We start from the raw sequence: 116,150 nt of genomic DNA, 5'->3' as shown, positions 1-116,150 counted from the left end.
GCCTGACCTTGTAATTTAACATCTTGATTATTCTAATTCATTTAATATTCTCCCATAAATTGGGTCCCCCTTTCCATGAGCATGAATTGGATGGTTACTGTATTTTGTTCACATGCTAAAAAGTTGGGTCTTTAATTTTGGTATCAGACCGAGTATATGGCGGATATGAAGTGTGAAGGTTTGTCTTTATGTTGGGTATATTAATCTATATATTTGTTATTTGTTCTCGTTTATGCATATCGGTAGCATACAGAAAGGAAAACCATACCGGTTTCTGGAATTTCATACATATTTGCTGCTTTCCCACATTTATGCATGGTCTACTACATTCTAAACAGGTAGCTGAGCTATGCTAAAAAAAAGAAGATAAAATTTATGCTCAATTTAGCTTGTTGATGGAACTCCTTGAAATTTTAGAGATGTTTTGTCAGTTGCTCTTATTATTTATATGGTGTACTTTAATTGTACCATTTTTTCCCAGGATTTTATAATAAAAAATAGTATAAATTAATTATTTTTGATGCAATGCACAGATTAATTATATGTATTAATTAAATTCTATTAAATAAATTTATATTTTTTAAAACTTTGATAATTATGTTTTTATATTGAATCATGTATTGAATAACATGATATTTGTTTATTAATAAATAAAGAAAACTATTTTTTTAACAAAAAAAATCTATTAAGAAAATTAGTTGAAATAAATTAATATTTCATTTAAGCAACTTAGTTATTTAATAAAGGAATAAAAAAGTTAATTAATATTTCATTGACATAAATTAGGACTTGTATGTTTCAAAATATTGACCGATAAAGATAATAGGTTTTAGTTTTTTATTTGGTGGAATCATGGTATTCTATTTCGTTTTATACTTTATAGAGATTAATCCTTTAAAGATTTGTAGATGTCCATAGAGTTCGATCTAGAAATAAAGGATAAAAAAGGACGCGAAAATTTGGTAGCTGACCATCTGAGCCGAAGACCTCCATCGAAGGACTTCACACCACTTAAAGACAATTTTCCAGATGAAAGCCTGCTCGCTACTCAGACAGTTTTCCCCTGGTATGCGGACATGGTGAATTACCTTGCTACAAGTATAGTCTCTTCTAACTTATCGCGGTCTAAAAAAGATAAGATCAAACGTGAATCGCAATACTATATTTGGGATGACCCCTACATTTGGAAATACTGTTCCGATCAGGTAATTCGACGATGTGTTGCAGAAACTGAGGTAAAATCAATTCTATCTTTTTGTCATTCTTATGCATGTGGTGAACATTTTGGCCCTAAACAAATTGCACATAAAGGACTTGAATGTGGACTATATTGGCCACGTATTTTTCAAGATGTGTATTTGTTCTGTAAAACATGCGAAACGTGCCAAAGGGTAGGAAACTTGAGTCGGAAAAATGAAATGCCTCTAACCCCTGTACATGTTTGTGAAATATTTGATATATGGGGCATAGATTTTATGGGACCTTTTGTCTCTTCATACGGTAACGTCTATATTTTACTTGTAGTGGACTATGTGTCGAAGTGGGTGGAAGCAAAAGCCACTTGTCATATTGATGCCAAAACGATAGTCGATTTTCTAAAGAGCTATATTTTTCTAGATTTGGCACACCGCAAGCATTGATCAGCTATCGTGGAACGCATTTTTGCAATAAGGTAATCGACACACTTTTGAAAAAATACGGGGTAGTGCAATGAGTCACTACGACTTATCATCCTCAATCAAACGGTCAAGAAGAAGTGTCGAATCGAGAAATCAAGTTGATTTTGGAGAAGACCGTTAAGTCGAATAGAAAAGACTAGAGTTTGTGACTAAACGATGCAATATGGGCGTACCGTACAGCTTATAAAGGACCCATAAGTATGTCTCCTTATCGCCTAATTTTTGGAAACCATGTCATCTTCCTGTTGAGCTAGAACATAAAGCGTTTTGGGTGGTCAAGCAATGCAACATGGAGTTAGAAGCTACATGTAAGCATCGTAAGTTACATATCCAGGAACTTGAGGAAATTCGACGAGAAGCGTATGAAAGTGCCCAAATTTATAAGGATAAGTTTAAAGCATACCATGACCAAAAGATAACCCGTAAACAATTTATGGTAGGACAGAAAGTATTAATTTATTGTTAGGGCCTTTTGTTGTTACTTACATGTTTCCACATGGTGCAGTCAAGGTTAAAAGCGAAGAATCTGAAAAAAATTTTAAGGTCAACAGACAACAATTAAAGCCTTTCTACGAGAATTTTTAAGTCCACATGGTTGAGGAGATAGTCCTCGAAGAGCCGGTTAAATAAATTTCCAGGTCGCCCAGTTAACGATGTTAAACAAAAGCGCTTTTTGGGAGGCAACCCAAGTTTATTTTCATTAATTTAATTTTGAGTTTTAGTAAGATTTAGGTTGTAAATAAATAAATTTTTATTTAATCCAATGAATTTTTTATTTTCAAGAGCGTAACAGGTTATGAATTTTTCCAAAAGTCGGATAATGATGGTGGCGTGGGCACTTCGTGCTAAATGCTGACAATTATTTCCCAACGCCGACAACATCGTTAGAAACACATGGGGAGTATTCTTAACATTTCTCTTTGCTTTTTGTTTGAGTTACTGAACTTTATTGCATATAAAACATGCTTGAGGACAAGCATAGAGTAAGTAGGGGGGATTGAAAATTGTAATTAAGTATGCATGCATGATTTTTGTTGCATGTCTCTCTTTTACATATGTTCAATCTTATACTAGAATTACTCGATAGTTTATTCCGACATTGAGCCTCTAATCTCATTACGTAGTCAATTTGGACAATTGGGCAAATTTTAAATTAAAGTGTTCAAAGTATCTAGATTAGCCGACATTTGTGTTTTAAGGTTGATATATGTAACTAAACTTTTCATATAAATTGATTGTTTGAAAAAATGTTTGCTTGTATATAAATTAATAAATAAAATGAATAAATAAATAAAGGCTCAAGTTATGAGTGAAATTTTCGAAAATGTGACCGAATTGAGTAACCGGGATAGGATGCTTGGGTTGTCATTTTATCTCGTGTAAAAAGGTTCGAGTGACAAGTCGATAACTTGCAAACATTCCGTTAACTGAGCCTTAAAAAAAACAGACTGTTTGAACTGAGTAACCGGGATAGGGTGCTTGGGTTGTCATCCTAGTTCGCGTAAAAAGGTTTGACCATGCCTAGTTTTCTTTATAATGCCTTGCAAATTTTAGATTCAAACCCAGTTTAGTGAAATTATTTAGTTCACATATTTCAATTTTATGACACTTGTTGATTAAACTATATATTCTGAGTATTTGTTTATGTTCTTTACATTGATTATGGATGTGGAAAAGAAGCTCGATTTGTAATAAATTGTAGAATAATTTCTAGTGTTTGAACGAGCAATATGCTTGAGGACAAGCATGAGCTAAGTAGGAAGGATCTGATAACATATTAATTTGCATGATATTTTGTGTTTAATTCGGTTTATTTCTGAATTGATCCTTGCTAAATTAGTATTTTTTTTGTTTTAATCTTGTCAGGGATGCAATTGGGACGCTAAGAGACAAAAACGAGTAGAAAAGGACCAAATTGAAACACAACCAATTAAAATGAGGCCGAATAAAAAATGTGGAGAAAAGCCAATGACTCATAAGAATTTTTTACTTTGTAAAAGCCAAAGTCAAAAATAGAAAAAATCTTATTTTATTTTTATTTATTTATTTTATTTTGATTTTATGTTAAATTAGTTAAGGCCAAAAATAGCAAATTCTATGTATATAAATAGGCCTTAATGTTCTTAGGAAAATCATCACTTAATTCTACATTCCTACTTCAATTGGGAATTGAATTATTCTCTTTTGTCTTTCAAATTGGCATTTTTCTTGCTTTTACAAAATTGGGCTAATTTCTTTCCAAGTCCTTTCAGTTCATTTCTTTACCATAATCATCAAACCACTTTCCAAAGTTTATAAAGCATGAATAATTTCATGCTTCACTAAATTTCATCTTAGCCTTAGGCCAGTGTTCTTTCCGGTCGGGAATCGTGAGATTCAAATTCGTGCTAAAAACCTTTCCAATCGGTATTCATTTTTTTCCTAAGTATCTGGATAGACCAATCATCCCTTAAAGTTAAACTCGATTTCAAGTTAAAGTGCACGTTGGGTTGGAGTCATGTTTGCTGAAAGTTGGAGAAACGAGTCGGCTATGCTGTATTCGGATCTCCGAGAACAAATCAAGGAAAAAGTGGTCGGGTTTAAACCACCCACGTGGTTGAGGCCGTTAATTTGAGTTGGGTTCTTCAAAATGCAAGGCTGCCGGAATCTTGAATCGGGAACTCATGTATCTCAGTTAGATAATCGGTAAGGGTTGGTTTGCAAGTCGTACCAGGACCAGCTACAAGAGGAAGAATTGGTGGTTTGGACGTTCTTAACTGCTATAACCAACTTATCGTTAGAAGGGAAGATTAATTTTCGAGGATCGATCCTTGATACAAAATTTACCGAGTCTAAGGCTAAGGCTTATTATTTCTGTTTGCAAAATTCTGAATTTATGTCCCGAACCAAATTTATTTATAATATTGTTTAATTGTTTGTTTACACATTCTCGAAACCCTCCGATTACTTGTTTATTTTTGTTGTAGGTACATTTGGAGTCGAAGGCACGACTCTTGCCACGACTTTTGACACAACGAACATTCTGTTCATAAGTAAACACAGAAGTTGATTACAACATCCGATCCCTGTGGACTCGACCCTAATACCACTCTTTACTACAATTTAGAGTTATTTTTGTAGGAATTATTTTTGGTGATTTCGACGCCCATCAAATTAAATAGATCAAAACGAACAAATCATTACCATAATAAAATACTTAACCTCGAAACACACCCAAATTTAAAAATACCAAAATACCATAGCTTTTAATAATATATGATATATATCTATATAATATTTAATTTTTTGACATCTATTAATAATATAATAATATAGGAGAGGGATTCAAAAAAATTAAAGTAATTTTACACATTTTCATAACTATTTATATGATTAATATTAAAAAAATTGGTTACCACATGGCACCAATTAAAATGTGTCATGTGACAACTTTCAACCAATCAAAATTTGCCACTAACATTTAGGGTTATTTACAATAATAACATTGACTAGACGTTAACTGATATTGGTTACCATTGATCAACGTTGACCATCGTTGACCACTATTGATCGAATGTTGACCAAGTTCATCGTTCACGTGGCTTTATCAGAATTTATCACACCACCCTTTTTTTTAATATTGTATATGAAATATTTTTTTAAAATGTAAAAATATCATATATAATATAAATAATTCAAAAAATGTAAAAATTTAAAAAAATAAAAAATTCTAAAATATATAATCATAAATTTTAAAAAATATATTATATAAAAATTGAAAACAATTAAAAAAACTATAAAATTCTACAATATAAACCTTTGTATCTTATTCAAGTTAAACTAATTCAAATTAATCCAAAATTTATTTGTCATACAAAAAAAAAACCTTTTTGAATTCCCTGTAGAAAGAGATTTGGCTAATGAAAAAGCTTTCAAGGCCGCCCAATATCATTTTTTTTTCCAAACATTTTTTCGAATACAATTTTTTTTATGTAGAAGTACATTTTTCTTGGATCGCATTCAAAAAAAAAGTTATTCAGGGCTCATATAAATTAAAAAATTAAAAAATTATTAAAAAATAGATAAGAACAAGTTTAAAACTTAAAGAGAAGGCTGGGGAAGAAGGATGCTCTAAGATTGCTGAAGAGGCTAAATATCCCCTCTTCATCTTCTGAGTGGGTATATATAGTGGAAGTCCTCGTCTATTAGTGTGATGTGGCAGGTTGTCATGTAAAAGTTGTAGGGCATGCAAGATGTGCATCGTGGCTCCATTCTGTTATGATAATATGAGATTGTTACGCTCAAGTGGGGTCCAATGATCATCAAAAGTGTGTTTTCACTTTAGGAGTGTTCACACCTAAAAGCAGGTGTCTCATAAAGACACTTACTGGGATACACCAACTGAATGGGTGGATAGGTCATGGTTAGTATAGGCCCTTGAGGGGGGAGCGAGTAGGCTAGATCCCATACTGATACCGATGGATGAGGGATCTAGGACAACTACTCATCAAGACACCTGAGTGAAATCAGAGAGTTGGCTACGTGTCTAAGTCTAGAAGTATATTAAAATTAAATTAAATTAAAAGAATTAAATCAAATCAAATTTAATTGAATTAAAACCTTTAAAAAAGATACATTCTTTCCTTTCCCTATTTCTTTCTTCTATTTTAATGCAATTTTTAACTGTTAGATTATTTCTTTTACTTAGCTTCTTTTCAATATTTAGATTTCATGTTTTATCTAAATTCTTTTATTATAGAGATTCACTTAGCATTAGGCTCTATTTGTTTGCCAGTAAAATATTTTTCGAAAAATAATTTCTGGAAAATGATTTTCTTTTTTGGTGTTTGGATGAATCTGTGTAAAATATTTTCTATTGTTTGGCAGATTTCCTGAAAATATTTCATAAAAACTGTTTTAAATTAAACAAATTATATTTAAAAATTTATTATCTTTTCATTTTTTAATTGAGTTTAATATATATATTAATAAATTTATATTTTAAATTGTTTTTACATATATTGTAATGATTTATTAGATGTATATAATAAGACTGTTTTGTTTGTTTTACTTGAATACACAAATACGATATAACACACTCATTTTATATGAATATGTTTGGATCATACAGGAATTTTGTATACACTATCAATCAATTAATTACAACTTGTTTAACATCCATCCATAAAATGTTTGGAAATTTCTTTTCTTGATTACATATAATAAGCTTAAACTTCTTTAAAATGGATGTGAACTAAAAAGGTCAAAATTGAAGATTATGGGGGACGCAAAGCACACAGACTACAAAAACCAACCAAATAGCTTTAACCATTGATTTTCTAACACACTTGGACAAGGTTTTGTTACCCAAGGACGTAAGGTTCAAAGAGTGTTATCCAAGGATTTGGATCATGTTGCATTACATTAGCCGCTCGTTCAAACTCTTTTCTTAGAACTTTAATGCTGAACTTGTCCACCATTTGACCAAGGTCATGAGATATCACAAATGGATCCTCTATGCAGATTAAATGACGGTCATTGCCAATTCTTCTTGCCTAGTCTTTTTTTCCCTTACTACACAAATGGAGTCATCAAATTAAAAACATTTTTGTTTTGTAGAATTCATTTATTTTGTCCCCACCTACAACTATTTAGTCATCGGTTAAGGCAAAACCAAATATAGCATCTATTGATCATTTGCAAATTGCAAGCCATTCTAAAAGAGTGCACTCATGTTTCTCCCTGCTCAGAACTTACTACAGTAAATGGGATTTGTTAATAAAATAATTCATTCACCACAAGACGTAACTAATACCCAAAGAAGGTATTTAAAATGAAACCAGATACATGCATCTTAACTTGTACTTATAAGTTCAAAAACCATGAAAACATTTTATAAACCATGAAAACATCAGAATAATACATGCAGAGAAGTTTCTTCAATAGGAAGGAAGGTACTACAGAGGTGACTACTTCTCATAGCAATGATGGTTGGGCTGGTTGGGACGAAGCCAAGGATGATGGATATGATAATTTCAATAATGGCGCATCTAGTAAAAAAGCTATTGGTGATAATGGAAAATCAGATGCCTCATGGTTGGGTGGAGGCTTTCCATTTTTAAAACGAGAGAAGCCTCAAAATGAGCCTAACTCGAAGCAGAGATGGAGACGAGTAGCGTCAATCAGAAAGGCAGAGAAGAACCTTAAAACCTAAAACCCTTTGCCTATGTTTTCCAAATGGTACCTCTGGAACTAATGCTATTTGGTGCATCATTTACAAAAACAACAAGCACAAGAATCAATCACATTTACAAACAAAACGTGGTACCATATTACATTTTCATTGCCCTGAATCGATAGAATTACATCATCACAGAAAAAATAACCATATCCAACATATGAGCCAAGTATCAAGCATAAACATACGTGAGTCACTAGTGAACATCAATCAAAAACTAATAGTATTTAAAAGAAATTTTCATTTTGTTACTGATACTAGTTATATAATCTTGAAACAAGACAGATCGTATGAAAAAGCAGTAAGAACCCAGTAAATTTGAACTTAGTTCTCAATACAACTAAAAGCAAAACACCAATATTGCAATTAATAAGAGTAGATGATATTGAAGCTTAAAGAAAATCATTAAGACAAAGAAAAAATAAAGCTGCAGCTCGTTTACCTGGTTGAGAAGCGAAAAAGCACTTCGAATAGGATAGTGTTCATCCATAAATCCCAAGGCAACAAGTCCATTTCTATTGAAAGTGTGCACCTTGTACTCTAAATTAACAAAGCCAAACAAAAAAATTGGATTTAAGAAAAAAATACACCATAATATTTACTCATACTCAACCAAATCATCTTTTCAAACCCAAAACAGAAATGAAGTCCACAAAAATAAAAGAGAGGCTCATCCATATAAAGTCAAATACTAAAATCTTTACTAATTGTGAGAAAACACATTGGAATGACAATTTTTTACTACAAAAATTGTAATTTTAGAACATATCGAAAAATACAAAATCTAGTAGAAGAGAGAACACAATAACTTTAGATGCAGATGCTGAAAAGAATATTTGGTCACATATCCAGGAACTCCACGAGTAAGATAGCAGATGCTGCTAAGATTTTGCTTCCTAAGGAAAGGGTCCCTGTATCTAAGAATGCAAAAGAATTAACAGAGGAGTCTGGTGATGGAAGTAATAGAGCTCATTCAGGTATCAATAAGGATGACTCTATCAGAAATTCTAAACTTGATAAGGTAGACTAAGCTTGTAGGAAGGATAGTGACTGCAATAAGACATGAAAATAGAAAATCCTGGATCATTGAAGAGATTTGCTATACTGAACAACAAACTTTCCTTTAATGACACAGACCAGCTCTAATCCTGGACAGAGCAGTATCAATAATCAATAGCTGGATGATCCGAATCATGTTAGTGGGGGAAAGAAATGATCTTCAAATCACCAATAAAACATAGGACAGCAGCAATAGTAATTACAGGTTGAAAGTGTTAAATATGACTCCTATTTTCAATCAAATTTGAAAAATAATCTTTCAGTTAAACTCTGTTTACTTGTTTCAATCAAACACTGATTAGTTTAGATTATTTTATTATTATTTGATCTATGAATTTAGCCTATAAATAGGCTCTTTTACAACCTTAGAAAATACACCCATTATAGATTAGAACTCATAACACATTTAGAGAATTTTGTGTTTACGTTTTGTGGGTCCTTTGTTTTCGGGTTTTTGGGGTTTAGTTTTTATCTCCATCTTTTGTACTCTTCGTTCTTTTACCATTATAGTAAAATTATCTTTGCCTGTGGTTTTTTATCCTCTTTGGAGGGGTTTTTCCACGTTAAATTTGTGTGTTCAATTTCTCAATTTATTCTGCTATTTTCTTGTTCGTTACTTAATCGGGTTAAAATCCTAACAAGTGGTATCAGAACTAGTTCAATTTTCATAAATTAGCCCGTTCAGAGATGGTAACAACAAGGTTTGAAATTGAGAAGTTCGATGGTGAGACAAATTTCAATCTGTGGCAGGTTCGGATGATGGCAATTCTAGTTCAATCAGGCTTGAAAAAGGTTGTTATCAGGAAAAAGCCTGAGAATCTAAATAAAACAGAATGGGAAGAGCTTGATGAAAAGGCTTTATCTGCAATCCAGTTGTGCCTCACGAATACAGTATTGCAGGAGGTATTGATGGAGAAGACCTCATCTGCCTTGTGGAAAAGGTCAGAAACTCTTTATGCGACTAAGTCTCTGGCTAACCGTTTAGTGTTGAAACAACGTCTATTTACGTTTCGCATGAACGAAGGTGAGCTTTTTAGAGATCACATCAGTCAATTCATTACTCTTTTAAATGATTTAAAGAATGTTGAGGTTCATATTAACAATGAAGATCAGGCTATGCTATTATTGTGCTCTTTACCCCCTTCATACAAGTCTTTCATGGAGACCCTGATTTATGGCAGAGACAAACTCTTGTTCGAAGATGTGAAGGGTCATTTGTTGAGTAGAAACAAACTCGACAATGAGCTTCATTTGGATAGCAAGACAGATAGGCAAGCTTCCATTTTGATAGCATCAAAGAAACGAGATAAAAGGTGTCGCTATTGTAAAAGTTAGGTCACGTCAAAGCAGATTGTTATAAACTGCGAAATAAAAAAGCTGCTGAGAGTAACGAGGAAGATGTAGATGGTGATAATTTGGCCGGTGAAAATGGAGATGATTTCTTGTTAGTTTCAACAAGTGATAACACCAAGCTCACGTCCGAGTGGATCCTAGATTCAAGATGTTCTTTCCACATGTGTCCCAATAGAGAATGGTTCTCCACATACAGTTCAATTGAAGGTGGAGTTGTGCGCATGGGAAACGATTCATCTAGTAAGGTAATTGGTATTGGTACTGTTAAAATTAAGATGCACGATGGGATAATTAGGACACTCTCAGATGTCAGGTATGTACCTGATTTATGAAAGAATCTCATCTCCTTAAGTATTTTAGACTTGAAAGGATGCAAAATCAACATCGAGTCGAGCGGTATTAAAGTATCTTGTGGAGCTCTCGTTTTGTTAAAAGATAAAAGAACCGACAGTCTTTATATTCTGGAAAGTTATACAGTGACCGGTGAAATCGGACGTCCCTCGTCCGTTACGGAGTTGAAGTCAACTTGTTTGAAGCGGAGGCAACTTGGTCATAGAGGGAAAAAGGTATGACTGTTTCGTTGAAGAGAGGTTCTCTTTTGGATGCAGGTTTTGAAAAGTTAGGGCACTGTGTTCATGAAAATCAGACCCGGGTTAGTTTGATTTGGCAGTGTACAAGTCGAAGGCTAGAAGTCTTCCAGTTTCTAAGCACAAATTCGACTCAGTTAATTCCCTGCATAGTTCAAGATAGGCTCATGGCGGGCTTTGGCAAATATGGCGTTATGGAAAATATGAGTCAAGGTGGAGATTTGTTAAATATGACTCCTATTTTTAGTCAAATTTGAAAAATAATCTTTCAGTTAAACTCTGTTTACTTGTTTCAATCAAACACTGGTTAGTTTGGATTATTTTATTATTATTTAATCTATGAATTTAGCCTATAAATAGGCTCTTTTACAACCTTAGAAAATACACCCATTAGAGATTAGAACTCATAACACATTTAGAGAATTTTGTGTTTATGTTTTGTGGGTTCTTTGTTTTCGGGTTTTCGGAGTTTAGTTTTTATCTCCATCTTTTGTACTCTTCGTTCTTTTGCCATTATAGTAAAATTATCTTTGCCTGTGGTTTTTTATCCTCTTTGGAGGGGTTTTTCCACGTTAAATTTGTGTGTTCAATTTCTCAATGTATTCTACTATTTTCTTGTTCGTTACTTAACCGGGTTAAAATCCTAACAGAAAGAAATCCTTAAAGAACAAATAGAGTAGACAGTTTGGAATGGGGGAAGCAGGTTAAGGTAGTTTAACCTGCCTTAGGGATTGTTCCTTCTCCTCCTACATGAAATATATTTTCTTGAAAGTCAGAGGACTTAGTTACCCTCCGGAGCAGGAAAGAACATATAGAATAATATGTTCAAAATTTGAACATGTAATTCACTAAAAAATTAAAATAAAGAAACAATGAAAGGCATAAAATTTTAGGCATACTAACCGAAAGAAACTTGTATAACCAACGCTGCTTCACTTTCAGATAAAACCCACCACTAATTCAGCACAAAGAACAAAAGGGTATTCAACAGTATAAAAATTTAAATCAAAATTCTAGGGAATTTCCAAAATTATCGGTTAAAATGTGGACAAGTAAAGAACAAGAAGAAAGAAAAGAGCTTTTAAATGAAGATAAAGAAGATGCCATACCTTAAGCCAAGATCCTGCGAAGAGGAATATTAGAGTGAAACGAAACAGCGGCCCTGAGAAGAGAAGATATACGATGGAGACAGCTAAGGAAAAACGGAAATAAAAGATGAAGAACAGGAAGAAGTAGAAAACGGAAGAAGGAGAAAGAAGATGATGAAAGTGGAGGAAGATTTTTTGGAAAATGTCTTACAGAAATAAAATCGGTAAGACATTTTCCTTAAAATCCCTCATCATTTTCCCGTGTTTCTAAAAAAATTTTACCAATGTAAGTTATTTTCAAGCAAACAAACACTGGAAAATCAGGAAAACATTTTTCAGAAAATGTTTTCCTACTAAACAAATGGACCCTTAATTATTTTATGCAAAGTATATAGAAAAGAATAGAAAAAGTTATTTTTAACAAAAATAATACATAGATGGAACGATGAAAATGTTCAAGTGTACACAATCGCAATAAGTAATAAAGTGACACAAGGACTGTGTAAGAAAATATTTATGAAATGCAATTAATAAAAACACTTTGGTGAAGGAAAATCTTTTGTTTTGAAAGAAAAGAGTTTAGTAAACTATATTTTAACTAAGAAAATTAAAAGGTAAAAATTCCAAAGCATAATTTCAAAAGATGATTTTAATCAATATGACATAATTGTGTTAGATCAATTACATTTCTTAACTTAATATTATCAAGACAATGTTCATGTTGTTACGAATAAATTAATGGCAACTTAGTAATTTGTTAACTATAGCACATACAAACTTACTAAATTAACTAATCTCTTGAATATATTACAAAACCAATTCAAATAATTAATCAATTTAAATAAGCAAGTAAAAGATTAAGTGAAGTAACAATATATTCCTACATTGAAACAGTTTAATCACAATAATCTTGCAAGTTATACAAGGCTAATATACCGTTTAATACCGTCGCTAATTTAACCCTCAGCTACCTTAGAAGATTAAACATGAACTGATTAAGTATTGTGTCAATTAATTACAATTTAAATACGATTAATAATTAATTCATTAGTTGCCTTACAATTGTAATGCAAGTATATAACATAATCATGGTTTTACTTAATCAAACAATTTATCAAGACCTATAACAACACAAACATGATTTTAATAACTTAAGTAGATGAAATGCAATCAACATTACACGAATTAAATTTAAGCCATGTTAATTAAATTTAGAAAAACAACATAACAAATACTTATAGACATGTTCATAACAACAACAAGAAAAGTTAAAGGATAGGAAACTAGAATAAAATCTAGTGTTTCTCCGAAGCCAGACTAGTTTGCTCCTCTCCTTCTCTGCTCGTTCTTGTTGTTCCAAGACTTCTATAAGCACTTGAATGTTGCTACCCAAGGTGGTTGAAAGGCTCTTTTCCAAAAGAAAAATCGGCAAAGGAAAGTAGAAAGGAAAAAAATGGAAAACAAGAAGAGAAAGTGAGTGAAAGAGAGAGAGATGTGTGGGATGGGAGGTGTGTTGAATGAAGTAGCAAAGATGAGTATTTATAGGTCTGAAGCTGCTAAAAATAGCAAATAATTAGGAGTCATACACTCTTCCTTGGCTGACCATACAACAAGCAAGTTTGAATGTTTCAAACTTTGCTAAATGTAGCTTGGGGCAAATCTTCAAAGGCACAAAAAGTGGAGGGGTTTGAATGGAGTTTAAGGAAACTTTGAGGGTTGTTATGCAAGTAATTAAATCAGCTAAATAAGCTGATTGGGATGGTTTTGGGCTGCCAATTTTCTTGTTGGATCAGTCTTCAATGCTTAGCACATTGGGTCACTTTCTCCTTCAGGCTTTATTTAATTTTTAACCCAATTTAAGTTAGATAAAAATTAAATACAAAGTACATAAAATAATCATCATTTGGACCGTCCTTGGCTGAAAAAATATTCAGTCTTGCTCTTGGTTCACTTGATGCAAAATTCCCCAACGTTTCAAGCCTTTCGAGGTGTCTGCCGAGCCAGTTTTTACCTTTTGTGCAAAATTGTCGAAAATAAACTAAATTTGTGAAAATTTATTATAAAAATAATTAAAATTCAATATGTTAATAATTTAAGTACAAATTATTTATTCTATAATTAAAGTGTGAATTTCGACAAAATTTACTACAAAACTACATGAATTAGAGCTCAAAATGTGCTGAAAAATTCTATATATTTTTGCGCTTCCAATAGATTTTAAATCTATATGAGAAAAGAATCAAAATAGAGATTTAAAAACTTAAATAGAAAAGAAGCTCGTCAAAATATGGGTTTTATCATCGAAAGTTGAATTTAGATGAGTTTCAATGAGTTCTTGAATTTTTGATATTGAAGATTTTGAGTGAAAAATTGAAGAGATGAATATGTTTATAATTTTTTTTTAAAAATAATACTTAAATTTTCTTTTTGAATTTTTTAGTTAAAATGTGTTTCACGTTACAATTTTTTTATTATATAATGACTGAAATAATTTAATTAATGGAGTATAATTTAAGTAAGAAATATAGTTTAAGTATGACAAAAAAAATCAATTTAAAAGAAAGTAATCTAAGTAGGATTTTATATTTATGCCTTGGGTAAGTTACAATTGGGAAAATTTGTTTAATCCTATCTAGAAGGTGTGTTGTGGCAGTGATATTTTGGCTGTTGACGAAATGAACCTTTGTTGAGTACAAATGTCAATATTGGCTGCTGCATATCACATGGTAGTGAATAGGTATGCATGGCTTTTATTTTATTGATGGAAGCTAGCATTGCTCACATTGTTTGAAAACTTGGAATATAATATAAAATAATTGGATAATAACTTGTCATCAAGTTATTGCATTTCAATAGATATAGATAAAAATAATTAATATGATGTTGTTAAAATAAAATCGGATGTAGAAAAAGACCATACTTTACTTATAATATTAATAAAATATTATAGTTTTTTAGGGTAAATTTTATTAACAGTCACTCAATTTTTGGTAGCTGACAAAACAATCATTTGAGTTTTATTTCATTCATTCAACTTTAAAAAAATAACAAAACAGTCACTAACTTTATTAAAAAGTGACAAATTAATAACTCAACCTCTTTCTTTTTTTTCTTATTCTTCTTTCTTTTCTCTTCATCTTCTTTCTCCCTCAACCTTGTCTTTTACCATCTCCTGAATTTGGGTCTTTTTCTTTCAATCCGAATGTGCTCCTACCTACAGTTGTGATGCAAAGTATTTAACACTAAGAAGACAATGAAATGCAACCCTCTAAAACCAGAAGACATTATAATGAAAAATGGCATCAGAGAGGTTACCAAGGGCCCTGTAATGCATTCAATAACAACAATGCCACCCACAACGCCAATGGAATGAAAATTCACAATCATCTCGTTTCAGGACCTTTCTATTACATTATGATAAAATTTTCAAACAGCTAAAAAAATTGAACTACTAGCTATTGGGGATGCAGGAAAAATACAATGTACTAAAACTACAAGGAAGCAATTTAGCGGGCATTCAGATAAGCCATAAAAGTAACATGTTTTTAATCCCATTATTGATGCGTTTTTGGATGATTTATTATATGAATTAGTGAATTTGATGCTCCTAATCTTTTAAATTCATGTTTCTATACTTAGGTGAGCATAGGGGAGTGAAAGGAGCGAAAAACAAGCCAAAATCAAGCAAAAAGAGTTGTTTTCAAGATCCACATGGCCTGGGCATTTCCACACGGGCTGGCCACATGCCCATGTGCCAGTCTGTGTCGATTTTGCACTCGGCTTCCCTGTTACGGAGAAAAAGGCAATCTAAAGTCTATAAATACACACTAGAAGAGGATCTAAAGGGGACACGCAGAGTAGAACGCAGAAATTACTCGAAGAAGGCCGACAAACTCAACTCAAAAGCAAGATCTCCTTCAAGACTGAATATCTCCATTCAATTTCTTTAGAAGTTTTTGGGTTTCTTTATGTTTTGTTGTTTTCCTATTTTTGAGATGTTTTCCTTTCCAAGTATGAACTAAATTCCCTAAATACCTAGGGAAGATGAACCCTATGACAGATCTTATTATTTGATTTTTCTGAATTACATGATAAATATTTGTTCTTGATCTCAATTATGTTTACTTACCTTCATGTTTAATGTTTTTAGGATATTAATTCATAATTGATGTGCTTATTCAGTGGAGCAAAAGTCCCTGTTTAAGAGTAGATCTAGCATAATTGAGTGAAGTTGCATGCAATCTTAGAAATAGGACGACATAAATCTACCGGATTAGAGTCAAATCTAATAGGGGAATCCATAGATCGAGTTAATGCGGTGATAGGGGTTTTAATTAGAAAGAGATATTAATTAATCAACCTAGAGTTAGTTATTTTTATTCTCGAAAGAGATATTAATATAATTTAGGGATTTCTACGGATCAAGTCAAATGAATAAATCGTTTAATTCATATTTAGAATAATAAGTGAAGTCTAGGTGGATTCTTTCCTGGGTATTGTCTCTCTCATAAGTTTTCTTCGATTATTTTCCCAATTCGCTCCATGTTGCTTAGTAGTTAGTTTAGTTTAATTTTAGATTAAAAACAACCCTTCAATTTATAAGTTAGATAATAAAAAGATAGTGATTACTAGTACTTTTAGTCCTCGTGGATACGATATTCCCGGCTCACCGTACTTATACTACCATTCGATAGGTGTGCTTGCCTTTGTCGCATTTTAGTTAGTTCGTGACGTCATCAAGTTTTTAGCACCGTTATCGGGAACTAAAATATTAGGAACACTTAATTTTTATTACTTTAGCCGTTTTTTATTTTTACTTTAATTTACTAACTTTTCTTTTATTTGCTTCTGGCAGGTTCCTTTAGTTTATAACTAGAAGAAACCTGTCAGGACCTCTAGTATTCGAGATTGAGATCGAAAGTACAACTCGCAGAAACTGTAGAGAAGAAAGGCAGAGTCGACAGAGTACAATAGAAAAGCAAGAGGACGTTGTTATTAATACTGAGGAGATGGCAGAAAATCATAATATTCAGGTACCTCCTGTGGTTGCTGTAAATCCTGTAAATTCGAAGCCTGCTCCTCGTACTATGTACAATTATGCCAAGCCCAATTTAACTGGGGCTGAATCGAGTATTGCTAGACCTGCTGTTGCTGCAAATAATTTTGAACTGAAACCTAACACTATTCAAATGATTCAACAGTTTGTTCAGTTTGATGGTTTGCAGGACGAAGACCCAAATACTCATTTGGCTAATTTTTTGAAATTCTGCAACACTTTTAAAATTAATGGTGTTTCTGATGATTCCATTCGCCTTCGGTTGTTTCCCTTTTCGTTGAAGAGTAAGGCTAAACAGTGGTTGAACTCCCTACCACGAGGTTCTATCACTACATGGGAACAAATGACTGAGAAATTCTTGTTGAAGTACTTTTCATTGGCTAAGACAGTCAAGCTGAGGAATGATATCTCTTCCTTCGTGCAAATGGATCTAGATACTCTATATGATACATGGGAGAGGTATAAAGATTTATTGAAAAGGTGTTCTCACCATGGGTTACCTTTATGGCTACAAGTTCAAACTTTCTACAACGGTTTGAACCCCTCAACTAGGCAATTGATCGATGCATCTGCCGGTGGGAATTTGATTTGATTGTGGATTTCAGCGATTGCTTTTGGTCGAGTTGAATAAAATTCTGATATTCTTACTTTTTATTATTGAAGCTCGTTTCTTTTAGTTCAGACTTGCTTGTGGTGAGATTTTATCATGTTAAAATGTTCTCTAAATAAGGGACACAATATTATACTAGAAACCTTCCTTTTCCTTTCCCTAGTTTCCTCTCAATCCAGGCCAGGCCTTAGATCTAGTTCATGTGTACTAAACATCTTGTATGCTTGCTTGTTTCATTACTATTGATCATTCTATAGGAATTTTCTACTTTTGGTGGTAATACAATCACTCAAGTAGGTGTACCAAAAATTATTTTTGGCTAATGGGATCTTTTGTGATATTGTTTAGAGGTTTTAATAATTGGTAGTATCATGAGTGGTATATTTAGATCCATATTTTCTGCTCTTCATGTGATCTATTGGCTCTTAACAAGCATTCTTAATGCTATTTTGCAGGATGATATCTGTTGGGAAGCTCAAACAATGAGTTTGATTGATCACTCAAATGTTATTCGGGCATATTGTTCTTTTGTGGTTAACCATAATCTTTGGAAAGTCTTGCCTTTCATGTTAGAGGGTTCATGTTTGTACCTCATGAAGTCAGCATATCCAGATGGTTTCGAAGAGCCTGCTATTGGTTTTGTTCTGAAAGAAACATTTAAAGTTCTGGATTATCTTCATCGACAAGAACATATTCATAGCGATGTTAAGATCAGTGCCTCACAAAAGTTGGCATTATGTTATCTGATTGAATTCACCATTATTTTATTTAATAAGTTTTTTTTAATTAGCATTACAGGCTGGACACATATTGCTTGATAACAATGGCACAGTAAAGCTTACTGACTTTGGTGTTTCAACTTGCATGTTTGATGCAGGAAATAGGCAACGTTCTAGAAATACCTTCATTGGAACTCCTTACTGGTGAGCTATTTTTGTCAAATCTGTCCAACTATTACCCTTTTCTTCATCTTCTTATGTACTCTGATGCCATTGATAGAATTATTTTTTCTTTGAATTTCCACAGTCTGATATTCCTATTTATCCTTTCTTTTCAAGATGGCACCAGAGGTCTTGCAGCCTGGAAGTGGATATAACTCTAAGTGAGTGTTCAGTCTTCACTTAAAGTTAAGGTCTTAGAATTTCACTTAAATCCAATGTCCCCTTACAATGTTGTATAAACACAACATTTTAGTGTACACAAGTATTTTCTGCTTCATGGGGCAAGGGTTGGTCATGACTCATGAGTTTGAACCTACATGGACTTATGATTTTGGTCTAAGTGACATTTGTTCTGAAACACAAAACTTCACTTTATCCACACATCTGGGCTTTCTATGAAAGCACTTATGTACCTCAAAGTTACCACTTTTGCATAATCAGGAAATGGTTAAAAGGTTAGTTCTGTTGTTTGCTTTTAGAATGATTCAGTGTATGGAAAGAATGACATGAATGGGATTTTTGGTCTCTTTTTTTTGTTGCCTAGGTATGGAGTGTATTGATGTGAAAAGAATATCATGTTGTAGTGCATAGATAGATTGAAGCATTTATTTGCTTCAGTGCTGCAATAATGTGATAATAACTTGTACAAGCAATTAAGAGGTCTTGTTGATCCTAAACTTCTTGCAAGAGAGACCGTTTGTATGTTTTCATTTTTTTTCTCTTTTTTTTAAATATTTTTCTATATTGCTTATGTGATAAATTAAATGCTTTTGCTTGATTTATCATTTGTTCAATGTTTTCTTGTGTTATTTTAGTTCTTGTGTCATTCTACTGAAATTTGTTTTTTTCTCATTTTCATGCAGTTAGTGTAAGTGAAATAGAAGCACTTTATGAGCTTTTCAAGAATATAAGCAATGTTGTTATAGATGATGGGTTGATCAACAAGGTCTTTTTTTTTCATAGTTCCCATTTTGTTATACAATTGATATCTTTTGTTATGTCTGTCAAGTTTTTTGGCTTGATGATTACTCATTTTCTTGAGTTGGTTCTTTCCTTTTCATCTTTATAGTATTTAAGTTCTATTTATATTACTATTTAACATGAGGAGTTCCAATTGGCGTTATTCGAAACAAACAAATATGAGAGTTTATTTGTTGATTGGGTATTTTTATCTAATGTTAATTAATAATGTCTCCATCCTTGAAAGAACAATTCTTATTAGCATAATATTGCTTGAGTTTTTGTCAATATATTTGTGATTTCACTGTAGATATTTGACTTGCTTGATACAAAGCATAATGGAATTCTAGGTTTCGAAGAGCTTGCTCGTGCTCTCTCTATCTTCCATCCAAATGTGCCCATTGATGATAAGAATAATTGTATGTGTTAAACATTTTAGTTATCTGTATCCTTCATCTCTCTGTTTACCTCTCTTGTTGTAAGTCATACACAGTAGTTGGATGTAAATGACTAGTATGGAAATGGAATTATGGACTTTTGTGCATAGACTATGTGTCTAAACTATGTATTCTTGTGTATACATATTCTTGTGTAATCTGTTTTCTTAGACTAGGGAATTTCTTTTTCTAATTGATTTTTTTCTCTTTGAATCCCTTTCTTTGGCACTGGTTCTTAATGTTTTATTTGATGTATTTATTTATAAATAAATGATTGCATAAAATATAAATTTAATAGATATAAAATAAACTCAATCAAACAATAAGATAATAAATTCTTAAATGTATGTTTATTTCATGTAAAACAGTTTTTATAAAATATTTTCAAAAAATCTGCCAAACAATAGAAAATATTTTACACATTCATCCAAACACCAGAAAATATTAGCCTTTCTAGAAAAGTAAGCCATTTTCCAGAAATCATTTTCCGGAAATCATTTTTAGTCAAACAAACAGACCCTTAATCTCATTCTTAATGCATTTTTGGATGCTTAATGATGTAAATTAGTGAATTTGATGCTCTTAATCCTTTAAATTCATGTTTCTATACTTAGGAGAGCATTTAAGAGCTAAAAGACCGAAAAATGAGCCAAAATTGGACCAATAGAGTTGTTTCCAAGATCTACACAGCCTAGGCATTTCCACATGGGCTGGCCACATGATAAACCATAAAAGCAACACATTTTAATCCTATACTTAGCATATTTTTGGATGGTTTATCATATAATTTAGTGAATTAGATGCTCTTAATCCCTTAATTTCATGTTTTATACTTAGGATAGCATAAGGAACAAAAGGAGCATCAAACAGGCTAAAAACGGACAAAACAGGTTGATTGAAAGATCCACACAGCCAAGACTAATTCCACAGGGCTGAACACATGCACGGGCTAGCCACACACCCATGTGGTAGCCCGTGGTTGATATAACTCTTTGTTTCCCAAATACGCAGAAAAAGCCAAATTTTAGGGTTTCTGAGCATTCTAAAGTCTATATAAACACACTAGAAGCAGACCTAAAGGGGGACGTAGAGCAGAAAGCAGAAATTACTCGAAGGAAGCCATCGAAATCGTCTCAGAAGTAGATCCACGTCAAGATTGAAGATCTCCATTCAAAATTCTCTTGAAGTTTATTTGGGTTTTTCATGTCTTGCTGTTTTTCTAAATTTAAGATGTCTTCCTTTTATATTATGAACTAAATTCCTTTGATACCTATGGAAGATGAAATCTAAGATGGATCTTATTATTTAATATTTTGAATTTAATGATAAATACTTGTTCTTGTTCTTAATTATGTGTTATTAATTCTTGCTTTAATATTTTTAGGATATTATTCCAAGTTTGATGTGCTTATTTAGTAGATCAAAAGTCCCTGTTTAATAGTAGATCTCACATAATTAAGCGGAGTTGCATGCAACCCTACAAATAGAGCGACATAAATCTGTCGAATTAGAGTCAAATCTAATAAGGGAATCCATAGAACGAGTTAATGTGACGATAGGGTTTTAATTAGAAAGAGATTTCGATTAATCAACCTAGAGTCAGTTGTTCTTAGTCTCGAAAGAGATATTAACATAAATTAGGGATTTCTACGGATCAAGACAAGTGAATAAATCATTTGATCCAGAGTCAGAATAATAAGTGAAGTCTAGGTGGATTCTTCCTTGGGTATTGCCTTTATTATTGGTTTATTCGATTATTTTCTTCACTCTCTATCGCGTGCAGTAGTTAATTAGTTAGTTAATTTTAAATTAGAACAAACCCCTTATATTTTAGGCTAAATAATAGAAAGAAAGTCAATACTAGTACTTTTAGTCCTTGTGGATACGATATTCTGGACTCACCTCAACTATATTACCATTCGATTGGTGCGCTTGCCTTAGTCGTGATCGTAGTTTAGTTTATTGGTTCATAAAATGATCATCATCACACGCCCATGTGTCAGCCCGTGTCAATATCGCACCCTGTTTCCCAAATATGCAAAAAAACCCAATTTTTAGGCATTCTGAGCATTCTAAAGTCTTTAAAACAAATTAAAAGAAGATTTAAGGGGGCACTCAGAGAAGATTGAAGAGAACACTCGAAGAACGCCATCAGAATCAACTCAGAAGTAGATCTCCTTCAAGATTAAAGATCTCCATTTAATTTCCTTCGAAGTTTTATTGAGTTTCTTTATATCTTGTTGTTATCCTAACTTTGAGATGTTTCTATTCAGGATTATGAACTAAATTCCCTAGATACCTAGGGAAGATGAAACCTATGATGAATCTTATTATTTGATTTTTGATTTACGCGATAAATACTTGATTCTTGTTCTCAATTATGAATGCTTATTTCTTGTTTTAATATATCTGAGATATTAATTCAAGTTTAATGTGCTTATTTCAGTGGAGCAAAAGTCCCTTTTTAAAAGTAGATCTAACATAATTGAGTGGAGTTGCATACAATCCTAGAAATAGGACGACATAAATCTACCGGATTAGAGTCAAATCTAATAAGGGAATTTATAAATCATGTTAATGCGACGATAGGGGTTTTAATTAGAAAGAGATTTCAATTACTCAACCTAGAGACAGTTGTTTTTACTCCCGAAAGAGATATTAACATAATTTATGGATTTCTACGGATCAAGATACAAGTGAATAAATCGTTTAGCTCAAATTCAAAATATTAGGTGAAGCCTAGGGGGATTCTTTCCTAGATATTGTATTTCTCATTGGTTGTCTTCAATTATTTTTCCATTTCATTCTCTGTTGCGTTCATAGTTAAATTAGATTAGTAAATTTAGATTAAAAATCACTTCAATTTATCGACTAAATAATAGAAAAACGGTAATTACTAGTACTTTTAGTCCTCGTGGATGCGATATTCCCTACTCAACATAGTTATACTATTATTCGATAGGTGTGCTTGTCTTTGTCGTAATTATAATTAATTTAGTAACAATCGCCTCATAAAAATGAAATGGTGATAATAAACATTCGTATACTATAATTTTAAATGATGTGAAATCAGATTCTTTGAAAAATAAAAATATTAAAAACTTAATTTTATAGTTCCCTAACAACTTCCGAGTCAATCAATTCATACCTTTTTTTCAAATCAATATCTCAATTAACTTGTGGACGTAATTAATCTCATCTGATCATATTCAAATGGGTTGAAGAAATTAAAATAACAAAACTGCCAAGTTACGTCATATCATTTGATTCAACTAAAAATACATAAAATCTCTTTTTTCAAATATTTTTTTTCTAATTTATTAATATTATATATTTCATGTTGTTTTTAACCGATATACATTGCGTGTTGAATCATTTATTAAAAGAAGAAACAATAGTTGAGGCCCTTTGATTCAGTCTAAAAAAAGTGGCCATTATATATGTTGAGTCGGGAGGCCCCAATACGCCACTGCTTATAATATTCTTTTTAGCCCCTTTGGTAATGCTTATAACCTAATAATATTTAACTTAAAGCTGTTTTCGTATAGACGAATTACCAAATCTTTGTTTTGAATGAACCAATAATTTTATAGCTTCACTACAGGAAAATAGGGCTTTAGCGGCGTTTTATCAAAAAACGCCGCAAAAATTGTAAAACACATAGCAATAGCGGCGTTTTACCAAAAACGCCACTAAAAACAGAGCAATAGCGACGTTTTAGTAAAAAACGCCGCGAAAAACAGAGAATTAGCGGCGCTTTTGGCAAAACGCCGCTAAAAACCAGAGCATTAGCGGCGCTTTTGGCAAAACGCCACTAAAAACCAGAGCATTAGCTGCGCTTTTGGCAAAACGCCGCTAAAAACCAGAGCATTAACGGCGCTTTTGGCAAAACGCCGCTAAAAGTCATATAACCCCTAAACCAAAAAAAATCATAAACACTAATCTATAACCCCTAAAACAATAATTATTAAAATTTATGGTTATACAATATATTAAATATTTTCTTATATAATCGTAAAAGAGATAGTATTGAATTTAAAATATCGAATTAATTATCGTTATAGTTTATGGTTTATGGTTTAAGATATATAGTTTAGGGTTTAAGATTTTTGAGTTACCTATGGTTTAAGATATATGGTTTAGGGTTTAAGGTTTAGGAGTTAACTAGTAGTTGAAGGTTTATGATGAATTATGGGTTTAGGGATTATAATTTAGGGTTTAGGGGTTAGGGTTGGAGTTTAAGGTGTAAGGGTTTGGGGTTAAGGGTTAAGGGTTTAGAGTTTAGAAAAATAATAATAATTAAAAATATTTAACTTGTTTATATTTAAAAATTAAAAAATATCAAATGAAAATAACATGAATATATTTATAAAAAAAATTAAAACAATATCATTAGGTTTAAGTAAATTTACGTTAAGTATTTATAAATTTAATTGGAAATTTAACTTAAACGGGGTCGTTTTCTTTTTGAAATGTTTTCTTTTTCTCATGCCCGACACTAAAACCCCTAATTTTTAAAGTCATTGAATATATATTAATAAAAAACATAATTGTTTAACTTAAACATGATTGTCCTTTAAGCATGATATTAATATATTTTATTTTTATTCAAGTCTCACTTCATTCAATATATGAGCCTAAAATTTTATCTAAGTATTCCCATATTAATAAAAGGCTTAACCTAAACCCAATTTAATATATATATATATTTATATTATTTTTAATTTAATATTTAATATCCTATATATGTAATTGTATTTAAATTTTTAATTTATATTTATTAAAATTTTATATGTAATTGTATTAGCATTTTTTAATGTTGACATTGTTACTAAAACATGGTCCCTGGTGAAGCAAGGTTAAAAACACCAGTTAAATCAAATTGTTAGTTGTTAGTATTTTGTCCTTCTTATAATTTAGAAAAATAAAATAAAATCAAATTATCAGTATAAAACATGTCAAAATTAATTCTTAATGTAAATAAAAAATTAATTAACATTAAAAATTTGGCAATATTTAATAACATAGGTTATTCAATAATTAATTCTTGCCAAATTTGATATTTTCCCTTCTATAAAATGAATAACATAATTAAATTTAAGAACATATTTGTTGTGTTTCCATATTAGTTATTGTGAAAATTAATTCAATCCGACTAATTTTAATTCAAGTTAAAAATAAACTCTTGCTAAAATTTATTCAAGTTAGGAATTAATATGTATTTTTAATTCACATTAAAAATTATTTTTTCCAAAATTAATTAGTTAAATCGGTAATAATACGAAAAAATTATCAAGAAATTAATAATAGTTGTATTGTGTAATTTTCATTTTATGTTTTAGGATATGAAAAATGCATGCCAAATGTCAATTTTTTACTTTGCCGTATCAACAACTTACCATAATTGGTTGAATAGAAGGCAACGAATTAAACTTAAATTGCACCAAATTAAAATTCATGTATACAATTACACATTAAATCAATGTTAATGTATAATTGGATCAAACTTAAATTGCAACCGAATATAGGCCCAAATAGGTTGGACACTATTGGATTGTAGCCCAAGAAGAGTATTTATATTCTTGAAATATGGGCTAGACCCAGGGATAGCAAACAAAATATAATTGTTTTTTCAATTTAAAAAAAAATGAAAAACCCAAACCCTAAAATATCTCCGCGGGAGAGCATCAAACATGGAAAGAGTTTTCAAATTTGCCACTATTCGTACCTGAGTCAGTGTTTTTTCCTGTCTTCTTTTCATCTCTTTGTTTCAAAGAGCGGGAAACGAAGAAAAGCCTAAAGTTAGGGGTTTTGTGTTTTTTTTCTTCGAGTGATGGCGAATGTAGCAATGGATAAAGATCAACAATGGCTAATGAATTTCCGTTTAAGGTAAGTCGGAAATCTTAGTAATGCTTTCCTTTTTATTGTGTTTCCATTTATTGTTTTATATATACGTTTTTTTTATCATAGAAAAAGAAGTTTGAAGTTGTTCAATGTAATGCTACTATAAATAAAGGTTTCTGTATTTGTATTGATTTTAAACTCTTTTTTTGGGGGGGTTATATAATATTAACTTTCGATGGCGTTCTTTGGTTTGTTCATCTTTGTTTCATTGGAGAGCTGATAGGTGAGTTAGTGTATTTTCTTTATTTTTTATGTTTATTTTATATATAAATTAATATTTGAATCTCACTGTTTTCTGTTTGTTTCTCGGGATTTTGCTTCTCGGTTTTCTTCCTTCCCAAATATCCTTTCTTTTTTCAAAATTTTCTCTTCTTCGTCCTCACACTTTCTGGGATTTTTATTCCGTTGTTATCAGTTTTCTTTATCAACTTTTTTTAATGATTTTATAATATTACATGAATTGTTGTGTAAATTAGAAAGAGTGGGAGCTTTCAATTGTCATATCGATTCACGCAAACACAATAAGAAGTGAGGAGGAAGTTAACAGAGGTGAAATTTTGTGTTTGTTTTGTAAGAGGTACGTACATTTGTCGACCTTTTTTTTCTGTTAGCTACAGAATTTCTTTACCCATTTAATTAGGCTAATTTGTTGATATATGCCGAAAATTTTGAAATTTATCTATTCATGTCAGAGTAAAAACGCGCCCTATAAGACGCGTTTTTAAGTAAACGGTAACAAATCATCGAATGGTCACAATTCCAACAATCATAGGATTCTAATAACCATATTTTTCCTTATATAAACTCATTCTTTTCTTTACAATTTCCTTCTTTCTTTTTCTAAATTATTTTCCTTTGAAATGTTAGTCTGATACTCGCCTGCTTTGATCGTAATTTTAAAACTTGCTAATGGTAACTAGTTGGTTTGCTGTACGCTAGATTAACAAGAGAAACAATGTTTTTGAAGTATTATTAAATAAACATTGATAGATAACAAATTGCATGATGTTACTTTTAGTGTTACATTTTGAATTTTTTTTGTTCATTTTTAATCAATCGTAACTTTTTTTAGGTTTACTTTATAGCGAGATTTTAAGAAGCAAAAGTATCGAGGAAATGGAACCTTAATTGTCAAACTTGTTGAAAAAATAAATAATTCGTAAAAAAGTGTATTTAAATAGTAATATTTAACATAATTCATAAAATATTCAATAAAAAACATTCCAGACGAATAGACACTAGAAAGCTACTTCTAACAAAAGTAACTGACAACTAGTAATCTTTATTTGTATGATTATTGTTTTTGTTTTTCTTTCCTCTAAACGTAAGTTGAAAGGGGTTGAGAATATTGTGACCTTTATTTGATATTTGTGAATTGTGACATAGTTTGACTCAAATATTGTAAGGTAGGATTTTAACTTGTATCCTCTAGAAAAGGATTTTACTTGAATTGAACAAAAAAAAAAGAGTTCAAAACATCAATTCTTTGATCTCTTTTCAAGGTACCATTTTACTTGTGTGCTGTGGACCATTTTCTTCAATTTTATGGAGGTTTTTGTCCAAGTATTAGTTAGTTTTATGTGGGTTGTTTTGCTGCAGCTTAAACCAGGTTTGAGCTACTATGCAAAAGATCCACAGGCTGCTGCAAATTCATTAACTTCTCTTCTTGACAAGGCAAAAAGTGTTGTTCCGCTAGATTTACGATCAAAGACTGTTGTGAGAGTTGGGGTAGGTATTACGTTCATGCGTTATGCATTCTAAGCCTTTTAATTTGCTGAACAATGGGGCTATCTGTATAGGCAACTGCTGGTCTGAGGGCATTAGGAGGCGAGGCATTTGATAAAATTTGCAATCGGTAATTTTATTTTCGGATACATGTTTGTTATGGCCACAGCATTTACTTTACCATTTCCTCAAGCTAGTGCAATTTAAATATGTATTTAGGTTAGGGAACTTTTGAAAAGTAGAAGCACCCTTAAATCCGAGGCAAATGGGGTCAAAATTCTAGACGGCTCTCAAGAAGGTTCTTATGAGTGGGTATGATATGCTGAATTTTCTTGTACTTTTATACTTTGCTTTTACTTTGCATACTGTAACTGGGGTTAGAGTATCTTGGCGTCCCTATATTATAGCTAAAATGCAATTTAATCCTTGTATTATAGAACCGAGTAATTTAATCTTTAAACATTTGATATAGGCGCAAACAAGTAAAATTGATAACAATATTGATGTAAAATTATTTAAATGCTGATGTGGACTTTTCTTCTCAAATCTTACATAGTACATGAGTTGTACATGAGTTGAAATCCGACAATATGTATGTTCTTAATTGAAAAAATGTTGCTACTTCAGTTCCATCTAGAGGTCAATATTTTTGTCAGATTTCGGGGGTCTATGCTAGCTTTTAGATGGTTTCCCGTTAACATTGCTATCAATTTTACTTATTTCTCCAATGTCAAACATGGAAAAGACTGAAGGACTCAATTCTGTAATATAGTGGATTAAATTGTACTTTTGACTAAGTGGATTAAATTGTACTTTTGACTAAGTACAAGGACTGCTTGATATTTTAATCTTATAACTGGTCAACATGATTAGTCTTGCTTGAGATGCTTTCATGGTGGTGCCGGAGCCAACTTTTTGATAAATCCGAGGGGTTTCTCTGGGGTAACTTAGGGAAACTAGAATAAAGTATTTACGTGCTGTTAGGGCTAGGATCCGTTGTAATTTTTCCTACTGATGGAGCCAATGGACCTAATTTGGACTTTCTTAACCTCCATCTTCTTTTATAGGTGACAATAAATTACCTACTAGGGAATTTGGGAAGGACATATCAAGACACAGTTGGCATAGTTGATCTTGGTGGTGGATCTGTTCAAATGGCGTATGCCATCTCCAAGAATGCTGCTTCAAGAGCTCCAAGTTTACCAGCTGGACAGGAAAATTATGTAAATGAAATGTATCTCAAGGGATCAAAATATTACCTCTATGTACACAGGTACCCTCCATTTTAACAAAATAAGATTCTGTTAATGATTTGAAATTGAATATAAAGAGAAATCTTAATGGCTTGTGATTCCTTAAGCAGTCTTATCAGACAGGTCTCTATTTAGTCATTTGTATAATCTTTATATTTTAGTTGTATACTTATGGCTTTCTTGTGTACAGTTATTTGCACTATGGCTTACTGGCAGCTCGAGCAGAAATTTTGAAGGCCACTGAAGATTCTGGCAACCCTTGCATCTTGGAGGGTTTTGATGGTATGTTTGAATTTCTTTGGTTGCAACCAACACTATAAAGTGCTGCTTTTTTAAAATATATATATGTGTGTGTGTGCGTATTTGGGCTGCAAATGGCAGGCACGATTTATGAATTCAGTAGCTAAGTTTATAGCTACGACGACTGAAAATGTGGTAATTGTCTGTATTTGCTTCCTACTGCTAACTGTATTCATCTCTCTATTCTGAAACTTTGAATGCACTGAATAATGGAATAGTTCGAATATTACCGGATTTAAGAGAAATTAATGTTTCTTTAACAATTATATTTGTTTGTTTGTTTTCATTTAATAGAAATTAATGCTTTGGATTTAGTCTAAAATCTCTCATTTCACCTTTTCCCACACCGTTGCTTAAATTTACTGCTGCAGCCTTGAGGAATCCCCAATCCCATCTCCATCACTCTCCATGCATTAATTCCTATAGCAATATCAAGGGTGGTGTAACGCCCCCACGCCCGAGACCATCGCCGGAGTCGAGTATGAGGTGTTACTAAGCTTAGTTTAACATTTTTAGAACTTTGGATTATAGTTTCTACATTCACAGCTTTTAAGCTACTTGCGTCATAGTCACAAGAAAAATCATATCTTGAGTTACGAAACTTGAAATCAAGATCCATAAATTTTCCCTGAATCTAGACTCATATACCTATCTACTAAATTTTTTTCTAGAATTTTTGGTTGGGCCAATTAGTACAGTTTATTAGTTAAAGTTACCCCTGTTTCAGGACTCGACTGGTCTGACCTCTGTTTACTACGAACAACATTTCTCTCTGTACAAAATTCATATGACTATAAGATTTGTTTCTACTAAAACTAGACTCAATAAGGATTCTGAGGATATAAAATATACCACCTAATTATATCTTTATAATTTATAATGAATTTCTAAAGTTAGAACAGGGGATTCAAAAACTGCTATGACCCTATTTCACTAAAATTCAAATATCTTCTAACATATAATTCCTTTACCTGTTTCATTTATTTCATGTGAAACTAGACATAATAAGATTCAATTTGATATGTATTCCATCACCAAATTCAATTTCTATGATTTTTAATAAATTTTCAAACTCGCATCAGTGTTGCTGCAGTATTCTGTTTATGGCAAATTTCATCCTTTTTATGAGTTTTTATGCACTAAGTATCTTAATAGTTTTCCTTAACATCAAACATAATCTACACTAACCATTTTCATAATTTATCATTATCAAGCATTTCCTCAACCATTCCACAACCATACCATAAGATCATTTACACAAAATAGGTATATTGCTATACATGCCATACTTAAATTTACAAGCCATTTACCAAAAGTCTTTCGGATAGTGTGACTGAGCCTTCGACCTATCCCGACTCCTGAGCTGGCTTGTCCAAAACTACAATGAGTAAGAAGGAGGGAGTAAGCATAAATGCTTAGTAAGTTCATATGCAAATAATAAGTAACATAACAAACAGTTATACCAATCAACATTAGCATACATCACTAAAACACATATCACATTTCTGATCATTTTTCATCATCTTATTACCTTATAGTGGTTGTATCAATACTCAACCCGAGGGTTAAATACATACCTGTCCAAAATATCCATTTCACATCACTCACCAATACTTCTCTTTACATCTCGAATATTCCTCCATTGAGTAGAACTTTACCCGTTGAACACATCGGAATATAATTCAGATACATGGATAATTTGCATATAAGTGCCACATATTCAATCAAGCAATCATGTAACCCGCCCATAAGCGAACTCGGACTCAACTCAACGAGCTCGGGCGTTCGCATCCATGAGTGAACTCGGACTCAACTCAACGAGTTCGGATGCCTAGTTACATCTCACGAACTCGGACTCAACTCAACGAGTTCGGACATTCGCATCCATAAGTGAACTCGGACTCAACTCAACGAGTTCGGATGCTCAACCATCCTAGTGACATGTCACTTGTATCCTAATCTATTCCTAAGGTTCAAACAGGCTTTTTCCTCGAACACTTATCCTTGCCGTCTTCCGTAGAATGCCGAAATCAATACTCGGTAACAATTATATTTAACAAGTAGTTCACATAATTTACATATTATTTGAAATTAACCACAAAGCATACATTTCATAATAAAATTTAGCATAACATATAATTAACATCAATAACTTAAAAATAACCATTATGCTACATTATTTACACATGAACTTACCTTGGTACCAAAATACAAAGATTTTGCAATTTAGTCCACAATCTTTTCTTTTCCTCGATTGAGGTCGATTCCACGTCTTTCTTGATTATGGAGCTTGGAAGCTTGAAACAAACCCTAGCTATGGAGAACCCTTGAAATTTCGGCCTAATGAAGAAGATGGACAAAAATTGGCTTTTAATTTTGTTTTTAATTCATTTTAATAACTAAATGACCAAAATACCCTTACTACTAAACTTTCCAAAAATTCCTTCCATGTCCTAATTTTGTCCATGAACTTAAAATTGGTCAAATTGCTATTTAAGACCTCCTCATTAATATTCCAAAACAATTTTATACTAAAAACTTCTAGAATGCAAGTTTTGCAACTTATTCGATTTAGTCCCTACTTTCAATTTAAGCACTTTAGGCATAGAATTTCATTACGAAATTTTCACACAATCATGCAATCATATCATAAACCTCAAAATAATTATAAAATAATTATTTCTATCTCAGATTTGTGGTCACGAAACCACTATTTCGATTAGGCCCTAATTCGGGATATTACAACTCTCTCCCCCTTTAAGGATTTTCGTCCTCGAAAATCTTACCTGTAAACAGATGTGGGTATTGATTTCTCATAGTTTCTTCGGATTCTCATGTAGCTTTTTCTACTCCATGCCTTTGCCACAACACCTTCACAAGTGCAACATTTTTATTCCTTAGTTGTTTGACCTCTCGAGCTAAAATCTTAATCGGTTCTTCTTCGTAGGTCATATCTGGTTGTAGTTCAATTTCTGTCAGTGAAACTACATGTGAAGGATCCGAACGATACTGACGTAACATAGATACGTGGAACACATCATGAATCTTCTCTAATTCAGGTGGTAATGCTAGCCGATATGCTACCGGTCCAACTTTTTCAATTACTTCATACGGCCCAATAAAACGCGGACTTAATTTGCCCTTCCGTCCAAATCTAAGGACTTTCTTCCACGGAGACACCTTTAAAAATACTTTATCACCAACTTGAAATTCAATGTCCTTTCGTTTTAAATCTGCATAAGATTTCTGTCTATCTGAAGCAGCTTTCAAACAATCTCGAATTACCTTCACTTTTTCTTCAGTTTCTTTTATTAGATCAACTCCATAAATCGATTTTCCTTGAGTTCAGTCCAATACAAAGGCGTTCGACACTTACGACCATACAATGCTTCATAAGGTGTCATTTTCAAGCTCGTCTGATAACTATTATTGTAAGCAAATTCCACCAACGGTAAGTATCTTTCCCAACTTCCTTGAAATTCCAATACACAACATCTAAGCATATCTTCAAGAATCTGAATTATTCTTTCTGATTGTCCATCAGTTTGTGGATGAAAAGCAGTACTGAAATTTAACTTCGTACCTAACGCGTCTTGCAACTTTTGCCAAAATCGCGAGGTAAACATCTCTATCTGAAATAATCGATAATGGTATTCCGTGTAATCTAACAATTTCTCTAATATACAGTTCAGCCAACTTGTTAAGAGAATAATCCGTACGTACCGGGATAAAATGAGCCGACTTAGTTAATCTGTCAACTATTGCCCAGATGGCATCTTTCTTTCCTGGAGTCAATGGCAATCCTGAAACAAAATCCATAGTAATCCGATCCCATTTCCATTCAGGAACCATAATAGGCTGAAGTAATCCCGAAGGTACTTGGTGTTCAGCTTTCACCTGTTGACAAATTAAGCATTTGGACACAAACTCTGATATATCTCTTTTCATTCCATTCCACCAATACATTTTCTTCAAGTCATTATACATTTTCGTACTACCCGGATGAATCGAGAAATAACCACTATGTGTTTCCTGTAGGATCTTTTGAATCAATTCCTCATTCTTCGGTACACAAATCCGATCTTTAAACATTAAGCACCCATCAGCACCAATTCTAAAATCTGATCCCGTATCAGCTTCACACTGTTTTCTTTTGGCTAGCAAATCTTGATCATTTTTCTGAGTTTCAGAAATCTCTTGTAAAAACATCGGCCTTGCTCTTAACTCTGCTAGAATCGAACCATCATTTGACACTTTCAACTGAGTGTTCATAACTCTCAAAGCAAACAACAACTTTCTGCTCAAAGCATCAGCAACCACATTCGCTTTTCCCGGATGATAATTGATAACAAGCTCGTAATCTTTCAATAACTCCAACCATCTTCGCTGTCTCAAATTCAAGTCTTTTTGTGACATCAAGTACTTAAGACTTTTGTGGTCGGTATATACCCGACATTTTTCACCATACAAACAATGTCGCCAAATTTTCAAAGCAAACACCACCGCAGCCAATTCCAAATCGTGAGTAGGATAATTCCTCTCATGAGGTTTTAACTGCCTCGAAGCATATGCCACCACTTTTCCTTCTTGCATGAGCACACACCCCAAACCATTTAGAGAAGCATCACTATACACCACAAATTCTTTACCTAATTCGAGTTGTACTAACACTGGTGCCTCTGTTAATAACTTTTTCAATTCTTCAAAACTCTGTTGACATTCTTCCGTCCATTCAAATTTAACATCCTTTCGGAGTAATCTAGTTATAGGAGCAGCAATTATAGAAAATCCATTTACAAACCGCCGATAATACCCAGCTAGCCCCAAGAAACTTCTAACTTCAGTTACATTTTTCGGTGGTTTCCAATCAACAATGGCTGAAATTCACTTTTACTAAACTTAGCATACAACTGCTTATCTCTCAACGTTTGCAAAACTATCCTCAAATGCTCAGCATGCTCTGTCTCATCTTTTGAATAAATTAAAATATAATCTATAAACACCACAACAAATCTGTCCAAGTATGGCCGAAATATGCGATTCATTAAATCCATAAACACAACAGGAGCATTTTTCAATCCGAATGGCATAACTAAAAATTCATAATGACCATACCTTGTTCTAAAAGCAGTTTTAGGCACATCCGACTCTTTTACCTGCAGTTGGTAATACCCAGATCTCAAGTCAATCTTTGAAAATCATGTCGCTCCTTTTAGCTGATCAAACAAATCATCAATTCTTGGCAACGGATACTTGTTTTTGATTGTCACCTTGTTTAACTGCCGATAATCAACACACAACCTCATAGAACCATCCTTCTTTTTCACAAATAACACGGGAGCACCCCAAGGTGAAAAACTCGGTCTCACAAAACCTTTATCAGTCAACTCTTGCAACTGCGACTTTAATTCCTTCAACTCTGCTGGTGCCATTCTATACGGAGCAATCGAAATCGGAGCTGTTCTCGGTATCAAATCAATACCAAATTCTACTTCCCTGACTGGAGGCAAACCCGGCAATTCTTCTCGAAATACGTCCGCAAATTCACACACAACCGGCACTGATTCAACTTTCTTTTCAACTTCTTTTGTATTAATTACATACGCCAAATAAGCTTCATAACCCTTTCTCAAATATCTCTGAGCCGACATCGAAGAAATCATACTAGATAATGCCTCTGATTTATCTGATTCAACCCGCAGAGTTTCACCATTTCCAGATTTTAATTCTATAATCTTTTCTTTGCAATTTATTTTAGCATCATGCAATGTCAACCAATCCATACCCAAAATAACATCAAACTCATCAAACGGCAACAACATCAAGTTGGCCGGAAAGTAATGATCCCGAATCATTAAAGGACATTTCTTGCTTACTTTATCAACTATCACGCATTTGCCTAACGGGTTTGACACTCTAATCATAAATTTTGTGTTCTCAACAGGTATATTCATACTAGACACCAGTTTCATGCATACATATGAATGAGTAGAACCGGGATCAATCAAAGCAATAATATTAACATTATAGAGAGAAAATGTACCGGTAATCACATCAGGTGAGGAAGCATCTTCACGTGCCTTTATGGCATAAGTTCTAGCTGGAGCCCTTACTTCAGATTTAGCTGCTGAATCTCTGGCTACATTCTTGCTGCTTGTTTCATTTCCAGCTTTTCTCGAATATCTTCCTCTCGAGTCTGCACCACTAGCTTTTGTATTCTGAAATTTTTCTTTTTCAGCTCTCTCTAGGCAGTCTCTAATAAAATGATCTGGAGAACCACATCGAAAACATTCATTTGCTCTACACGGACCAAAATGATTTCTACCACACCGCTGGCACTCAGGTTTAACAAATCTCGAGTTCCCTACACTGGCTGCCGAAGTAGTCTGGGATTTAGGACCCACATTTTGCTTCCTATAATTCCCATATGATTGCCCAGCTGAAGCTTGGGAACGAGGATTCATATTCCTTGACTTTCTAGGTTGCTGTGAAAATGAACCGCTCATCGGTCTTTTCTTCCAATTTCTAGTCTCAGCCTCTACCTTTTTCTTTTCTTTAAGTAGTTCTTCAGCCTTGCAAGCTCGATCAACCAGTACTACAATTTCTTTTAGTTCAAGGATTCCGACAAATACTTTAATGTCTTCGTTAAGCCCGTCTTCAAATCGTCGGCACATCTTGGCTTCTGTAGGAACATATTCCCTAGCATACTTACTTAATCGAACAAACTCTCTTTCATATTCTGAGACTGTCATATTACCTTGCTTCAGCTCAAGAAACTCTTTACATTTCTGATCAATAAACCTTTCACTAATATATTTCTTCCGAAACTCTTCTTGAAAGAATTCTCAGGTTACCCTCTCTTTCGGCACCACCGAAATCAAAGTCTTCCACCAATTATAGGCTGAATCTCTCAACAAAGATGTAGCACATTTCAAACATTCTTCAGGTGTACAAGATAATTCATCAAATACCCGGATAGAATTTTCAAGCTAGAACTCTGCTTTCTCTGCATCATCATCAATATTTGCTCTAAATTCTTCAGTCCCTTGTTTACGAATTCTGTCAACAGGGGTTCTGTGAAATTTTATCATATCCATACCTTGAGGCATCGGGGGTACAGGTTGAGGAATTGGGGAAGGTGGGGGAGGTCGTACATTTGGGTTCGTACGAACGAACTCAGTGTACCATGCACTCATCATTTGGAGAAAGGCTTCCCGACCCCTTTCTCCTCCTCCCTGACCAACAGTAGGAGGTGGATTTTCAGTCGGCGCTGCTCCTTCAGCCGGAGCTGGCGCATTACTCTCTACTTCATCTGTCACAGCTGGATCGGGATCCATTTACTATATAAAAATCTGTTAAAAATGTCAGAAGTCGTCACACTATCACAATTCATACATATGGCATGTATAGCAAAATCCGTACATACAACACGTAGTCCGAGAACCGACTAAACCTGCTCTGATACCACTAAATGTAATGCCCCCACGCCCGAGACCATCGCCGGAGTCGAGTATGAGGTGTTACTAAGCTTAGTTTAACATATTTAAAACTTTGGATTATTGTTTCTACATTCACAGCTTTTAAGCTACTTGCTTCATAGTCACAAGAAAAATCATATCTTGAGTTACGAAACTCAAAATCAAGATCTGTAAATTTTCCCTGAATCTAGACTCATATACCTATCTACTAAATTTTTTCTAGAATTTTTGGTTGGGCCAATTAATACATTTTATTAGTTAAAGTTACCCCTGTTTCAGGACTCGACTGGTCTGACCTCTGTTTACTACGAACAACATTTCTCTCTGTAAAAAATTCATATGACTATGAGATTTGTTTCTACTAAAACTAGACTCAATAAGGATTCTGAGGATATAAAATATACCACCTAATTATATCTTTATAATTTATAATGAATTTCTAAAGTTAGAACAGGGGATTCAAAAACTGCTATGACCCTGTTTCACTAAAATTCAAATATATTCTAACATATAATTCCTTTACCTGTTTCATTTGTTTCATGTGAAACTAGACATAATAAGCTTAAATTTGATATGTATTCCATCACCAAATTCAGTTGCTATGATTTTTAATAAATTTTCAAACTCGCATCAGTGTTGCTGCAGTATTCTGTTTATGGCAAATTTCATCATTTTTATGAGTTTTTATGCACTAAGTATCTTAATAGTTTTCCTTAACACCAAACATAATTTACACTAACCATTTTCATAATTTATCATTATCAAGCATTTCCTCAACCATTCCACAACCATACCATAAGATCATTTACACAAAATAGGTATATTGCTATACATGCCATACTTAAATTTACAAGCCATTTACCAAAAGTCTTCCGGATAGTGTGACTGAGCCTTCGACCTATCCCGACTCCTGAGTTGGCTTGTCCAAAACTACAATGAGTAAGAAGGAGGGGGTAAGCATAAGTGCTTAGTAAGTTCATATGCAAATAATAAGTAACATAACAAACAGTTATACTAATCAACATTAGCATACATCACTAAAACACATATCACATTTCTGATCATTTTTCATTATCTTATTACCTTATAGTGGTTGTATCAATACTCAACCCGAGGGTTAAATACATACCTGTCCAAAATATCCATTTCACATCACTCACCAATACTTCTCTTTACATCTCGAATATTCCTCCATTGAGTAGAACTTTACCCGTTGAACACATCGGAATATAATTCAGATACATGGATAATTTGCATATAAGTGCCACATATTCAATCAAGCAATCATGTAACCCGCCCATAAGTGAACTCGGACTCAACTCAACGAGCTCGGGCGTTCGCATCCATGAGTGAACTCGGACTTAACTCAACGAGTTCGGATGCCTAGTTACATCTCACGAACTCGGACTCAACTCAACGAGTTCGGACATTCGCATCTATAAGTGAACTCGGACTCAACTCAACGAGTTCGGATGCTCAACCATCCTAGTGACATGTCACTTGTATCCTAATCTATTCCTAAGGTTCAAACAGGCTTTTTCCTCGAACACTTATCCTTGCCGTCTTCCGTAGAATGCCGAAATCAATACTCGGTAACAATTATATTTAACAAGTAGTTCACATAATTTACATATTATTTGAAATTAACCACAAAGCATACATTTCATAATAAAATTTAGCATAACATATAATTAACATCAATAACTTAAAAATAACAATTATGCTACATTATTTACACATGAACTTACCTTGGTACCAAAATACAAAGATTTTGCAATTTAGTCCACAATCTTTTCTTTTCCTCGATTGAGGTCGATTCCACGTCTTTCTTGATTATGGAGCTTGGAAGCTTGAAACAAACCCTAGCTATGGAGAACCCTTGAAATTTCGGCCTAATGAAGAAGATGGACAAAAATTGGCTTTTAATTTTGTTTTTAATTCATTTTAATAACTAAATGACCAAAATACCCTTACTACTAAACTTTCCAAAAATTCCTTCCATGTCCTAATTTTGTCCATGAACTTAAAATTGGTCAAATTGCTATTTAAGACCTCCTCATTAATATTCCAAAACAATTTTATACTAAAAACTTCTAGAATGCAAGTTTTGCAACTTATTCGATTTAGTCCCTACTTTCAATTTAAGCACTTTAGGCATAGAATTTCATTACGAAATTTTCACACAATCATGCAATCATATCATAAACCTCAAAATAATTATAAAATAATTATTTCTATCTCGAATTTGTGGTCACGAAACCACTATTCTGATTAGGCCCTAATTCGGGATATTACAGGTGGCAAGTTTAATTGACATATGACTTCTTTTGAACTGTTTGTTTTTCAGGTTGACCAGCTAATTGGAAAAGATCATCTTTTCAAACGCAGTATTATTATTTTGATCAAGGCCTGGTGCTATTACGAGAGCCGGATCCTTGGTGCACACCATGGCTTGATTTCTACATATGCATTAGAAACAATGATTTTATATATCATTAATGTCTTTCATTCATCCTTATTTTGTTCTATTTGTATTTTGTTAGATTTCTGGTGTAGTATGATAAGTGCGGTATTTGGCGGGATGTATTTATATCATAGATTATTCTTCTTCTCAATATTTTGATAATGAATTTTAATTTTTTTATATTTTTTAGGACTTTTACAATATTTTATAATATATTTTTTTTTATTTTTATGACCTTTAGCGGCGTTTGTGGGAAAAGCGATGTTTTTTGCGGCGCTTGCAAAAACGCCGCTAATAGTTTTAGTGGCACTTAAAAGCGCCGCTAAAGGCCTAAAAAAATGCCGCTAAAAGTCAGTTTTGCTGTAGTGCTTACACAAATTTAAATGGCTTTCATTGCCAAATGGTACGGCTACAAGGCTAAATTCTGAGAAGATAATTTTTATATCTATTGTAGCTACTACTATTACACATCTGATTTGCCATGCATTTTTATTTTATATTAGTAAATGAACATTCATAATTAAATTTCATACCTAACACCTTAATCTATTTTATGTACCGAAAAATGTTTTAGGGGGCCGGATGAAATTTTAATTTTTTATAGTTTATATCTTTATAATTTGTAAAGGATTAAAACGAATTTTTATAATTTTAGGGGGGCCAAAGTGTAATTTTACTTTTATTAATTTAAAATTTTTAAAAAAATTTAAGGGCCTAAAAATAATTTTACATTTTACGGGGGCCGGGGCATGGATTAAATCAACAATTACAAAGATAGAATCAAGCAAATATAATTTGAATTACTTACATAAAATTACACGAAAATAATCTATATGTCATTGGCTCCGACGAAAATGTAAACAATAGAATTTTTGGAATTATTGCTATTTTAAAGCTTATTTTCTAAGTTCCAATTATTTCTCTTCAATTTAATACAATATTATTAAATTGAACGCGAGATAAGTCTTAATCGTTGAGCTTTCTGTAGAACAAGATTACATGTATCAACCATGCTTAAACTTTTAAGTGTAACTCCATCTTCAAGTTCCCAGTCGAATGAATAAATAAGTGTACCCAACGTTAAGTGCAACATTCTCATGGCTAGTGGCAATCCAGGGCAAATACGTCTACCACTCCCAAATGGAATGAGTCCAAAGTCCCTTCCTTTAACATCAATTGTTGATCTTATGAACCTCTCAGGAAGAAACAAGTCAGGTTCCTCCCAAAAATTAGGATCTCTACCTATAGCCCATGCGTTGATCAACACTCGTGCACCCTTTGGAACCACGAAATTATGAATCTCAATATCTTCTTCAGCTTTTCGAGGAAGTAACAAGGGAATTGGAGGATGCAATCTCATCGTTTCCTTAACAATTGCTTGCAAATAAGGTAAACAAGTAACGTGGGATTCCTCCACTGGGTTCCCTTCGCCAATTACTTGTTGCAGTTCTCTTCGAGCTACCCGTAAAGGTTTTGGGTTATGGAATAATTCTGCCATTGCCCACTCCAAAGTACTGGAAGTACTATTCGTCCCCGCTATCAACAAATCCTGTTTCAAAACAATTTCTTATTACCAAGTTATGAACTTAAATAATAAAAGACAGAAAGGAGATGAAGTTAAAAACCAGAATCAAATGCTTTATCAAATTTCTGTCGAGCTCTTCGTTGCTATCTTGTTTACTGAGTTGGAGAAGAGTATCCAATAAATCATTAGTTGATATATAATCATCCATCTTTTTCAACTCCAACCGCTCATCGATCAGTTTGTCGAAAATATTCATCAACTTCTCAAAATGAATCGACATCCGCCTCCTTATACCTTGCAAGTCAAGATTATCAAGAAGAGTAGGGAAATAATCACCAAAATTGAGTTTTCCTAACTCTTCCCTGACACCTCGCACAATTTTTTGGTATTCCAGAGCACTATCTGAAGAGTCAGCTAAATCGATAGAGAAAATAGTATTGGACAAAAGATTAAGTGTAGTTTTGAAAACAACTGTGGATATCTCGATCGCTTCCCCTACGCGGGAACTATCACGAACATCAGCAAGGAGTTGCTCTATTTTGCTACGCCGCAAGTGTTGGTTAGCGTCAAGTTTGTGACTAGCGAAAATGTGCAAATTACAGATTTTCCTAAGATTTCTCCATGTGATTGAAACAGACATCCAAGGCAATCCGGTTTCGTTGTGTTGAAGGGCACGAAGGGCACCTGGAACGGTTCGGTTACAAGATATGGCATCGTACGTTAGGAGGATTTCTTTGGCCATGGCTGCAGACGAAAGAACTAGCGTAGTTGTTTGGCCAAGTTTCAAAGTCATGATGTCCCCATGAATGTTGGCAAGTTTGGCAAGGGCCCTATGGGGTTCATCACCAAGCTGAAAGAGGTTCCCGAAGATTGGAATTGTTGGTGGACCGGGCGGAAGCTTGTGGGTTCTTCCCAGTTTCCTTCTTGTGATAAAATGGAAAGCTTGAAACAAGATCAAGTAGAAAACAAAGTACAGTAAGCAACTCAAGAAATCCATATTAATTGCTTGCTGTTATACACAATAGAAAGTACCTCTTTCAGTGTATAAGAAATACCAATTCTTTGTTTTGAATGAAGCAATAATTTTATAGCAATTTATATAATGTTACACAAATGCACAGGCTCAAAATGCTAGTAACCAACAGCACAAAGGCTTTACCACCCTAAATTTTGAGATCTATTGTAGCTACTACTATTACACATCTGATTTGCCATGCATTTTTATTTTATATTATTATTATTATTTAATCAACATTCATAATTAGTACCTAACACCTTAATACTTTGAACCATTAATTAAATCAACAATTACAGAGATAGAATCAAGCAAATACGATACATGAGTTACACGAAATGTAAACAATAGAATTTTTCGGCTATCAAATTTTATATAACAATTACAAGGCGAGAAGCTTAAAGATTCATGAACATAGCTTCGTGCGTAAGTTTTTATGCACCTTTCATCTAATATGTTTAGTTATTTTGTTGTTTAATTAATGAGATAATATTGACATTTGTTGCAAAATATTTTTTTTATTTGTAAACTTTATTGATTAGTATTTTATATAATTGATGCATGTTTCATATTTGAAATTTATTTATTTAATATTTTTATATACATATATTTAATATTTTTTAAAAATATTAATAAATTTAAAACGGTTATCAAAAAAATAAAAAAAATTACAATATTACTTTGCATGAGAATCATCCTCTTCCCTATACTAACAATTTAGCTATGCACTATATTTATTGTGGCAGTAGTAAAAACATTTTAATTTCCAGTTTTTTCTTAGCCTTTCAACTTGGAGTACTTGATTTATACCTAATTTCTCTTAGTTTATACCTAATTTTTAGGTACTTTGGTGGCATTAAATTTTATAATTTTATGCTAAAAACCAATAGAATATTCACGTGTGTCTTAAAATATATCTATTTCTTTAAAGAAAATTAGAAATTTTAGGATTTTTATTTTTTTAATTTCATGTGCATATATAATGAATCACAACAAATAATTGTTTAGGTTAATTCTAAACTTGTATTTCTAATAGTTTTATAATTTCAAAAAATAATAGCATAAAAAGTATTACTTTAAAATAAGCTATAGGTTTTTTAGAAATTTTTTAATTTTTTAATTTCCTGTGTAAAATAAACTTAAACAAACTATTTTCTAGATTTATTTAAATTTAGATAACAGTGTGACCATGTTCATTCTAAACATATATATATATATATATAGGAATTTTATTTTATTTTTATAATTTCAAAAATAATAATATAAATAAAAAATGAATTCCAAAATTTTTTATAAAAAAATTCAAGTGGGATGAAAAATAAACATACTAACACAATCGAAAGTTTCCTTAAATTGGATTTTTATAATTAAATAAAATTTTGGTTAATTGGAGAATTAAAAAAAAACGTTCTCAAGGATAATTAAAAAATCAAATATCAAAATAAAAAAAATCAAATATAAATTATTTGGTTAAATATATAAAAATTTGCGTTTTAAATTTTTATATTGTTGAATATTTGAAAATTTAAAATGATTATAAATAATTTAAGTATTGAAGTTTAAGGCTTATTTTAAAATATGGAATTTATTTTAAATTTATTATTATTTTAAATTATTAAAAATAAAAATTATTAAAAAGGAAACATTAAGAATGAATTTGTAGACGTTGTTGTCCATAGTCATTTGTTAAGGTTGATTATGCCCGTTAAATAAAAAAACAATAAACATCCTAAAATTTAAGAAAAGGTCAAAATATAAAAAATTGAAAATTATCTAAAATTCCTGTTGTCATTTTACACCATAATTTTATATTTTAATTTTTAAAAAGGATAAATATAAATTAGTATCCGAATTTGTCCACTTCTCTCAGATTGGTACTTATGATTTTTTTTATCTTAAATTGGTACCCAAACTTTTTTTCCGTCAACTATATTGGTACCTAAGCATAACATTGTTACTTTTGAGCTAACATGGTAGTACTGACCACTCATATGGTGCCACATGTCATCCTCTTTGTACCTTTTTTTTTCATTTTTCCTCATTTTCTTCCTTTTCTTTTTCTTTTTCCTACCCTGGCCACAATGTAACACCCCCTACCAATATTCCGAGCCTAGAATAGGGTATGAGGCATTACCGAACTTAATATGATCAATCATGTAAAAATCAGCCATAAAATTTCTTCTAAATTAAAAACTTTCATACATATGTTTAACGTCCCTTATATGGGCCTATGGGGCCCAAAACATACATTCAGGGTGGTTCGGGACCAAACCGTAAACATATGAAACTTTTGCAACACTTAGAAAATTTTCACACTTTGGAGATTCACAAGCTCGTGTTTTCAACTCGTGTAACTCTCTGTTTATAACTTCATCACCCTTGTCAGTCGTACACTTCATATAAATAACAAGAAACGTGTATAGGCTCATTTCTCATTAAATTTCTCATATATATACACAATTTCACGTTATGTAATCATACAACATACATTAGCCATATCTCTGTAATCTAAATATATTTTTATAACAACTTATCTTGATTTCATACTGTTTCATATTTAAGCTTAAATAACCAAAGTATTTGAAATATCATCTTTATGCAAATAGTACACATGAGGTATATAATTCCATAATTATGAATAAACACATTTATCAAATATTTTCCATATTCATATACCAATGTCTCATGTCTCTATATATCAATAACCATCATTTTCATGAATTCTGAGTTCAATTTCATAATTATTTGTCTCGTGTTTAATTTATTCCATGTCGGAACTTTATTCATTAATACGTTTGAATTATCAATACATATGGATAGTACATTCAAGATGAACAATTATATAATCACAAATGAATTCATTTATCAACCAAGTTCTATACTCATATCTTATCAACTCGTACTTCATGTATCACATAATTCCATGTAACACTTACCAAACTTTGTCAAATTAGTGAACGTCATACGGAATTGAGTACTTCGTTTACTCGATGTCATAGTTCAACTATGGTCTTACACATCTTCATATATCGATGTCATAGCCCAGCTATGGTCTTACACGTAATCACATATCACATATCGATGCCATAGCCCAGCTATGGTCTTACACGAATCACATATCTCACTGATGCCATATCCCAGATATGGTCTTATACAGTAGCATATATCACACCGATGCCATATCCCAGATATGGTCTTATACGGAAATCACTTGTCACTTGTAGCCGAAGCTACCACTATTCACTGATCAGGTAGCCGGAGCTACTATTTTTCATTGATTAGGTAGTCGGAGCTACCATTTTTCACTGATCAGGTAGCAGAAGCTACCACTTTTCACTTATCAGGTAGCAGAAGCTACCACTTTTCACTGATCAGGTAGCCAAAGCTACCACTTTTCACTTGTCATTTGTCCTTAATCAGATAAGTGTAACCGAAGCTATTACTTATCACTTTTACTTATCCTTGATCAGATAAGTGTAGCCGAAGCTATCACTTATCACTTGTTGCCATGGTCCAACTATGGTCTTTTCCTTTAATTCATCTTGTCACTGAACTGAAATGCTTAATTTGATCATTTATTCAATTTTCATGCTTTTACATTATCCACGATTTTATCATTAATACATATGAAATAACACATCATGAAATTCATAAAATTAACAAATAATCACTAAAATTTAGCCATATAAACTCACAAGTACAAATTTTGTATTATAACGATAATCATAATTTCATAATAAATATTCCACATAAAACATTATATCATTTCTAATCCAACACTTATCGATTATAATCGGGCATGTATTTAATTTATACACGAGTCATTCATATATTTTTCCTCCTCCTCCTCTCCATCCACATCCTTGGTATAAATAACACACTTGTAAGTAACCTTATCCATAATTTTCACTAATTACTTATGTGAATATTCAGACATCCACCCGTGTCGTAGTCACTAAATTATTTATATCTAGAGCTACAGAACTCAAAATTAAGATCCGCTAATTTTATATGAAACTATACTCATATATCTTCTTACCATAAAAATTTCATAATTTTTGGTTAGGCCAATTAATACATTTTATTCATTGAAGTCTCCCCTGTTCTGCTGTCTGACAGCTCCGACCCTTCTTCACTAAAAATTAATTATCTCCTCGTACAGGATTCGAATGATGTTCCCGTTTGTTCTCTTGAAAATAGACTCATTCAAGATTCTAAACATATAAATTTAAGCCCTAATTATTTTTATCCAATTTTTGATGATTTTACAAAGTCAGAACAGGGGAACCCGAAATCATTCTGGCCTTGTCTCACAAAATTTAACATATCTCATGATTTACAATTCCATTGCTTACATCATTTCTTCTATAAGAAACTAGACTCAATAAGCTTTAATTTCATATTTATTCATCCTCTAATTCCATTTCTACAATTTTTGGTGATTTTTCAAAGTTAGACTACTGCTGCTGTCCAAAACAGTTTTAGTGCAAAATGTTGATTTCAATTTTGCCCCAAAGTTCACAATTCATACAATTCAGTCCTTGCTCAATTAACCCCTCAATTAAGATAATTTTCTCAATTAATACTTTTCCTAGACATTATAAGTTATTTCATAACTATTTAAATTCATAATTTCTACATAAAACTCTAACTTCAAACTCTTTTACAATTAGGTCCCAAACATTCACTTTCTATTCAATTGTTTCAATAAAATCAGCATATAAACAATTTAAAGCTCTAATTCCATGAAAAATCATCATATACTTCCAGCACATATTCATAGCAACTTTCAATTTCTTTCATAGAATCAAAAACTAATGAATTTAACAAGTGGACCTAGTTGTAAAAGTCACAAAAACACAAAAAAATTCAAGAAATAATCAAGAATTGAACTTACCTGAAGTAAAAATATGAAAAAAACCAGCTCAAGGGAACTCTTCCATGGTGTTTTTTCTGATGAGAATGCAGAAAAATAAAGAGCAATCTAGATAATTCTACTTTAGTCCTAGCTTTATTAAGTAAATTTTGCAATTTTGCAATTTTTCCCTTAATTCTCCTTATTTTCTTGCTGATTTCATGCCATTGCCATCCAACGCAAAGAGACCTTGGGTCTATTTTCCTTTTAAACCCTCTTTCTTTTATCATTTAAGCTATTTAATCATTTCCCACAATTTTGCATTTAATACAATTTAGTCTTTTTTGTTCAATTAACTATCAAAACTTTAAAATTTCTTGACGAAACTTTAATACTGACTTATTAACACTCCATAAATATTTATAAAAATATTTATGGCTCGATTTAAAATTCTCGAGGTCTCAATACCTCGTTTTCGATTCTAATTATTTTAATATTTATTTTTAGTACACTATTCACTACTTCAAAATTTTTCCTAACTTCACATTTAACTTATACTCACTAAATTAATAATATTTCCTACTCATTTGTCTGATTCAGTGATCTCAAATCACTGTTCCGACACCACTGAAAATTAGGTTGTTACACACAATGTCTTCTTCTCTTCTTCTCCATATTCCTCTTCTTTTAACCCTAGTTGTCACTGCCATGAGTTGCCACCATCCATGGCCTTCTCCAGCCGATCCGACCATTAAAACACTTGTAACATCTCGATTTTAAGCCCAATTGAAACAGTGGTTTCGGGACCACTGATCCGAAGGCAGAGAAATTATTTTTAATATTATTTTATGTGTTTTGGCATGATTATATGAGAGTATAAAAATTTTGGTGAGTTAATTTTAGCGATTTCATGCTTAATTGTGAAAAATGACTAAATCGCATAAAGTGCAAAAGTCTTAATTTGATAGCTAAGGGTCTTAAATTTCCATGTATCATTAATTGGGGATCTTTAAAGAGCAAATAGACCCTAGAATAGTGCTTGATCGGCCATTAGACAAAGAAATTAGATAGTCAAATGTTAGGTAAAAATTTGGTGGCTTATTTGACTAAAAAGAAATAAAATAAACAAGGGATGATATCAACCCTTTCTCATCTCCTTCTTCACCGAAATTTTCAGCAAGAGTAAGGGCTTTGAAGGTTAAAACTTCCAACCATTCATCTCCCTCTCAAGTAAGTGATTTAGATGGTTATTTTTTATAATTTTAGTACTTTTGGAACCCTTGTGGCATGAGCTAGCTAATGGGGGGACTATTTTGCAAAATGATTGAGAGTCTAGGGTTTTAACATGAGAATATTCATGTTTTTTTTTTGAAATTTTATGGAAGGAAATGAATCATGGTTGTAAAATAAACAACTTTTGTGAAGTAATTTTCATGAAAACCCTAACTAAGGACCATTTTGCATAAGTTGTAAAAATATGTGACAAATGTGTGAAATAATGGAAATTTTGGGTTGCTATAAGAGTAAAAAGGGTTCAGCTAGGCTTAAGGAATGAAGAAATTCGATAAAAAAATGGATTTTCGAGTCTAGGGGCAAAATGGTCATTTTGCCAAAAATGTGAACTTTTTATTGTATAAATTTATCTAGTGACTAAATGGATGAATTTTTATTATTTTAGATCAAGAAATACAAAATCCGAGCCTAGACCGAGGAAAAGTAAAACAAGTGGACTAAACCGAACTAGTGTCTACATTTTGTATACCGAGGTAAGTTGTAGTAAATAATACAACTACATTGTTATTGTATGTGTTTGAATTGATATAGCATAAATTGCTTGTTTGTGAAAATGATTATGTATGATAAATATTGAGATAGTGGAACTCCCGTTTGAACATTAGGAAATAAATCGGATATTCACGCCATGACATTCGGGTTATTGGTGTACTAGTGTAAGATATGTCTGGGACATGCATCAGCTACGAGATGTGTCAGTGTAAGACCATGTCTGGGACATGGCATCGGCACGAATATGTGAGAGCTAGTGTAAGACCATGTCCGGGACATGGCGTCAGCCTCGATTTCGATAGTCAGTGAAAACCATGTCTGGATATGGCATCGACTTGATGGATCAGCCAGTGTAAGACCATGTATAAGACATGGCAGCGGCATTATACCCTATGTTTGAGGCATAATGAATATCGAATAGCTTTCCAAATGGTTCAACGGTAAGAGTTATAGTTTAAGTCAAACGAGAAAAGTATAACCATGTTGTGAGTGGTACATGTTCCTATTTGAAATGTATGATACGTGAGCTCAATATATATGCTATGTGAATTGTATTGGTTAGTGACGAGTAAGTTGTGCTTATGCCTACTTTTGTACTATAAGCATGATGATGAATGGGAAAGTTGTTGCTATATTTATTTGCATACAACTTACTAAGCTTTATGCTTACTCCTTCTCTTTTCTATTTTCTTATAGTGCCGCCTAACTAGCTCGAAGATCAACAGACGTCGGAGGCATTAATCACACTATCAACTGAAGCACTCGGTATAATTAGATTTATCATTTTGAATATGGCATGTATAGGAACTTAGACTTTTAAGTTTTGTGTCATTGTTAATTGGCCAAATATGATAGCTTAGCTTAGCATTTGATTCATTTTGTATAAGGCCATGGAAATGGCTAATATTGAAAGTTATTATGTGAATGCAAGCTAGTCTTTCATGAATGTGAAATTGTTGGCATGGTTGAATATATGTAATGTATATAGGTCTTAGCTATGGTTGTTTGGTTGAGAAATCATATTAAGTTAATCTTTGATATGTTGGTTGATGTTAGATTGTGTTTCAGGGTGGCAAAGGCTTGGTAGATAGTCCTATATTGTCCCCACGGGTAGACACACGAGCGTGTGTTTAAGCCGTGTGTGACATACGGCCAACCCTATGGGTGTGTTATTCGGCCGTGTGTCCCTTGCACGTAAAATTTGCAAGTCAGAATGTATGTTAGTAAACACACGGGTAGAGACATAGCCGTGTATCTCAACCATGTGGAGGACACGGCCTCTGGCCACAGGCATGTGCCTTGGCCGTGTGCCCTAAATTAGATGCTGAGGTCAGAAACATAATGTCAAGGTTTTTAGACAGGGGCTAAGATACAGGCGTGTCATGGCCGTGTGAGAGACACGGGCGTATGTCAGGCCGTGTGAAACCCCTGTAGGTTCGAATTAGAATTTAATTCACACAGGCATGGGACACGGACCTGTCCCTATATACTTAGGTCGTGTGTGTCACATGGGCTATCAGTATGGCCGTGTTATAATAACCACACGTGCGTGTTGCCCTTCCACACAAACGTGTGCCCTGTTTTAAGAGTTATTTTTCTAAGGTTAGTTAAAGGACCCAGGTTGGTCCCCAAATGGTTTCCAATGAATGTTTGAGGCATCGTAGGCCTATATTAAGGAGTTTAGAGAAGGTTCGAAAAAGTTTTAAATTCAATCAAGTCTTGGTGACTCGGAAACATTTGAATACATGTGTTTAAGTTTAGTAACGCATCATATTTTATCCCAACGTAGGGTACGGGTGTGGGGTGTTACAACACTTCTCTCTTCCTTTTCTTCTCAAATCTTGCCTTGTATTTCCAAGAAAATCTCTTTAAAGCTATAAAAAAAATCAAAACTTGATCCTTGAGCTTTTGAAATTATACTCTCCGCTTGCTGAAGAAAGACTAAGGAGGCTTTTGGTGAGGCTAAAAGTGAGTTGAGGAGCCAAAGGGAGTAGTAGCAACACCGCTGCCAAGGCAACAACAGAGAATCAATTTTCTTAGAGCCTAGTAGAAGTTCTTCAGGTCTTGGAGTTAAGGGTTAACAAATTCAAGAGAGGAATTGCCTTTGTTGTTCATTGGATCCATAGGTTTTTTAGGGTTTTTTAAATTCTTGTATTTCATTTTTTTTTTTTGAGTTCTTGCTATCTTTCTAGTTGTAAATTTCTTATTTTCAAATAATTTTAAATTCTTGTAATTCTTTAGGTTGTTGCTCTCATTTTAGGTTCTTGCTATTATATTAGGTTGTTAACTTTTTTCCTAGTTGAAATGATTTTGGGTTGAAAATTTTAAATTCTTTATTTGTTACTGAGATTGAAATTGAGAATATATCAGGTTCTTTTTTTTTCTTCTTTAAGATTTTGGGTTCTTTGTTTGTTATTTGTTCTTTGAATGTGTTGGATTCTTTATTGTTTGTTATTTGTTCTTTGAATTTGTTGGGTTCTTTGTTTTGAACATTATGGGTACAAAAACTTTTTTGAGCACTTAATTTTCTATTTGTTGAAAAAGACATTTTCGCTTGTTTTCTTCCTTTAAAAGATGTGTTATGAATAGATAAAATCAAATAGATAGAAAGCGAAGAGATCAAGTAGAAAACAAAACAGATAGTGAAAGGAAAAAACAAAAGAGATAAAAGTGAGCTAGAAGGCGAAGAGGTAGAATATGATAGTGAAAGAAAAATGAAAGGAAAAAAAATTAATTTTTAAAAGAAAACGAAAGGAAAAATAATTAAAGGGGGTTTGACTTGCAGCCAAAGAGGATAACACGTGGCAAAACGTGAATGGCTAGTGCTGCCACATCCACAAAAAAGTAACGTCGTTAGGCTCAGGTACTAATCTAGTGGACATAAAAACAGTTTGGGTATCAATCTAAGACAAAAAAATTACAAGTACCAATATAAGAAAAATGGACAAGTTCAAGTACCAATTTTATATTTAATCTTTTTTTAAAATTATAAAAATATAAAATTACTAGAAAGACATTTTTAGAATGAACTTAACATTTGGAATATTTGTTTTTGAGCAAAAGAGCCATTTTTAAATAGCGTTTGATTGATTATGTATTAATTAATATTCGATTGATTGATGTGAGATTATTGACAAAAAATTTTTTTAAGGCACTCCAGTTTTATTGTCCAAATTACTTAGACAAATAGTTGTTAATGTGATTTTTCCATGTTGGAATAAAAGAAATTCCTAAAATTCTTAATTTTTTATTTTTATTTTTAATTTTCAAAAAAAAATTTAAGACGTGTGTTAGTATAAAATTTAACCTAGTCAACCAAAAATTTAAAAAAAATTATCAATTCAGTTCAGATTAAATTAGAAAAAAGTTTAAGTATTATTAATTTGCGAAGTTGAAGGGACATATTAATCCTTTTTTCCTAACACTTGCTGAGAAGATTTTAATCTTCCTGTTGTGTCCTCCATTTGAATAGTACATAACACAAAGAGGACCAATTGGTAAAAGCTTTTAGATTGATTGAGAGAGAAAGAAAGGAAGGAGAAAGTAAAGAGATGGGTTAGGGTGGGGATTTGAAGCTATGGAGGGCCTTCTAGTGCATGGATCCTTTCTGATGATGGAACTAGAAACATTGAATGGAAGGGCCGACCGTTTCAGTTTTCAATGAAAGCTTGCAGAGGGTAAAGAAGCAATAAACCAATGTCCGCCATTAAAGCTGCAATTTGGAATTCAAGTCATCGGCAATATCTTAAAGAGATTGAATCTAAACAACAACAGCGTTTGTATTCAATTCTGGAAACTCAACTACTTCAACAGCGCCTACAAACATCCAAGCTTGCTTCAAAATTAACCCAACATGCAAGAAAAATGGGAGAAAGCAATCACCAAGCTGCAAAATCCTCAAGATTGGGGGGAGGTTCAAAGCGGTCAAATTGAAACCCTTACCGTTTTCTAGTCGGTCAACATCTAAGCTCTTTTTGAAGCACACTTCATACTTGCAAGGATGAAGCTCAACGAAACTATTTGCCTTAGAATTGACATTTAGTACCATCTTAGTTTTATATTATATAATCAACATTCGTAGATAGAAAAGTATATTAATTTTCATACCTAACGTATTCTATTAACCTTTTATCATTCATTAAATTAAGAATGACAGATATAGAAAAATCAGAATCAAATACATATATTATGAATTACTTATATAAGCTTCCCAGGAATAATCTATATCCCATTGATTCCCATGAAAATAAAAATGGTAAAATATTCACATATTCGAGGGATACCAATTTCTCTCTTCCATTTGAAATCCTTATCATTTCTCCACCTATTTTTAATTGTGATGTCAAAAGTTGTAATGATGCCAAATAAACAATCTATCCGTCCATTCTTCATCTAAATCATTAAAGCAAAGCTTTTAGACAAGATAATCCCTTCAACCAATAACCACATTTTCTTAACTTTTTCTAGCTTATAAACTACATTTTATCAATAGAAAATTTGGACACCTACTTCATATCAATTAACTTGATTTTTCTATTTATTTTCTTTCATAGGAGTGTAGCATCATGATTTTTAATTTTTTCTTTTTCCTTCTTTTTTTTTATTTAGGCCTTGTTTGATGAAGTGTTAAAAAAATCTAATAAACTTAAAAGTTAATATTTTTAGCACTTTAAATTTTTAAACAAGTTAGATTAGCCATCTTGAAAATTACTAGATACATTTTTGAGTAAACTACCTAATTGGTCACCCAACTCTTTAGGTGCTTTCATTTTGATCATCCAAATAAAAATACTTGCAATTTGGTCACTGTCGTTAGAGAAAATTTTTATTTTAGTCACACAAATGTTAAATCTCTAACGTCGGTTGATTATGCACACCACATCATCTTTTTTTATAAACTTTTTTCCCCATTACTAATGTTCATCTTCTTTCCCTCCACACCACCCTACTTCCACTATTCTTCTTTTACTCCCTACTTTGAGCAGAGAACTCAATGAAGAAGCAAACACGAGTTACAAAAAATGGTTTTAAAGCATCTTCAAGAGCAGGGTGAGGTGGGGTAAGGATGGGTGCATCTAACATCTATGGAGATGGTAATAATATTTAATATTATACATCCATAGTGAAGCAAGACAAATAGTGAAGTAGAGCATGATAACTGTAGAGTGGTGAAGGATTTAACAGCATCCACCCTATCCCGCTCTATTGTCATCCCTATTCAGAACTTGGACAAATTTAACATCCCATTTGTTGTATAATTTGATTATAAACTTAGCAAGCTTATCCTTGTCACTTCTATATATAATGGTAATCTATTGGTGTATGTACCATTTACAATGAACTGTGCATTTCTTTAAAAACTACAAGAGCTGTCACTAGTAAGGTCCGAGGGTTTATCGAAATTGATATATGTACTTGTAGATACACTGATAACCTTGGTACCAGGATTCTTGTCTACATAGTTTCTCGGAACGATCTTAGAAACAAAGGTGAAACTCTTTCCAATTAAATGGCTGAGCACTAAGCTTCAAGTAACGACGAAAAAAGCTACTTATTCCATGTATTTTGAAGATGTATTGCGGTAGTAGTTTTTGGTTGTAGATGAAATGAACCTTCGTTAAAGTTCAAATGTTAATATTAGCTGCACATTACACGGTTCCTTCTGATAGATTTATATGATTTTTATTTGATTGGCAGAAAGTTTGAAAACATGAAATTTACGATACAATAAGTTGTCGTTAGCTAAGTTTCACTTATTACACTTCAATAGTTATAGATAAAATAACCAACACAATATTGTTAATTTGAAATCGGAATGATTCTTAATGGTTGAGCTTTCTGCAGAAAAAGACCATACTTATCCTTCATATCTAAACTCTCTGGTGTGATGTTATTTTCATGTTTCCAATCAAATGAATGAATGAGTCCACCCAACATTAAGTGCAACATTCTTATGGCCAATGGTAATCCAGGGCAAATTCTTCGCCCACCTCCGAACGGAATCAGTCCAAAATCCCTTCCTTTAACATCCATTTCTGATCTTATGAACCTCTCTGGACGAAACAAGTCAGGCACCTCCCAGAACTTAGGATCTCTACCTATAGCCCATGCGTTGATCAACAGTTGTGTACCTTTTGGAATGACGAAGCTGTGAATCTCGATATCTGCTTCAGCTTTTTTGGGGAGTAACAAAGGAAACGATGGATGCAACCTCATCGTTTCCTTGACAATTGCTTGCAAATAAGGTAAACAAGTAATGTTAGATTCCTCCACCAAGTTCCCCTCGCCAATTATTTGCTTCAGTTCTCCTCTGGCTTCCTGCAAAACTTTTGGGTTTTGGAGTAATTCCGCCATTGCCCATTCCAAAGTACTTGTAGTTGTCTCGATTGCGCCTACAACCAAATCCTGTTTCACAATTTCTTACCAAGTTGAACAACTTATACAACTTAAATAATAAATTACTGAAAAGAGATTAAGTTACAACCAAAATCAAATGTTTGATAAGATTTCTGTCGAGCTTTTCGCTGTTTCCTTGGTGGCTGAGTTGGAGAAGGATATCCAAGAAATCATCAATTGATATATAATCATTCATCCTTCTCAACTCCATCCGCTCATCGAGCATTTTATCGAAAAGATCCATCATCTTTCTAAAAAGAATTGCCACTCGACGCCTGATGCCCTGCAAGTCAAGATTAGCAATAGGGAAATTATCACCAAAGTTGGGTTTTCCCAACTCTTCCATGATACCCCGCACAATTTCTCGGAACTCCTCAGAAGTATGAGTAGAGTCGGCTAAATCAATGGAGAAAATAGTATTTGATATGAGACTAAGCGTAATTTTGAAAGCAGCTTGACGTATCTCAATCGCTTCTCCGATGAGGGAACTTTCGCGAACACCAGCAAGGAGTTGTTCTACTTTGCTGCGCCTCAAGTATTGATTAGCGTCAAGTTTATGAGTAGCGAAAATATGCAAATTGCAGATTTTCCTAAGATTTCTCCATGTGGTTGAAACAGGCATCCAAGGCAATCCGGCTTCGTGATGTTGAAGGGCACGAAGGGCATCGGGAATGGTTCGGTTACAAGATACGGCATCATGCTTTTGGAAGATTTCTTTGGCCATTGTTGCAGATGAAAAAACTACGGTAGTAGTCTGGCCAAGTTTCAGAGTCATGATGTCCCCATGAATCTTGGCAAGTTTGGCAAGGGACCTATGGGGTTTATCACCAACCTGGAAAAGGTTCCCGAAGATCGGAATTGTTGGTGGACCGGGCGGAAGCTTATGGGATCTTCCCAATTTCCTTCTTGTGATCAAATGGAAAGCTTGAAACAATATCAAGGAGAAAACAAAGTACATTAACCAATTCAGGAAATCCATATTAACTGCTTGTTGTTATACACAATAGAAAGTACCTCTTATCTTTTATAACAATGTTAAGCTCTGAAAGAATCCAGCTAGACTTCCACAAAAGTTGAATTTTTTTTACCTAATTGATGAAAATTAATTAATTATTTAAGAAAATTACATAAGTCAAAATTTATAAATGAAAATCGTTTTTTATAATTTCTGCGCACACTGGTGGCACCACTCCAAATGATGATCCAATCATCAACTTTTAAAAAAATTAATTTTTTTTTTATGTAAGGGCCACCAAATTTTATTTTTCAAAATACCCATTAAAAATATGTATATTCAAAGAGGAAAAAAAAGAAAAATGTATTTTTTAATGAGTGCCGTCAGCTTGTCAGGCGACACCAGAGAATTTTTTTTCAAAAATATTTTGTGTATCATCGATACGTCAGGCGGCACTAATAAATATTTTTAGAAAAATTATTTTTTTGGCCCGTTAAAATTTTTTTAAAAAATATCTTTTAGGTGTCATTGTCATGTCAGTCGGCATTGGTGATATTTAAAAAAATTATAAAAAGAGTAATTTGAAGCTTTGGTCATTATTTTAGAAATTTTAGAGCCGACTGCTGGGAGATTTAAATCGTAGAAGTCAACAAGGAGGAGGAAATCTCTTCTTTAGTGTCAAAATTGGCACCGAAGGCCACCATAAATAGCAACATCGATGACTATTAAATAGGATGACTAAAGTTTTTAATTGAGAAAAAAAAGAAAAATTCGAATGAAAAGAGAGTATAAAAAATAGAGAATTAAATATGTGAAAGGAAAGATAATAACATACATAGAAAAGAGAGACATGAAAAGGAATGTGTTATTCTCCTTCCTTTCCCATATTTGATTTTCTATTTTTCATATTTGTTTTTTTCTTTTCTTTACATATTTGATTCTCTATTTTTTATAAATTATTCAATTCCTTTTCATATTTTTATTTTACATAGTTGTTATTCAATTTTTTTTTTCTCATATCTGACTTTCTCTCTCCCTCGTATCTCTTTGTTTTTTTTTTGTCCCTCTATTTTTCTCCCATATCTCTTTCTTTCTCATTCTCATCTCTTCTAAGATTATTTTTTTGAAATAATATTTCAGCCATTGATGGTGACATTGACGAACAAAGAAGACATGAATCACCTATGAAGTAAGCATCGGTCACGGGTTTCCCCTTTTATTTTATTTTTCGGTTTTTTTCTATTTCAACTATTTCTTTCTTTTTTTTTGTTTCACCTATTTTTTTAAATCTCCACCAATACCGCCTGATAGACTGACGACATCCATTAAAAAATATTTGTTTCCCTCCTTGAATACCCGTATTTTTAACGAGCAATTTGAAAAATACAGACTGAATGGAAGCACTTAAAAAATTAACTTTTTTAAATATCGATGATTGGGTCATCATTGGGGGCTATGCTGTCGCTGTGTCAAGCAGCCTCGGCAGACACTATAGAAAATAGATCATTTTCATAAATAAATTTTGATTTGAGTCATTTTTATAAATAATTAATTATTTTAGATTAGTCGAGTAAAAAAAGACACAAATTTTGTTGAATGTTTTAATTTTTTTAAAAATAAAATAATAATTTATATTAGTAATTCAATGTTTCTTAATTAAACTATATTATAAAAATTTAAAGCTACTATATGTTAAATAAAAATTTAAAATTGGATTCTTTAATTTATGAATAAAAAGATGGAACAAAATCAAATGCACTTTTTTGGGGGGGAATAAATCCAAAACTAGATGAAATTGAATGAATTCCATATCCATATCCATTGTTTCTATACTGCCATTGGAGACAATCTTTTGGCTTTTTTCTTTCCACATCCATATCCATATCCATATCCATAGTTCCTACAAAACGACGATACGTATACGAATTGCTAACTCAACGTGTGGTCAATATGTAGGACAAGCTTTAAAAGTGTTTTAAATACTGAACCACCCGTTTTCTAAAATGTTAAATTCAAAATACAAATAAATATAACAATAAACTTACATCTTACTATTAATAGAAAATAAACAAATATATGTTTATTATTTATTTTAAATTAAATTAAATTAATTAAAAATTAAATTTTTTTAAACTTAAATAAGCAGACATATCATTTATGAATTATATTAATTTAAATTAATTAATACATAAAAATATTTTTAGGTCCCCGAAATGATTAGTCTTCATGGACGGTAAAATGAGACACGGAAGAACCTTAATTATATCGAAAAATTACCTTCAATTAAATTAAGAGTCAATTGCACTAGACATTCCCAAACTATGTCTCTCATTTTAAATTGGTTCTCAAACTTCAAAACATCCTAGTTACATCCCAAAATTATCGATGTTATATTAATTGTGATTTTCTTTATTAAAACTGTTAATTTAACCATTAAATGACACATTAAATTTTACATAGCTAAATTTAAAATAAAAAATTTGAAGAAATAGAACATTGTTGCATAAAAGAAAAAAAAAAGAACGGTAAAGTTTTTGTAGAAGTTTCAAAAACCTAAAAATTAAGATTTCAAAACATCATTTTGCAATATTTATTTTTTCTTAAAGTTTTCATTTTAAATTATGTGGTATAAGATCTGATGTGTCATTTAACATAATTAAATTAATTATTTTAATAGCAGTCGAAACCATTTTTTTATTTTAGGAAAAAATCGGGAATCGACTTCTTAAAACTTAATGTGGAGTCGCCACCAATCTCTTGGTTTAGGTGTGACTGGGTCACCTACTAAAACGTTTTGTTCCATTAAAGGCAATTTTGGTTCACGTAAAATCAAAAATGGGTTCGGGAGTCAGTTACGCATGAGGAAGAGTGAGCACCCTCATTACGCCCAAAAATTGGTACCAAATTGATTCGATGCTATCCTTATATCAAAGGTTTTAAAAAAAAATTTTGAAGTGTGATTCTTTTTAAAAATGTTTGAATAGTTCAAATTAGCGGACAAAATTCTCTCGTTTCAAAGATATGCAGCTTCATATCCAACACGATTGGACACGATCCTTTATACCTTCAAAAATACGATTGATTTTTGACCCTCGAAAACTCGTACGTTAAAATTATAAAAGGATATCCAAATATTTAGTTCACCGAAAAATCATACCCAGCACGTAGGGCACGATTTCTCAAATTCTCAGATATTGAATATTGCCTTATTTCAAATTTTTTTACTAATAAGGAAAATTGAAAATTAGCTCAAAACACGTTTATTTATTTTAAAATAGATGAGATACTTAATGCATTGTATCGAAACATTTGCATAGAAAAGAGATTAATGAACATGAAATAATATAGTACAATAAATCACAATTAATAAATCCAACAATTATATACAACTATTCTAAGTAAATGTAACCAAATTCTTAATCATGGATGGAGAACAATGGATACAATAGATATGACAATGACTAAGTGATATACATCAACAATAAATATTGCACGATATAAAACAATTCACAAAACATTTACAAAATAAAATAGAAATTAGAAGTCAATGTGTACAAGACAATTTCAAAATAGATGAATGAACACATAATATATATAATATAAATTGACAAATTTGCATAAAAACTAGGAATATATGATTATTGAAATAAGTATTGTAGAATAAAATATTTGAATCGAATAATATGCAAAAATATTTTAAATACAAATTCATTTTAAAAATTGACAATGTACATGATAACTTAAATAATATATAAAATATAAAAGAATAATAAAATACATGATAGCATATACCACACATAATAGATTTACAAAACACACACATAATAGATATAGTAATAATTATTTATAAAAATAACATAGAGATGCATACAAGATTAAATTAATTTTGCTTTATACATATAGACATATATGGAAAAAAACACTTAAATGAGATACTATATAATATATTAAAAGAATATGATACAAAGAACTTCAAAAGAATATGAATTTTAAAACAATGATTTAACTATTAAAGTATTATATGCACATATATACACAAAAATATTTAAACGAGACATTCCATGATATAACCAACTTCAAAATAATTATATGGAGGAAAAAAAACATAATCAATAAAACGAATAAAAATATAAAATGAATTCTAAAATGATAATTATTTCAAATAGAAAGCAAAATTCGGTATGCATGAGTATGTACATATAAACGTTTAAATAGAATTTTATACATAACCTTGAAATAATATATTACAAGCTTCAAAATAGTGAACTTTTTAAAAACAAAAAAATTATTAAAGCAATTTCAGCAAAAAAAAAAATGAATACCTTTTAAACCACCAATTAATAAATGGAAAACTTAATAGAACAAATTTAAAATGAAGGGGATAGTTTATAAATAAAATAATTGATAGAATTAAAATAAGGATCGATGCGAAACACGCGTGCATGTTCAGGGACTAAAACTGGAAATAATCCAGATCCCAAAACGCAGTGTGTAGGCGTAGATTGAATTGTAAACGTATTCAAATTACAAGGCTAAATTCTAAAAATGAAGTAAAACCAGCCATGCACAATTGAATACCTGCGCAAATAAAGAGGACTCAGCGCGCAATTAGCCATTTAAAGCCAAACGCGCGGATCTAGTACAAGCATGGGTCCGATCATCGGATTATGTCGTCCAAACGACGTCGTTTCTAAACCACCGAGATTGGTTTAAACGGCGCCGTTTCTGCCATTTTATAAAGGATAAACAATGCCTTTATTCCATCAAATCATATCAAAACCCTAGCCTACCCATCTTTTCTCCTCAGCCGAACTCTACCCCTTTAGCACTAGCGCCGATCTACCTTCACAAACAGCAACCGACAAATTCGGGCTCTTGATGATAATTTTTGGCCTTGTGATTCCCCTTTCAACTCCGATTTCAACGAAGCCAAGATGAATCTTGTAACGCCTCCGCACCCGAGACCGTAGCCGGAGTCGAGCACGAGATGTTAACGGACTTAATTCATTAATTAAACAGCTCAAACAATTTATTTTAGAATTTCCAGACAAGCTGGCTAACTGCGTCACAATCTCTAAAAAATTCATATCTCGAATTAAAAAACTCGAAATCAAATTCCGTAAATTTTCCTTGAAACTAGACTCATATATCTACTTACTATTTTTTTTCTAGAATTTTTAGTCAGGCCAATTAGTACAGTTTATTAGTTAAAGTCTCTCATGTTTCAAGGTTCGGCTACTCTGACCCCTGTGTATTCCGAATCAGATATCTCCCTGTACAGAGTTTCAATGACTATGTCGTTTGTTTCTCATAAAACTGGACTCAATAAGGATTTCATATATGTAATTTAAAACTCCTAATTGTTTTTTGTAAAATTTATGGTGAATTTTTTAAAGTCAGAATAGGGGATTCAGAGATCGCTCTGAACCTGTTCCACCAAAACTTAAATATCTCATAAAATATAACTTATTTACCTGTTTTGTTTCTTCCATATGAAAATAGACTCATCAAGATTCTATTCCATAACTTATTCATCATTTAATTCCATTTTTAATATTTTTAGTGATTTTTCAAATTCACGCCACTACTGCTGTCTGATTCTATTTTGTGGCAAATTTTACCTTTCCAAGGATTTTCATGGTTTAGTTAAGACATAAAGCATACATGTTATCATATATAAACTTGATTAGCCATTCCAATAGCTAATCATTCTCAAACATTTCCATTCCATCCATGGCCATATCGTAAGATTATACACACAAAATGATTGGAATGCTATACATGCCATATTTCCAAAAATTTCAAGTCATTATACCGCGATTGTCCAGTGATAGTGTGAACGTGCCTTCGGCCGTCCAGATCTCCAAATTGACTTGTCAAAACTACAAAGAATGAAAAGGAGGGAGTAAGCATAGATGCTTAGTAAGTCCACATGCAAATAACAAATAACTTAACAAAGCAATTATACCAACCAACATTAACATAATATCACCAAAACATGTATCACATTTCTATTCATCATTCATCATCTTACCATATTATTGTTGTCGTATCAAGTCTCAACCCGAGGGTTAAGTACATACCTGTCCAAAGTGCCCATTCCACAACACTTACCAATACGTCACTTGCATCTTGAGTATTCTTCCATTTCACTAGAATTTTACCCGTTGAACACATCGGAATATAACTCGGATACATGGAAAGTTTGCACATAAGTGCCACATATGTAGCCAAGCTACCATGTAACCCGCCCATAAGCGAACTCGGACTCAACTCAACGAGCTCGGGCGTTCGTATCCATAAGTGAACTCGGACTCAACTCAACAAGTTCGGATGCCTAGTTACATTTCACGAACTCGGACTCAACTCAACGAGTTCGGACGTTCGCATCCATAAGTGAACTCGGACTCAACTCAACGAGTTTGGATGCCCAAATATCCTAATCTATTCCTAAGGTTCAACGGGACTTTCCTCGTTCACACTCCTTTACCATTCTCCTTGGAATACCAATGACGATACTTCGGTAGTCTTTCACATTTTTCACATAATTCATAAAATTTTTGCATGTTGTCCAACAATGACCACAAAGCATAGAATTGCATGATAACAACCATAATATCGTATAAATAGCATTAAATGATTTAAAATAACGGTTATATTACAATATTTACATATGAACTTACCTCGATACAAAATGAGAATAGTCGAGCCTATTCCTCGTAAACTTTATTTTTCCCCCGATTTTGATTCGAATCTTTTTTCTCTTGATCTATAATACCAAATTAATTTATTTAATACACACATTCATCAAAACATCCCCTAGTACGAACTTTGGCAAAATTACCATTTTGCCCCTAAACTTTCACATATTTACACTTTTGCCCCAAGGCTCGTAAATTAAACCTCAGCCTATTTTCTTATGTTTTATGACATGCTGATCATTTTTCCCTTCTATAGCAACATCAAATTCACACTCTAACATGTACTTATGAATATTAGGTATTTTTACCGATTATGTCATTTTACTCGTTTTTACGAAAAATCACTTAGCAAAAGTTGTTTAACACAATCTCAAACTTCATATTCTACCATAAAACATCAAAATTCATACATATCATCCATGGGTAAAATTTTAAATATAACCCTAGCTCAAAATATTGATAGAAATAGGTAAACCAAGCTACGATGGTTTCAAAAATGTAAAGAACATTAAAAACGGGCATAAAAATCACTTACAATCAAGGCTTAAAAGTGTTGAAACCCTAGCTATGGTGGAGAGAAAAATTCAGCAGCAACTTATGGAGAAGATGATCTTTTTTGTGTTATTTTTCCCATTTTATTTCATTTAATATCCAAATGACCAAAATGCCTTTCCTTACTAAACTTTCAAAAATTTCATCCATGTCCAATTTTTGTCCATAAACTTATAAATTTTTCAAATTGCTATTTAAGACCTCCTAATTAATATTTCAAAGCAATTTCATACTAGAAACTTCTAGAATGCAAGTTTTACAACTTATTCAATTTAGTCCCTAACTTCAAATTAAGCACTTTATGCATAAAATTTCTTCACGAAATTTTCACACAATCATGCAATCATATCATAGACCTCAAAATAATCATAAAATAATTATTTCTATATCATATTTTGTGGTCCAAAAACTACTATTCCAATTAGGCCCTAATTCGGGTTATCACAAATCTGCGGCCGATTCGCAAGGTAAGATCTCGCCCTTTATTTTCTCTTTTGATATCTTAAACACAATAGTGTTGCAAGATTGAAAAAGAAAACAAGATAATTCGACGGAGAACTTTAAAGAAAATGGAAAATCACCTTCAAGAATATGCTTTCAAAATGCCTTCTCTAATATTTAGTGTGCATAATATGCGTATTTTAGAGTGCATGCGTCCCCTTACAAAGATGAAATCGACGGGTTTTTATAGCCAGATTTTTTAGAATAAATAAAAATAAAAATTACATTTATTTGTTGTATTCTGTTAGTGGTTCTTCTGGTGTATTCTTGTGCAAACTCGGCCGTACGGAGGAGCGGGGAGACATGCGAAGGAGGCCGTGCGAGGAGCCACTCGTGGGAGCCCAACTCTCTCTAGCATATTCCAGAAGCTTCTGGTGCTCTCAACCACTGAACTTCTTTTTGAGTTCCGGATTTGGGCTAGGTTTAGGATATGGGTTTATGAATTTGGGTTAAAATTGTATCTGGGCTGGTATAAGTTCTTTATTTGGGCCTGAAAATTTGTAAAAGGACATTGATGATGGATTTTTATTGGTTTTTATCTTAATTTATTTTTGTTTTTGTTTATTTTTTTATTTTTGGGTTTTCTCTAGCGAGCCCGGGCGAAATGGGCCAATTACAGTAACAAAAGAACCTAATTGAGATAAACTCGATAGTTTACTAATGTGATTAGAATATTTTAAAATTTAAGGACAAATTTAAAATAAAAATCATAGTTTGAAGATATTTGGTGCAATTCACTCTTAAATTAATAAAGTAATAATAGTGAGTTATTATTTAAAGAACAGATTATGCTTTTTTCTAATCTCACGAACAAACTTAGAAAATTATCATGTGTTAAAATTTTTATATATTTATTTATTCATATTTTATTATATCTTATAGGAGATTATGCTTTTATTTTATTTATTTTTTGTTGTATCGCATATTGACCAATAATTTCTTGAAGGCTTGAAACAAGAGCAAGAACAAAACAGGGCACACTAACCAAGTCAAGAAATTCATCTTATTTCCTTATTATTAGTATCCTATTAAATAAATAAATAATATATATTTAGGTACAGTAAAGTCATTTTATTTTATAGCAATTCTAAGCATTAACTTTATTTGCAGGGTGAAATCAGAAAATTTTTTAGAGGAGAAAATTAAATTGTAAATTTTAAAAAATTAAATTAAAATTTTATATTTTTAAGGAGTTAAAATATAATTTAACTTTTATTAATTTTAAAATTTTAAAAAGGTTAAAATAAAAAATTTTCTACGCCCCGCTGCTTATTTGGAAGTTGAAACTGAACGCGGTCTCCATTTCTGACTAAAGTAGCAGCGTTGTTTGGGAGCTGAAACTGAAGTCCAAAATAGATTTGGAAGTGGTGTAAATAAGCTCCCATTTCAGACTCAGCTTTGTGGGATTAACTGCTTCAACTTTGCCTGCTAATTTCAATTACACAAAATCAATGAAAATAGGAGTTTTAAGGGAAAAGCAGTCTAAAACACAAATATATCAACATTCCATACATTCTCTTTTTTCTTTTTCTTTTCTTATATTTTACATATAAGTTGCTGCTACGGCTCTTCACCAGTTACCGAGTTGTTTTTAGGCGGTTTCTCAATTTCTAATTTTGTTGCATTTTTTATTATACAAATCAACAATTAAATTATAACGGTGTATCACTGAGTCAATGGCGAGAATAGCAGTTTATTGAACTAGTTATTAGCTTTTTTCTTCAAGATACTAATAAATTAACTCTTTACTTCATTAATGGCGTACAAGACTCATATCCCGACTCTACTTGTCTATCTTACATGTGTCCCCTATTTTTATTTTTATTTTACTTTTCCGGTTGGAGAGAGAAAGAGAGAAAGGGAATAAAGAGATGGAGTTTGCTTAATTTTGTGCTTTTTGTATGAATTGTTTTATCATATTATTGACATGATTTGTATGTTGATATTATTTTTTATTTGTATTTAATTTAGAGAAAAAATATTTTATTTTAAATTTTTATTATTTATTTAGATGGTAATGTCCGTGAAACCACCAAATAAAAATTCCTACGATAAAATAACTCTAAACAATTAAGAGTAATAGGGTTGAGTCCACATGGATTGGTACTTATAATCAACTTTCGAGTTTCTCTTATTAACAGAATTTCTTTCGTGTCGATAATCGTGGCAATAGCCGTACACACGACTCAAAACGGACCTATTGAAAAATAAATACAATAAATTAGGGGAGTTAAAAATGTATAGAAATTAAATAAGTGAGATAGCAAAAATTAACAATTATGTAAATCAAAAATAAAATAAATTAGAAAATGAATTTGAATTCTGTAAACACAATTATAAAGCCTTAGCCCTAGACTCGGTGAATTCTGGTTTCTAAATCTATCCTCGAAAATGAGTTTTTTCCTCCAAACAATAAGCTAGTTATAGCGGCTAAGAATGTCCTAACCGTCAATTTTTCCTTCGTAGTTGATTTCGGTACAACCTGCAAACTAACCCTTACCGATTGTCTAACTACGATACATGCATTCTCAATTCAAGACCTCGATAGTCTTGCATTTTGAAGAATCCAACTCGGATCAACGGCCTTAACAGCGTGGGACATTTAAATCTGATCATTATCTCCCTTGATTTGTTCGCGGAAATCCGAATACAGCATGGTCGACTCATCCTTCCAACTATCAGCCAAAACGACTCTAGCCCAACGCGCTTTTTGAATTAAAATTGAGTTAACTTTAAAGGATAAATTTATCAATTCCGATATTCCAGAAAGATGATAAATACCGGTTTGAAGGATTTTTAGTGTAGATACATTTCTTACGATTCCTGACTGGAAAGAATATCAACCTAAAGCTAAGTAAAGCCTGAAATTAATCATGCTTTGGTTGGTTATGGAAGTGGATTTGAATGGAAATGGTGGTAGGTGAAAGGGTAAGGGCTTGGGAAAAAATTAAGCCAAAATATTAAAATGGAGACAAAAGTTGACAGAATGCCACTCTTTCATACAAAGTAAGAATGAAAATAAATTGATTTTTTTCTATTCAATAGCCAGGCAAATCAAGGAGTCTTTTCAAGTCCATCATAGACCTTGTTTATATACAAACTATAAAATATCAATTTTTTTTAAATTTAACTTTTTTTTTTAAATTTAACTTTTACAAGGTTAAAAATCTAATTAGCCCTTAAATGTCTCTAAATTTTTTATTTGACCCTTCTATTGTTGATGCTCCAAAGATTAAAAGCAAAGAAAATTTGTGTTGAAAGATGAAAAACAGAAGCAAAAGAAGAATTCTGTTGAGAGAAAAATGATAATTCTCATTACTAGTTTTAGTAACAATACAATATATATATAAATAGCTCCATAACATTGGAAGAAAACAAATATAACTTGTGCTAGTATCCAAGCAGTAAAATCAACTTAATGATAAGTTAAAAAGCTACTAAATCAGCTAAGTAGCTCACTAACCTTAGTAAAAACAAAATTACAACCAAACTAAACTTAGTTTACATATTACAAAAAGTTCCAACAACCAAATTACACACTAAACATTTCCTTGCTGTTGCATTGTTGCCAACGTTCAACAAATATTCAACAGAATGTTTTTAGACTGAATGTGCGATGATTTTTAATGGTTGAGCTTTTTGTAGAACAATGCCATACTTGTCATCCATGTTTAAGCTTTCAGGTGTGATTCCATCTTCAAGTTCCCAAACAAATGAATGAATAAGTCTACCCAGTATTAAGTGCAACATTCTCATGGCTAATGGCGATCCAGGACAAATTCGTCGCCCAGCTCCAAATGGAATCAGACCGAAGTTCCTTCCTTTAACATCTATATCTGATCCTATGAACCTTTCTGGATGAAACAAGTCAGCTTCTTCCCAGATACTGGGATCTCTGCCTATAGCCCATGCATTGATCAACACTTGTGCGTCTTTTGGAACCACAAAGTTGTGAATCTCAATATCTGCTTCAACTTTTCTAGGAAGTAAGAAAGGAGCCGGAGGATGCAATCTCAACGTTTCCTTTAGAATTGCTTGCAAATAAGGTAAACGAGTAACATCAGATTCCTCCACTACGTTCCCTTTGCCAATTATTTGTTGTAGTTCTCTCCGGGCTTCTAGTAAAGATTTTGGGTTACAAAGTAATTCTGCCATTGCCCATTCGAGTGTACTTGTAGTTGTATCCGTCCCTGCGGTGAACAAATCCTGTTTCACAAATTCTTACCAAGTTATGGACTGAAACTTCAAAAAAAAAAATTGAGAAACTAAAAAGAGACAAAGTTACTACAAAAATCAAATGTTTTATCAGATTTCTATCGAGTTCTTCGTTGTCATCTTGACTGATTTGGAGAAGAATATCCAAGAAATCATTAGTTGGTATATAATCATTCATCTTTCTCAACTCCAACCGCTTTTCAATCTCTTTATCGAAGAGCTTCATAATCTTCTCAAAAAGAATTGTCACCCGACCCCTTATGCCTTGCAAGTCTAGCTTAGCAAGAAGAGTAGGAAAAAAATCACTAAAATTGGGTTTCCCAAACTCCTCCTTGAAAGCCTCCATAGTTTCTCTGAATTCCAGAGCAGTATGAGAAGAAGAGTCGGCAAAATCGATGGAAAAAACAGTATTGGAAAGAAGATTAAGCGAAGTTTTGAAAACAGCTGTGGATATCTCTATCGCTTCCCCAAGTCGGGAACTATCACGAACATCAGTAAGGAGTTGTTCTACTTTGCTTCGCCGCAAGTGTTGGTTAGCGTCAAGTTTCTTACTAGCGAAAATGTGCAAATTGCAGATTTTCCTAAGATTTTTCCATGTGGTTGAAACAGGCATCCAAGGCAATCCAGCTTCGTGGTGTTGAAGGGCACGAAGGGCTTATGGAACGGTTCGGTTACAAGATATTGCATCCTGTGTTTGGAGGATTTCTTTGGCCATGGTTTCAGATGACAAAACTATAGTAGTTGTTTGACCAAGTTTCAGAGTCATGATGTCCCCATGAATCTTGGCAAGATTGGCAAGAGACTTATGGGGTTTATCACCAAGCTGAAAGAGGTTTCCGAAGATCGGAATTGCGGGTGGGCCTGGTGGAAGCTTGTCGGTTCTTGTCAATTTCCTTGAGGCTTGAAACAATACCAAGAACAAAACAAGGCACACTGACACTAACCAATTAAAAAAAACCATCGTAGTTGCTTGCTCGTACAAAGGATACAACTAATTTTCAGCACATTTTGTAAATTGTAAAGTGAAGTTGTTTTATAGCAATTTTAAGCAACATGCCTTGAATGTCTTGCTGTTGGGTAGCCTTATTTGAAAATTGAAACTGTTGATGACTACTGAATAAATTAGTTTACTGACAGTGGTTTTGAATGTTTGACCCAATTATTCAACGACGGAAATATTAAGACGCTACTCTAAAATATAGAAATCAAAATTATTGAAAGTGAAACTAAATTATAGAAATGGCAAAACGCCAAGAAAAATATGTACCTTTTTTTTGGTCTTCCAAGAAAAAGATTTAAGTAGAGACTTCTTAAATAAAAATAATAATTGTAAATTTTTTTATTAAAAAGCTTAATATAAGTTTTGGTACTTGAATTTGACATATTTTTATAATTTAATATTTAAACCTTTTTTTTTGGTGCAATTTAATATTTAATCTTGTCAACCAATACACAAAATACTCTAAAGCGCTAAGGGTGTTAATATTTTTATGAGGTGGCACACATATCCACTATCTGGTTGACACATGGCATATGAAACCATCACAATTTCAAATATGAAAAATACATAAAATTTTTAAATTTAATTTCTTAATTAAAAATTAATCTCTTTTTTTTTTTTTGGAAATTTCTTTACTAAAACTTAATCTCATTTTCTTTCAAAAGCTAAACCCTAAACCATATAACAACTAAATCATTCATCTTCTTCAGATTTCTTTTCAATCAAAGAAAGAAATTAATATCAAGTGATATTTGTATTTATCTTGAGTGGCCTACTGATTTTTTTTATTTGAAAATCTTTTTTCTTTTTCTCTTTTTATAAACCCTTTTTTTAATTTTTATTTATAATTTTTTTTGTTAACTAAATTGTGTTTTGCTGTTGAAATATCAAGTTTTCAATATTTAAAACTCGAAATATGTTGTTTATTTTAAGTTGTGTTTTGTATTTGGGATAGGTTTTTTTTTAATTTGCTTTAAGGAATTTGATAATTTATTAAAAATTCTTTTTGGATTTTCTTGAAAAATTGTTTTATGAGTATTCAGAACTAATTTGAGGGTTCAAAATAAGTATCTAACTTGGGAAATCAAGTTGAGAGATTTCGAATTTGAGTTCATGCTCATATAGGTTTTCCTTGATATGGTTTAGAGTCATAATATGATTTGAACTCATTTTGATTTTGAATAATTAATTTTTTTATAGCACATCTTTAAGGAACCTACTTTTCTGAGAGTGAACTAAGTGAATTGAGATTATTGACTATGATTGTAGAATGTCAGGAAACAAAATATATATATATATGATTTTTCTCTAATTTTTATTTTTATTTTGTTAATTTGTTCTTCAAATATCAAGTTTTAAATATATATTTTTTGGTAGACTAAAAGAGAAACCCAAAGAGGGTTATGCTCCATACAACCTATCACAGGAGGTCCATCTACTATCCAAGGTATGCTTCAACACGTCTGGTGAGTTCTCCAACCAACTAAACCTTATAGGATTATCATACATAAGTCTTGGTAGAAAATCAACAGCCAAATTTTAAATCATATTTTGTGTTTGGGTTAGATTTTTTTATTTGTTTTAAGGAATTTGAAAATCAGTAGTTATGCCATTGTTGTTAGTACTGCAAATATCACATGGAATTGGTATTTTGGAACAAAAAAAAAGTAATGTTTTAACCAAATTACTTATTTAGAGCTTGGGTTGTTGCGCTTTTGTTTTTGAATAAATATCAAAGGCTAAGTAAATAAAAATTTATTCATGTGGTGAGGACATCCTATGGTGCCAATGATAAGGAATTTGACTGTGTTGGATAGTAGTAATGTGGTGTTATGAAAACTAGGGTTTCCTTGTCGAAAGAATTGGTGTTGTACGTTGGATATCCTTGTTCTCTCTATAAGTGAGCAAATTTACAAGAAATAAATTATAGCAGAAGGAAAAAGAAAATAATGACATCCAATTATAATTTATTCACCTTAATAGTTTATATCAACCATTTTTATTGTTGTATAATATGAAACGAGTCACATGCCTATTAAAGTTAAGGAATTGAATAACTAAAATTCATTTGTTCGAAAACTATGTTAAAAATTCCCATGAATTAACAATAAACCAATTATGTTTTAAACTAAACAAAAAATGTATCGATTTTCTAGCATTATTCATTTCAACCATACATAATAGTTAATTTGATTATGTTATTCTTAGGTTATTTTTTATTATACCTGTGTACATAATAGTTAATTTGATTATGTTATTCTTAGGTTGTTTTTTATTATACCTGTACTATTAAATTATGGTTTGAATTGTTTGATTAAAAATTAAATTGATTAAAAATATATTGTTCTCCCTTCGTATCTCAAACTAAATATTATTGATTATGTTTGAAACTAGAAACACAATGAACAAGTTTCGAAATATCAAATGATGAAATATAACATCAAATGACATTGAAAACAAATGAGGCCAAACTTATTAGAATTAAATGTTTCAAATAATTGCAAACATTCAAATTTTCAAATGATAAAATATGACATCAAATGAAATTGAAAATGAATTCGCATTGTTTATAGCAAAAAATTCCAAAATATTTGCAAACATTTCTAAATAGTTCTAACATTCATAATAGTCTATTTTCATAACCAACATCCAGGTTTTAATAGGCAACAACTAACTACATTGAGTAATTAAATCTTAACAAGCAAAGTTTCAAATATTGCTATTTTTGAACTTTGGCATTTTTTGTTTCTACTCTCTTTTGTACCTATTGTTGCATTAATGTTAATTTCCTTCCTTTTGCTAGCTTTCTTTCTCTTAGGTAAAGAGATTAATGTTTCACTTTGAAACCCACGCTTCATAAAAAAACAAACATAACATCAGTAGAATTTAACTTATACAATAAATCATAAATAAAACTTAAAAGGCAAATCACTTACATTCAAAATTTGCATGCCTGACCTATCATCTGTGTATAAACCAATCCCTTGCAAGATTTATTTTTCCCTTCTCCCAAGTTAACCAAAATTTGGCATGGAAGTTGAAGGTGGTATTGATGGACCACCAATTGTAAGGGTTGAATGTGCTTTTGAAACATTGGAAGAAATAGTAAAAATTCCTTGACCCTATAAGAAATCATAAATTTATTCATTTTATATAAAAATTCATAGTATTCATAATAAAAAGTTTACCTTAACTATTGGTTGTGATTGTGGAGTTGTAATTGTAGGTGCTATTGTATCAAGGTTTACTACATCTCTTGATCTAAGTTGGTAGAAAATTTCATTGTCCTACAAAAGTATAACAAATGTAAGTTAAATATTTTAGAATTAAAAATTTTATAATATTAATACATTAATGGTTACCTAATTTGAAGTGCCACTAGTAGGGACTAAGTTGTTAGTGATAGGGGTTGGAACATTACTGATACATGCCGAAGTGCCATACAACAATAACAACCACATAAATTTATATAAATAAACGCACGATAGAATTGAATAAGAAAAATAAATCAAGAAACACTCATACAACTCTTAACATTGTTTCCGATCTTGAAACACTTTTGGCATCGTATTTTCCTTCCTCTTATTAATAATTGAGTGCCACAACTTGATTCACCTACTTCCTTCGCTTTGCATCTGTTGGGTCTTCCAGGCTTTTTTCTTAAGATAGGTGGATCAATTGATCCCATGTTTGTTTTTGTCCAGAAATTTTCACTTGGTAAAAGAAATAAAAACACATTCATATAGTTTTTTTATATAAATGTATACTATATCCAACAAAGACATAAGTTGCAATATCTTCTTACTTCCACAACATGGTAGCAATGGAATAAAGGCATGGGATACTAGTGAGATCCCCAAGCCCTACAAGTGCATTTCCATTTAACAAGGTCAACCACATAAACATCATCTCCATAGACCGCTTCAAATCCTTCAGATCCATTCCATCTTACACGAAAAAAAGCACTAAGTTCTTTGTTTCTCTTTAATTTCCCACACATCTTAGGACAAAATATTGTACAATTTAGCCATATTATTCACTATCCTACCCATTACATACTGGCTCACTTCCTCAAACAATAAAATAATAACCATAAATCTTACCCCTATTATGACTAAATTAAAGGCTTCAGCAAAGTTGTTATCTGCCACAACATCTAGCATGGAAGAATGCTCGACAACAACGTTTCATTTTAAAACTTTAGAGACCTATCATGGCTTCATGCTTGATTGTACCTACCTTTTGTATATTGTTTTCATATTCAACCTTAGTTGTTGATTTACAACAAGCCAAAAATGTATGATGTACATCACCACCAGTATGCTCCTTCCTCCAATTAGCATAATAATGCATTACACAAAATCGATACTTGTAACAAGCCATTTTTCAATGATATTGAAAACAGTGGTTTTAAGGCCACAAATATGATCAGTGAGTTCGTAAATATTATATAATAATATTTGCAAGCCAAAAATAGTGTTATAATAAATTTTTATTTGATAATTTATGTATTTGAATAAACAATTAGGCTCAAGTAGTAAGTCCTTAAAGTCAAGTGGTTTTAGAAAATGAGGTATCTGAACCTCGTTTCTATAAACCGAACCTATAAATATTTTATTAAATATTTATGAATTGTTATTAGGGTCATATTAAAGTTTGGTTAAGAAATTCTATCGTTTAAATAGTTAATTAATTAATAAGGACTAAATTGTAAATGTTACAAAAGTGGGTTTCTATTAGTTTAATGGGATAAATGGTTAATAAAATTTTAAAGTAATGGAATTATATGGTAATTATACCAAATCTTTAATTGGTGGACATTTTTGGACTTTAATTTGTTGAATTTTAAAGTAATCATAAGGGCAAAATGGTATTAAGCATAAAATTAAAACAAACAGAAGAAACAACTTCATCTTCCACAATTTTGGAAGCTAGCCACAAAAACCATCCTTTAAGGGTGGAAGACGTTCGGCCAACCTTAATTATTCATGCATGGTGAGTGATTTTTGTCTCATTTTTAGTAATTTTTATGTTTTTGAGCTCATATTAGCTTAATCTAGCTAACTTGGGGGTCAAATTGTAAAAATTTTAAATTTTATAAATTATGCCATTGATTAATTTGATATGTTTTTGAAGTTTTATGGTAGATTGTTAAGCTTGGTTGTTAAATAAACATAATTTGTTAAGTAATTTTTGACAATTTTAACGTTTAGGGACTTTTTATGAAAATGATAAAATTCAAGGAAAATGTTGTGAATTGATGATAAATATGGGTAATTATGGGACTAGGTAAAAATCGGCTAGCATGAATTTTAATTAAAAATGGTTAAATTGCAAGTTTTGGGTTTAGAGACTAAATTGCATAAAAGGTAAACTTTGAGGGCAATTTCATAAATTATATTGTTAAAGGTTATAAGATAAATTAATTATTTTAAGTTATTTGAATGGTTTAATTGAGTGAAAACTATTATTTAGATAAAGAAACACTACAATTGAATTTAAATCAAGAAAAAACTAAAGTTTCGGACTAGTTGTCGATTCCGTTTTAGCAACTGTTCTAATCAAGGTAAGTTCATTTAATATGAACTCAATTATATTTATATTTCTTTATGAATGTTAGAGATTAAATGATATAAAAATTACTTATGTTTAAATTGATTTGTTGATAGAACTAGAAATGTAAAAAGTCATGAAAATGATATTTTTTGAGATAAATGGAGACAGGCTACATTCATACGTAAGACCATAGCAAGGCTATGGCAATTATAAATGTAAGACCATAGCAGGGTTATGGCAGTTTTTTGGATATAAGACCATGGTTAGACCATGGCAATGTATACGTAAGACCATAGTGAGGCTATAGCAGTTGTTCAGTCGTAAGACCGTGGTTGGACCGTGGAAGTGTGTATATATATATATGTAAGACAATAGCTGAGTTATGACATTCTAATGATAAGACCATAACTGGGTTATGGCACTATAAACGTAAGAACATGATAAGGTCATGACAGTGCACATGTAAGACCATAGTTGGACTATGACACAATATGAAACGTGTATTGGGGTTTTAATCATCTTTACAGTGTTCATCGGATGGAAATAAATGAGAATCTAAATGTGATATGTGAAACGGTAAGTGGTTTGTAATAGTACATATGTGTAAAAGAGGTAAATGTTATACTACCATTATAGATTAAAGAGATTGTGCATTATGATATTAAGAAATGTAAATGTTATGAAATGTGAGGGAGTTGATGAGAATAGGAAAGGGATTAATACTCACCATGTGGGATTTGCGATATATTTTGATAGATGAATGCTTTGACTAGTATAGTTTGTAATGAATATTATACCTTAGTGTGATTATATGTTTCATATGTCTATAAATATGTTAACTAATGATGTTTGTGGTATTTAGAGAATTAAATGAATATACGAGTATTTTCTGAGTAGTCAATGTTATTTCATATGATTCAACGGATAATCAAGGTTCAAATGGATAAGTACATGTATGTATTAAGCTATGGTATTAAATATGTGAGATGGGAATTTGGATATGCATAGTTTAAGGAAAAGGAAGTTACATGGCATAAGCATAAATGTTAGTTGGTGAAATTGAAATGTTGGTATGTTTATTGCTATGCCTTATTTGATATTATAATTTCATTGTTTCACTAACTAACCTTATGACCTTTTGTATATAAGAAAGGATGTTTAGCCTATAATGAAATGAAATTATCTTTGGTTGTTTAACTTAATGTACACGGTAAGTTTAAGTTATTAATACGAGCTTACTAGGCACTACTTGCTTACGTATATGTTTTCTCTGTTTTGTAAATCATCGGAAAGCTCAATTGATGGAATCTCGTTGGAGCTTTGTCACGCTATTCATTCGTCATATTGGTAGTTCTGGTTATTTTGGTTAATGGTTATAAATGACATGTTATAGGGTTAAAAAATTATTCGAGTGATTTGCCTTTTTTTTAATTGTGTCCAATTTATTATGGTTAATAATGTTAGATGATGGCATGTAAATAAGAGGTGCAAATATGAGTGAATGAACCCTTATTCATGATCTTTAAATAATAATATTGTATGGTATAGTGGCATGTTTTGGAATGGTTACTTGGCATGGTTGGCATATGTTCAATTTAGGTTTTGGAAATGTTGAATGGGATTAAGTTTAGTTTGTTAAATGTAGTGTCTTTGAATGGCACATTGGTTAGTTATAGGTTAAATGATTCTTGACATGTTTTAAGTGATTATTAATGTGATTTAAGCACGTGAAAGTAGTTATAGATGTAGTAGTTAAGAAATGGTATTTGAAATGGCTTGTTTTAGAGGCAATTTGAGCTACACACAGCCTGGGACACGGGTTGTCACATGACTTTCTGCCACACATGGTCACCCCACATGGCTGTGCGTCTTATTAAATTTAGGAGCAGGATCCATTCGGTCTAAAACACGGCCATGTGGCTCAAGCCAGTATGTAACACGGTCTAGCATACGGCCTACGACACGACCATGTGTCTCAAGTTAGTATGTAACACGGTCTGGCACATGGCCTACGATACGGTCGTGTGACTCAGCATCGAATGCACATACGATTTGACATACAACCTGCGACACGGCTGTGTGACCTTATTTTGAATAGCTACATGGGTGCACGACCATGTGTCCTTACTTCGAATGTCCACACAGCCTGGTCACACGGTCGTGTGACCCTTATATCTCAAATTTTCAATTTTTTCCTAAATTTTTTATTCTGTTTAAATTTGGTCCCTGTGTGTTCTCAAGTTACTTTTAGGGCCTCTTAGGCTCAATTTAAGGCTCATAAGAGTATTATTGTAACAGCCCAATTTTGGGCCTAGTCGAAACAGTGGTTTCGGAACCATTAACCCGAGGTCAGAGAAATTATTATTTTTTCTTTTTTATATCATTTATTGTGTTGTATCATGATTATATGAGTGCATGAAAATTTGAGTGAATTAATTTTAGCGATTGTGAGCTTAATTGCGAAAAAGGAATAAATCACATAAAGGGAAAAAGTTTTGTTTTACTAGCAAATGGTGTTAAATAGCTAGAGAATCATAATTAGGGGTCTTTAAAGGGAAAATAGACTCATTCTAATAAAGGTGCCTGGCCATTGAGACAAAGAGGAGTCAAAAAGTTAAAAAAATTGAGTAGGGTTGGTATTTGATGACATTAGCTAAATGAATAAAAAAATAAAATCAAAGGGGTCATCTTTCTTCTCCATCTTTCCACCGAAAATTGAAGTGAAAAACCCCCATGGGAGCTTGAAATTTTCAGCACAATAAACCTCTACATGTAAGTCATTTTGATGGTTATTTTTGTTGATTTTTGTACTTTTGAGACCCTTGTAACTTAATTTAGCTAATAGAGGGACTATTTTGCAAATGGTTGAAATTTTTGGATTTTTCCATGGAATATTTTGTGTTATTTGCTGAAATATTATAGAAAAAAATGAGTCATGGTTGTTAAAACAACAACTTTTGTGAAAGGATTTTCATGAAAACACCTAGAATGGACCATTTTGTAAAGATGACAAAATGAGTGATAAGTATGAGTAATAATTTGAATTTTGGGCTGCTTCTAGTACAAAAAGGATTCGGCTAGGCTTGGTTAGTGAGAAAATCTGATAAAAATCGATTTACGAGCCTAGGGGTAAAATAGTAATTTTGTAAAAGTTTAGGGGCAAAATGGTTATTTTTCCAAAATATGAATTATGAAATACATTGATTAATATGACGATTAAATTAGTGAATTTTTATCATTTTATATCAGGAAATACGAAATCCGGACTTAGATCGGGGAAAGGCCAAGTTAGTAGACTAAATCCAATTAGTCGTCCATTTTTTGTATACCGAGGTAAGTTCTACGTAAGTAAGGCAACTTTATCACTATTATGTGTTGAATGATTGATTTTGCATAATATGGTTGAATATGATTATGAATAATGCATGATGATATTAATGTGGTAAATTCCAGTTGAACCTAAGAATAGATTGAATATCCGTGCCATGACATTTGGGTGATATGTGCACTAGTGTAAGACCATGCCTGGGACATGGCGTCAGCCACAATATGAAAGCCATTGTAAGACCATGTTTGGAACATGGCATCGGCAATGTTGTGTGAGCCAGTGTAAGTCCATATCTAGAACATGACATTTGCATTGATATGTGCACTAGTGTAAGACCATGTCTGGGACATGGCATCGGCCTCGACATGTGAGCCAGTGTAAGACCATGTCTAAGACATGGCATTGGCAAATTACCCTCTTGTATGAGGCTTATCGGATATCCTTTAGTATTCCAAAGGGTTTCACAGGTTATTTTTAAGGCTTATCATAAAGATGTGGAATGATATGATCATGTAGTGAGTGGTACAGGTTTTTATTCAAAAATCATGAGATATGAGTCTAGTTATGATGCCTTAATGGTAAGAATAACATGAGTAAGTTCTATCTATGAAAATGATTTTGGAATCCTTGGCTTATACTGTAATACCCCTACCCGTATTCATTGCCGGAATAGGGTACGAGGCATTACCGGAGTTTACGAATTAAAATTTTTTTTATATTCAATATAGCCCTTTTATAAATATCTAACCTTCCCTGTAATATTAAATCGAGACCAATCCACATCAACCAAATCAATTCAACATATTTTCATGATAGATTCATGCATTTATATAAGATAACGTCATCACATATCTATAACCAGGTTTGTTAACCATACTAATGGCTAACTTTACATTCATTTCACGTTAACATTTACTTTGTTAGCTTATACATGCCATTGATTTCCAAAATAAAGTTTCTTTATATACCGAAATCCTGAGGTTGACAGTGTGATGTACCTCCGAGCTCTTAACACTACAAAATAAGGAAAAAGGAAACGGGGTAAGCACTTTGTGCTTAGTAAGTTCATGTAACAAGAATTATACTTACCTAATATTTTCAATACAATACAATAAACATCCATATATCAATTCAATGCATTATTACCCTAATATGCACAAACTCAACATTCAAGTTAGTACAATAATTTCCCTGTACCAATAATATATACTATGATTGATGAGCTCGTCAATACCATGATTTCCATTTCCTTGTTATTTTTCCATATTTATCCCGTTGAATTTCTTGGAATTTTTGATGGATTTTCAGAGGTACACTTTTAGTGTACAATTTCGGGTCTGTCAATTCATATTCATGTGCGCACATTTCCATTTCAGAGAGCACACTCCCGCGAACCTCAACCTTGCAGCGGGGTTACCAGTCTAGGCTAAATCCCCTGCAATATAAACTCATAGAGTATTGTTGGGATTGCCAGTCCAAGCTAAATCCCCTGCAACGACAATTACTCTAATGAGCTTGGATCTGAATTACCAGTCCAGGCTAAATTCAGACCCTAATTCGGATTATCCGTCCGGGCTAAATCCATTTTACACATATTCTTCGGGAGGGCTATATCAGGATAGGATCACCCGTCCGGGCTAGATCCTTTTTACCGTCAATTCCTTTTCAGAGATCCATCGAATTTTCCTTTCATTCAACCGGGATTTCTTCCCATTTTATCAAATATATCAATGTTTCATTAATTTTCATACAATGAACACTCAAATCATATTCACATCAATAACATACAATCTCAAGCATTTAAGAATATAATTCAAGTTACACGAACTTACCTTGATACTTGTTTGTAAACAGTAAAAATCCACTAATCCTGAACTTTTTCCTTTCCTCGATCTAGCTTCGTATTTGAATCTTCTGGATCTAAATAAATAAATTTAATTATCAATTTAATACATTTCATGTTCATATGCAACATTCTCTATAATTCAACTATTATTTATAGTTCATTCAAAGCTGTCTACTTGAGTCATAGTCACTAAATTATTTATAACTTGAGCTACGGAACTCAAAATTAAGATCCGTTAATTTTCCCTGAAACTAGACTAATATATATTTTTACGATATAATTTTCAGAATTTTTGGTTTATCCAATCAGTACAGTTTATTCTTCAAAGTCACCCCTGTTCTGTTGTCTAACAGTTCTGACCCTTCTTCACTAAAAATAAATTATCTCTTTATACAGAATTCAAATGATGTTATCGTTTGTTTCTATTAAAAATAGACTCATTCAGAATTCTAGACATATAAATTTAAGTCCCTAATTATTTTTATTCAATTTTTTATAATTTTTCAAAGTCAGAACAGGGGAACCCGAATTAATTCTGACCTTGTCTCACAAAATTCATTATATCTCAAAATTTACAAATCCATTACTTACAATATTTCTTCTATGAGAAACTAGACTCAATAAGCTTTAATTCCATATTTTTTTCATCTTCTAATTCGATTCCTACAATTTTTGGTGAGTTTTCAAAGTTAGTCTACTGCTGCTGTCCAAACTGTTTTAGTGCAAGCTGTTTATTACCATTTTTCCCCTAAGCTTTTAATAAATGATAATTTCGTCCCTACTCAATTAGCCTCTCAATTGAGCTGATTTTTCTCAATTAACATTTTATTATATCACCTTAAACTATTTTACAACCTTTAGGAATCATAATTTCAGCAATAGACTTTAATTCCAAACATTTTCACAATTAGGTCCTAAAAATCAATTTCCATTGAAATTGCCTAATAAAATCATCTCATAAACAAATTAAAGCTTTACACCATGTTTGGTTGGGTGTATTGGCATAGCCAATACACCCCTAATCGGTGGCCCCACCTAATCCCCCCTTATTCCTATGTTTGGTTCATGGTATTGCTAATACCATTGTAATACATTACTGATCTAATCGGTGAAATTCACCGATTTGTAATCCGTCCCTTTTGCCAAGATTAGGCGCCGCTTCAGTTTCCCTTTCCTGTTTTACCCTCCCATCGGCTTCCCCTTTGTTTCTCTTCTGTTCCTTCTAGCCTCTGCCGATTTGCTCCCTCCCATCGATTTCATTTGTCAGGTAAAATCCCCATATTTTGCCTATTATTATATCCCTTTATTTGCATTCTTGCCTGTTGATTTCTCTGTTCTATTTTTCTTTCTTTACACATAAGTTCGTCGGCATTCGTTCTTCAAGACACACTCCGTTGGAGCTGCTTAGAAGCTAGTAGTATTGTTGTAAGCTTAGTTCATCTCTTTCTTTGCCGTGTTTCATTTTTAGACTGCAACTTTCTCTTCTTTCCCCCTCTCTTGTAAGTTAAGCAGATTTTATGTTGCTATAGTGATTTGGGTTTTTCTTTTTCTGTTTTAATCTTTTTTACAGAAAGAAGTGTTACTTTTGATGAATTGGCTATCGATATTTCTATGGTTTTTTGCTCTTTTTTGTCCAAAAGAAGTTATTTTTTCAACCGAGGATTGCATTTAGGTAAGCAATTCTCTTGCCCAAATAGTGAAGACATTGTATTCAGAGCGATTTGTGTTAATTTAAAGCATAGAAGAAGATGGAAATTCTTGGATCAAGTGTTCCCAAGTCTTACAAATGCATTGGTGAGTCGTGTTGTTGGCGAGTTTCAGAACTCGCCTCAGTTAGCCTTGGAATTTTACGATTGGTTTGGGGAGAAAAACAGTTTTAGGAAAAGATGATGTTATGATGATTGTTTCTGTTTTGTTTATAAGTTAGATATGCATTCAGGGGCCTGCAAGTTCTTGAATTGGCCTGTTCTTTCCTTTCTCATTACCTAGAGCTCTAAATCTCATAGGTTCAAAGGAGTAGACATTTGACAGTTAAAAGCTCTTGCAACACTGATCTAGGAAGATGATGGAGCATTTTGGTTCTGATGCAAGATGTTTCGACCTGATGCAAGATGTTTCGAAATCTCAATGTTTGTTTCATTTCTCTTTTCAATTCCAACATTGCAATGTGTTTTTCTCGTCTTTGTTTGCCTAATAAAGCAGGTACCTTTTTGTTAAATGTTTTCTTGATCTGTTGGTCAAGAGTTTGTGCTAAGATTTGCATTTCAACTTTAGGTATTATTCTTGTTTATGCTGTGGAGATTCGTATCTATATATAAACTAAACTATTGAACCACTTCTGAGTAATTTGCAAATAATGAATGAATCAGCTTCTCAAGCTAGTATTAAGCTGTGTCACTTTCATCTGCGCATAATGTGATGGTTTGATAGTTGAAATTATGGATGATCTGAATCTAGCTGTAGGTGACCAAAGTAGTGGCATCCATCTAAAGTAGTTTTCTACCTTCTTGGGCTGAGTTCAGTTAAGTCTATATCATCATCCTCGCCTCGGCATACTGCATTCATTTTAGCTATAGAGTTATTTGCACAATTGGTGATTATCGTTTGACATTTCTCAATCTTCTATACTGGCGTAGTAGTCATTCTTCTCTCCTAACCTTTCTCATATGTGATCAACTGTACTGTTTTATTGCAGGCGCAGTCTCCTAACTACAATGCTACCCTGAAACAAATGAACTTCAAGAGGCTTACATTGACAGATATCACAATTGACATTCCACGGGTTCCCAAGAACAAATGGGTTGATCGAAGCTATGGAGAAGGCTGGTAAGGACGACGACAGCTTTCACCAGCATTTGTAATGTTGTTTCTTGAAGATATGTTTTCTTTCTTATCACTCTTATGTTAACTTACAGATGTTAAGAACAAATGGGAAAGTAGCTCGTGGGGTAGAAAGTTGATTGTCCAGAAGAGAAGAGCATCTCTCAACGACTTTGATAGGTTCAAGCTTATGTTGGCTAAGATCAAGGTCAGTTTTCGATACACCCCCTATTGTGTCTACCCGTTTTATACCAGAGTTCTTTTCTTGAAAGCACTTCCTCAAAACTTCAATCGAAGCTTGACGAGCTGTAATACGGTTTTGCAGAGGTCTGGAGTCATCAAGCAAGAACTTGCTAAGCTGAAAAAGGAGAATGCATCTTGAATTTGATATTGAATCATGGATTTTTGTTAGTTTTTGTCATCAAACATTCTGCAGGTTGTTCTTTTTTGTAATTTTTTCTTTTATTTACAAATGATTAAAAAGATTAAAGATCAGTTGAGAGATCTTTTATTTATGTGTGTATATACTAAGTTTTGCTGATAATAAATATTAACCATTCATTCAGATAATTTTCCTATACATATGTATTTGTGTATATAAAATCATGCATTTATAAAGTAATAAAACACTGTCCAATACAACCAAGCATTTGGTTTAAATGATTGATACATGATCAAAACAAAAAGAATAAGAAACAAAGAATGAGTAACAAACAGTTACATGTTAATTTTAATATTAATTATTTCAAATGATCTTTTATTAAATTCATATAAGAATTTGAGTAAATTATAGTATCATATATTATGATTTGAGTAAATTCATATAAGAATATTGATTATTAAGAATTTTATTAAATTATATATTTTAATTATAATATATTTAATAATAATTATGTTAATTTATATTTTATAGTATCATATATTATGATTTGAGTAAATTCATATAAGAATATTGATTATTAAGAATTTTATTAAATTATATATTTTAATTATAATATATTTAATAATAATTATGTTTAAATATGATTAAATTATTTATTATTGATATTAATAATCTTATTAAAATTTAAATAACAATAACAATAATCATTTACCAAAACAAATTTATGCTAAGGGTATTCTAGTCATTTTAGTTTTTTCCATTATGCTATTACACCTCTATTCCATTCAACCAAACACAAGATTACTATTACGCCTCTATTCCAATACATTCAACCAAACAGTTGATTTGCTATTACACCTCTATTCCAATACACCTCTAATCCATTACACCTCTAATCCAATACACCTCTAATCCAATACAGCGAACCAAACGTGCCCTTAATTTCATTCTATTTCATCATAAAATTACAGCACTCAACCATGGTGACTTTCAATTTCATCCATGAAATCAAAAACTAATGAATTTAATAGTAGGACCTAGTTGTAAAAGTCTTAGAAACACAAAAATTACAAGAAAAAGGCAAGGATTAACTCACTTGGTGCAAAAATTATGAAATACCAGCTTAGAGAACCCTCCTATGGCGTTTCTAGATGCTGGAATTGAAGAGAAATGAAGAGAAATCTAGATATTTTCTATTTAGTCCTAGTTTTATTTAGTTAATTTTGTAATAATCCAATTTTACCCTTAATTTATCAATTTTTCTGCTGATTTCATACCCTTTCCGTCCAGCCCAAATAAATTTTAGGTCTAATTGCCTTTTAAATCCTTTCTCATTAGACTCTTAAGCTATTTAATCACTCTAGCAACTTTTACACCTATTACAATTTAGTCCTTTTCATTTAATTGACTACCCAAACATTAAAATTTCCTAACGAAATTTTAATACCACATTAATAACATTTTATAAATATTTATAAAATTATTTTCGACTCGTTTTTACGAGATAGAGGTCCCGATACCTTATTTTACCCAATTTCTTCAATAATTTCTTTTTCTAACTAATCACTAAATCGATAAAATTTTCGTATTAATATTTTCATACGATTTTCCTATCATATCAATTTTCAAGAAAAAAATATTGAAATAAATTTCTCTTTAAATCGGATCTATGGTTACGAAACCATTGTTCCGATAACATTGAATTTAGGCCATTACAACTCTCCCCCCCTTTTAAGGATTTTCGTCCTCGAAAATCTTACCAGTAAAGAGGTTTGGGTATTGTTTCCTCATTGCCTCCTCCGGTTCCCATGTTGCTTCCTCAATCCTGTGCTTTTGCCACAATACTTTCACCAAATTTATCTTTTTATTTCTAAGCTCTTTTGTCTCCCGTGCCAATATCTTGACCGGTTCTTCACTGTAAGTCATATCCTGTTGAATCTCTACTTCTATCGGAGAAATAACATGTGAAGGATCTGATCGATATCGTCGTAACATAGATACATGAAAAATATTATGGATTCTATCAAGTTCCGGTGGTAATGCTAATCGATAAGCGACCAGTCCAATTCTTTCTATGATTTCATAGGGCCCGATAAATCTTGGACTCAATTTACCCTTTCGACCGAATCGAAGAACTTTCTTCCAAGGAGACACTTTCGGAAATACCTTGTCACCGACTTGAAATTCAATCTCTTTTCGCTTAAGTTCGACATATGATTTTTGACGATCGGAAGCTGCTTTTAGACTATCTCGAATAACCTTTACTTTTTCTTCTGTTTCCCGGATCAAATCAACCCCATGTATCTTCCTTTCACTGAGCTCTGTCCAATATAACAGTGTTCTACATTTTCTACCATACAAAACTTCATACGGAGCCATTTTAATACTAGACTGATAACTGTTATTGTAAGCAAATTCAATCAAAGGTAGATACCTCTCCCAATTACCTTCAAACTCTAGTATACAACATCGGAGTATATCTTCCAATACTTGAATTACACGCTCAGATTGACCATCTGTCTGAGGATGAAATGCAGTGCTGAAATACAACTGAGTACCCAAGGCTTCTTGCAATTTGTCCCAGAAACGAGACGTAAATCGGGGATCTCTATCTGATATAATGGAGACAGGCACTCCATGTAACCTGACAATCTCAGATATGTACAGTTCAACTAGTTTATCTAAAGAATAATCCATACGTACCGAAATAAAGTGAGCTGACTTTGTTAATCGATCAACAATCACCCAAATAGCATCTTTTTTCCTCGAAGACAAAGATAGCCCCGATACAAAATCCATAGTGATTCTTTCCCATTTCCATTCCGGTATAATAATTGGCTGAAGTAACCCCGAAGGTACCTGATGTTCAGCTTTAACTTCTTGACATATTAAACACCTTGATACAAACTCAGAGATATCACGTTTCATTCCCGACCACCAGTACATCTTTTTCAGATCATTATACATTTTATTACTCCCTGGATGTACAGACATAGTACTACTGTGGGCCTCGCGTAGAATCTTCTGTATGAGCTCTGAATTCTGAAGTACACATACCCTACCTCTAAATAATAAACAATCATCAGAACCAATCTGAAATTCAGAATCATTACCTGACTCACACTGTGCCCGTTTAACCTGTAACTTCTCGTCATTCTTCTAAGCTTCACATATTTGCTGTAAAAATGTCGGTTTAGCTCTCAATTCAGCTAGGATTGAACCATCATCAGTCAATGATAACCGGGTATTCATAGCTTGTAAAGTAAACAGATATTTCCGGCTCAAAGCATCAGCTACAACATTAGACTTACTCGGATGGTAATCAATAATCAAATCATAGTCCTTTATCAGTTCAAGCCACATGCGCTGTCTCAAATTCAAATCTTTCTGTGTCGTCAAATATTTCAAGCTTTTATGATCAGTATAAATATGACATTTCTCACCATACAAGTAATGCCGCCATATCTTCAGTGCAAATACAATAGCAGCTAATTCAAGATCATGTACTGGGTAATTTCTTTCATGTGGTTTAAGTTCTCTTGAAGTATAGGCTATTACTTTACCTTCTTGCATCAAAACACAACCTAAACCATTTAATGAGGCATCACTGTAAATAACAAATTCCTTACCCGGTTCAGGCTGCACTAATACAGGTGCTTTCGTTAATAGGTCTTTCAATCAGTTGAAACTTTGTTAACATTCATCAGTCCACTCGAACTTTACATCTTTCTGCAATAATCGAGTCATTGGAGAAGCTATCATAGAGAATCCCTGTACAAATCTCCGATAATAACCAGCTAAACCCAAGAAACTTCTAACTTCAGATACATTCTTCGGTGGACTCCAATTGACAATAGCTGAGATTTTACTTGGATCTACCCTAATGCCTTCGGCAGATACAATGTGTCCAAGAAAACCCACTTCTCAAAGCCAAAATTCACATTTACTGAATTTAGCATACAACTTCTTCTCTCGTAGAATTTGCAACACAATTCTCAAATGTTCTGCATGTTCTTCTTCATCCCGAGAATAAACCAAAATATCATCAATGAATACTACTACAAATCTGTCTAAGTACGGTCTGAATATCCGGTTCATTAAATCCATGAATACTGCAGATGCATTAGTTAGCCCAAACGACATAACTAGAAACTCATAATGCCCATACCTGGTTCTAAAGGCTGTTTTTGGCACATCTGACACCTTTACCCGTAACTGATAATAACCTGATCGAAGATCAATCTTTGAAAACATAGTAGCACCTTTCAGCTGATAAAATAAATCATCAATCCGAGGTAACGGATACTTATTCTTTATGGTTACTTTATTAAGCTGTCGGTAGTCGATACACAATCTCAAAGACCCATCTTTCTTTTTCACAAACAGAACCGGAGCACCCCAAGGTGAATGACTCGGTCGGACAAAACCCCTGTCAACAAGCTCTTGCAACTGTTTCTTTAACTCTTTTAATTCTATAGGAGCCATTCGGTACGAAGCTATGGAGATCGGAGTAGTTCCCGGAATCAAATCTATAGAAAATTCCACTTCTCTTTCTGGTGGCAAGCCTGGTAATTCTTCTGGAAACACATCGAAAAATTCACATACCACTGGAACTGCCTGTATCTTTGACTCAGATACCTTGGTGTCGAGTACATAAGCCAAGTAAGCATCATACCCCTTTTTGACATACCTCTGTGCTGCCATTACTAAAATCATATCAGATAACCCCTCTGTCTGATCAGATTTAACCCGGAGCAACTCACCATTCTGACATTTTAGCACAATATATTTTTGTTTACAATTTACTACCGCATCATGCTGGGTTAACCAATCCATACCCAATATCACGTCAAATTCATCAAATGGCAGTAACATCAAATCAGCCGGGAAACAATAACCTCTTACCATCGGTGGACAATTTTTACAAATTTTATCCACTAACACAGACTGGCCCAAGGGGTTCGAGACTTTAACCACAAATTCAGTAGGTTCAACAGATAAATTTTTAACAATTGCAAGTTTAACACATATATATGAATGCGTAGAACCAGGATCAATCAATGCAGTAATATCAGTATCAAGTAAAGAAAATGTACCAGTAATAACATCGGGTGCTGAAGCATCTTATCTGGCACGAATGGCATACGTCCTAGCAGGTGCTCGTACCTCAGGCCTACCTATAGTATCTTTTGTAGCTCCTCGACTACCACTGACATTACCGGATGGTCGAGGTGGTCTGCCCCTCGAAACTAGATTACTCGGCTTCGATATATGTTCAACTTCTTTTTCAACCCTTTCAGGACAATCTTTGAGGAAATGGTCAAAAGAACCACATCGTTAACAAGCTCCACTCTTAAATCGTCATTCACCAAAATGAGCTTTATTACAGTACTGGCATCTTGATTTAGGAGTGCCAACACTGCCAACACTGGTCACTGATGGAGTAGAAGGCCTTGGATTAGTGCGTTGAGAACTTCACTCTTTGCCCGAATACCCAATGGCTGAAGTAGAACGATCCTGATATTTCTTCAATTTCTTTGAAGCAGAAAACTGGGATTTTCCCATCGGTCTTTTACTAAAAATTTGAGCTTCCCTCTCAGCCTGTTTCTTTTCTTTGCTTAATTCTTCTGCTTTATAAGCTCTCTCTGCCAATGTAGCAAACTCTCGAATTTCAAGAATTCCGATCAGTAACTTAATGTCTTCATTCAACCCTTCTTCGAATCGTTTGCACATTTCAGCTTCTAACTGTATCCATTCTCGAGCATATTTACTCAATCGAACAAATTCTCTTTCATATTCAGATACTGATCTATTGCCCTGTTTCAGCTCAAGAAATTCTTTTCTTTTCTTGTCAATGAACCTCTGGCTGATATATTTTTTTCTGAACTCGGTCTGAAAGAATTCCCATGTAATTTCTTCTTTCGGAACAACTGAAGCTTTAGTATTCCACCAATGGTAAGCTGCATCTTTTAGCAGTGAGACGGCACATTTCAGACATTCTTCTGGTGTACAAGATAATTCTTCCAAAACCCGAGTAGTGTTTTCTAACCAGAATTCAGCCCGTTCAGAATCATCATCAACTGCTGTTCGAAATTCTTCGGCCCCATAATTTCGAATTTTATCTACTGGAGCTTTCCCTTTTCTGACAGATTCAGTACATGTACCTTGTGGGATCTCGGGAACCGGTGGAGGAGCAGGAGGGGGAGCTTGACCTTGCTGCACTACAGGGTTAGTTCTTAAGTATTGATTAAACCATTCATTCATCATTTGAAAGAAGGCTGTTTTTGCCTCCTCCCCTCGACCCTCTGTCTCGGGCCTTCTACTGCTAGTTTCTTCTCTTTGTACTGAAGCCGGAGCATGACTCCCAGCTTCCTCAGATTGAGCTCGGTCGGATGACATTACTATAAGAAAAACACATTTTAAATGGTCAGGAGATATCACACTATCAATAATAATTTAAATGGCATGTGTAGCTAATCCCGTATTTGCTACATCAGTCCTAGAACCGGCTAAACCATAGCTCTGATACCAATAAATGTAATACCCCTACCCGTATTCATTGCCGGAATAGGGTACGAGGCATTACCGGAGTTTACAAATTAATTTTTTTTTATATTCAATATAGCCCTTTTATAAATATCTAACCTTCCCTGTAATATTAAATCGAGACCAATCCACATCAACCAAATCAATTCAACATATTTTCATGATAGATTCATGCATTTATATAAGATAACGTCATCACATATCTATAACCAGGTTTGTTAACCATACTAATGGTTAACTTTACATTCATTTCACGTTAACATTTACTTTGTTAGCTTATACATGCCATTGATTTCCAAAATAAAGTTTCTTTATATACCGAAATCCTGAGGTTGACAGTGTGATGTATCTCCGACCAAATCTGACCTCTGAGCTCTTAACACTACAAAATAGGGAAAAAGGAAACGGGGTAAGCACTTTGTGCTTAGTAAGCTCATGTAACAAGAATTATACTTACCTAATATTTTCAATACAATACAATAAACATCCATATATCAATTCAATGCATTATTACCCTAATATGCACAAACTCAACATTCAAGTTAGTACAATAATTTCCCTGTACCAATAATATATACTATGATTGATGAGCTCGTCAATACCATGATTTCCATTTCCTTGTTATTTTTCCATATTTATCCCGTTGAATTTCTTGGAATTTTCGATGGATTTTCAGAGGTACACTTTTAGTGTACAATTTCGGGTCTGTCAATTCATATTCATGTGCGCACATTTCCATTTCAGAGAGCACACTCCCGCAAACCTCAACCTTGCAGCGGGATTACCAGTCTAGGCTAAATCCCCTGCAATATAAACTCATAGAGTATTGTCGGGATTTCCAGTCCAGGCTAAATCCCCTGCAACGACAATTACTCTAATGAGCTTGGATCTGAATTACCAGTCCAGGCTAAATTCAAACCCTAATTCGGATTACCCGTCCAGGCTAAATCCATTTTACACATATTCTTCGGGAGGGCTATATCAGGATAGGATCACCCGTCCGGGCTAGATCCTTTTTACCGTCAATTCCTTTTCAGAGATCCATCGAATTTTCCTTTCATTCAACCGGGATTTCTTCCCATTTTATCAAATATATCAATGTTTCATTAATTTTCATACAATGAACACTCAAATCATATTCACATCAATAACATACAATCTCAAGCATTTAAGAATATAATTCAAGTTACACGAACTTACCTTGATACTTGTTTGTAAATAGTAAAAATCTACTAATCCCGAACTTTTTCCTTTCCTCGATCTAGCTTCATATTTGAATCTTCTGGATCTAAATAAATAAATTTAATTATCAATTTAATACATTTCATGTTCATATGCAACATTCTCTATAATTCAACTATTATTTATAGTTCATTCAAAGCTGTCTACTTGAGTCATAGTCACTAAATTATTTATAACTTGAGATACGGAACTCCAAATTAAGATCCGTTAATTTTTCCTGAAACTAGACTCACATATATTTTTACCATAAAATTTTCATAATTTTTGGTTTAGAAAATCAGTACAGTTTATTCTTCAAAGTCACCCCTGTTCTGTTGTCTAACAGTTCTGACCCTTCTTCACTAAAAATAAATTATCTCTTTATACAGAATTCAAATGATGTTATCATTTGTTTCTATTAAAAATAGACTCATTCAGAATTCTAGACATATAAATTTAAGTCCCTAAATATTTTTATTCAATTTTTTATAATTTTTCAAAGTAGAACAGGGGAACCCGAATTCATTCTGACCTTGTCTCACAAAATTCATTATATCTCAAAATTTACAAATTCATTGCTTACAATATTTCTTCTATGAGAAACTAGACTCAATAATATTTAATTCCATATTTTTTTCATCTTCTAATTTGATTCCTACAATTTTTGGTGATTTTTCAAAGTTAGTCTACTTCTGCTGTCCAAACTGTTTTAGTGCAAGCTGTTTATTACCATTTTTCCCCTAAGCTTTTAATAAATGATAATTTCGTCCCTACTCAATTAGCCTCTCAATTGAGCTGATTTTTCTCAATTAACATTTTATTCTATCACCTTAAACTAGTTTACAACCTTTAGGAATCATAATTTCAGCAATAGACTTTAATTCCAAACATTTTCACAATTAGGTCCTAAAAATCAATTTCCATTGAAATTGCCTAATAAAATCATCTCATAAACAAATTAAAGCTTTAATTTCATTCTATTTCATCATCAAATTACAGCACTCAACCATGGTGACTTTCAATTTCATCCATGAAATCAAAAACTAATGAATTTAATAGTAGGACCTAGTTGTAAAAGTCTTAGAAACATAAAAATTACAAGAAAAAGGCAAGGATTAACTCACTTGGTGCAAAAAATATGAAATACCAGCTTATAGAACCCTCCTATGGCGTTTTTAGCTGCTGGAATTGAAGAGAAATGAAGAGAAATCTAGATATTTCCTATTTAGTCCTAGTTTTATTTAGTTAATTTTGTAATATTCCAATTTTACCCTTAATTTATCAATTTTTCTACTGATTTCATACCCTTGCCGTCCAGACCAAATAAATTTTGGGTCTAATTGCCTTTTAAATCCTTTATCATTAGACTCTTAAGCTATTTAATCACTTTAGGAACTTTTACACCTATTACAATTTAGTCCTTTTCATTTAATTGACTACCCAAACATTAAAATTTCCTAACGAAATTTTAATACCACATTAATAACATTTCATAAATATTTATAAAATTATTTTCGACTCGGTTTTACGAGATAGAGGTCCCAATACCTTATTTTACCCAATTTCTTCAATAATTTCTTTTTCTAACTAATCACTAAATCGATAAAATTTTCCTATCAATATTTTCATACGATTTTCCTATCATATCAATTTTCAAGCAAAAATATTGAAATAAATTTCTCTTTAAATCGGATCTATGGTTACGAAACCATTATTCCGATAACCTTGAATTTAGGCCATTACATATACTGTGATGTATAAATATGTGGCGATATCTACCTTTGTGCACTGAAGAATTTTGTGTTCGTTTATTACATGCTATGTGTTTAAATATGCGTGGTTGACGTCGTTATTTATTTACATGCAACTTACTAAGCTTTATGCTTACCCCCTCTCTTTTCCATTTTCTTATAGTGCCTCCAAGTTAATATCGGGAATTAAGGGACGTCGGAGGCATCAATCACACTATCCCCTGAAGCTTTTGGTATAGCTAGTTTAAATGTTTTGAGTGTGGCATGTATAGGGACTTGCTTTTTTGTTTAGTGTCATGTTAGTTTAGCCACAAGTGTTGGCTCATATGGACGTGATATTCATTTTGTATGGACCATTAATGTTGGCTAATATTGATTATTATTAAATGCACTTGATGAAAATTCTCATGGTTGTGGCTGTTTTGGTTATATGCGTTATGCTTGGATTGGTTTTGGTTGATTTTGTGTAGGTTGGTGCAAGTAAGGGTGGCAAAAAGGCTTGGTAAATAGCCTTATTTTTGTCCACATGGATAGACACGCGGGCGTGTGTCTATATCGTGTGTGACACATGGGTTGCTCCATGGGCATGTGGTAAGGTCGTGTGTCCCCTGCACTTAAATTTGGCAAAACAGAATGCCTAGTAGTAACCATACGGACAGAGACATGGCCGTGTGTCCCAACCATGTGGAGGACACAGCCAAGTACACGGGTGTGTACCATGGCCCTGTGCCCTTAAAGGGCTACTGACGTCAGAAACAGAATGTCAATGTAATGACCCAAAATTCACGGGCACCGGAAAAGAGAGTTATAGGGCTTCCGCCTTAGTGAAATAAGTTCGAAAATACTTATTAGAAATATTTATGAGTTTAGTAGTGTGTCTAATTAGGTTTTAATTAAGTGAATTTAGCTTAATTTAGAGAAATTAGTAAAAAGAACTAAATTGAATAAGGGGTAAAAGTTTAATTCTGAAGTAATAGAAAATAAAAAGGATTAAAATGGTAATTAAACCATTTACAAAAGATTAGCCCCGTATGCATTAAAAAAAATAAGATTTTATTATTATTATTTATTAGTATGGTTTTATATTATTATTATTATTATTATTATTAATAAGTTAAAGATATTTATTAATTAAATAATTAATTTATGAGATTTTTGTTTGACAAACAAATTGAATAATGACAATTGTAATAAAAATATTGGTACATTTGTAATAAATAGATACATGTACACTTGTAATAAAATAATTAAGTTACTTAATATTAAGGTAAAAGATATTTGTTAATTAAATAATTAAATTATTAAATACTTGTGTGAAAAAAAAATAAAAAATAAATGGTGACAAATGTATGGTATTGATGGTGTACACTTGTGTATATAATTAAATGCTTAATAGATATTTAAAATAAATATATTATAATATATGTTAATTAAGTAAATAAAAGAATAAAAGAATGAAATAAAAAGAAACAAAGACAAGAAAGAACAGAGACATTCGAAACAGAGCAGGAAGAAAAGGGGAAAGAAAAGAAAAAGGAAAAACTACGAGTTTAAGGTTTAAAGCTTTGATTGGTAAGTCATTTAAGTCCTTTCTATTTAATTTTGATGTTTTAGAAGTCTTAAAACAAGGTTTGATGAAATTAATTTGACAGTTTGAAAGTTTAAAAGTTTTTAAACAAAGTTCATGTTGAAGAAAAAGAAGAATTATGGATTTAATTAAATGAATTTTAAGTTAGAAATTGAAAAGGGGATTAAATTGTAAAAGAAGCTATAAGTTTTGTGTTTTAGGAAATTAAATTGAAAGAAATTTTAAATTAGGGTTTTATAATGAACATTAGATTGTTAGGGTGAACATGGAAGGAAATTGAGTAGAAATGAAGTATAAATTAAGTTAAACAAATAAAAGAGTTAATTAGGATTAAATGAGAATTAGGGAATAAATTGAATAAAAATTCAATTAATTTTTAAATTAATGCTGTAATTAATAATGTAAATTGTTATTATTATTATTTTTTTTCGTAGCTAACAAGGAAAACGAGGCATCGGCATCCAAAGGAAAAGAAAAGATCGTTGAGGAGTAAACTCATGTTTCGGGTTTGTATTACTATAACTCAAACTATTTATTAAATGTATATTGAATTTATAGTTATGTAATAATTAAGATAAGGTAAGTATTATATTTAAATTTAAATATAAGTATGTGTGAAAATTAAATTGTATATGAATTAAGATAATAGATATTTGAATTGATTGAGTATTGAAAACTTTTTTTGTGTAAATGAAATTGAAATTAGAAAAGTAAAATAATACCCTATTAACTTGTTGGACTAGATTTGATACAAATGGCAAGCCATTGGATTTGTGATGTGATGAGGAGATTGTAGTTCGGCCGAGAAGATGTTTCTGTTATTATATACTTCGGTTTATCCGAAGAGGCATTTAATGCCTTACTGGTGTGTTTGGAGGATTTATAATATTCCGAGTGTGTTTGGGTTGAATATTCTGGTGTGTGGGTGGAATCCGCGTATCTGTCAAAGTCTGAGCCTTGTTAATAGGGTAAATAATTGAAATGAAATATTGAAAATAAGATTATTTGTTTTGGTACTATTGAAAAGTATGAGAAAGAATGTATAAACTAAATTATGAATTGAGTTGGTATGGAAAAAAATGAATTATGAATTTAAGATTTATGAAGTAATATAATTATATATATAATTAGTTTAAATAAATAATAAATTTATGGTTGATGTTTGTAATTTATTAATGTTAAATAGTCTTGATTTATAGTAATACCACTGAGTATGAAATACTCAGCATACGGTTGTTTCCGTGCACAGGTTATTAGAGTTTCGGATCCGGTCTAGCATCCAAAACAAACCCGACTCCAACAAAAAGATTTTGGTGATGTATTTCTTCCTTTGGTTAAGTGGCATGTACTAGGTAGTTGCATATAAATTATGTGTATACATTAAGTTAAATGATTTTGGTTGTATATAAATGATTATAATGTTTTGGATTATGAATATGATATAAAGTTGTGAAATGGTAGGTTTGGTATTAAATAATTGAAATGAAATAAATATTATTAATTATACATATATACTAACATGTTGTATTGTTTAAACTAAGGTATTAAATTATTATTTTAATATAAATTGGATGTAATTGAGTATACTTAATCATTGGTTGGAGTATTGATATTGGTTTATTTTTGAGTTTAAAGTTTGCAGGGGGTTTTATATAAAAATAAGCAAAAATGCTGTCGAAATTTTAAAAAAAATCCGAAGAATTTGAACAAGTTCCTTTTCACTTTTAAATTTACGTTTTGGCTTCAAGCGTCTATTATTAGGACTTAACTGTTATATTATACTATGAATATTTTTTATTTGTGAATTATTTTGTAAGTTGTCTGATATGTCTGGTAATGCCTCGTAACCCTATTCCGACAATGGTTTGGGGTTAAGGGGGTGTTACAGTCAAGGTTTTTGCACACGGGTATGTCCTGGCCGTGTGGTAGATAGGGGCGTGTGCCAAGCCGTGTGAAAACCCTTGTAAGTTCGAATCGAGAAATAAATTCGCACAGGCTAGGGATAAGGGCGTGTCCCAATATGTTCAGGCTGTGTGAGCCACACGGGCCTTCAACATGGCCATGTTAAGAAGACACACGGGTGTGTTTCCCTTCCACATGGGCGTGTGCCCCTGTCTGCTTGAAATTTTACAAAGTTTTCTAAAGTGCACAGATTAGTCCTGAATCAATTCTAAAGTGTTTTCGAGGCCTCTTAGGCCCATAATAGGGACATTAAAGTACTGTGAAAGGTTTTAAATTGGAGCGAAATTTCATAATTAGGAAATGTATGTTTGTATGTGTTTAAGTCCGGTAACACCTCATATCCTGTTTCGGCGTTGAACTCGGGTAAGGGGTGTTACAATTATGCTATAATTAAATTAAGTTTTTTTAATTGTTACTTTTTAAATTGCATATTAGTTTATATTTCGGTGTTAACTGTTTTGATTTGTATAGTAATGCTTCATAACCCTAATCCGATGATAGAGATGGGTTAGGGGTGTTACAATGCTCCACTCATAGCAACATGTATGCAATCTCCCTTACAAAATAGAAATTTCAAACTTAATAGCATAAATATGGTTAAATTTGTATGAAACGCCAACTAAATAAAAATTAAAGAAAATATACTAACCTTTTGCATATCACTCATTATGCTGAATCCATCACCATCACCCAACTATAGATCCGATTCCAAATTTTCAAGGAACCACCCCCATGTTTCCCTATTCTCTACCTTAACAATAGCCCATGCAATAAGGTATATTTGATCATTCTCATCTCTACCCACAGTTGATAAAATCTCACCTTTGTAAGACCCTTTCAAGAAACATTAATATAAACATATAATAGGCTTACAAAATTGCTTAAACCCATTTTTCAAGGTTGTGAAGCAAACATACATTCTCTTAAAATTTAGGGTGTGATTAATAGTAGGTCGCTTAACCATTAGCTCTATCTTGGCAATTAGGTCTGTCTTTCTTAGAGAAAAAGTGTAATCATACAAATGACTAAACTCAAACTTCACTTTACCTTTTAATTTGTTTTAAGGCCTATGCCCTAGCTCTACTACATACACTTATTTGCAATTCTACCTTCAAATCCTCGTTTGCAAGCCTTTACATCTAAACTAGCTTTAATTGAGGTAACACTCTTAACTTTCCAAGAAAATGCCTTCCAACAAACTTGTAATTGGCTCGACTATTTCAAAATGTCACAGAACATTGGTGCTTATTCAAAAAGGTCTTAATCTTGAAAAATCCATTAGTACTATCCTTAGTAGCATATATAAGAAAAGGATAACTAGCATATTTACACTTAGCTCCTGTCCTAAACTTCTCGTTCCTAATGTACTTAATATCAATTCTCTTAGCTATGGCATAAGCTGCTAAAGCATTCTTGAATTGAGTATTATTAGTAAAACTCATTCCAAGCTAGAATCTAGGTACTGTGACCAATGTATCAAATAAGACAATTCTCCCTTTCTTACAAGCTAACCTACCATTGAATCAGTTTCACAACTATCCAAATCAGAAGATCCCAAATACTCAATGTCATCCCCACTAAACCTATTAAAATATGCTTCTACATCATTTTATTTTCCTACCATTTTTTCTATCTCTCAATTTCACTAATGACTCTCACTCTCTCTCTCTCTAGGGCTCAATTATATTATCTTCATTAACCCTTATACCGTTAACATAATTAGACCCATCAACCCTACCTGTCTCTTTGGTACACTAATAAAATCAATTATATTATTTTCATTTGCCTTTGGCTTAAATCACTTATCTCAATTTCTATACTATGCAATAAAGGCTCAGAATCTACATCAATTGGTGCACTAATCAAATCCACGTTTTACTCTACAAAAACAACCATTTACAAGCCTACATTTAATACTAAAAAATTACAAACAACAATAAAATGAGTTCCATAAAATAATAACAATATATGCAATACATGTGTATAGTAAATTTCAAATGAAAAAAAATGTTCCTTGACTTGTCTACAATCACAGTCAATAATATCAATTCACTTAGAATTCACTCCCAAAAAAAAAAAAAGATGTGTTGTCAAAGAAATTAAAAAAACATTACTTATTCAAAATCAAAATGAGTTCCAAATCGTATTATAGCTCTGAACCATATCAAGGAAAACTTATCAGCACATGAACTCAAATTCAAAATCTCTCAACTTGATTTCCCTATTTAGATATTTATTTTGAACCCTCAAATCAATTTTGAATACTCATAAAACAATTTTCAAAGAAAATCTAAAAAGAACTTTTCATCCATTATCAAATTCCTTAAAACAAATAAAAAAAAATCTAACCCAAATAAAAAAACACAATTTAAAATTAGGGGTGAGTATTCGATCTAGTCGAGTCGAATTGAGTCAAAAAATTCCAACTTAGTCGATTTGACAAATCCTATTTTAGCAACCAACCTAATTTGAATTTTTTTTTTAAATCGAGTCAAACTGAATCAGAAAATTTCAAGTTGAGTCAAGTCGAATTAACAAATCTTATTATTTATACTCAATGTTTCTTTTACGTGGACCGATTATTTTACTAGTAGACGAAGTACAAGCTTTTAGATTAATTTTGAGTAAAGAAAAAAGGAGAGTGGGGTGATTCGGGAAGGAAAGTAAGACTAATGGGTAATCATTTATCAAAATAATGTAGTTTTACCTTTTAACTTTAGAAAAATTAAACATTTATCAAAACGACGTAGTTTTGCCTTTTAACTTGATAGACTTTTAACTTTAGAAAAATTAAACATTTATCAAAACGACATAGTTTTGTCTATTTTTATTTGGATTTTTCTTTAACTCGAATTAGGGGTGAGCATTCGATTGAATTGAATGAAACCGTTTGAGTTAAATCAGAAAAATTAATAATGTTAAATTACAATCTTGTACAAAATAACTATTTCCATGTTAGAACACAAAAATTTGAAATAATATATATTTGAAAACTTTTTTAAATCAAAATAAAAAAGAAAAAAATATATATTTATATGTTAGTATCATAAGCTTGAATCATTAATCACTTATTTAGATTCCAAAATTATTATTTTATTACATTTTTTAATATATTTTTAGAATTTTTTAAAAAATTTATAATTTTTTTGAAAATATAAATTTTATAATTTCTATAAATATTTTGAATTTTAAAAATTATTTTCAAATTTTGAAAATTACTTTGATTTTTTTTTGTACTTTTTTGTTAAGAGAGAGACCAATTTGCTCATTTTCAAAATTGATAGGGACCAAAACGGTATGTATACTAATTTGTTATTTGAATTATTCGAGTTACTCGAATTGTAAAAATTCAACTTGACTCGAACTCGAAATCCGAAATTTCTTATTGGAGTTGACTCAAATAATTTGAATAACTCGATTTGACTAATTTGAAATTTGAATTTTTTTATTTTTTCGAATCGAATCGAATTTTGCTCACCCCTATTTAAAATAACAACATATTTCGGGTTTCAAATATTGAAAACATGATATTTCAACAGAAAAATACAATTTATTCCTTCAATGGTTAACAAAAAAATCATAAATAAAAATTAATAAAAAAGGGCTTATAAAAAGAAAAAGAGATTTTCAAATAAAATAATTAGTAGACCCATTCAAGATGAAATACAAACCTTATTTGATATTGATATCTTTCTTTGAATTTAAAGAAATCTAAAGAAGTTGAATGATTTAGTTGTTGTATGGTTTAGGGTTTAGTTTTTGAAAGAAAACGCGACTAAGATTTTGTAAAGAATTTCCCAAAAAGGAGATTAATTTTTAATTAAGAAATTAAAATTAAAATTTTTTTATGTATTTTCCACGTTTGAAATTGTGATGGTTTCATACACCATGTGTCAGACTCAGCCACACATTGTCTATGTGTGCCACCTCATAAAAAAATTAACATCGTTACAGCATGTTTGGTTGGGTGTATTGGCTATGCCAATACACCCCTAATCGATGGGCCCCACTTAATCCCCATTTAATCTGTTGTTTGGTTGGTTGTATTACCATTACGTCCCAAATCTGTTCCTTCCCTAATACACCCGGTCCCGTAATAGCTATTCCCCCCATCCAGCGCCGATTAGAGAATCCTTACCCCATTTCTTATTTTCGTTTCCTTTTTCTGCCCTCATAGATTTCTGCTTCTTCTTCCATCGGCATTGCAGATCTATCCTCATTTCTTCTGCTTTCATAACAAATCCTCAACATTGTTTCATCGGAGGCCGATTTCAGGTATGAATCTTTGCTTCAACATTGTCTTCGGCTTTCTCTGTTTTAATTTTTCTCTCATTTATTCGTTTTTTTCGTTTGGGTTTTGTTTGAATGCAAGCTTTTGTTCCATGGATTTGTTATCTCAATCGGCTGACACTTCATCAACGCTCTCTTTAGGGTTAGTTTCATCTTTGCCGCAGTTTATACTGGGTTACTATTGCCCGGAGATAGGATCATGGGATTGGATACTCCATCAGGAGGGAATACCAGTCATGGGTATTATACCCCACATGGTATAAAAGTATCTTCTGCTTCAATTTTCTTTGAGAGTTTGCCATATAAAGTGAATCCACAAACTGGGTATATAAATTATGAGAAGTTGGAATAGAGGGCGCATGATTTTAGGCCTAAGATATTGATTTGTGGTGGTAGTTCGTATTCGAGGGAATGGGATTACGGAAGGTTTCGACAGATTGCGGATAAGTGTGGTGCTGTTTTGCTTTGTGATATGGCTCAAATCAGTGGACTTATTGCTGCTAAGGTCTGCAAGCTGTGAAGAACTGTAATTATTTGATAGGTTATTTGCTTTATGTGTTGCACTAAGGCTTTATTCATGATTTATAACTTCTGAAATATACCTGTTTATCCTGAAAGTTTTGGTATTCATGTGGTAGAATTTGCCAATTTTCCTGAAAGTGTTGTTGCTCTTGCAAGAGAAAAGGCTACTGAATTGGAAGATTTCTCACCGATTTCAATCATTTCAACTGGTGCTGGACAAGAGGTTTGGCTGTTTTTTTTTTGTTATAATACTTGTCACAAGGCTATAATATTCCTGCATTCTGGTTCTGGACATGCAAAGCCTTTTGTTTAGATGATTTTCCTGCTTCAACTATGGTGTTTGGACTCCAGCTTCTTTTTGTCTTTTCTTTGGATGGACCAACTTCGCCTTCTGTTGTTGGATGCCTCCCTTAAATTAGTTAATAGCATTGATATTACTTGCATCAATACAGTTGGTAGGACATAGGACTACTATTATAACTTGCCTTCCAGTGGACCATCCATTCATTTCAAATATGATGTTCATATCTGTTGCCGTTTGCTCCGAATGTTGTAGCTAAAGATAAAAAATTGGCATTACCTAAGGAGAGGTGATCGGTGTCTCTGGTAGCATTTCTCATTGCTTAAATTCATAAAATTAATAACACAGTAGACCATGTTGAGAAAGGTGATGAAGCCGATTGTTTTTCATTGTAGCACATATATTTGAGTTATATATGTATATAGTTTAGCTCTTATTCTAGAATTAGTTTGCTGTCATCAGTTGGAAAATTGCCTATGCTTTTGAAAAGGAGCTTTGATATGCCCTTTTCATCTAGAACAGTAGTTGCTTGGAATTCTAGACTTGCAACTTTTATTTCTTTTCCTGAAGTATTCATGGCTGGCCTTTTTTTGGTATATCTCCGGATACGAGTTTGAAGATGTCTCAAAAAACTTAAAAAACTGAACATACTCGAGTACGAGTAGCATATCTTGCAAATGCGACTCTATGGTACTCTTATTTATATGTGTAGTTGGTGATGTTGAAATGGATGACTCATTAATATATCAGAAAGTTAATCGGTTACTACAATGTTTAGCTCTTTCTTAGTATTTTGAATTTGCCTATGTGTATAATGTGTCAACTGATGCTACTGGTGTAGAACTTAAGGCTAAAACTAAATTTTATATGATTTCTTCCAAGAGTTGAATAAGATGAAATTACTTTTTTTTAATCTTTGCTTCTTCTTTGCTGGAATTTACTTTTTTTTATTTGGAAATTATTTGTTTGGTTGTTAAGAAAGGAAGGGAAACTAAATCATGATATATGTATATATTTGTTTGGATAAATCATGATAGTTTGTTTTTTTTGTTATGTTGTTTAACTTAGTTATTTGGTGCCAGAGCTGAAAACCCGAATCAAGAAGTACTTTGAAGGGGATGAAGAGGCACTCCCTTCAGTTCTTGAGGCCATTTTGCGTAGAAAGTTAGCTGGGAAGCATGAGGAGACCGATGATGAATTGATGGATGAATTGGAGGTGCAACCACGAGACAATGTGGATGATGAAGAGTTCGAGTCAGATTTTGATAATTTGTACTCGACTGATGAAGAGATACTTGCAATGTTTTTGATGAAATAAAGTGTGGATAGAAAACCTGTTAATACTTGCAATGTTTGTCCATAATGTTTGTAAATGAGAAAATGACCCTAGTCTACATCATTTCTCAAAGCCTGCGATTACATGTAAATGTCACTAGAAAGCTGTTGCTAAGGCTTAAGAATCTGTTTTATGAGTCAGTGTTGGTTGTTTCAAGTTCACTTTAATGTCACTCTGTTTACTGCTTTATAGTTTAACTTTTGTATGGTAAGTGATTTGTATACTAGTTGTTTTTCTTGAATATGCATGCAGAACTTATATATTAGAAGTTACAAACACAGATTTGCTGCTTGATAACATATAGATCTTTTTTTTTTATAGTTTACCATGGTTGCTTTATGCCTATGTGATTGTTCATAGAAAAATTTTTTTGGAAGAAGCCTATGCTTGACATTTGTTTAATCCATGTTTTCTTAGCAAGTATCTACATTATTAATCTATATTATATAGTATTATATATTATGATTTTATTAAATTCATATAAGAATATTTAATATTAAGAATTTTATTAAATTATATATTTTTATTAAATTATATTTAATAATAATTATTTTAAATTATATTATATAGTATTATATATTATGATTTTATTAAATTCATATAAGAATATTTAATATTAAGAATTTTATTAAATTATATATTTTTATTAAATTATATTTAATAATAATTATGTTAAATTATATTTTATAGTATCATATATTATGATTTGAGTAAATTCATATAAGAATATTGATTATTAATAATATTATTAAATTATATATTTTAATTATAATATATTTAATAATAATTATGTTAATTTATATTTTATAGTATCATATATTATGATTTGAGTAAATTCATATAAGAATATTGATTATTAAGAATTTTATTAAATTATATATTTTAATTATAATATATTTAATAATAATTATGTTTAAATATGATTAAATTATTTATTATTGATATTAATAATCTTATTAAAATTTAAATAACAATAACAATAATCATTTACCAAAACAAATTTATGGTAAGGGTATTCTAGTCATTTTAGTTTTTTTCCATTATGCTATTACACCTCTATTCCATTCAACCAAACACAAGATTACTATTACGCCTCTATTCCATTACATTCAACCAAACAGTTGATTTGCTATTACACCTCTAATCCAATACACCTCTAATCCATTAAACCTCTAATCCAATACACCTCTAATCCAATACAGCGAACCAAACGTGCCCTTAGTGTTTTGGGTGATTTGTGTAACAATTGACAAGTTTAAGTACTGAATTGTATCAAATAAAAGTTTAAGTATTGAATTAGGAAAAAAAGTCAAATTCAAGTACCAAATCTTATATTAAGCCTTCATTAAAAATTTAATTCTACACTTTAATACAACTGCCCACATTTTATACTTAAAATAGTCTCTTCTTTTCCCTTGAAAAGACTATTAATGTTTTATGGGTTAGTTGCATCCCTTAAAAAAGATAACTAAGGTTAGTTAAAATCATTCAAATCAAGTTTATTCAATAAAAGATCTGTTAATTTTCTTGGTAAATGTCTATTACTCACACATGTCACCTTCTAGTTGCAACATTTGTCCTTTTTTTTTCATACTTCACTTTTTATTCTTTTCTAATGTTTTTTTTTCTTTCATAGTAAATCAAAAGAGTTAATTACACCAAACATCTCCAAACTATGACCCTCATTCTAAATTGGTCCCTAAATTTCAAAACATTCTAATTACATCATTAAACTACCGATGCTATATCAATCAAGTCCTTCTATCACTGAAAATGCTAATTTAACTTATAAATGACACGTAAAATCTTATATAACATGATTTAAAATGAAAATTTTAAAGAAAAATAAAATGTTGCCACATAACTTTTAAAAATAAAAACTAAAAAATAAAGTAAAATTAAAGAGAGAGAGAGAGAGTGTGTGTGTGTAAGTGAATGATAGTTTTTGTAAAAGCTTTGACAACCTTAAAACCAATATTTTTACAACATTTATTTTTACAATATTCATTTTTCTTTAAATTGTTCATTTTAAATTATGTCACATAAAATCTGACATCTCATTTTTACCTTTGTCACCATTTTCATTTCTATCTTTTTAGTGGTCTCCCCACCATTGCCTATCTCTTTAGTCTTGGAAGACTCAAACTTGTCTTTCCTCTGACCAAGCTTGATAAAGGATTCTGCCTCGGTCATGGATACAATAAGCTTAGTGATACGTTGTCAATGCAACTTTTACTTCGCCTAAGGCTTCAACCTATCTCTAAACCAGTAGAAAGTTTCTTTCTCAGTCAGGTCAATGTTTGAAGTATCAATTCACTTAAGTCTTTGACATACTCCCAAAAAGTACCTTATTGCGTAAACTGATACAACTTAGCCTGAGCCTCCTCCTCAACATACTGCGGGTAAAACTACTTTTTTAGTCCTTTTAGGAACTCCTCTCGAGTCCAATTTTGGTACCACCTCATTTCTCATCTATGGACTTCTGACGCCACCATAAAAAAGCGACATTAGTAAAATATATTGTAGCAGTATTTACCTTAGTGGCATCATCCTCGATGCCTACCGCACGAAAGTATTATTCTACTCCCAGAGAAAATTGTCCATATCTCTTGTGAACATTGTCCCATTGAACTCTTTCGGCTTAGGGAATCCACTTTTCACTGTTTAGGGACTACAATCAACATCTATTTTCCCACGGCAGCTCTGCATAGAGTAAGTTTTTCCTCGAGCTCTTCAATTTTTGCGATCATGGCCTCAGTTTCCCCCTTCAAATCCACGATCATCGCTTTAAGAGCAATATCCTTCTTAGACAGCTTCTTGTCTAATCATCCATGGCGACATTAATGCCATCTCTCATTGCACCCCGGTTGGAACTAATAACCTCTGTCACAAAGTCCCTGAGTTGCTCTCTCAACGAGTCTAACTCACCGATGCATCCCTCAACTACCTTGAGTGCTTCCTTCACACCACCCATGGATTCCTCGAGATTGGTCACCCTACCTTCCAAAGCCGATAGCATATCCCTTAATATATTATTTTTCCTAGACCTCCTACGAGTCTCTATCGAAACATTCTGCTCGTCTCCTCCTTTCATCATCTTAATTGGTGCCTTCGAACATTGGCTCTAATACCAGCTGTCACGGGGCTAAATCTTTAGTCTAGTAGACCGCGCAGCCTTAGGCGATTCTTTGGGTTCAAATCTTGCCTAAGTCAGCCTACTTTTGAAAAATGAGAATTCTTGTAGAAATTCTCTAAGACATAAAAGCAAAACGGAAGTAAACTCGAAAGACAAAATAAGCTACGAACTAACAGAGAAAGCCACAGAAAAATAGCACACACCAAGTATTTGAGTAAATTCTCTCAATAATATTCAATTACTATGAAGGATTGCAAATGAGTGAATATAAATGAAGAGTAAGACCTCTATTTTTAGTTGAGTTCCCCCAAAACCAATGGTACAGATTAAGTTACATCGACTATCGAGATCAGAGTGTATCTACAATTGAGAGTCCTGAGGGATTTAAGCTCTATAAAAACTTATCCTTTTAGGATTTACACTATTTAACATGATAACTCTAGTTGTTCTAGAGTGTTTCACTGCACTACCAAGGCTTCAAGTAGATAGGCTTCTGGAAACATGAAAATATATAGACTTTTTCATGCCTTTTTTAACTCAAAATCATGCAGTTTCGTAATAATTCTTGTTGAAAAATATAATTATAAAATAATTAAATTGTACTTAAATTATTAACATAATTAATTTTGATTAATTTTATAATAAACTTTCATAAATTTTTATTTATTTTCAACATATTTGCACAAAGGGTGAAATTTGGCTTAGCAGACACTGCTAGAAGCTCAAAACCGTGAATACTTATACATAATATAACTAATTTTAATTTTTCAACATATTTGCACAAATGGTGAAATTTTTGATTTATTTTCAAGCATATTTGCACAAAAGGTGAAAATTAGCTCGGCAGACATATTTGCATTAAGATGAATTAATTTTTCGGCCTAAGATGATCCAAATTATGAATATTAATACATAATATAATTAATTTTAATTTTTATCCAATTTATTTTGGGTTAAATAATTATTATTAATTATATTATGGAAAGGAGACCCAATTGTGCTATAACGAAAGATTGATCCAACTGAGCAATCAGACTGTCCAAACCCATCCTAAATGCTGATCCAATTAGCTCAAATTAATTGATTTATTGACTTACAAATCAGCCCTTGAAATCTCCTTGAAATCGCATTTAAACCCCTCCACTTATTATGCTTTTATAAATTTGCCCCTAACTAAATATAGCAAGTTGAAATCTTCCACTTGTGCATGAGTGGTGGCCGGCCATGGGGGGAGTTAATGGCTGTTAATTATTTGCTATTTTTAGCGGCCACTCCCATCTATAATTACCCCCTTCACCTATTCATTCAACACACCTTTCATTCCACATCTCTCTCTCTTTTACTCACTTTCTCCCTTCCAAAACCTCCATTTGTTTCCCATTTTTCCCTTCTATTTCCATTGCTGATTTCCCTATTGGAAAAGAGCCTTCAACCACCTTGGGTTGTAGTATTCAAGTGCTTATAGAAGCCGTGGAACAATAAGAACGAACGGAGAAGGAGAGGAGCAAACTAGTCTGGCTTCGGAGAAACACGGGATCTGATTCTAGTTTTCTATCATTTAACTTTCCTTGTCGTTGTTATGAATATGTCTATGAATATTTTATGTTTTTATTCTAAATTTAATTAACATGGCTTAAATTTAATTTGTGTTAGGTGATTGTATTTCGTCTACTTAAGTTATTAAAATCATGTTTGTGTTGTGATTAAACTGTACATTAGTCTTGCATAACTTGCAAGATTATTGTGATTAAACTGTTTCAATATAGGAATATATTGTTACTTCACTTAATCTTTTACTTGCTTATTAAAATTGATTAATTGTTTGAATTGACATGGTAATATGTTAAAGAGATTAGTTAATTTTGTAAGTCTGCATGTGCTATAGTTAACAAATTACCAAGATGCCATGAATTTATTCGTAACAACATGAACATTGTTTTAGTAATATTAAGTTAAAAAATGTAATTGATCTAACACAATTATGTCATATTGATTCAGCAATCGTGCATTAGAATTTCTACCCTTTAATTTTCTTAGTTAAAATCTAGTTTTATTAAACCCTTTTTCAAAACAAACGATTTTCCATCACCAAAGTATTTTTAATTGCATTTCATAAATATTTTCTTACACAGTCCCTCTAGGTACAATAACTCGACATTTACTTGTCGTTTTATTTCTTCTTGTGATTGTGTACACTTGCACATTTCCATCGTTCCAGCTTTCCATGAGTCAGGCTAATTTATGTTGGTCAAATGAGTACCATTTAATAAGTTGATCTCTCTAAGACATTCTGTGCACAATGGTCTTGGGCTTTGATCTGTGACCTGTGAAACTTACATTTATAAGTTCAAAATGCATATATTATAACATTCTCATGAATACTAAAAAAAAAAGTGACGGATTTTATCACCAATAAAGTTTGAGGATTTTTCGAACTTGGTATACGTACTTGTACATACACTTGTATCCTTGGTATCAAGATTCTTGCTCACTAAGCTTCAATGACAATGGAGAAAGTTGTTTAATCCATATATATCTAATATATGTGTTGTGGCAGATATATTTTGGTTGTTGACGAAACGAACCTTTGTTGAGTTCAAATGTGAATGTTTGCTCCCAGACATGACTTGATAGTGAATAGGTACGCATGATTTTTATGTGATTGATGTTGTCATTGCCCACAATGTTTGAAAAACATGAATAAAATACAAAATAATTTGATAATAACTTTTCATCAAGTAAGTTTCAATTATTGCTCTTCAGTAGTTATAGATACAAATAATCAAAACATGTTTCAAGGGGGGACGAGTAGTTTGGGTCCATGCTGAGGTTGAAGGATCGGGACGGCTAATCATCAAGAAATCTGGGTGAAATCGGGGAGCTGACTACGCGTCTAAGTTGGTATGTGTATTTATATCCTTGGTACCAATACTTTAGTTCACATAATTTATGAGCAGTGGAAAATATTGTTATATATATATATAAGATGTATTGTGGCAATAATTTATGTGATTAATGAATGCTAGCATTGCCCACAATGTTTGAAAAAAAATGAAAGATAATCTAAAATAATTCTATAATAACTTACTATTAATAAAGGGTGTGTCTGATAAATCATTGAAAATGAAAGTTTTCAACATTTAATACTTTAAATATGTTTGATAACCATTTTTATTTTTTTATTATGAATTTTTTTTAGAAAGTGTTGAATAAGATAAGTAGATAGGTAGATAGTTATTACTTAATCTAAAAAATATTAAATTAATTTTATTTTATTAAAAAATTAAAACAAATTATCCTTCTCTTAAAAGAAAGACATATTTAAATTACTATATTTATCTTTCACCGAAAACAATCCAAAATATATAAAATAATATATTAATAAGATTAAAATTAAAAATTAATATTTACTTTTATCTAACAACATAATTATATTTAATATTTATATTTACTAATTTATCAAACAATTTTCTAATATAAATTTAGCTCTCATAAAATTTAACAGTAAAATTCAATACTTAACTTTTCTATTACTTAAATTTTTCAAAAGTTATAGATAAAAATATACAATAAATTATTATTAAATCGAACGAGGGATAACTTTTAATGGTTGAGTTTTCTGTAAAATAAGACCGTACGTTTCATCCATGTTTAAACTTTGAGGTGTGACTCCATCTTCAAGTTCCCAATCAAATGAATGAATAAGTGTACCCAGCATTAAGGGCAACATTCTAATGGCCAATTGTAATCCAGGGCAAATTCGTCGCCCTCCCCCAAATGGAATCAATCCAAAGTTCGTTCCTTTAACATCAATTTCTGATTCTATGAACCTCTCTAAACTAAACAATTCAGGCTCCTCCCAGAAATTAGGATCTCTGCCTATAGCCCATGCATTGATCAACACCTGTGCACCCTTTGGAATGACGAATTCGTGAATCTTGATATCTACTTCAGCTTTTCGAGGAAGTAAGAAAGGAACTGGAGGATGCAATCTCAACGTTTCCTTGACAATTGCTTGCAAATAAGGTAAACGAGTAACATTAGATTCCTCCAGTACGTTCCCTTTGCCAATTATTTGTTGTAGTCCTCTTCGGACTTCCTGTAAAGCTTTTGGGTTATGGAGTAATTCCGCCATTGCCCATTCCAGTGTACTTGTAACTGTATCCGTTCCTGCAGTGAACAAATCCTGTTTCACAAATTCTTACCGAGTTATGGACTAAAAAAAAAAAAAAAAAGGAAGAAAACAATTGAGAGGCTGAAGAGAGAAAAAGTACAAAAAACAAATGTTTTATCAGATTTCTGTCAAGCTCTTCGTTATCATCTTCACTGATTTGGAGAAGAGTATCCAAAAAATCTTGAGCTGGTATATAATCATTCATCTTTCTCAACTCCAACCGCTTATCAATCTCTTTATCAAAAATATTCATCATCTTCTTAGAATGAATTGCCATGCGACGCCTTATGCCTTGCAAGTCAAGTTTAGCTAGAGTAGGAAAAAGATCACCAAAATTGGCTTTTCCCAACTCTTCCTTGATAACCTGTAAAATTTCTCTGAATTCCAGGGCAGTATTAGAAGAAGAGTCGGCATAATCGACGGAGAAAATAGTATTGGATATAAGATTAAGCGTAGTTTTGAAAGCAACAGTGGATATCTCTATCGATTCTCCGATGCGGGAACTATCACCAACATCAGCAAGGAGTTGTTCTATTTTGTTACGCCGCAAGTGTTGGTTAGCGTCAAGTTTCTGACTAGCGAAAATGTGCAAGTTGCAGATTTTCCTAAGATTTCTCCATGTGGTTGAAACAGGCATCCAAGCTATTCCGGCTTCGTGGTGATGAAGGGCATGAAGGGCATCAGGAACGGTTCGATTACAAGATATTGCGTCATGCGTTTGGAGGATTTCTTTGGCCATGGTTTCAGATTACAAAACTATAGTAGTGGTTTGGCCAAATTTCACAGTCATGATGTCCCCATGAACCTTTGCAAGTTCTGCAAGGGTCCTATGGGGTTTATCACCAAGCTGGAAGAGGTTTCCGAAGATTGGAATTGCAGGTGGACCAGGTGGAAGCCTGTTGGTTCTTCCCAATTTCCTTGAGAGTTGGAACAAGAACAAGAACAAAACAAGGCACACTAACCAACTGAAAGTATCCATCCTTTGTTGTGGAAATCTAATCCGTAAGGAAAAGATTACCCTAATTTTTTAAATTGTAGCTGCATTCTTTTATCTAAAGTGAAATCATTTCATGTTATAGCATTTAAGCATCATCCCTTGACTATTTTATTTTTGAGCAGCCACCTAACTATTTTATTTTTTAGCAGCCCGTTGGCTATTTTATTTTATAGCATCCTTATTTGAAAGTTGAAACTGAACAAGTTGAGTATTGCCAACAAGGGTGAGTAAAAATCGATTCGATTTAAAAAAATCGAAAAAAATTTAATTTTTGAGTTAATTGAATCGAGTTATTCAAATTATTCGAGTTAACTCGAATAACTCAATTCGAGTTTCGAATTCGAGTCGAGTTGAATTTCAGAATTCGAATAATTCGAATAATTCAAATAATAAATTGGTGTAAATACCCTTTGGTCCTTGTTAACTTTGAAAATAAGCAAATTGATCTCTCTCTTAATAAAAATTACCAAAAAAAACTTAAAATAATTTTCAAAAATGAAAAATAATTTTTAAAATTCAAAATATTTATAAAAATTTCAAATGTTATATTTTTAAAAAATTATAAAAAATTTTAAAAATTCAAAAAAATATAAAAAAGTTAAAATTTTAAAAATTTTCTAAATTAATTATTCAAATATATCATACTCAAGTATTTTATTTTTTATTTTTTTTGAATCTTTTTTAAAATATATATTGTTGTAGGCCAATTTTGGCCTATAGAATAACAAACCCCTTAACCCATTTTACAAAACCCATTTAAACTAAATCTACCCAAACTCATTACAGAACCTAAATATTTAACCCATCCCCAAGCCCAAATAAAACCTAAACTACCAGCCCAAATTAAACAAACCCTAACCCACTAACTATCCCACAACCTTTCGTCAGAAACTAAAAACCCTAACCACCTTGTCCCATTCGGCCACCTGCCCTCTGCCACCACCTGCCCATTGCAGCACCGTCCCATCACATCCACCGGCCATACCCTGCAAAGACAAAGCAAACAAGCAAGACAGAGAGAAAGAAAAAAAATAGTTTGTAATATGGCTATAAAAGCCAAATCGAAAATCAGTGTAAGGGGTTGGCAAGTTCATGAAATAAATCATTATATACAAAAACAACAAGAATAGTCCCAAAATATACAAAAGTAATAGCAAGCATTCGAAGAAGAAAACAAAATGCAATCGGGCTAAAGGTTACTTTGTTTTTTTCTTTTATTTGATTTTTCACATACATATACACACATATTTCTTTATTTTTCTATTAATATACATATAAAATATATATTATAAAACTAAAAAAAATTGACCTTTTTCGATTTTTCGGCCACCGTGACGGTGGCCGGCGACGGTGGCGTAAGGCGGCCGGCGATGGTCCGGTGATCGGAAAGTGACCGGCCCTGGTGCCGGAAATCTCCTTTCCCTCTCCCCTCTCTCCCTTTTTTTTCTTTGCTCTGCAAAAAATGAATTTTTTTTTGAAGAAAAGAAGCCTTTTATAGCCCCCAAAACGACGTCGTTTTGGCTTAGAGCGGATCGACCCGACCCGATTCGCCTAGGATCCACGTGTTTTTTGGAAAATGGGCTATTTGCGCATTTAGCCCTTCCGCTTTTCTACAATTTTATGATTAAAACTTTCGTTATTTTTAATTTTGCCCGGTAATTTTATTTTTTTCTTCATTTTGGTCCCGTGTTAATTGCTGCGTTTATGAGGGAGGGGTATTTTCTCCTTTGGTCCCTCCAGGTTATTTGCGTGTTCAGATAGGTCCCCTTCTTTGTATTTTATCTTCAAATTTGCCCCGAATTTCCATTTCAAGTTCAATTTAGTCTTTTTTTTGCTTATTTTGCCTTTTATTTTCAAATTATTTTGTCTAAACACTATTGTTATTATTATTATTATTATTATTCTTTTTTCATATCATTATTATTATTATTATTATTATTATTATTATTATACATTAGTGTATATTATTTTTTATTACATATGTATATGTATATATTTTTATACATAGTATTATTTCCTAATTACTTTATTTTAATATTTTTATTATATTATGCTTGCTTTTTTTATTTATATTATTTTTATTATTAGTAGTAGTAGTAGTATTAGTGTATATTTTTTGTTATATATGTATATGTACTTATATTTTTGTACATAGTATTATTTTCTAATTATTTTATTTTAATATTTTTATATATTATATTTGCTTTTTTATTTCAATATTATCACTCTTATTATTATTATTATTATTATTAGTATTAGTATTTTTTATTTATATATGCATATATACGTATTCACATAGTAGTTTTTTTTTAACTATCTTATTTTAATATGATTATTATATTAAACATTTTCTTTTTCATGATTATTTATTTATTACTCTATTACTAATTAACTTAATTTATTAACATTATCACTATTATTATCACTATTATTATATTATATTTTCTTTTTATATTATTATTTATTATTATATCTACTTATACCCCTATTATATTATATTATTTACTTTCACTGTTATTATTATTTTTTATCATTATTATACATATATGCGTATTGATATTTTTAAGTACTTATTATAAATATATTATTTTCTTATTATGTATTTATGTATATTATTTTTACTCATTTCTTCCTTATTTTTTATTTCAAAACTTTTGTATTAGGTATTTTTTTATTATATTGTTCATATATTATATATTTTTTTATATATCATATTATTCGTATATTTTATTATGCAATTTTTAAATAATTATATCATGTATATATTTATAAATATCATACTATTCATATATTTTTATGTTATTACATGTATATATATTTTTATATTATTAGTTATATACATTTTTTTATACTATTTCATGTATATTTTTTTATATATTATCCTTATCATTATTATTAATATTGGTATATGTTCTATTATATAGGTATATATATTTATATGAAAAGTTATCAACGGTTATTTTAATATTATCATCTTATGTATATATTTTTAATACTATGTATATACTTTTTATTTTTATTATTACTTATATATTTTAATACATACATGTATTTATATATCATTATCATTGGTTTTTTATTATTATTATCATTATTATTATTATTATTCTTGCTTTCAATACATATTGTATATACTTTTGATCTAGTATTATATGTTTTATATATATGTTCGTTACTATTTCATGTTTACATTATTACTATTATTATCACGTTTAGTATCATATCCATTATTTTTGTTTTATACTACTATTATCGCATATACATTGTTAATGTTTTATATATTATTTGCTTCATATATTCTTAACTTTTTTATTATTATTTGTTTGTTCCGAATTTAACCTATTTGTTCATATCTTATTTCAACATCAATATAGTTTCCTTTTATTTTCTTTATCTAGAAATACTTTCATTCTTGTTTTTAACTAATTTCAATAAATAAGGCAACGCGCCGATTTAACATTAAGCCGTTGATTTCATCGCTATGTTGGGTGAATATCATCGGCTCATGTTAAAAACAGAACGTCCTTCTCAAAAAAAAACGAAACTTGATATTTCTCGTGTTTTGATCGGATCGCGATTAAATATTACTTTGAACTTGCATTTTTGAAAATTAAGACAACACTTGTTTAATGAGATACCAATTTTGGGTGTCACGAGGGTACTAATACCTTCCTCGTGCGTAACCGACTCCCGAACCCTATTTTTCTCTGGATTTTCATGTAGACCCAAATTTGGCCTTCATTTTTATTCAAGAATAAGTTTTCTTTTCTAAAAAGATGATTTATTAGGTGTCCGATCACACCTAGAAAAAAAGATCGGTGGCGACTCCCTTTTCTTTTTAAAACCATAAGTCGGTTTTCAAATTTCCAATAAGTCACCTCAATTAGCGACCGAAACCAAAAATTTTACGTCGCTACATATACGATTTCAAATTTACATGTTTAACATGGAATTAGATATATAATAAAAATATTTTTATTTGACATGTTTATTTTTTTAATTAAACTCGAACAATTTTACTTGATTTGACTCTACTTGAATTTCATTTCACTCAACTCGATTCGAAAAAATTTCAAATTGAGTTAGGATGATAAAATAGGACTTGTGAACTTGATTAACTCGAAATTTTTTCACTCGATTCAACTTGATTCGATCGAACGCTCACCACTATTGTCGACTATAAATTAGTTTATTTTCTAGCTTTAGTAACATTGGTTTTGAAAGTTTGACCCAATTATTCGTGTGCGGTTATGGATGAACTCAATTCGATTCGAAGAAAAATTAAAATTTAGAGTTAATTCAATCAAGTTATTTGAATTATTCAAGTTAACACAAATAAATAATTTGAGTTTCGAGTTCGAATCGAGTTAAATTTTACAATTCAAATAACTCAAATAATTTGAATAATAGATTCGTGTAAATACCCTTTTAGCCCTTGTCAAATTTGAAAATAAACAAATTGGTCTCTCTCAACAAAAATTACAAAAATAAAATATTTTTTAAAAATAAAAATATTTATAAAAATTTCGAAAAAAATCTAAAAACTATGTAAAGGAAGTTAAAAAAATTTAAAAAATTTCTAAAATAATAATTTTAGAGACTTAAATAAGTTAATTAATGATTCAAGTTTATCATATTAAAGTATTTTTTATTATTTTGCTTTGAAAAAATTTTCAAATATATATGGTTTCAAATTTATGTGCTCTAACATGGGATTAGTTATACTGTAACTAGATTTTAATTTGACATGTTTAATTTTTTAATTTAACTCGAATAATTTCACTCGATTCAATCCGAAAAACTTTCAAATCAAGTTAGAATGATAAAATAAGTTAATTCTTCATTGTTTTACAAGCACATAGCTGCTAGAAGTGTTTATTTTCTTGTGTATGTTGGTGATATTATTGTTACATGTGGTGATTGTGCTAAGTTAGATGTTGTTATCTCATCTCATGATCATCAGTTCTCTCCTAAAGACTTAGAGAGCTGAATTTTTTTCTTGGGCTTGAGGAGTTGAGACATAAGGATCGGATACAGGGGCGAAGCCAGGGGGGCTGACATGGGCCCCGGCCCCCCTAAAATGTAAAATTACATTTTAGGTCCTTAATTTTTTTTTAAAATTTTAAATTAGTAAAGGTAAAATTTCACTTTGGCCCCTCCTAAAATTATAAAAATTCGATTTAATTATTTACAAATTATAAAGTTATAAACTATAAAAAATTAAAATTTCATCCAACCCCCCTAAAAAAATTTTCTAGCTTCGCCCCTGATTGGATGCATGTGTCTCAACAAGAATACACTCGTGAGTTGCTAGAACGCACAAACATGGCGAATGCCAAGCTGGTAAACACTCCTATGGTGAATTCTTTGACTCTTACATCCTTGGTTGGGTCGCCATTGTCAGATGGTATATTTTATCGACAAGTTGTAGGTAGTTTGCAGCATTTGTGTTTAACTCACCCTGATTTGTCATTTGTTGTCAATAAAGTTAGTCAATATATGTATAAACCTCATGATGTGCATTGGACAGTTGTAAAACATATCTTGCAGTATGTTAAGAGTACAATTAATTATGGGTTGTTGTTTCAAGTATCGAGTATGAATTTAACTAGTTTTAGTGATGCTGATTGAGCGAGTTCACTTGAAGATTGCAAGTCTACTTCCAGGTTTTGTGTGTATATTGGTGATAATCTTGTTGGTTGGATGTCCAAGAAACAAAGTGTTGTATCCCGGTCTACTTTAGAGACTTAATATAGAAGTTTAGTATGCGACATCCGAGTTGA

At 31.9% G+C, this 116,150-nt stretch overlaps 4 protein-coding genes, 3 long non-coding RNA genes, 2 other non-coding genes and 2 pseudogenes across 13 annotated transcripts; 5 read left to right on the top strand and 6 right to left on the bottom strand.

Moving 5' to 3' along the window:
• Positions 1-6,784: 6,784 nt before the first annotated feature.
• Positions 6,785-13,495, bottom strand: LOC107926931 (uncharacterized). Its single transcript, XR_001692345.2, has 4 exons — positions 12,005-13,495; positions 11,799-11,850; positions 8,339-8,436; positions 6,785-7,232 (listed from the first exon to the last, which is right to left on the bottom strand). It is a non-coding gene; the product is annotated as an uncharacterized lncRNA (long non-coding RNA).
• A 3,497-nt stretch (positions 13,496-16,992) lies between these two features.
• Positions 16,993-18,576, top strand: LOC121205079 (serine/threonine-protein kinase BLUS1-like). The gene is made up of 3 exons (XM_041076006.1): positions 16,993-17,043; positions 18,105-18,353; positions 18,448-18,576. The coding sequence occupies exons 1-3, from the start codon at positions 16,993-16,995 to the stop codon at positions 18,574-18,576; spliced, it is 429 nt and encodes a 142-aa protein (XP_040931940.1).
• Positions 17,431-17,537, bottom strand: LOC121205684 (small nucleolar RNA R71). The gene has a single exon (XR_005900760.1). It is a non-coding gene; the product is annotated as a small nucleolar RNA R71 (small nucleolar RNA).
• Positions 18,577-19,165: 589 nt separating the features above from the next.
• LOC107926964 (calcineurin B-like protein 2) lies at positions 19,166-19,980 on the top strand (annotated as a pseudogene).
• A 5,653-nt stretch (positions 19,981-25,633) lies between these two features.
• On the top strand, positions 25,634-39,290 carry LOC107926938 (uncharacterized). Of its 5 annotated transcripts, none has more exons than XR_005899835.1 (8): positions 25,634-25,876; positions 26,368-26,468; positions 27,491-27,619; positions 27,691-27,746; positions 27,836-27,928; positions 28,684-28,889; positions 29,060-29,606; positions 38,945-39,290. It is a non-coding gene; the product is annotated as an uncharacterized protein (transcript). The 5 variants fall into 5 exon arrangements; XR_005899834.1 differs by having other exon boundaries at positions 25,642-25,876; positions 29,060-29,151; positions 38,995-39,290; XR_005899837.1 differs by lacking the exon at positions 25,634-25,876 and adding an exon at positions 25,983-26,114 and having other exon boundaries at positions 29,060-29,151; positions 38,995-39,290.
• Positions 39,291-39,888: 598 nt separating this feature from the next.
• LOC107926966 (geraniol 8-hydroxylase) lies at positions 39,889-41,790 on the bottom strand. Its single transcript, XM_016857901.2, has 2 exons — positions 40,737-41,790; positions 39,889-40,660 (listed from the first exon to the last, which is right to left on the bottom strand). The coding sequence occupies exons 1-2, from the start codon at positions 41,631-41,633 to the stop codon at positions 40,055-40,057; spliced, it is 1,503 nt and encodes a 500-aa protein (XP_016713390.1). The 5' UTR covers positions 41,634-41,790; the 3' UTR covers positions 39,889-40,054.
• A 5,840-nt stretch (positions 41,791-47,630) lies between these two features.
• Positions 47,631-49,150, top strand: LOC121204645 (uncharacterized). Its single transcript, XR_005899833.1, has 3 exons — positions 47,631-47,736; positions 48,185-48,272; positions 48,988-49,150. It is a non-coding gene; the product is annotated as an uncharacterized lncRNA (long non-coding RNA).
• Positions 49,151-53,951: 4,801 nt separating this feature from the next.
• LOC107926999 (geraniol 8-hydroxylase) lies at positions 53,952-55,875 on the bottom strand. The gene is made up of 2 exons (XM_016857956.2): positions 54,776-55,875; positions 53,952-54,696 (listed from the first exon to the last, which is right to left on the bottom strand). Exons 1-2 carry the CDS (start codon positions 55,664-55,666, stop codon positions 54,091-54,093), a joined length of 1,497 nt encoding a protein of 498 aa, XP_016713445.1. The 5' UTR covers positions 55,667-55,875; the 3' UTR covers positions 53,952-54,090.
• A 10,812-nt stretch (positions 55,876-66,687) lies between these two features.
• LOC107926913 (geraniol 8-hydroxylase-like) lies at positions 66,688-68,679 on the bottom strand (annotated as a pseudogene).
• A 13,337-nt stretch (positions 68,680-82,016) lies between these two features.
• Positions 82,017-82,591, top strand: LOC107926949 (uncharacterized). Its single transcript, XR_001692346.2, has 3 exons — positions 82,017-82,167; positions 82,257-82,369; positions 82,487-82,591. It is a non-coding gene; the product is annotated as an uncharacterized lncRNA (long non-coding RNA).
• Positions 82,592-108,701: 26,110 nt separating this feature from the next.
• LOC107926935 (geraniol 8-hydroxylase) lies at positions 108,702-110,507 on the bottom strand. The gene is made up of 2 exons (XM_041074879.1): positions 109,471-110,507; positions 108,702-109,382 (listed from the first exon to the last, which is right to left on the bottom strand). Exons 1-2 carry the CDS (start codon positions 110,107-110,109, stop codon positions 108,777-108,779), a joined length of 1,245 nt encoding a protein of 414 aa, XP_040930813.1. The 5' UTR covers positions 110,110-110,507; the 3' UTR covers positions 108,702-108,776.
• Between the last annotated feature and the right edge of the window lie 5,643 nt (positions 110,508-116,150).

This window comes from Gossypium hirsutum, chromosome A08, assembly GCF_007990345.1.
Source record: "Gossypium hirsutum isolate 1008001.06 chromosome A08, Gossypium_hirsutum_v2.1, whole genome shotgun sequence".
Taxonomy (NCBI): Eukaryota; Viridiplantae; Streptophyta; class Magnoliopsida; order Malvales; family Malvaceae; genus Gossypium; species Gossypium hirsutum.
This window is presented reverse-complemented; position numbering and strand designations above follow the sequence as displayed.

Excerpts from the sequence above, each read along its gene's own strand:
- LOC121205079 (XM_041076006.1), top strand. The coding sequence starts at position 16,993 with ATGGCAGAAAATCATAATATTCAGGTACCTCCTGTGGTTGCTGTAAAT. Across the intron at positions 17,044-18,104 it reads CTGTGGTTGCTGTAAATCCT|GATGATATCTGTTGGGAAGC; the intron begins GTAAATTCGAAG and ends GCTATTTTGCAG. Across the intron at positions 18,354-18,447 it reads AAGAACATATTCATAGCGAT|GCTGGACACATATTGCTTGA; the intron begins GTTAAGATCAGT and ends TTAGCATTACAG.
- LOC107926966 (XM_016857901.2), bottom strand. The coding sequence starts at position 41,633 with ATGGATTTCTTGAGTTGCTTACTGTACTTTGTTTTCTACTTGATCTTG. Across the intron at positions 40,661-40,736 it reads TGATAAAGCATTTGATTCTG|GATTTGTTGATAGCGGGGAC; the intron begins GTTTTTAACTTC and ends GTTTTGAAACAG.
- LOC107926999 (XM_016857956.2), bottom strand. The coding sequence starts at position 55,666 with ATGGATTTCCTGAATTGGTTAATGTACTTTGTTTTCTCCTTGATATTG. Across the intron at positions 54,697-54,775 it reads TTATCAAACATTTGATTTTG|GATTTGGTTGTAGGCGCAAT; the intron begins GTTGTAACTTAA and ends ATTGTGAAACAG.
- LOC107926935 (XM_041074879.1), bottom strand. The coding sequence starts at position 110,109 with ATGGCCAAAGAAATCCTCCAAACGCATGACGCAATATCTTGTAATCGA. Across the intron at positions 109,383-109,470 it reads TGATAAAACATTTGTTTTTT|GATTTGTTCACTGCAGGAAC; the intron begins GTACTTTTTCTC and ends TTTGTGAAACAG.